At 46.4% G+C, this 121,896-nt stretch overlaps 15 protein-coding genes across 27 annotated transcripts in view; 8 read left to right on the forward strand and 7 right to left on the reverse strand.

The window, feature by feature from the left end:
- Window positions 1–6,797, reverse strand: part of hycc1 (hyccin PI4KA lipid kinase complex subunit 1) — a 12,823-nt gene extending 6,026 nt beyond the window's left edge. For 2 of the 3 annotated variants that reach the window (XM_029845285.1, XM_011608866.2), the window contains exons 1-6: window positions 5,610–6,797; window positions 1,513–1,594; window positions 1,324–1,425; window positions 976–1,155; window positions 310–390; window positions 119–234 (exon numbers count right to left, since the gene is read on the reverse strand). In XM_029845285.1, the coding sequence (XP_029701145.1) occupies window positions 119–234; window positions 310–390; window positions 976–1,155; window positions 1,324–1,425; window positions 1,513–1,563 (530 nt within the window). In that variant the 5' untranslated portion in view covers window positions 1,564–1,594; window positions 5,610–6,797. Of the gene's footprint in view, window positions 1–118; window positions 235–309; window positions 391–975; window positions 1,156–1,323; window positions 1,426–1,512; window positions 1,595–1,689; window positions 2,820–5,609 lie in introns of those variants that run through there. The other variant, XM_029845286.1, reaches the window with a different exon arrangement.
- Window positions 6,798–7,249: 452 nt separating this feature from the next.
- Window positions 7,250–9,478, reverse strand: LOC105417126 (uncharacterized). Its single transcript, XM_011608867.2, has 4 exons — window positions 9,100–9,478; window positions 8,559–8,628; window positions 8,273–8,488; window positions 7,250–8,178 (listed from the first exon to the last, which is right to left on the reverse strand). The coding sequence occupies exons 1-4, from the start codon at window positions 9,148–9,150 to the stop codon at window positions 7,781–7,783; spliced, it is 735 nt and encodes a 244-aa protein (XP_011607169.1). The 5' UTR covers window positions 9,151–9,478; the 3' UTR covers window positions 7,250–7,780.
- Window positions 9,479–9,493: 15 nt separating this feature from the next.
- Window positions 9,494–13,526, forward strand: klhl7 (kelch-like family member 7). 2 transcript variants are annotated; one of them, XM_003968865.3, is made up of 12 exons: window positions 9,494–9,915; window positions 10,025–10,127; window positions 10,252–10,345; window positions 10,491–10,615; window positions 10,752–10,927; window positions 11,012–11,186; window positions 11,489–11,631; window positions 11,847–12,087; window positions 12,197–12,398; window positions 12,479–12,576; window positions 12,651–12,834; window positions 12,927–13,526. In XM_003968865.3, exons 1-12 carry the CDS (start codon window positions 9,784–9,786, stop codon window positions 13,090–13,092), a joined length of 1,839 nt encoding a protein of 612 aa, XP_003968914.1. In that variant the 5' UTR covers window positions 9,494–9,783; the 3' UTR covers window positions 13,093–13,526. The 2 variants fall into 2 exon arrangements, with proteins under 2 accessions (XP_003968914.1, XP_029701064.1); XM_029845204.1 differs by lacking the exons at window positions 10,025–10,127; window positions 10,252–10,345; window positions 10,491–10,615.
- aste1b (asteroid homolog 1b) lies at window positions 13,527–16,905 on the reverse strand. Of its 2 annotated transcripts, none has more exons than XM_011608869.2 (7): window positions 16,786–16,905; window positions 16,357–16,606; window positions 15,930–16,196; window positions 14,923–15,836; window positions 14,610–14,841; window positions 14,329–14,521; window positions 13,527–14,193 (listed from the first exon to the last, which is right to left on the reverse strand). In XM_011608869.2, the coding sequence occupies exons 2-7, from the start codon at window positions 16,592–16,594 to the stop codon at window positions 13,857–13,859; spliced, it is 2,181 nt and encodes a 726-aa protein (XP_011607171.2). In that variant the 5' UTR covers window positions 16,595–16,606; window positions 16,786–16,905; the 3' UTR covers window positions 13,527–13,856. The 2 variants fall into 2 exon arrangements, with proteins under 2 accessions (XP_011607171.2, XP_011607170.2); XM_011608868.2 differs by having other exon boundaries at window positions 16,761–16,789.
- A 145-nt stretch (window positions 16,906–17,050) lies between these two features.
- smarcc1b (SWI/SNF related BAF chromatin remodeling complex subunit C1b) lies at window positions 17,051–24,890 on the forward strand. The gene is made up of 27 exons (XM_011608870.2): window positions 17,051–17,292; window positions 17,569–17,688; window positions 17,825–17,910; window positions 17,991–18,072; window positions 18,159–18,251; window positions 18,411–18,480; window positions 18,567–18,636; window positions 18,722–18,797; window positions 19,089–19,214; window positions 19,309–19,388; window positions 19,490–19,596; window positions 19,690–19,749; window positions 19,877–19,905; window positions 20,010–20,125; window positions 20,198–20,269; window positions 20,361–20,474; window positions 20,608–20,761; window positions 20,886–20,996; window positions 21,482–21,541; window positions 22,599–22,857; window positions 22,944–23,062; window positions 23,147–23,234; window positions 23,305–23,438; window positions 23,684–23,818; window positions 23,917–24,049; window positions 24,264–24,368; window positions 24,459–24,890. The coding sequence occupies exons 1-27, from the start codon at window positions 17,125–17,127 to the stop codon at window positions 24,506–24,508; spliced, it is 2,817 nt and encodes a 938-aa protein (XP_011607172.1). The 5' UTR covers window positions 17,051–17,124; the 3' UTR covers window positions 24,509–24,890.
- A 1,470-nt stretch (window positions 24,891–26,360) lies between these two features.
- On the forward strand, window positions 26,361–36,885 carry LOC101079752 (chondroitin sulfate proteoglycan 5-like). 2 transcript variants are annotated; one of them, XM_029845469.1, is made up of 6 exons: window positions 26,361–26,772; window positions 30,614–31,385; window positions 32,240–32,428; window positions 32,744–32,906; window positions 34,320–34,487; window positions 35,841–36,885. In XM_029845469.1, exons 1-6 carry the CDS (start codon window positions 26,691–26,693, stop codon window positions 36,417–36,419), a joined length of 1,953 nt encoding a protein of 650 aa, XP_029701329.1. In that variant the 5' UTR covers window positions 26,361–26,690; the 3' UTR covers window positions 36,420–36,885. The 2 variants fall into 2 exon arrangements, with proteins under 2 accessions (XP_029701329.1, XP_029701330.1); XM_029845470.1 differs by having other exon boundaries at window positions 32,744–32,822.
- Window positions 36,886–43,651: 6,766 nt separating this feature from the next.
- Window positions 43,652–48,562, reverse strand: mrpl3 (mitochondrial ribosomal protein L3). Its single transcript, XM_003968868.3, has 10 exons — window positions 48,352–48,562; window positions 47,578–47,756; window positions 47,417–47,508; window positions 46,390–46,488; window positions 45,569–45,668; window positions 45,416–45,476; window positions 45,203–45,314; window positions 45,040–45,117; window positions 44,877–44,954; window positions 43,652–43,873 (listed from the first exon to the last, which is right to left on the reverse strand). The coding sequence occupies exons 1-10, from the start codon at window positions 48,408–48,410 to the stop codon at window positions 43,724–43,726; spliced, it is 1,008 nt and encodes a 335-aa protein (XP_003968917.1). The 5' UTR covers window positions 48,411–48,562; the 3' UTR covers window positions 43,652–43,723.
- A 680-nt stretch (window positions 48,563–49,242) lies between these two features.
- cpne4b (copine IVb) lies at window positions 49,243–65,913 on the reverse strand. Of its 2 annotated transcripts, none has more exons than XM_029845542.1 (16): window positions 65,694–65,913; window positions 62,430–62,635; window positions 60,078–60,257; window positions 57,941–58,012; window positions 57,764–57,838; window positions 57,115–57,198; window positions 56,928–57,017; window positions 55,339–55,437; window positions 54,969–55,055; window positions 54,609–54,668; window positions 54,376–54,509; window positions 53,728–53,782; window positions 53,510–53,561; window positions 52,527–52,660; window positions 51,967–52,203; window positions 49,243–50,141 (listed from the first exon to the last, which is right to left on the reverse strand). In XM_029845542.1, exons 2-16 carry the CDS (start codon window positions 62,598–62,600, stop codon window positions 50,010–50,012), a joined length of 1,662 nt encoding a protein of 553 aa, XP_029701402.1. In that variant the 5' UTR covers window positions 62,601–62,635; window positions 65,694–65,913; the 3' UTR covers window positions 49,243–50,009. The 2 variants fall into 2 exon arrangements, with proteins under 2 accessions (XP_029701402.1, XP_029701401.1); XM_029845541.1 differs by having other exon boundaries at window positions 65,587–65,911.
- Window positions 65,914–66,765: 852 nt separating this feature from the next.
- On the forward strand, window positions 66,766–72,775 carry dync1li1 (dynein, cytoplasmic 1, light intermediate chain 1). 2 transcript variants are annotated; one of them, XM_011608873.2, is made up of 13 exons: window positions 66,771–66,995; window positions 67,248–67,321; window positions 67,958–68,074; window positions 68,151–68,381; window positions 68,518–68,672; window positions 68,763–68,856; window positions 69,086–69,221; window positions 69,297–69,408; window positions 69,487–69,546; window positions 69,663–69,707; window positions 69,789–69,876; window positions 69,955–70,077; window positions 70,871–72,775. In XM_011608873.2, exons 1-13 carry the CDS (start codon window positions 66,892–66,894, stop codon window positions 70,987–70,989), a joined length of 1,458 nt encoding a protein of 485 aa, XP_011607175.1. In that variant the 5' UTR covers window positions 66,771–66,891; the 3' UTR covers window positions 70,990–72,775. The 2 variants fall into 2 exon arrangements, with proteins under 2 accessions (XP_011607174.1, XP_011607175.1); XM_011608872.2 differs by having other exon boundaries at window positions 66,766–66,995; window positions 69,789–70,077.
- Window positions 72,776–72,895: 120 nt separating this feature from the next.
- LOC101069214 (catenin beta-1-like) lies at window positions 72,896–80,339 on the forward strand. 5 transcript variants are annotated; one of them, XM_011608875.2, is made up of 17 exons: window positions 72,896–73,053; window positions 73,984–74,026; window positions 74,271–74,480; window positions 74,584–74,834; window positions 74,925–75,163; window positions 75,994–76,195; window positions 76,268–76,412; window positions 76,951–77,054; window positions 77,214–77,348; window positions 77,477–77,680; window positions 77,804–77,962; window positions 78,048–78,167; window positions 78,248–78,398; window positions 78,477–78,598; window positions 78,931–78,991; window positions 79,101–79,296; window positions 79,396–80,339. In XM_011608875.2, the coding sequence occupies exons 2-16, from the start codon at window positions 74,014–74,016 to the stop codon at window positions 79,289–79,291; spliced, it is 2,307 nt and encodes a 768-aa protein (XP_011607177.1). In that variant the 5' UTR covers window positions 72,896–73,053; window positions 73,984–74,013; the 3' UTR covers window positions 79,292–79,296; window positions 79,396–80,339. The 5 variants fall into 5 exon arrangements, with proteins under 5 accessions (XP_011607177.1, XP_011607178.1, XP_011607176.1 ...); XM_011608876.2 differs by having other exon boundaries at window positions 72,898–73,066; XM_011608874.2 differs by lacking the exon at window positions 72,896–73,053 and adding an exon at window positions 73,176–73,308 and having other exon boundaries at window positions 79,372–80,339.
- Window positions 80,340–80,913: 574 nt separating this feature from the next.
- Window positions 80,914–82,429, reverse strand: LOC101061193 (forkhead box protein C1-B-like). Its single transcript, XM_029845482.1, has 4 exons — window positions 81,927–82,429; window positions 81,709–81,862; window positions 81,538–81,633; window positions 80,914–81,453 (listed from the first exon to the last, which is right to left on the reverse strand). The coding sequence occupies exons 2-4, from the start codon at window positions 81,841–81,843 to the stop codon at window positions 80,914–80,916; spliced, it is 771 nt and encodes a 256-aa protein (XP_029701342.1). The 5' UTR covers window positions 81,844–81,862; window positions 81,927–82,429.
- Window positions 82,430–83,522: 1,093 nt separating this feature from the next.
- LOC115251861 (forkhead box protein C1-B-like) lies at window positions 83,523–85,368 on the forward strand. The gene is made up of 5 exons (XM_029845602.1): window positions 83,523–83,604; window positions 83,980–84,026; window positions 84,097–84,250; window positions 84,326–84,421; window positions 84,506–85,368. Exons 3-5 carry the CDS (start codon window positions 84,116–84,118, stop codon window positions 85,121–85,123), a joined length of 849 nt encoding a protein of 282 aa, XP_029701462.1. The 5' UTR covers window positions 83,523–83,604; window positions 83,980–84,026; window positions 84,097–84,115; the 3' UTR covers window positions 85,124–85,368.
- Window positions 85,369–96,115: 10,747 nt separating this feature from the next.
- Window positions 96,116–106,435, forward strand: ndrg1a (N-myc downstream regulated 1a). 2 transcript variants are annotated; one of them, XM_003968823.3, is made up of 16 exons: window positions 96,116–96,267; window positions 100,140–100,205; window positions 100,713–100,748; window positions 102,153–102,258; window positions 102,344–102,464; window positions 102,837–102,899; window positions 103,000–103,060; window positions 103,233–103,319; window positions 103,406–103,462; window positions 103,541–103,644; window positions 103,725–103,781; window positions 103,866–103,917; window positions 104,140–104,187; window positions 104,541–104,576; window positions 104,898–104,949; window positions 105,178–106,435. In XM_003968823.3, the coding sequence occupies exons 2-16, from the start codon at window positions 100,158–100,160 to the stop codon at window positions 105,411–105,413; spliced, it is 1,164 nt and encodes a 387-aa protein (XP_003968872.1). In that variant the 5' UTR covers window positions 96,116–96,267; window positions 100,140–100,157; the 3' UTR covers window positions 105,414–106,435. The 2 variants fall into 2 exon arrangements, with proteins under 2 accessions (XP_003968872.1, XP_029700710.1); XM_029844850.1 differs by lacking the exons at window positions 96,116–96,267; window positions 100,140–100,205; window positions 100,713–100,748 and adding an exon at window positions 101,716–101,937.
- Window positions 106,431–110,355, reverse strand: ccn4a (cellular communication network factor 4a). Its single transcript, XM_011608877.2, has 5 exons — window positions 110,091–110,355; window positions 108,525–108,822; window positions 107,733–107,987; window positions 107,150–107,343; window positions 106,431–107,070 (listed from the first exon to the last, which is right to left on the reverse strand). Exons 1-5 carry the CDS (start codon window positions 110,136–110,138, stop codon window positions 106,771–106,773), a joined length of 1,095 nt encoding a protein of 364 aa, XP_011607179.1. The 5' UTR covers window positions 110,139–110,355; the 3' UTR covers window positions 106,431–106,770.
- Window positions 110,356–118,988: 8,633 nt separating this feature from the next.
- Window positions 118,989–121,602, forward strand: sla1a (Src like adaptor 1a). The gene is made up of 8 exons (XM_003968872.3): window positions 118,989–119,149; window positions 119,401–119,542; window positions 119,622–119,718; window positions 119,821–119,907; window positions 120,019–120,122; window positions 120,508–120,639; window positions 120,881–121,010; window positions 121,138–121,602. The coding sequence occupies exons 2-8, from the start codon at window positions 119,470–119,472 to the stop codon at window positions 121,316–121,318; spliced, it is 804 nt and encodes a 267-aa protein (XP_003968921.2). The 5' UTR covers window positions 118,989–119,149; window positions 119,401–119,469; the 3' UTR covers window positions 121,319–121,602.
- Window positions 121,603–121,896: the final 294 nt, after the last annotated feature.

Genomic DNA, 121,896 nt, shown 5'->3' on the forward strand with positions numbered 1-121,896 from the left:
TTTTAACATTAACAACTGAATAAATGTGCAACAGGTTCTGAACTGTGACTTAGACAAGTGTCATTACACACATTTTTCATTTTCAGACTAAGTGATTAATGTGTAATCTGTCTTTTACCTGTTCTGGGCTGTAAAATTCTCTCTTTGGAGATGTGGCCCACTGTAAACGACCCTGCTCAGCCCGTGGTTGGCTAGAGCCCCCTCCGTAAGGGCGATGGAGCCAATGGCAGAAGGCTGAAAGGCAGCAGAGTCAAGTTTTTAAGTTAAATCCTCTTGCGACAGGAGAAAAAAGTGGGGTGCACTTCTCACCTCATGGTAGACTGAAGGTTTGGAGAGGGAAGGGACAGTAAAAGATAATATTTTACTTTGTCCATCTTTATCAACTATTTCCTGTCAAAAGAGAAAGATGGGGAAACAATGAGGAAAATAAGATTGTAAAAAGTACTTCTGGTTATATGTGGGTGTATTTGTGTTACTTAGTGTCAACCCCCCCAGTCTGCTTTTGTGTGTGTAGACACACCCCAGGGTTTCGGCATCCCCCGTGTGCATGTTAATGTCAAACAGATTAATAGAGGCCAGTGAGAGTGCTTAGTGACAGATGCCCCACTCTGCTATTCAGAGCTGAAGGTTTTTATTTTGCTGATGATACGGCACAGATGACTTTCACACTTTCATGTGTTGTTATCATCATCGCTCAGACAGCCCGGGGACAGACGCGAACACAAGCGAAAACTGAAATCCTCAATTTGTGGAGCCATGTCATTTCACTTCCTCTATATTAAAGTCTCATTTTTCTCCCGCCCTCCATGGTGTCTTACTCGGCACAAAGGCCATAGAGTAATCTTTGGAAACACATGACTCATGCTCGAAATAGCTGAGCAGTTAAGTCCTGCTTTTGTTAGTGCATGATTATGCTATTAAGGATAAATGGCATTTTTTTACCAACACACACACCACCTCAGTCATATTCCCTACCAGGTTGTAAATGCCCAGCAGCAGGGCCTCTATGCATCCAGAAGTGTGGGGGTCTCTGGCTGCGCTGACGGACAGGAGGCTCCACAGGAGCTCAGGCAGGAACTGTAGCACGAAGCGCTGCAGCTGTGGTTGGCTGCTCCGGTAAAATTCAAAAAGCTGGTGGCAGACTGGTTCCAGCAACTGAGGGAAAACACACGCCCGAAAACATGAACAATGCAACCATCACTGCAACCATTATGCGAGGGTGGCGCCCTTTGCCATATGAAAAGGAAGAAGCTAATCAGGGGCCTTTAGAAATCTTTCTACATGAAGTATTTAATGAAGAAATATAGAAGCATGTGTTCATACATCACTGTAGTTCTCCCTGATGACCTTGTAGAGTGCGGGAACTAGAGCAGCTTTGTCTTTTAATGAGGCGGCATAGCTGGATATGGCACTGTCAGGAAGGGTCTGTAACACACACGTTAATGGCTGAAACACTGCAAACTCATTCACTTGCTCAGAAATCTTCTTAGATGGACACAAACCGACACATACCTTAAACTCTGACAACCATTCCTCCACCACTCCTTGGTCCATAGCCAACATGTTCCCTCATTTGTAGTGGTCTCGCCTCAACCTACAAGAGAGAAACATAAATCACACAGTTCTTAGCATTAATGCCCACAGACACGCAATTAGATCCCGGACGAGACTAATTCAGTGTTAACCAACCTTCTATGTTTTTGCTGCGCAGTTAAAAATATCCTATTATAATCAGTCAACAATGTCCTGGCAGCGGTGAACAATTATTGCGGCCTGCGTTCCACTTCAGTACTCCAAAGAGGCTTAGTCTCATAGTCCCTGCAGCAATCCTGTTTTCCATACATTCCTCTTCAGACAAACACCTCTACGTGGAGCACCCTAACAGGATATCAAATTGTAAAATCACTCCCACACAGACAGGTAAGCTCTACTGTGGAAGCCTGGAGGCAATACAATGGGTAATGAACGTGGAATGAAAGGTTCCTAGCCCAATTTAAGCCACATTTGCTCAGTGGAGTGAAAGCTCCGTATGCTCAGAACATCGCTCTTGGTTACTTTCAATTCTCCTTTCCAGCCATCATTGGCCCAGCACTGTCTGGAGCTGTCTTTTGTTCCTCTGAGCAATTTTCTATATGCATGAGGTTTACCATCTACTGAACACCATACCTTTCCCTTTGTTTTTTGCTTGTTATTATTTTCTGGTTCAGAAGCCTCTAAATTATACATTTTTTTTAAAAGAAAGATATCATCGTCATTGTATGCTGCACTAACCTAAAGTGCAAGTGAGTGGGCAGGATTAATGGCTCTTAATGTCAAGATTTTTTCACTGTCAATAAACTGTGTACATGCAAATGATCTCTCCTCTTGTATTTTTAGTGTCCGTCCTTCCATCCTCTAGGTGTCTATTTATGGACTGAGCCAATGACAGAAAAATAGGGGGGCAGCCAGTGACTCATGAAATGAAGCAGGATTATAAAGCATCCATTTAGAGAAATTAGTTCTTGTGGCAGCTTGTTTTTATGTCCATTCACGCCATCGAAGGCTGCATGTGCATTTAAAAAGCAAACGCACAAAGGCCAAAATAAAGAACCATAATTAGAGCACGGTGAGTCACTCTTGGAACGGGCTGTCTTTTTGCTCCAGTAGTTTCGGTTTATCAAAATATTCTCAGCTGCAATATTAATACAGAATTTTTATTCAACAAATACATTGAAGCACGGCTCTGACAAAAAGAGGAAACGATGTATAATGTAGACATCGAATCTGCCACAGAACCATCGATAATGATCTGCCAGAGCTTAACCTCAGAACAAAACCTCACATTTGATAAAATGTGAATGCGTGACATAATTTCCTGAACAAATACTCGTCACTTGGATGATGTTATCTAGAAAGCGATTATTAGATGATGCCAACAGCAACAGGGCTTTTGCACATTCCATGGTTGCAAAGACGTTCCGAAGAAAAGCTGCAGCCTGTGAAGCCGTGACTACACCAGCATTAGAGACGGGTTGCTAAGCACATTTGATGAGCAAAAGTAATAAACCAATAATATGGTGAACGATCGGTTGGATAATGAGCGCCGAGGGACAAGTAGGCAGTGGAGGAGTGACCCGATCGATGTTTAAATGAATAGGAAGCAAGATTATTGAATGTATTCAAAGAAAAGGGATTAGAGGGGATGAATGACCACCCAAGGGACTGATACCTAAAGAGCAGTGGGTTAAGTTCAATGATACATTTCAATCAGAGCTGCCCTGGCAACCCCTTGGTTTTATGGAAAATACAAAAGGAGAAATAGCTCATCGGTAAGACCTGTTCTTGAGTTGTTCCACCACTGTCACGCATTGCGCAAGTGTCTGCTTATTCACCCCGATGCCTGTCAAACAACTCGCTAAAAGTGACGGTTTACTTCAGTGGAATTCCAACCTACACCTCCATCTTAGACTCTTAGAGTCACACACGCGCACAGACACAGGTTTGACAGTCTAAATGAGCTTATTCCTAACTCCTCCTTCCTAGACTCCTTTCACCGCAGACGGCTCTCGCCTGAGTTTACATTCCGATTTCTTGATAGACTGCACCTCCTTGCACCTCCGCAGATCACCACACGGCATCTGAGACACGACCACAAGATAAGGCCCGTCTTTGGAATCAAATATAAAACATGCAAATGCAGCCCAGCAAAAGATACATCCTCCTGTGCTTGTTGCAAAGTGCTACCATGTCAAAGCTGGATGGCTGAATTAAAAACGCCCACGCATACGCAACCCCTCATGCCATTTAAGTAATGTCCTATTACACAAACGCTGAGGAGCATTTGCACAGGAAGTAGGTGGACCAGTAAGCCCGGAGGCTTGAACATGGGGATGAAAAGGAAATGGGCTGCAAGATGAAGTGGGTGGGTTTTGAGAGTGCCAGAGCTGCCCCAGCAGCTTTTTCCTGTGGTGCTAGGTGGCACCCGTTGAAAGTGCTCATTAGTCAGCCAATGACACATTTCCAAGACCTTGAGCAAAAAGATTCGTGAATCACACGACTGAGAAATAGATCAAAAGTGGTGTCTGAAAAACCAAAACCACCGTGTCACAGCAGTTTCTAGCTTCAAAGTAAACGTCCCACCTCTGTCACGCCATCTATTGCCTTGTGCTTTATTTGGACTGCAGTTAACCCCGTTGCATCATCACCTCCCCCTCACCCCCTCCCAGGGTCTCCTTGGATTCCTTGCTACCCGTAGCTTGTGGGAAGAGATGGCTCGAATTGTCTCTTGGCATTTTCTGTCTTTACTCAGGCATATATAGCTGATGGCTGAGAGAGAACAAGGTTTGTGATTTCTGTCCTTTAATGCTGCGGGAGAGACGGAGAGATCTTACAGGGAGGAATCAATCCTCTTACAGCAGCCTGAGCCCACACATGTTTCACCGTTTTACCGTCTCAGAGCCAGTAATGCATTTATATACCTCCTATTCTGCATCTTCCTTTAAGGAGTCAAGCTCACAAAAGTACCAATGCAGTTTTGTTTCAAAAATTGTAGTTTCTCTAAGATTTCCTCATCAAATATGGGCCATTCCCATAATGCACAAAAATGGAGGTAGGAGTCTGCTATACAATAGATTTTTTTAGATCACATATGCATGCGTTATACATACGTTTTCTGAATTAAGAGAAAGATGTTGCTTAAATTGGTGAATGTTGAAGCTACAGGCATAAATCTTTCCTGATTGTGATGCAGAATGACAAGAAAGCCTCCACCACCTTCTTGCTCAATGGCCTGCTGGACTTTTCTGTCAAAAAGCATTAAGAGGAGCAGCCACACACATGCATTTGTACATGCACACAGTTTAATGACACACCGCTTGGGTCACACACACAGAACAGTCACTGCTAAAATGCAAAATGGTTTCTGGGATTAAGGAGGAAACCAAATATTACATCTAAAAACATTGTAAAATAAAACATTTGACACTGTGCATCTATAAATAAGGCTTAAACCGGAACAGGAAAACTAGTGGGTGAACGGTGAGAAAACTCGACCACATTATTGGTTTTAGGACGCATCAAACACATCAGAACTCGATTCTAACTCCTGTCAAACTGGTACAAACCACACAAACACACGAGAACTAAAATTACTGGTAGAATTTCGACAGGTATCATTATTTTAAGGTCGTGACACAGCGCACAGCTGTCACTACAAAGGCTACAGCCGGCAAATACTCTCTTTTTTACAAGCCTGTACCAGCTAGTCAAAATGGGTGAATGGGAAATTGGCTGTGTCGACCACGTTCATTGATTTAATGTCGTTTGGTTAATTCGAATGTTAACTACTAGTCCCATATCAGTTGGATTTCCCTCAATCACAACTGGAAATTCTGCTGTGGTTGAAACGCTGAGTTTGAATCAAACCGCCGGTAGTCCGATGGCTACCATCCGATCTGGATGAGTTATAAGTCAGAGTATTTCAACCAGTATTAACTAGAAGCGTTAAGTATTTCTCTGAAGCCAAGTACCTTGTTGTCCGTGTGACATCAAGCTGTCACACACATTAGCCTGGTTAGCTAGCTAGGCTAACAGCGCGACATCAAGAAAACTTACAGTTGCAGTTTACTTACTGGCATGCTATACGTCACTCCGCTCCTATCGCTGTATTCAAGCGTCCCAATGAGACAAGTTAACGGCTAAAACTGTATTACTACATAAATCTCCTCAATAATTCATCTACATCGACTCCTTCCATCTTCATTACTTTCACCATTCAGAGACGATCTCAGGCAGGACTCCCGCTCCAATGATCGACAAGGACTGCGCCAATGAATGAAAAGTATAAATATAATGACCACGCCCCCAAAGCATCAACCAATTATTTTACGAGTGGGGCAGTACATTATTATATTCCACCATCATGGTAGGTTGTTGTTGTCAGTGTGCTCTTTGACAGCACCCACCAAAGGCATTTATTGTTTGTTAATTTGAAATATCCGCTCAGCTATATACCAAAATGAAATTGAAAAATTTCATAATAAGTCATAATACCGGAGTGTACAAAACTATTAATTATTTATTTTTTAATTAGTGCTGTGTTACAATATTTAAAACATTTGGCAATGCTGTCTGATCTAATGCCATTCACCTTATGTATGAATGCAATGCATGAATATACCCTGACTAATTTAAATATTTTTTGACCATGACAGCATGCTTATTTGATTTCAAATCATTTAATGACGAAAATATTTTACTCACGTTACTGATTTCAAATTAATCTGGAAAAAAATGCACACCGTCTTTGCATCTCAGGACGATACTCAATTATAGTGATGAAACGTTTCATGCTCTAGCGATATTTTATCAATGTTCGGCTAGTGCATTTTCTAGGAAAAGGATTTGTGGACCAATTTTAAAGGCTGCGGAAAGGTGAGTCTTCAGCGCCCCCCTTCGCTAGAAAGTAAAATTACAGATTTTGTCAAGTCAGGTATACAACCGGCAACTTTATTCAATTGCTTGTTAACGCAAATAAGCAATCACATGTCTGCAACTCAATCCATTATTAAAATTCATGTAGATCTGATGAAAATGAGGCTACAATCTAAAATTGGGCAATAGATGATTTGGAAAACAGTGCTTGCGCTATGACATTCAGATGATAGGGCCAGAATTTGTATATATAAACATGAACACCACCCCCCTCCTGGATCCACTGCAGTTCACCTACAGAGCTAACAGATCTGTGGACGACGCGGTCAACCTGGCCCTTCACTCCATCTTGCAGCATCTGGACTCCCCGGCAACCTACGCGAGGATCCTGTTTGTGGACTTCAGCTCTGCGTTCAACACCATCCGCCCCGCTCTGCTACAGGACAAGCTGTCCCAGCTTAGTGTGCCTGACTCCCTCTGCAGGTGGATCACTCACTTCCTGACGGATCGGAGGCGGTATGTGCGGCTGGGGAAGACTGTCTCGGACTCTATCACCATCAGCACTGGATCACCCCAGGGTTGTGTACTTTCCCCCCTCCTCTTCTCCCTGTATACAAACTGCTGCACCTCAAGCCACCAGTCTGTCAAGCTGATCAAGTTTGCGGATGACACCACCCTCATCGGTCTCATCTCCAATGGCGACGAGACTGCCTACAGGAGGGAGGTGGCTCGACTGGTGTCCTGGTGCGGGCACAACAACCTGCAGCTGAACGCTCAGAAAACACTGGAGACCTTCCCACCCTGGTCACGGTCTGTTTTCCCCTCTCCCCTCAGGCAGGAGACTACGGTCCATTCGGACCAAAACCTCCCGCTACACGAACAGCTTCTTCCCCTCTGCCATCAGGCTGCTGAACACCAAGTGACTTATCACTTAAGCATCATGTACAGCAGCCAGTCGGACTCATGAACAACACATTACTTTTGCACTGACCTGCACTATTTCTTACTATTTATATATATATACACACGTCTTATTTTATTTATCTTATTCGAGTGTTGTCTTCTTTATGTTGAATGTCGCAGCGTCACACCAAGACAAATTCCTAGCTTGTGTAATATTGTGTATTACATGAACAATGGCAATAAATCTGATTCTGATTCTGAAATTAAATCCATTGGGATTTATAGGCCTTAAATGTCTTTAGAAAATATTTCAATGTATCTTGTGAACTTCTGAAACATTTTACCAGGCTCATCCCCATTTCTTCCCAATACCAAAATATGAATGCCAGTTACCTATATTGGCACAACTGCAATATGTTTCAGTATCTTACTGGTAAAGAGTTTGTTGTTATAACACATCATAAACCTATTGAAAAGTTTTTGCTATCTCTGCAACCTCAGAGAGGACTTCTGTGGCTCTTTGCCTGTATCTCTGTGACAGATCCCTTGCCCTCTTCACTTCCTTTATATTCTTCTCCAGATTGTCAGTAAGTCTTCTTTGCTCCTGGTAATTTGCCGTGGCTCCTGTCACCTGTTTAGCCATCTGATCAGTGCTACGGAGCAACCAGCCAGTCAATTCCTGGATAGTTGTGCCCTTTGAGATGGTGGCCTTTGCACTGTCAGAGGCATCCTTAAATTCTCCCTGAGCTAATTTCAAATGTGGAGGCAGTGGTTCCTCTGTATTATCCCCAGCAGAGCCCAGGGGAACCACACTGAGGGAGAAATCATAGCCAATTAACTTCAGTGAGACTCTGTAGTGGGCTTCTAGAGGGTGACCATAGGAAAGAAACAAAGGAAACAAAGAAAACAAAGTGAAAATGGTGGCTCGCTGCCTCTACAGACCCAGAGTATATCTTACCATGCTCCTCTCTGATCTTCTTCACACATTCTGCCAAACCCAGACTGTTGTTATTGTTACAACCGTAGATCTGTCGCACGTTCTTGATGTGTCGTACCATGGTCTCGTAGTGCTCATGCTGTTTATTGAAGGTTTCAGCCATATCTGAGAATCTCTGGTCCAAATCTGGCACAGACACCCGCTTTATCACCAGTTCTCCACTCACAGAGTGAACATCTAAGACAGAAACACAGCAATTAAGAGACACATATGTGTATTTGGATGTGAGAGCGGAACATCAGCGTACCACAATGTCCTGAACGGGTACTCCTGGCTGATGCACATCCATCTTGGTCAGGATGCAGGAGACGCTCCCTCTAATACGCATTTTTAAATGTTGTTTAAAAATTATTAGAGAGAAATAAGGCAATGATATCCAGACAACAAAACCATAAAGCAAGACCACTGTGGACAATTTACAACATCAAGAGCGTTTAGGTAAACATTAAAGTTCAATTTTGTATGTAAAATATTTTCCAGTATTTGTAGGTGAAATCTAAAAAGAAATTACACTGGTGAGGTTTACAGTGGATTACATTGGTTTTAAAGAATAGGCATAACTATTCCACCTCCTTCCTGATGCCATTGTTGCAGAACAGGACAGACAAATTCCTAAATAAATCCACCGTTTCTATAACATTCATTGAGATATTCACTATTTGCCTTCATTCATACCGCGGCCTATGTGTTAATTGTTACTGAAAACTGATCCTGTTGTTTCACCACTTTGGGGCCAGTTTGTGGCCAATACTGTCATAACTTTACGAGCAGATTCATTTAACACATACCTCAGAGTTGTCGGGGTTTTCGCCTGAGAAGCAGCAGCCACAACACAGCATTTCGCTCGGCTTGGTTGTTCTCCACTTTGCTTCAGGTCAGTTGCTTTTGACAATGCCTTTGCCAGTTTGCATTCCATGTGACGTCAGCGTCATAAGACTTGGTTAAAAATTATTTTTCTCCCTGCTCAGAACAGGTGCGCAAATACTGCATCGAGCAAACGCTCCCGCTTTTCCTTACAGTTTTGACCAAAAAAAAGTTGATATTGCACTACTTACGAAATAAGACCGTGTCTAATTTTAAGTGTCAACCCATCTTCGCAAGATAAGTAAACTATGTTTTAATATAATGCGCTCCGTCCTCTCAAGAGTTTCTTATTGTCGCGACTCTCGCTAGATGGCGACCGAGCGTACCATCAGCTGAATCCGTAGAAGAAGAAGAAAACTGCACAGCTAGCGTATATGGAGGCTAAAAACATATAACTTGAGATCTTTCCATTTCAACACCCAACAGTAAATGTTTCTGGATTAACAAAGGGTGTTTTCCCCATTTGTATTTTTGTCAAACCTGTATATTTTATTTAATAAATCACAATAAATCAAGGTTAAAAGCGCCCGGTTTAATAACAAAGGGGCGCGACTGATTAAAGCGCTGCAGTCCAGTTTGAGTGAACAGTTTGGAATAATCCTGATAACATGACCGGGGTGGCCTCACCGGCAGAAAAGGCACCATGCTCCAAGAAGAAGAGCGAGAGGAAATGTGTCAGCAAAGAGGAGTACAAACAGCTTTCCAGCATCATGGGAGTTATGAACAACCTAAGGAAGCAGGTGTGTGTGTGTGTGTGTGTGAGAGAGAGAGAGAAAGAGAGAGAGAGAATACCAAACCGCAGGATGTGCGTGGCGACAGTGGTTGTGATTTTGAGCACTTTCTCCTCAGGGCACTCTCTGTGACGTGACCCTGGTGGTTCAGGGGAAACACTTTCCAGCACACAGAGTAGTGTTGGCTGCGGCCAGCCACTTTTTCAGCCTCATGTTCACCAGTAGGTTTGCACACAATCATTGGTTTGACTTGATCATAATATCAGTGATCAAAGCAGGGTGAAATGGTCAATCCTGCTGTTTTGATACAGTGTTTAGCATCTTTCTCTTCTTTGTCCACCACAGCCCGAATGATGGAGTCAATGTCCCCTGAAGTAGAGCTCAGGAATGCCGAGCCAGAGATTATTGCACTGTTGATTGAATTTATTTACACAGCCAGGTAGAAATCTAAATCATAATATGTAAGAATGTAGATATTAAATCATGCACTGCTGGGCATATTAAAGAGGATCATGTTTCTGTTTGCCCTGTGATAAATTTATGTTTAGAAATCTGTCTGATGATAAATTCTGTGTGCAAAATAGAATCTCTGTGAACAGCAGCAACGTTCAGTCACTGCTTGATGCAGCAAACCAGTACCAGATTGAGCCTGTAAAGAAGATGTGTGTGGAATTTCTCAAAGGACAGATTGACGCAACAAACTGTCTTGGTAACAACACAAGTCTAATCTCCTAAACAAGCCCTGGGATGCTAACCTCAAGGCATTTTATGATGTTTAATTTTATAATAAAATAGTCAGATATGGAAATGGTGTAACATCTGTATTTTTTTGTATCCCCTTCTAGGCATTTCTGCTCTGGCAGAGTGCATGGACTGTCCAGAGTTAAAGGCTGCCGTGGAAGATTTCATCCAGCTCCATTTCACAGAAGTGTACAAGCTAGATGAGTTCCTGCAGCTGGATGTCACACAACTCACATATATACTGCACCAGGACAAACTTACTGTCCGTGCTGAAGCCCAGGTCTGCATCGCAGTGTTTAGATAAAGCAAAATACAGGCAAGTTTAACTGGCGTTCTCTTCTCCCACTCTTGTATTTGTCTGTAGATTTACGATGCAGCAGTGCGCTGGCTGAAGTACGACGTGTGTAACCGACAGCAGTACATCGTGGAGGTTTTGGGATGTGTTCGCTTCCCATTGGTCTCTAAAACTTTCCTTTCAAAGACAGTGCAAGCCGAGCCTCTTATACAGGACAACCCGCAGTGCCTCAAGATGGTCATTAGTGAGTAAGAAGTAACAGAAACGCACAACGTCTAACTTATACTAAATTATACTGTAAAAGAAATACGGAATATCTAGTGTATTTTTGTTCAGGTAAACGGTCATGAAAAATCTGAATGTGTGGTAATTAAGCCAAACTCAGGCAAAGCTCTTGTGCTTTTAATTATTTGTCCATATTATCTCATGTAATTTTGATTACATGAGAAAGCCAAATGACCTTAACATGAGTGAAATGGTAAATTCTACAGGCCAATATGCCCTCATCACATTTGTGATATTAAGCGGCTTGTCCTTTTGCACCAGGTGGGATGCGCTACCACCTGCTGTCCCTGGAGGATCGGGAGGACCTGGGAGAGAGCAGCCGGCCACGACGCAAAAAGCACGACTATCGCATTGCGCTGTTTGGAGGCTCTCAGCCTCAGTCCTGCCGTTACTTCAACCCAAAGGTATTCTATGTGTAAAATCAGATTCCCATGGAGGCTGTTGCTATTGGCCAATAACTGTTATACGTAATAGTACCGGTAATACAAAAATGTTCCCTTCAGTTGAAAGGAGCCCTTGGGCTTTACAGAGTCTCTGTCCATTACATCTATGCTAATCAGATGAGGGCTTAGGTGCAGTTTACTATACAGAAACGTCTTTATGTTGTTTATCCCTGAAGGAATCCAGTTGGACAGATATTCGCTGCCCGTTTGAGAAGCGCCGAGATGCCACAGCCGTCTTCTGGGACAATGTCGTCTACATCCTCGGGGGTTCACAGCTCTTCCCTATCAAGCGCATGGATTGCTACAATGTCTTAAAGGACAGCTGGTACTCCAAACTGGGTCCACCCACACCTCGTGACAGCTTAGCAGCCTGCGCTGCCCAGGGCAAGATCTACACATCTGGGGGGTCAGAAGTAGGTGAGTACATGAGTGTAGAAGGTGGAATTTTTCACATCGCACTTGATTATGGGATTGAATTCTGTCTGAAAAGCATTTGATCATGATGTTTCTATATGTGTTTCTGCAGGCAGCTCTGCTCTGGACCTTTTCGAGTGCTACGATACAAGAACCGAGTCTTGGCAGGTCAAACCCAGCATGCTGATGGCTCGCTGCAGCCACGGCTCAGTGGAGGCCAACGGGCTCATCTATGTCTGTGGAGGAACAGTGGGCAACAACGTGTCAGGCAGAGTTCTCAACAACTGTGAAGTTTACGACCCCAGCACACAGCAGTGAGTCGGAGCCTTGTTAAAAAACCAAAATAAATCACCTCACAGCTAAGAAAGTGGGATAAATGTCTGTCTGTGCTCAGATGGAGGGAACTATGCGGGATGAGAGAGGCCAGAAAGAACCATGGTCTGGTTGTGGTCAACAACAGAATTTATGCTGTTGGAGGACAGGGAGCAATTGGTACAGTGCATTCCTCAACCATGTAATAACACTACCCAAGTTTGTACTATAATACAACGTCATCTTTTTTCCAGGTGGACTGGATTCTGTGGAATATTATGATATCGCCATCAACGAGTGGCGGACCACTGCAGCCATGCCTTGGCGAGGCGTGACGGTGAAGTGTGCAGCAGTTGGTGATGTCATTTATGTGCTGGCAGGGTTCCAAGGTGTAGGACGGCTAGGAAACGTCTTAGAGTACCACAGTGACACAGACAGGTAAAGAGAGCGCACACACGTCAAAAAGACTCTATTTAATCAGAATTCCTAAATCTTCCTGAACGTTTGGGGAATTCTCTCTCTGTGTTTAGGTGGGTCACCTGCAACAAGGTGCGCGCGTTTCCCGTGACCAGCTGCCTGATCTGTGTGGTTGACACGTGTGGAGTCAACGAAGATGAAGACATGGACCTCATAGACTCTCAGTCGCACTCAGGGTCTGCTGCAATGTCGCCCCCGGCAACCTCGTCCTCCTCATAGGGCGAGATGAAAATGCAGGAATGGTCGGTGCAACGTTTGTCGAGCCTACACAGGTGATTCACATCAGGCTGAACTTGTAATGAATCAGGTGTGCATTCAAGCAGCAAACATAGGTCCAGCATCATATTTTACAAGAATTTGACATTCATATGTAATTTAAGTGCCAATTGGAGTCTGCCCATGTTTTTTTTAGATGGAAGAGTCTTTTATTTAATGTTTAAAATGCATATTTTACTGTTTGGTTTGATCAAGTTTGGTTTTAGAAAGACTTGGGTGTCATCTCTTTTGCCATTACATGGTGTATTAATGATATATTTTAAAATGGTTCAATGTTGTATTGTGATCATATACTGGAAGAAGTTTTGTGTCTTTCTAGGAAATTAGTCAACTTTATGTTCATGTTTACATGTGTTAATAAAAATCCAAAAAATCAATTAAAATGGATTTGATTTAATTTGAATATACGAAAAAAATTAATTCAGCACTATGTATTAAGACATCATCATTGTACAAGTTTATAAGATAATGCATCTCTAATGACATTGAGTATATGTTTACATAGATATACATCTGTCATGGCAACAGTTGCATCAATTAAAAGAAACAGTGCAATACAATAATACATTTCTGCTTGCGGTAAACATTATCCTCTGAATAATTGCTGTTTGCAGCATTCCCTGAATGTGTTTTCTGAAACACTGGAATGACATCATTTGGTCCCAAGAAGGTGCTTTGTATCGAAATCAACTATTCCCACTTCCTCCTCACCAGCCATCATCAAACTCATCATCACTCATCAAAGCTGCAAACATGTTATCGAGTTCCCTAATAGCTCCACGGCCTCTGCATGCTCCTCTTGTTCCTCTTGCTCCTCTCCCACGTCCGCCTCTTCCTCTTCCCCGACTGCCACGCTGTCGGCCTCTCTTGCCCCTCTGTCCTGCTGATGAATGTTGTGGAATTTTCGAGCTGCACTTCTTAACCGCCGCCAGCAGGGAGGAGTATAGTTGGGCTGACAGAGTGCCTCCAGGAAGGAGAGACTCAGCAACTTGGCCGGCTTTCAGATATCTGACGAGGCCATGTACCAAAGTCCCGCTGAACAACCTGTAGCAAAGGGAGCGGATTTCACAGTAAAATGTGAATTGAATATATATACGTTGTGAAAGGTTTTCACATTTCATTTAATAGCCAAAAACACAAGTGTGCATTCCTACTCCTTGAATTATCCCAATAACTTGCCATGGTAGGCGGGGTTCAAGTGTCGGCAGCAGCAACACCTGATTGAGACACAGCGCACTCCAGAGGCAGGCTTGCCACTGGCTTAAGCTGTGGGCCACTCCAACATCCAAACCCTGTCTGTCCCATTGTCTTAAACGTAGTCGATTCAGCCCTATCAAAACGTTGCGTTCTGCAGGCAAGTTCATTGGCGGAGCTGCGACGACACATGGAAACATTGTATTTCAGATCTTAGATCACCCTTAAGTCCTTGAAACAGTGAAAACAGATACAATGCAACTAACTGGTATGTTGACGTGGGGCAGCCCCAGTCTGAGTCGTCCAGGACAGCTCTCCATACACCAGGCCAAGCACTAAAGCCTGCAGATGGACCTGTGACGGAGTTGGTCTGGCCTCCCGCAGCCAGAAGCCTGTCACAGCTACAGCCAGTCTCAGGTGCACAGGAACAGGAGCCAAATCAGACTCTTTAATCCCCAAGACTTCTAACAAGACACAAAGGCGAACTGCCACAGAAGCCTAGATGGAAAAAAAAGATGAGAAAATGACTCACTTTAAGTTTTCCAAACTGGTAATTGTTTTGTTGATATTGTTGTCTACCTGGTTGAGAGTATCCAAGTGCACAGGGCTTTTGGGCACTTGTGCTTCTACTTGGTTTTTCTTTAAGTTCAGATCCATTCGGTCATACTCTTCCACACACACGGGGACACTTGCACCTTGAGCTACCTGCATGGGAGCAGCACTTGCTCCTGCATTTACACCCGGCTGTGTTGACACACTAGTTCCCTGACCTCTGCCTCCACGACCACGACTGCTTCCCCTTCCCCCTCTTCCTGTTGAACCTCTAGTGCCCTGGCTGATACCTTGTGTTTCGTGCCTTCTAAGCAGTAAAATCCCATAAACAGCCTGACGCAAGACTCTGGCACAATTGTGGCTACTGGCTAGCTTGCTGTTCTCCACTTGTGGGATGAGTATCACCCTGTTCATCACCACAGCATCTACCACCATTGGGGATAATAGTCCCTGTGGTCCTTCCTGAGAAAAACAAGCAGGCAAATTATGAATCCAGTCACTCGGAACGACTCTACTTTCAGAGAACCACAGGGCCAAAGGGCTATGAGGAGGGATGCAGTATTCCTGCATAGCTGCCCACAGCTCTGATTTGAGATATTGACTGTTGACTTCATTCTTCATCAACCTGCTCACTTCTTCCAGTGCCTCTTTTGGATTTGGAAATGAGGACAACCACACGAGGACAGATTCAATGCGTGGGATGCCCTTACCCCTGTCTTTCCTTGCATTTTCATCCAATAGCTGCAGGAAATTTTCAACACCTTTAGGCGCACCATAGTCATTACCACTCAGTACAGCACATAAGGGTAACAACATCTTGTTCATTCCACCAAACCACCGACACAATCCAGCAGTGGTGTAGCACCGAGCTGAGATGTAGCGATGAGAGGCTTTACCATTGAGGTTGGTCCACTGGAAAAAATGGAGTGGCATGTATCCGCCTATAATAAAACAAGCATATTCCCATTATTCATTATAATATTTGGATCGATGTTTACATTTACAAAGAAAAAAAATCTTGTTGCTTCCCACACCTGGGAGGTCGAAGATATAAAAGTCACTGTCATTACTCAAAACTGGGCAATTCCACTGATGGGCCAGACAAGCAATTTCTTTGTCAGCCTCAAATGGGCACTGGAACAGGGGGATTCCTCTCTGACCGAGGACTTGGATGAACAAATCTCTTGTGAGGATGGGAAGAACGGACCCTCTGCGGCCATGAGAAAGGTTGTCGGCCTCCTTTATCTTGGACTGAAGACGCTGACGTATGGTGGAAAACTTCTTATCACTAGGGTCAATCCCTTCAAACCACAACAAAGTAAAACTCATTTTCTTATGATTGTAAGGGGGAAATGAAAAATCACATATTCAACATTGATTTTAATTTTTTTTTTAAACTTTACAATATACTAATTTATTAAGCTAAATCTAATTAAAATGTCATTAATTTCATGTCCTTACCTCCATCCAGTACTACATATGGCTGGATATTGCAAGCTTCAAGTGCAGAAAGAAACTGGGAGAGCAGGACGTAAAAGTCATAATAATCCCCTCCATACTGCTGGTCCAAACAGTGGCTAAAGTAGAGCCGGAAGTAGAGACTGCAGCCGTCAATAATAAGACGACTGTTCCGAAACTTCACATCCTGGAGGAAGTTTTTGTTCCCGTCCACATAGGTGGTCAGACCGTGGACCCCCATGTACAATAATGTCTAAAAAAAATACAGACTTGCAGTAATAAGTGACAAACGGCTGCAGTGCGTCAAGTTTGACGAATCAACCTAATTCATCTTAATGAGTACATTTTAAAATAGGTTGAGAACATATTTTTTCTGAATAAACTCAAAAAATACATGAGTTACGAACCGTTACAAAGAGAGATGTCACTTACTTTCTGTTTACTTTTTCCGGAAATATCATTTCCTTGTTTTGACCCTAAACTTCACAGTAAAAGCTAATTTCTAAAAAAGAAAATAATTCTGAATTGCACTGGATATTCGACAGACTTTCCAAAAATTAATAATGGTAATTAATATAATTATATTTAAAATAAAAGGGGTAAAAATGAAAGTAAATGTAGATAATTGAACATTTTTTCGAATGTACAACTTATGTTGAAGCAATACCAACATTCGTTGTATCGCGAGAGAAAGCGAGAATCTCGACGCTAGCAACTGCTAGCCAGTATCGTTCACCCGTTTGAAATTAATCTGTTATTATTATAGCCACAATGTCGGGGTGCTCAAATTTTGGGTTTCCTGGAACAGGCCAAGTCAACACCGGAACTCCCACACAGTATAGAAAAGACGGTAGTCCGTCAGCTTGGTACTGGGAGAGTCCAGATACTTTAACACAGCTGGAAGTGGTGCGACAGTGGATTGGAAAGCACTACAAAAAGGTAACTAATCAGAAGCTAACTAACTAGCACCCGCCCCTGCTAACAGGTCCAGTGGATCATACTGTAAACGGATCTTCGGTGATGGATCATTCTGCTTTTAAACTCTCCATCAAAATTTGTAAGGTTAAATATTCGGGTGCAGCATTAATTTAACCCAGTCCTCATTTAAAATAGTGAACGGCAATTGTTCAGATTCCTGGATTGAATCGGTTGCTCGTACGTTGCATCATTGTGCGATGAGTTAAGATCCTAACATATTTTTTCGTGTGTTGTCAGTATGTCCTGGTGGATCCCCCATCATGCCAGGCTCTCGCCACAGTGTCCCTGCAGCTCCTTCAATTCCAAGAGGATGCCTTTGGCAGACAAGCTGCCGATCCTGCGCTCACAAAACTGCCTGTGAGTTTCTCTGTCTTCGTAATATGTACATGTAGCTGGGATCTCCACCATCAGGAATTACTATGATTTTTGTAATTGGAACCTAGTATGATATTACAGTAGAGCAGTAGCCTAACCCCATGATGCTATGATCCAGGTACACTGTTTTCTGGACTTGCGGCCAGGAGGTGGACTCTGTCACATCCTCGGAACAGCCCACAAGTTCAAGGCCGAACAAGGATGGTAAGTTGCTGGATGTAAACACGGTTACCTTTCAGTGCAATATCCTTAATAACCCCCATTTTATTCATCTTACCTAACAGGCGAAGATTTGACCTGCAAAATCCATCCAGAACTGAAAGGAATGTTGAGATGTTTGGTGCAATTGAACGAGCGCTGATCCAGGTCTTGCATAAAGAAACCAATAGACACCAAGACAAGCCTAATTCAGTCCATTGATTTTCTCTTACTCACGCTTTGTGTGTCTACAGAACAACTGTATGTCACAACCTGTTGTATATCTGGATAATATGCTGGATCATGAGCTGGCTAACAAACTTACCACCATCATCGTTAAGCACCAGGTAATATGCTGTAAAGTAAAAAATGACCAGATAGGGCAAATAAGCAGTCCGGGTTGGATGAAAGGGTTTTAGAGTTTACTCTAAAGTATAAATACAAACACAATGTAGCTGATGCAGCTTGTTGTCAGTGCTGTTGGGTCACAGTTTCTGCTTCCACAGGGTACAGTCACAGAGGACAGGATGCAAGCCAGCCATCATGTTTACCCCTTAACTGCTTCTACAAGTGACGGTCAGTTAAATTTAAGTCTGAATGGTTAACTTGTAAATGCCTGGTAGTTAATGTGATAGAATGTGTTTGATACGTCTTATTTTCAGACAATTGGATGCGTCCAGTCATCCAGAAAGACAAACACGTTTTGGTACACTGGGGCATGCACCCTGACAGGTAATACCCAACAACCTAGATACTCAACACACACATACTCATGCATGGTCAGAATATTTACTCGCTGTCTGTTCCTTTGCAATAGTTATGACTGCTGGTTGCCTTCAACTGACGTTGAAGGAAAAGTTGAAGAGCTCCCACTTATAGAAAAGCCATGGCGGGTAAGTAATTTATTAATATTTCTAGATTAGAAAATGTTTGTTTAACTAAATATAGTCTATAAGGATTGTGTGTGTGTGTGTGCGTGTGTGTGTGTGTGTGTGTGTGTGTGTGTGTGTGTGTGTGTGTGTGTGTGTGTTCCAGAATAGCTTTATTCAAAGCTTGTATCTATCTGCTAAACTCTGCTAACACTTGATGACCTGATGCAGTTGATTATTATTTGGATGCTTAACTTCATGAGAATAACTGCCTCCAGACACAGACTCATTTTGATGGTGTGATTCATGCTTCAGGTCCATGCTGGCTGGGTTTTGGACACAGATGTCTTCAATGAGTGGATGAACGAGGAAGACTATTGTGTAAATGAGAGGAGTATTCCGGTCAACCTTCGCCAGCGCATTAACCTCCGAGATGAGCAGGTGTGTCTTAGGGCTGCATTCATGTCTTTGAGCTATGGGGCTTTCAATTTTAGTTTCAATTTAATCTATTTTCGTTCACTTTCTTCAATGACAGGACACCAAGTCGACCCCCATCAAAAAGAGAAGACGCTCTCCCTCTCCCTCCTCTGAAAGTAGGAAGAAAGGAAAGAAGGGGTATGCAACAACACTTTAGGACACAGAAGGTTGTAATTTTTGTTCAGCCTTTTGTCAGCTTGTGTTGTAATATTACTGTTTTTTTGTGTGTATTTGCACAGGAGAAAGCGTGGACAACCGGAGGAAGAGCAAGAAGAGGACCTGACTAAAGATATGGAGGATCCTACCCCTGTTCCAAACATGGAGGAGGTTATATTACCCAAAATTGGTACAATATATTTGAGAAAATATATATCTGTTTTCAGGATTTGTTAAAATAGCTGTGTGCTTTCAACCTTTTTTGTATCTCCATCTCCTGTAGTTAACTTAAAGAAAGACAGTGAAAATACTCCAGTCAGAGGAGGGATCATGGCTGACCTGGGTAAGTTCCCAGATCTACAGGTTATCTTAAACCTGCTATACCTTTCTGTTTAAAACATCAATACATGGGTGCCGTTTTGTGCGTGTTTGCACTTTGTTCATACTTTTCTCACACTTCATTTCTGCAGATGAACAGGAGGATGATTTCCCAGGAAGGGTAGGATCTTCTTTACGGCTATCCAAACTGGAAGGGGATGTTATTAGACTCTATCAGTTTTGTTTCAGTGATATTAAAATCAGTTTGGATGAACATTTGTCCAGGAAGATGAGGAGGGGAGAGGAGATTTGCCTCGCTTGTCAGAGGGAGAAGACAGCATCACAGAACAAACCCATCATGTCATAATACCAAGTTACACATCTTGGTTTAATAACAATAGGTACATTCATATGCAAATTCAAGTCAATTATGCTTTTGATATTTTTCACAAATGTAGTTTTCTCTATTCCAGCATTCACTCTATAGAGAAACGTGCATTGCCTGAATTCTTTAATAGCAAGAACAAGTCCAAATCTCCAGAAGTGTGAGTAAATCTGGCTTATACATTTTAAACTTCACATAATATGAAAAGAACTGGTGGGTGTTGAAAACATGGTGTTGCCTTCCCACTGCAGCTACCTGGCATATCGTAACTTTATGATCGACACGTACCGGCTGAACCCACAGGAATATCTCAGCTCAACATCGTGCAGACGTAACCTTACCGGGGACGTGTGCGCTATAATTAGGTAAAAGCTCTTGCTGTGTTTCTCCAACACAATGTCTTTGCAGTATTACCTTTAAATGCATTTCTATAATTTCCTCAGTGGAGACAGATTTCTGGAGATGACACTGGCACATATTTGTATTATTTGTTTTAAGGGTTCATGCGTTTCTGGAGCAGTGGGGTTTGATTAATTACCAAGTGGATGCAGAGAGCAGACCTCTCCCCATGGGACCACCACCCACCCCTCACTTCAACGTCCTAGTTGACACACCAAGTGGCCTGGCCCCCCTTCAACACAAACCCTTGCAGGTAAATCGCACCAATGCATGAAGGTAGATGCAGGGTGCTCCTTTTTTAAAAAAAAAAAAAAAAAAAAAAAAAAAATGGAATTACCTCTTCTGCAACTTTGCTGATTTCTATCTCTCACCTGTAGGTGTCTGCCTCACAGCACATGCTATTTTTCCCTGAAAAGAGCAGAGAAAAACCTTCTGATTGCCAGAACTTTGGCCTGCGCCCTGATATCTACACCAAAAAACACCCAAAGGTCTCACAATAACAATCTATATTGTTGTTTTGTGTGTGAATATGCACATAACCTTTTATTTATCTGTGTCTTATCACTGTTTCTCCCAGTTCTAATTCTACTTTACTATCTTGAAGTTCTAATATTTTATACAAGTCATTTAAGTGGTGGTGGTAGCTCAGTCTGTTAGGAACTGGGCTGAGAAGCAGAGGGTTCTCAGTTCAAGCCCCTGTACACACATGGAAGGTGTTCTGGTAGTAGGAGAAGGTGCAGGAACACCTTCAGAGCACTGCCAAAGTACCCTTTTGCAAGGTACCAACCCATAAGTGCTCATATAGGGCCCTGCAATGAATTGGCAACTCATCCAGGGGTGGACCCTGCCTTTGCCCATTGTGTACCTTCACCGTGACCCCAAAAGTGATAAAGCGGTTAAGAAGATGATATTTCAAATGCTTCTGATTTTTTTATTTTTTTAAAAAAAAAATTGCTTTATTGTCATCTTACAGACTAAAGGAGCGAATGCTGGACGAGAATGGACGGAGCAGGAAACACTATTACTACTAGAAGTAAGCCCAATAACCTGGGATGCTAGATCGGATCCTTTAGGAGGAGATGATATTTCAATTAGTTTTCAATCAATCAATCAATCTTTATTTATATAGCTTCTGTTACAATCAAAATAGTTTCTAGGCGCTTTCCAGAATCCCAGGGCCTGACCCCTAACAAGCAAGAGTGGAAAAACTCCCCTTTAACAGGAAGAAACCTTGAGCAGGACCAGGCTCATGTAGGGGGACCCTCCTGCTGATGGCCGGCTGGGTAGAGGGAGAGGAGAAGGGGAAGGAGAAGGGAGGAGGGCAGGTAGAAGACGGACTAGGCAGAGATCAATTAAATACATTAATTTTAATAAACTGCTGGTGTAAGAGTAGAGTGGGTCATCAGGGTCAGCTATAAAGGCGGCTAGACCTGTTGATGAATACAGAGAGGAGAGGAGGGGCAGCCATGACCCAGCGGGGTGCCAGCAGCCTGGTGATCAGGTGATAATGTTTCTGGACCCCAGCAGCCTTGGCCTATAGCAGCATAACTAAGATGTTAACCTAATGATTAGACGACCCCCTAAGTGATTATTTGTCTGTCTATGATAATAACTGGGACTACGGAATTAGTGACAATAAGCTTTTTCAAAGACGTAGGTTTTAAGTTTGATCTTAAAAGTAGAGATGGAGTCAGCCTCCCATACCTGGACAGGGAGCTGGTTCCATAGCAGGGGGGCTGGTAGCTAAATGCTCGGCCCCCCATTCTACTCCTAGAAACTCTGGGAACCACAAGTAGACCAGCATTCTGAGAGTGGAGCGGTCTATTGGGCTGATAAGGTATCACTAGCTCCTCCAGGTAGGATGGAGCTAGGCCTCTGAGGACCTTGTAGGTCAGAAGAAGAATCTTAAAAATTATTCTAAATTTAACGGGCAGCCAATGAAGAGACGCCAGTACAGGAGTTACGTGATCTCTTTTGTCAATACCTGTCAGAACTCTGGCTGCAGCATTTTGGATCAACTGGTTTTCTATGACCAATTATCCATGTTTGCCACAATTCTACTCACTGTCGCTTGTGCTATTGCTTTTTAGGCTTTAGAGGTTTACAGAGATGACTGGAACAAAGTGTCCGAGCACGTGGGCTCAAGAGCACAAGACGAATGCATCCTGCACTTTCTCCGCCTTCCAATAGAAGACCCTTACCTAGAAGACTCCTCGGCCTCCCTCGGACCACTGGCATACCAACCTGTGCCTTTTAGCCAATCAGAAAATCCTGTCATGAGCACTGTGGCTTTCCTCGCATCAGTTGTAGACCCTCGGGTGGCATCATCGGCAGCTAAGGCCGCATTAGGTGAGAAGACGATGAGGAATTCGCATGTAACGTATTTTATGCTGTGTTTCCAAAAGCATAAATCTATTTAATGTCTTTGCCTTCAGAGGAGTTTTCAAACACACAAGAAGAATCGGTGGGTAAGATTTCTGAAATGTCCAACAAGCCAGACCAGACAGAATCCATAGAGGCAGATACAACCGAGACCAACTCCTCCTCCCACCAGGTGATGCATCAGTCTGAATATAAGAAAGGTGTGACTTTTTGTGGTTTATGCGTCTTGTTCTGAGTGTGTGTGGATTCGATACAGGGACATTTGAGGGGAGATGGCGCTCAAGTCCAGGGGCAACATGTCAAAAGGGAAAATGCTGAAAATATGCTTGCAGAGGATAGGGAAGGTCAGTAAATCTATTTAGAATATGTATTTACACACATTTGTTAGACTAAAGCCTTTCCTCTTTGCCTCAGGAAGGGGAGATGGTTTTGACCACCTGGTGCAGGAGAGGGAGCAAGATGAGAGAGTCATGGAGCTAGAGCTGGTGGAAGGAACTGTTGCCACGGCAGCCGCAGCCGCTCTGGCCTCTGCAGCCACAAAGGCTAAGGTAAAGACCACCCTGTCACAATAAATGTGGTGTGACATTTGATATACCATCTGTGTTCTCTGCTGGACTACAGCAAAATTAGTGTAGCATTGATACCAAAGGCTCAAAAATAGTTTTGTTTTTCAACCCAGCCCCACATTTACAAATCAAACCCTATTAAAGGCTAAGATAAACCACCTACCACTGTTTTTAAACTGCGTTATGTGCTCATTTTAGCCACTTTTTCCTTTTTCTCTCTTCTGTAGCATTTGGCGGCAGTAGAAGAGAGGAAGATCAAATCTCTTGTGGCTTTGCTGGTGGAAACACAGATGAAGAAGCTGGAGATAAAGCTGCGCCACTTTGAGGAGCTGGAGACAATCATGGACCGTGAAAAAGAGGCGGTGAGTGAGCGTTGGACATCCGAGAGCTATTTTTCTTATTGCTGTTATTGATTTAATAGTAGATATAAGTTTAATAACTGTGTGTGTGCATCATGTAGCTCGAGCAGCAGCGGCAGCAGCTCCTGACAGAAAGACACACATTCCACACGGAGCAGCTGAAACAGGCAGAGATGAAGGTCCGCCAGCAAAGGGAGCAGCAGGGGCAGCCAGGATTTACACCACAACAGTCAGGTCTGACAATAACACACAGGACAAAATGTCAGAAATTAGTTGCTTTTTAAGTGATATTAGACGGAACGGAAACATCCTGAACTTAGATTAACACAGTGAACTGCATTGATGCCACGAGTGATGTCATCTAGTAGATTTACTCAATATGCATCACTGTCTGGCCATTTAATTTGGTGGTAAATTTTGAATTTGCAGAATTCTCTATTCATTTTAGCTCTTCCTGATCCTTCAGGCCAGGCCGTATCTAACCGGATGATGCCTGGAGGAGGAACTGCCCAGCCGATGGCCACAAGGCACCCAGGGGCTCCCAATGGCATGTGTGAGTATTCATTACCAAATAAAATAGAAATTTGTCTTCACAAGTCTCATCTGTTCTTCCAGTAATCCTTATTCCTCCTGTTACTGTCAGACCCTGACGGGGCAGCACCAGGACAGGCGCCGGCCTCCAGTCACAGCTGAAGGGTCCAAAAAAGCAGACGAACACAGACCAGACCACCACTGTAAACCCGTTCATCATCAGCATTTGCAGATTCAGACTCACACGGGCAGTTTTCGACCAGCAGCATCAGTTAAATGTTGGGATTTCATTAAAGCTGTTTCATATGAAACTCGATAGATGTTTCATTGCATCGCGTTGGTAACAGCCGAGTTGAGATTTTCAAGTTACACCCGTAGCGGCTTTTTTTCTGTTCACTTCTGATTCTCGTACTTAAAAAGAGTGCTGGCTTTATTAGCAGTAAACCTGTGTATTTAGGTCATACCAAGGTTCCTTTGTATTTATTTGTTTTTACTGGATCGATTATTTCAGGTAAATTCCTGCAAGTAAACAATGTTGTTTTAAGATGTGTATTGAGTTTTTTTTGCAGATGAATGGAATGAGTGGAAAATCCTCAGAACTCGAATATTGCAGTTCTGAATAATATTGGATTTAAGCTGGGATCTGCTTTAAAAAGTGATGATTAAAAAAATAAATTTGAAATATGACATCTGCAAAACTGCTATTTACAACTATGCTACTATCCCTATTAGGATTAGACACCCCAACCTCCACCTAAAGTGAGGGTGGATATGGTGGCTTCACATAATTTGTAATTAACGAGTGGCATTTTTTCTTTCCAATTCATAGAAACCCTTGTCTTCAAATTGTCTTGTGTCTTGGGTTGCACAGAAATATTCGGAAGGATGGATTAAACGTTACCCAGAAACAGTTGTAATTTACTTCTAGACCTAAACATTAGCAATGTTAGCTGCATTTGGCTGGATGGCAACAAAACACCGGACCCCTAATATCTAATATCTTAATATAAAGTGTGTGTGTGTGTGTGTGTGTGTGTGTGTGTGTTAATATGCTGGACACACCCTCATAGGCCTGCACAGAAAAAGCAGTGCTCAGGAGGGGATTTGCGCAACCTGTTCACCCCTCACTGTTCCACACAGGAGCAGGATGAACAAACAAACGCTTGTCCCGACGCACCACGTGCACGAAGGCGCGCATGCACGGACCTTGGCGTCCACTCAGGTGCGCTATTCTCCCATGCTGGATCGCGGTGAGACCCATCTGTTCAGCCCTGCGAAGCGAAATATTTCACTTGCATCCTCGCGGAGTCTTCAAAACAAACCTGTCCTCTTTGCACCGTTTGTCTTGTGCCAGATATTCAAATTTATTTAATCTCTATACCACTGACGGTTTAAAGATAGGGCTTGTGCGCGTGTGCACGCGCGAGAGAGCGCCGGGGGAGTGCGCATATGCAGAAACAATTTGGTTCCGCTCTGTTTGGCAGCGCATCGGGGAATATTTTTATTTCTCCCGCACTCTTCAGCTTCCTCCTCCCTCATCATTCCTCTTTCTGTCTCTAGCCAGGTTCCTCCCATCTCAACATTTGGAATTCATTTAGTATTCCGCTTTGGTAGCCCAAACAGAGTGATGGAAAAGTCACCCGAAAAGTTTCACTTTTTGGGGAACCAAAAGGTGACGATAGTCTGAAATATTATTTCCGGGATAAGAAATGACCTGTGATGAGATTGTATATACATATATAACATATTTTAAGGAAAGAGCTAGACTGGAGGCCTTGGAATTAAGAGGGACTCGGGTTGAGTAAAATGGAACATATTGACAGTGACAACAGACGCCGCGTTAAATCCCGTATCAGCCTCATTCTACATCAGCGAGCTGACCCTCGTCTGTCTGTGCGTGCGTGCGTGCGCGCAGCTTTGATTTCAAACCGCGCTAAGCGCACGCGCCGCCTATAGTCGCCGGGCGGAAATCGCGTGCAGGAGGCGACGAAATCTGGCTCATTAAAAGCTCGTCCGCAGACCCCCCCCTGACGGCCGCGCGCATCACTACTCCAGCTCCCCCCCCCCCCTCCTCTCACATTTGCCGGACCCCGAAGCGAACAAGCGTAAAGGTGCGAAGAGAAGGACATCCGTTTAGGCGAACCGAACAATGGAACCGAACCCACGCTGTTAAAGGTTCACGCAAATACGCACTGAGCGGGTGTCGGGGACGAGGCGACATGGAGAAGAAGGACAGCATCTGAACTTTGGTGGAAAAGCCGTGTACAGATCCACAGCCTGCTCTGATCTATCACGGGAACTGGATCGCAATTAGAAGCCGAGTGTCAGCGAGAAGGTCCAAGCCATGGCACCGGGTGACAGTCGTTTCTTGACCTGGCAGGTGCTGCTGACCATCTCAATTGTCCTGGCGCCCGTGTCTGCTCACGGTAAGTGCACCGGTCCCACCCTACGGATGTGCATGAACGCGTCCATGTGTCTCCTGCGTTGAGATTATAGCGGGGAAATGGCAGATAGATGTTAATGTTTGCAGGGCGCGATTGGCGTTTATTTATTTATTTGTCTCTCGTCTTCCGCCACTATTCTAAAGCCCACACTGACGCCTTCAAGCAAAATACGGCTTCCACTAAATAGACAATTAAATGGTGAAATTCCGTGGTGTAATCTGACATGTCTGTCATGAGGAGACCTGCTGCTGCTGCTACACACAGTGAGTGACACTTGCGTCACTGGTCAGTCTCAAGAGAGTGATGAGCAAAATGTCCCCATCTGTATTGAACACAGTGGTTTGAATGGATTTTAAACTGTCTTAGAGGAGCGTGTGTGTGTGTGTGTGTGGGGGGGGGGGGGGGGGGGTGCGCGCGTGTGTGATCAGAAAGAGACGGAGTCTCATCTCATCATCTGACAGCTCAGCTCCGCAGCCGCGGCGGTGCGTGCCCCAGACAAAAGCGGTATTAGGCGCACCGCGGCGCGGCTCCGGGAGGCCTATTCGTGCCGCTTTGAAAGCAGAATTCCTCCAGACATTTCAGGAGAAGCCCCGGACAACCGGGTCCACCTCGTCGGCGCTGTGGACCGGGGGTGCTAAAACCTGACAGAGCGAAACAGTCGCTCCGCGCGCCTGTCTGGCGCTCGCGCAAACGTGCGGAGCGGCGGAAACGCGTGAAATCGCTCCTGTTGTAGGAATGTGCGCCGCAGCCGCTGCCCAGCAACAGGGTGGCTCGTGCACGCAGAGGGTCGTCGGGGTTCACGAGGGGAACGCGCTCCCCCTGTAGCACACCCCACCCCCCCCCCCCCCCCCAGCTTTCCCAGACGCATCTCGCGCCCTCAATGTGTATCCGGGCGTTAACACTGTGACATATTGACCGCCAAAACAAGCGACACGCGCCCTCAAAACCCGCTCGTGCCGGCCATATATTATCTATATGTGTGATTAGAAGATCCTTCCTTTTAAAATGGTTTCCTTGGTCTTGTGACTAGGGTGTGATGGGTTTTCTCACTGGTGATTTATCAAAAGAAACAAACCGGCAGGAAGGAAACCATCACCATCACAACAGGCATACTTTGATTTTAGACCATTTCTGTTCAATCATTGTAGAACCACTCCATGGGGAGTGATTCAGTGCTTTTCTTTTAATTATCTGGTTAATTGACTGATTGATTTTAATATATATTTGAGCATCTAATGAGTTATCCAAGGTAGTTTTCTCTGTCAACTGGACTGTGTTTCTTCTCTGTGAAGACATTTCGCCTTCTATCCAAAAGGCTTCTTCAGTTAAATTTTGCCATATACACCGAAAAAGCATGTCCGCTGTATGATTCTCTTTAAATCTTTTTTTTTTTTTTAATTCAAAGCCCAATAGAAAATTTTATAGTTTTAATATTAAATATTTCACTGGTTATTTCAGAAAAAACATTCCAAAAAAATCTAAATCTATTTTTTATGTCTCAATATAGTCTCAATAATGACATATCTTAAATCTACTTTAAAACCAAATCAATCACCCTGCAGGTACACAACCACATAAATGAATTTATCCTTGACACCACGAGTGGCCATATAGATCAAGCCCAGGGTTCTGGGTGCTCCTGCGTGTGTGTGTTAGTGTGTCTGTTGGATAAAAGCACATCTGTGCCGTGGCCTCTGAAAACACACGTGTCACACAACATCAGATCATCAGCATATCGTATCTCGGATGCTCAAGACCACACAATAGTGCTATTTATAGCTTATGAAATTGGAAAAAGGTTCATGAGTGCACACGAGAACTGTGTGTAACCTCGCAAAGATGTGTGTTGTGAACCATCTCTGCTATTGCGAATCACATTGACCTGAGGTAAAAGGTGTTGCCATGGTGAAGTGCCTGGAGCGATACAAGAGGTGGGGAACTGCTGAGCGGCATTTCGAGGCAGAGCTCCCATCGATACTGAGAGTGACATAAACGGTAAGCAGGAGCTCAAGCTTTCAATTATCCCATCGTGTAATCTCTTCATGTTCTTCTACGCTAAGGCAATCGCTACACGATTTCCAGCCGCTCAGAGGACGCCGCATCACGACGGGGAAGAAATTAGCAGATTGAGTCGTTATCTGAAATTTCAATCAGTTGTAATTTGGCAGTAGGGTCGGAGCAAGTCTGCCTCTTTCACTAAGTGTGAAGCATTAAACTTCACCCCACCTCTGTTTTCCCAGGGATGGAGCTCGCATATCAACGCTCACCGACTGGGTTGGGTGATTGAACGGGAAACAAGAGGGAGCGGGGAGCAAACACTGTGTCCTCTGTTTCCACTGCTACTCCTTTACTCCGCTCCCCCTTTCAACATGGAAGCTCTTTACATCTCACCATGGCAACTACAGTCCGCGCGTGCGCGCGTGTGTGTTTCAACGGATGTGGGGTCCTCACTTGATGGTTTTACTCACGCTCTGGGGTCCAATCACCGTAACTTTATGATTCAAATCCAAGATTAAAGATCCAATATACTTTATTGTCCAGCTGAAGACTCATGTTTTATCATCAGGGTGAAGCTACGATTAGAAATCCCTGCACAGACATCTGTGAAACGCGCGTGCGTGTGTGTGTGTGTGTGTGTGTGTGTGTGTGTGTGTGTGTGTGTGTGTGGATGTGAGGTGACACCTGGTTACTCCAGCCTCGAGTCTTCGTGACATGAGGCACGTTCAGATGGTTTAAGCATTAGCTCTGAATGCAGTTCCAGATACTGAGGGCAGCGATCTCACTGGAGAATTTTAGGGTGGAGGTGGGAAAGAATCTATCCAGCTGAATGTTTCCTTGACAATTTGTGCGAGGGCTGTGGAAAACGTAGAAGCGGGATCTTCCTTCAGAGTTAATCCCGCTGCCAAGTTTATTTTTTTTGGGGGGGGATTAAAAACATTTAGCTCCCTGACAGCAGGAGTGTCCCGGGTCGTAATCCAACGGGTTTTCTGTTCTCCCAGCCAGAAAATGGGAGTGGGATCAAGTGAAAGCGTTGTCGACCTGGTAGGCCAGTAAACCCGCTTGGATTGCAGCCCTCGGGGCCTGGGTTCCACCATTCCTGCTTTAGAGTCACTGTGTTGTGTGTGCGTTCATGTATTTGTGTACCTCTGCAGATGGTTGAGAACAGAAGAAGCACACAACCCTGCCGCTAATTTGCAGCCCTAAATCCTCATCTAATCCTCGCCATGACTAATGGTCATCAGGGCACGTTAGTCAGTCGCACAATGTGCCTAATCCATCACAGTCTGGCCGTGGCCTTCAGCTTGTCTTCTGACTTCTTTGCTGAGATCCAGATTCTGTCCAGGACATTGTTATTACATTGTCTTTAGCTTGACAGGATTATATCATGACACGATCTCCAGAATAGATGACAACAGTCAGAGCTTCCCTGCAAAATCATGGATGCTAATTCAGTTATTCATTCCCTGGTCCTTGGACGACAGCTGTTGACAAAAGCAGACGTTGCCATGGAATTGCCTCCAAAACTGACTTATATATATATTATATATAAACCTTTAACTTGGCAGTGGTTTTAGCCTAATTGATTTAGGGTATTTTCCCTTATAAATTTAGGTATTGATTGTATGAAAACACTGTTAAACATTGATTGACAACTGAGTCATACTCATGATTGGCAGAGGGGACAATTCTGTCCTTCGCCAACACCAGAATAGGGACTTTTTATATATCACAATTCCAATTAATTCCAATTAGTCATCTAAAATCTGTCACTAAATTTCCGGAATGCCTTTTTTTTTTTACGGTTTTGGTGTCTGTGTGACAGGGAGACATTCACTGGCTCGGCGCTACCATCACCACAACCAATCATCCTTCAGCAAGGAGGCCTTGAACACCAGGATGGTTCTGAGTGATGACTCAGCAGAGAGGGACCACCTGATCGGTGCAGGTCTCAGTCACGGGGCCAAACTACCGCTAAGCTCCAAACGTCTCCACTCACATAAACGCTCTCATCTAGACATCGTAGAGGAGGATGCGCCCGCAGGCGAGGAGCTCACCGCTGGAGGAGCAGGTCCAGACCAGCCAGGAAACCCTCTGACGGATGATGTCATAACCGTGGCGTTTCACAGTCCCGCTCCTGACATTGTGCCCTCTGATGTTGCGCTCGACTGGACCAAGGTCGCGAAACCCCAGAAGCAAAAAAGCGGGAACCCTCCTGCGTGGGGCCTTTCTGACTTTTACGACTACCCCCCCGACGACGACCTCTCGGCAGTGGACGTGACCCCAGAACCCGAGCCGAGCCCGTCACCCCCAGCCGACATGGAGGACGAGAATCCACTCCTCGCCGGCTCTCCTGCTGCACCTACCAGCACAAAGTCTGATATGACTGGCATATCCACCCCACGAGCTACTCCGATGCCAGGGCGGGAGAAGAGCGACGGGCTGGACGTTGGCGGCGCCATGGGGGCCGACGGCTGCAGGCTGGGCTTTGTACTGTCTGGACCTGGAGTTTGTGTGTCTCAGTGTGAAATTGAACCCAATTTCTGCTTCAATGGGGGTGTCTGTACTGTGATTGCAGGAAGCGGCGCCTTCTGCAGGTGAGAGAATCCCAAATATTCATTTACAGGTTCGAGTTTCAGTAATTGTAGGAACCCAAGTAAAATTTGTCAGATCTCCGTGGGGAGGGGCAATTTTTTTGTTTCATTGGGCTGATTTTCATTGTGTCCCCTTTAAAAACAAAGGGAGAGATTCAGGACACTGCAGACACCGAAAACAGACACACAGATTGAAGGTTGGCTTAATGCGTCATGACGGGTCGTCAAGATCACAGCAGGGTCGCTGAGGGATTAGCTCCGTTTTTGAGGGAGGGGTCAGAAGTTTGGGGCAGCTGATGCCTGCACACAAATACGACCATGAGCCCCAGTGGAAACATTTAGAAAGTAGAGGTGACTGAGGAAGACAGGAGTAAGTCGTGCACGTTACTGCGCACGCACGGGCGTCAGCCTTTGTTGGCGCCATCTGTCCCGCCCAGCGGCATTGTGCGAACTGTTGCTCCTCTCAACACACCTGCTGAGTAACAGAACACTCCTGTGCACACGCTCAAATGCTCGCCATTCATTACAGGAAGAGGGACAAATGGAACAATACAAACAACCGTGCGCACACATGCGCTGATCCTTTGATCTCATTAAAGGCTAGGCAGCAGGAATCTGTTTGCTGCACAAACCTTGGGATTTCACAGCCTCACATCTGAGTACCGTTCTACAGTATTTACTCTGGCCCACAACCTATATGAAGAGTGAACAGTGTTGTTACACTTCTGCCTTGTTAAACATGGGCTTATGAAGGAAGCGCACTCAATGCTGAGGCCAATTTTCTACAAACATCAGACAAATGTGTGAATTTGATTCAAAAAGACTAACAAATTGTTGTCCTTTCGTGCTGTTTCAAGGTGTAATGTGCAGGACTATATCTGGAACAAAGGGACACGCTGTGATTGGGCCGTCACCGAATTCCAAGTGATGTGCGTGGTGGTGGGCGTGGCCTCGCTGGTTCTTATCCTCCTCTTTATGATCATCGTGTTCTTCGCCAAGAGGCTGCATCACCTCAAGAACGAGAACAGGCGCCTTCGCCGACACAGGTGGGTTTGTGCGTGTGTGTATGTGTGTACCTAAATCCTCCTTCTACTAGCAAAGTGGGGCTGTATTCGCGAAGTGATTCAATTTGGCTGGGCCCACTGCTTCAAAGAATTGGGTTTAGGGGTTTAGCTGGGATGATTACCATTGGGGTAAGGAGCTGGGTGATGTTGTCTGTGTGTCCCCGCAAAGATAGAAATGTAAGGATGTGTGTGTGTGTGTGTGCAGCAGATGCATTAACATGTGTGTCACACTCTACAGAGTCACATAAGAAAATCCCCCCCCACACACACATATCTCTCCATTTGCCCCCCCTGCAGTAAGTACCGCCCACAAAGCAGCGAGCCGCAGACGGATGGCCTCTCGGTTTCCACCACGGCCGACGGTTCCCAGCCAAACGTAAGGAAACTGTGCGACACCCCTCCGCCCGCTCCCCAAGCTCACACTCACAACCTGGCGTACTATGACAACATTATCTGTCAGGTACGCCCCAGCTCTCCTCTCGTTCTATTCTCCCATTTGTCACCTTTTTCTTGTCTTGTCCTCTCTTCGATTCATTGCCTTTTTTGTTCATCGTGTCGTCTCCTCCTCTCTGTCGGCTGGTAATTTGAGTCCCACGGACTCTGCGCACAGCAATTTATCAATTTCACCCGATCTTACGCTGTTAGACACACACTTTAGCCTGGTGTTACTATCAACTTTCTTGCTGATACTGCACATTTTTGATGTTATTAATGGCTTTCACATGCAACGCTCTCCCCAGAGGCCATCTGCAGCCAGTTACACATGGGAATATAAACCCAGAAACAGTTATAACCACTTCCAGGTAAGCAGAGCAGAAATGCCCCTCCTGCCTGCATCCGTTGTGCCCCCCTTCCTTTGCTTCTAAACGTACCTGCTGTGCACCCGCTTCCATAACCCCTCCACCATCCCGCTGCAGGTGAAATGATAAATTGCCTCCCCCCTGAAAGGCTGCCTGTGAGTAGTTGTTTCCAGAAATGCTGCGCATCCACTGCGTAGGGGGGGGGGGGGGGGGGGTTCCTGAGAAGCTCAATAAAACGGCGCCTCCATTTTGTTGTAACCTCATGCCTGACTCAGATTCCCATGATGCTAAGACCACCATTTTAGGTCCACTCTGCCAGAATATTACTTTCTCAGTAAGGGGTTCTTTTAAGCGAGCCTCCAAAAGGCCTGTGTTTATTTTCATTCCCTGTTTCTGGATTCAAAGAACATCCGTGGAGGTGTTTCATAAATCAGCCACCACTTCAAAATCTGTATCGGCGGCATCGGTTTCCTGTGTATTTATGAAGTAAGCGGGCTGCAAATATTTTGCCCTGCATTAACTAAAGCGGATCAATCCTGGCCTACTTCCTGATCAACTGCGTCAACGACCTTCACATGCTTGCGGCAGGCCGATCGATCGATGGATCGAACATTTACAAACCGAGAAGCGCCGCTGTACCGCGGCACGGCAGCCTCCCACTGAGGACCGCGTCCGTTTGCTTGCTTTGACGCTGCAAACAAAGTCAAACGTAACTGTATTTGACCTAAAAATGGCTCCCACTCCGCCGCTGCCACTTTTCTCCAGGAAAATAAACTGTGACTCAAGCTGTCGCAGCTCTGCGGAACGTCCAGATGCTGTAAATGTCAGGACTCAGGCTAAATCTCACCTGCAGGCACGTGGCCTCTGATACTGTTTTATAAATGTCAGGGGTCTGCTCGGGGCCGTGTAGGTCCATAAAATAAGCTTGGTTTTCCGAGCGATTCCCTCGAACATTAAATGAAGACCTTTCTGGGTTCTGTTTGGGGCACATTTAGATTTTACAATCACACTAAATGCCTCTCCAGTGTCGCTGTAGAATCCCCAGTACCGAACCCAACGCTTTCCTCCTGCAGGATGAGCCTCAGAAGCAGATCCAGGACCAGGCAAAGTCCCCACAGGCCAAGGAAGAGGGCTCCATGAACATCCTCAACTCTCACTCCCCCAAACACGAGAACAACCGTCCCACCTCGGTCATCCACGACCAGGGCCGCGCTCCCAACAATGCAGAGGAGTACACTGAGGTAAACATGCTCCAGAACAACCTGGTATAATATGGGCCGCCCCAAATGTACCCTGTAACCTTCAAATAGCACGCAAAATACCAACAAGTCGTTGTTGTTGTTTACTTGTGATTTTTTTTTTAAATGGTCGAGCCCAAGAATGATATCATTAAGTAAAAATAAGCACAACATGAATCAAAGGATGGTGTTGAGAAGCACAGCAGTCTTGTTTACACGGCCGCCATCACCCCGCTGACCACACGGTGGCGCTGCCGCCTCCTTTTCATCCTTTAATCGCATCTGACTGGACTAAAATCTCTGGCTAAGACCAACTTCTGACCTCTCCTCTGTGCTGATGCTCTGCCTTGGTCTCTGACCAATGAACTATTGCTCCTTCATGGTATCCTCTCTTGTTATCTTCTCTTGCTTCCCTCGCCCTCCCCGCCTTTCTCTCTCCCTCGCTCTTTTTCTCTCTCTCTGCTCGCATGCATCGATGTTAACGAAAAAAAAAGAAAAAAAGAATTGATGTCTGAAAAAAATATTGATATTTGCAAAAGTGAAAATTGTATTTGCAGAATATTCATGTTTGACATTGCTAATAAGTGGAATTATGTCTAGATGAGGTAAAAGTAACTGCTTGGAGTTGATATTTGGATCTATACTTATATTAAACACGCCGTGTCTTGGTTTTCAATGTGATTTATAATACTTTAATGTAATTGAAGTTCTTTTGTACCTTTTTTGTATACATTGAGGATTATAGTTCGCAGTTGTTGGAATAAATCTTTTTAATTTTATCCGGCTGGTCCCTGTGTGTTGCTGTGAGCTCACCTTTGCAGCTTCTCTCGCTCCCTCCCTCTCCCCCTCTCTCTGTTGCATGATGAAGCTAATTGCTAACCCACTGCTCCCATGCTAATAATAAATGAATGCACGGCTGACCCTGCTTTTGTACGCCAGTAGCCTGCTGTGAAATGATCCCGCACAAACAGCGGCGCTGATCAGCACCTCTGACGGCTCTCGGGTGCAAACAAACACATCCGAGACAAACACAAACGTTTACATTCCTGTGAGTCTCATCACGCTGTTGGTTGCAGTAAAAAGCGGCTTGAATCGCATAAAAAGAATGATTAAAAGCAGGATTTACGATCACTTGGTAGCTCTCGATTTAACGACACTCTCAGGCGCAGCTGGAGTCCTTTATTCATGGTTAAATGTCACAATAAAAGCTTGTTTGATGCACGTGTCGCTGAAGGATTCAGGCTGTGCAGCAGCTCAATGTAAAGTGGAAAACAGCCGTTTCGAGCTCCTACTGCAACGACCTGAACCCTGCTTGTGTTCTGCTTGTGTTTGCTTCTCACAATCTTTTCACGTCAGGATGGAGTCACAATCGGTCTGGAGGTTCTTCTGCCGAAAGAGGCTAAGCGCCACGCGGACACGAGCCCGCCCCTTCAGTACGACGTCTTCCTCTATAAAGTTGCCAACAGTGGAGAATCGGCTTCTCCCAGCAACCCCACCAACGCGTACTCTTCATCCCATCCAACCCCTAGATCGCCGAAAACCCCCAAGATGCCCAAGTCGCCTAAACACTCCAGGGAGCCACCACCCGGCGATCAGGAGCCCTTGTCTGGGAGGCACTCCTCACCTGGCCGCCACCCTTTGCCGGGTCGCCACCCATCCCCCACTCGCCACTCAGCACCCGGGTGTTATCCCTCCCATCACTCCTCCTCCCATTTCCAACGCATGCCCACCTCCTCCTCCAGCCCACCTCAGCATCGCAGGTCCAGGGGCGCGTCTCAGGCCTCCGTCTCAGAATGTCCCCCAACTGGCGGAGGGCACCAGAGTGGACACCTCCACCCGTCCCCCTCCTCACCTCACCTCACCCAGCCGCCTCCGTCACCATCCAGGGTGAAGTGCAGCCCGGTCAGCACCCGCTCCCTGCCGCCGCTCTCCTGAACAGGACGAGCCCATATTAACACACATCGCTCTTTCGCTTAATCTAATCTCGCCATCATGACTCTAATTCTTCCCTCGGCGCTTTACAGATAAATAATGGCTCCATCTCATCCACCTTTCCACTTGGTACCAGTTCACCAGAAAATTGGGGCTGGGATGACTCTGCACACAAAACCACCCAAAATACTACAGAGATGCTGCAGCCAAACACACCACTGTAAATAAAAACCTCTCGACACTCAGGTTAAGACTCATTTAAGCACAACATCAACAGCTACTGTACAAAACGGTGCAAAACTCCTTTAGTGTGGTGCCAAGGTTAGCCTGTGCTAACAATGTAGCTTTCATCATGGTTTTACTGCTATACGTTGACTTAAGCGGTCAGTGTTTTCTATAAATCTTTTGATATTCATGTTTTCACTGGGTTTGAGTATGTTTTTAATGTTTCTAACCCCCAATAAAGAGATCACACAACAAAGAGTTCTGTATTGTGTTATCAGGGAGATAAATTACACAAAAAAGTGGATTAAAAATGTAATAGAGTGCTGCCCCCATGAGGAAGGGAGCTCTAAAATCATTCATCCTTTATAACGGTCTTTCTGTCTGAAAGTGCACATTTTAACCCCCAAATAATGATTCATCTGTACGAAATTACACAACCATCATTGTAAGATGGCCTAAAAGTTCACAATTTGCATGTTTGCATTCTAAAAGCACTGAAATACACAAGCATCTCTGTTATTAATCTGTATTATAAGACAAACAAACCAGCAAAAACTATTTTTGCTTTAAAGTAAAAGCATGAACTCAGAATGATAAAACAACCAGCTGAACCAGAAGCCTCAGCGTTCCTCAGAGGGACGCAGCTGAGAATGAGAGGAACATGTTTCCTTTAATGAACGGCCTGTTTCTGCCTCTTTATATTATTATTTTAAAATCCTCTGTGAAGTTGGAAGATGCGGCTACGGTTGTTGGAGCTTCTGCGTCTTCCTTCTGTACGACTTCAGACATAACTTATTTCTCACAATGTGACCTCCTCCGTGGTGGCTCAGCTCTTTTTATTATCAAGGGTTTGTGTGTGTGTGTGTGTGTGTGTGTGTGTGTGTGTGTGTGTGTCCAGGCAAGTGAAGGTGAAGGCAACCTTGCTGCTGTTCTTGTTCTTGTGTTGAATTGAAAAGAGGAGCTGATCAGTTGTGAAGGGACCGGAGGGGGAACTTCTGAGCAGATCTTATTAGATCTTATAGAACCTTCTCCATTCCTCTACATGCCTTCGATTTTCAAAGATTTTTAAAAAAAAAAAAGGTCTCAAGAGGTTGACACTGGAGAGATCTATAGTCTCTAACATTTTACTGGGGAAATGATGCAGAAATGCTTTTTAATTTCAAAGGCAACAACTTTACATGAGTACTTACATTACAGTACCAATGTCATCACAAATACAAAATAGAACATTGAAACATGAATATTAGAAATTAAATGTATTCCAAACCACAAAAAGGGGAAGAAACACTATTTTCGAGCAATACAAAGGGGGGGAATGTTGCTGTCATTCATCAGTGTCCCACCACATTTATTCAGGAAATATTCAAGAAACACGTCTGGATGAATCTGCTTGGAGCATCGTTATTGACATTGTACACATTGTACGGTGTGAAATTATTGTATGTATTTTCGGTTTATGCTCCGATTTGTCGAAAAGCACAACCGATAAAATGTTCTTGCTGCCACTAAGATGGCCGCAGCGACACACTGTCTGAGTGTCCGGTCATCTCAGCAGGGTGTGTGTCTGTGTGTGACTTGATTGAGGTTTGGCCGGTTTTTAAGTGTAGGTGCGTCTCCTGTTTTTGCCACTAGGCGGCAGTGTTGCTCCACATTCCAGCATGTACGCGCGCTCACGCTTCTGATCAGATTTGGCTGTTTTGAAGCGGCTGATCTGCATCTTCATTAGCATTCCCTCCGAATCCACTGAGGGAATGTGTGCTGATTCAACAGGACGCTAGCTGACATTATAGTCATGTAGCCACTGTATCTGGATGATCTCTGAAGATGCACAGATTAGCGGGGCTCGAAGAGCGCACGCGCACGCGCGCAGCCTCTGAGTGAATAATGTGTAGTTCCATCAGTTGCATTTTAAAACTGAGGCTAAAAAGTCTAGGATTTGACCCAAAACGGATGTCTTTTTCTCATTTTCACTTGCTGCTCCTCCAGCCCTCCTGTCTACCTGCGCGCACACGCACACGCACGTCTCATGAGATGCCCTCATAGCAGACGAGGGGCTTTATAATTAGCTGAGAACCCACATGTTCTGCCTAGCACGTCTGGAACTGCAGCAAAGTTCAAATCCCGCACGCTCCGAGCAGCCATCAGCACGACCTGGACGTCCAATAAAGGAGCCTTTTACCCTCCACAATAGGGATCCCCCCCACCCGTGGCCATGGTGTCCTTCCCTCTTTGTGTTGTGGCCTTTGTGCCCACTCCTCTTTTTTTTCTGCCAGGTGTGACAAATGCCATCATCGCCGTGGGCGCCAGCGTGCTCGTGTGAAGGAAATGTGTAATCTGCCATCATTTGCACTCTCATTGCACCCAAAATCGCAAGCTTTCTTCTCACTACTCATACTGGTTTCCAGTATCCCAGACGACAGGCTTGAGCGGAGGGGGCAGTGTTTACTGGCAATATTGGTTTTTGTTGCGCTTTTTAAATGAATTTCCATTTATCACCTTGTGGCAGCAGAAACCTGGAGGTGAGGTTTTTTTTTAATCCACTTTGAACTGGAATATTTGGTTTGGAAAGAACTGGATACATGTTGGCCTCAGAAGTTAGCATCAAAAATGAGCGTTTCTCTTCAATAAACAGCTGTTTTTCTTTTCTCCTGTGGGTTATTTATCACTACAAAACTATTTTCAGGCACTTCAACCAAATAAATGGTGCGAATAAACCATCTAAGGTGAAAACAGTCCCAAACACGAGCGGAGTGCTTAACTCTTGTCCTCCTTCCTCTCCTCTTTCAGCTGAAGTCACTCTGTCACTAACCCCCGGTAACATCCCTCTGTCTTTTACCCCCCACCTTCTGCCTCCTCCCTCAGCTTCCATATTGATTCGGCTGATGTCCCGCGGTCACATTCTTGTGGTGAAGGTTTCCGGCTGAAAACTGCTGACATTTACCTCCCAGTCACAACACGGCTCATTTAAAGCCCTCGCAAAATAGTGCCAGCTCTAAAGGGGGGTGATGCGCCGCTGTGGAAGGCAAAAGGGGATGCAGACCTTTGGAACAGTTAATGGTGTAATGATCCTCTGCTCTTTAGCCTCAGAAATCTAAGCCGAATACCTGGGCCTCTAATCCATATCTGATCATTAGTTCCCTGCTCCTTTACACCTACACACATACATCTTTGTACAACTATCTTTGTGAGGACTTCCAAAGGCATAACACTTTACCCAGCTACCCCAACCCTACCCTCCCCCCCAACCCTACCCCCACAAGCTCATCCTTAAAACCATTTCCTAACCCTCACTGGTCCTCACGTCCCCAAAATGTCCTCACTTTGCTTGTAGAATGTAGCTTTTGGCACACAACCACGCACGCACGCACGCACTGAGGGCAGGGTAGGAACACCTGTCGTGAGAGAGGTGGAGTCTTAAAGGCTGCACCCTGCTCGCACCCAGGGGTGCTGGGAGGAAGGAACCCAAAATTACCAGTCCATGGGGGGGCATCACACCCACTGCACGCACCCACACACACGCACATGCACAGAGAAGCTCAGGGTGATAATAATAACAACACTGTGTAGAATTTAAAGGTTTAAACTATAATCAACAAAGATTTGCTGAATTCTATGTGTATTTATATTCGCAGTCATTTTAGGCACATTCATGACTGGTTGTTGAAAAGTTTAAATGTCTGCTGACTCCAGGTCAGAGAGGGATAGAGGGATGTTCCTGTTAGATGGGTTTTGAAAAAATAAAAGCCCTAAAAATTGCTGATGTTCATGAAATTAACCTAATGCTCAAACCCCAGCGAAGCACCAGGAGCAGGTGCTGCCTGTAATGGCTCCTGAGATAAAAGATAAAAGTTTGCATTTGCTGTGCAGCGGGTGAAAAGTGTCATGAATAATTCCTTTTTAAGGTTTCTCGCCCCGTGCTGTTCAGATATCTTTGTGACTTCCCCTTTGATCCCCTCCCCACACACACCCAGCTGCGTTCACTGTTTTGGATAGTTTGTGGCGAGGAGCCCTCAGAGCGTTCCGCTTAAACCCGAGAGGTTACCCGGACACGTGAAAATACCATCGCTGGACTAAAAATCACATTAACGTTCCCCGATTCCTCATTTCTGCCTAAGTTGCTCATTACCCCGGCTGCACACTTGTGATTGGCTGGCTAGTTAATGTGTTCTCGAGCCAGCTGTCTCTCAAATAACACACTCAATAATTCATATTGCAAGAGATTCTCTCACACACACACACACACACCCTTGTATTCGATCTTCGTGAGAACATAACCATCACAGCTGACCCCCTGACCCTAAACCCAGCTCTAACCTCCACCCTAAAGCCATGTCTTACCCCTCACACAGCTCGTTCCACCTGTGAGGACCAGCCAAAATGAGTGCGCACGTGTGTGTGAGGCACACTTTTATGGGAACTCTGCAAGGGTTGCCGCAACACAAGTGCTGACCAATGAGTGAGAGTTTTTGTTTAAGAAGGCAATAAAATTGTCTGTGTGTGTTTGTGTGTGTGTGTGTGTGTGTGTGTTTGTGTCCTCTCCACTAATGGAAATCAGATCTTCCCAAGTGTTGAGCCAGCAGAAGAAGAGCAGGACATCCATCATGTCGGATGGGGCAGGGACTCGTGGGCCGCCCTTCAGCCACACGTCCTCACAAGAAGTCATTTAAGAAAACGACTGAATTAATAAACAGAAATCAAGGTTTACTCTCCCGCTCTTTACTCACAGACCGGGTTCGGTAATGTGAGTCCAACCGACTTCAACAGGGGGAAACGGATGAGAGCTGATGAGCATTGTTTGCATATTTGGAAACAATCCAATCACGGATCACCAGATTCTCTTTCCATCGTCCTGTTATTTTGCATTTCCAACCAGAAAACCCAAATATCGAGTGGTGTGGCCCTTCCATCTGCGAGTTCTGGAGTGCTGCCGGATCAGTGGAGTTGAAAATTGAATTAGGTTAATTGACTTAAGGACTGAGTGTATGATTTTTTTTACCAAATCACTTATTAAAATCTAAAGCTACCCAAGAGCTTCAGCATACTAATGGATCACTTAGGTTTAATCCATCCATCTGTTCGGCGGTAATCGGTATCACGAGCGCTGGAATAGACCCGGCGGGGAGGGCTACGCCAAGAACAGGTCTCCAGGTCATCACAGGACACTCACTCTCACACCTGAGGGACAGTTTTTGGTCAACTCTCCTTCCACGTGTGTTCGAATGGCGTGTTTGTATGGTAGCCTAGGCCGGACAAACAGCCTTGAACGCAAACTTCTGTAATTTTACTCTGGCCACCATTGAGTCTCTCGTATTCTTGCATTCTATATTCCAGCCTCTAGATGGCGCCAGATTTCACACAGTACATGCGCAATTGAGTTTCAGCTGTCTGAACGCCGACCATTGGTTTTTACAGGCAGGCACATTGGCAGCTAACATGCTATGTGGCAGCCTACCCCGACAGATTGGTCCTTAATATCACACATCTCACACACCGGAACCACCTGCACTTATGGGAGGGTTAAAACTAGTTTCTTCAGCTTAAGCAGTTAACAAACCCTTTCCCCATGAAATAAAGCTGCCCTATAGTCCCTGGGGAAGAAGAATCCCCCCCCCCCCACCCACCCACCCATTCACCCACACACACACACACACTCCATATAGAAAGGACCCTTCTTCCCATGAGGCACTGCAGTCCCCCCTGTAGAGTCACAGCATAAACCAGGACATATTTGATAGAGTCGACTCAGGACATAGTAGCAGGTGGATGTTTCGCTCCCATAACACGCCACGTACAAGCATGCAACGCCACAGGACCCACGTGCGTGACCGGGTGAGGATGGGGCCCCCGTGGTAGTAGTGAATCTGACACCTTCTGCCAGTTTTTATTGGGGCGCAGATAAACACTGCCTCGATCGTCTATGCGCACACGTCTGGAGTTCATCGCTTTCCTTTTCTGCTCTGCTGCTTTAACAAGCAGAGACCCCCCCCCTATCCCGACTCATCCTCCTCTCGCTCACTAGAGCCGCGACGACAGGCAGGTTCCAGCAAGCAGGACTTTGAGACAAAATCATTATCATTTCAAAAGCATCAGCTGCTGTCTTAGGACCCATAAGCTGTGACACATCTCTCTCACACGCTCACATACACAGGAAACATTATTAATGCCCCGAGCCTAATCACCACTCTATCATTTCATTTTTAAAATGACCCCCAACAGCTGGCTGCACCTTGCACCTCTGCTTGTTGGAAACGAGCCTTGTTTTCGCTTGAGTCCAATAAATGGATATTGAGCAGAGGCCCGGCAGAGAGAGAGAGAGAGAGAGAGAGAGAGAGGAAGAGAGGGAGATACAGTATCCAAACCTCGAGGGATACACACAGACAAGAGCGGAACACTTTGATGGCCATGATTCTTATTATTTATTGCCTGATGAGGTGGGGAGAGGTCTGCATGGGGTTGGATGGAAGATGGCAGCCCACCAGCTGGAGATATGCTCATTTAAATGTAGCACACACACACACACACACACACCTTCAGCACTCAGCAGTTCCTGCTGCAACATTTATGTTCCCATTTATCCTCTTACACACAAATGTCAACGGTTTTCTTTTTCAGCGCTGGACCCCACCTCGCCTCTGGACGCCCTCTCCTCTAGAGAACCCTCCCAGCCTGCCTGTTCTGGACTCCTTTGTGTTGTCTTCCATATCTTCATTATTTGCTCCACCTGTTCTTTCCTCCCTCACTCCTTAGCCCGCTGTAGCCGTCTGCCCCTCCTCCAACATCCTCTCTTGTGCAGATACTGTGCACCCCCCCACCCCATCTTTGTACTGTAGTTATAGTTTCTTTTTTTTACTCCTTTTCCTCTCTCTGCTTGGGGATCCTCTAGTGACATCATCGTTGCTACAGTTTCCATGGTTTCAGGGGAAGGGGGCTGTAATAACTGGATCAAACAGCGTCTGGGAGCTGTTGGATCCCTTTTCCACGCCAAGATGAATAAAAACGAGAAGTACTCGTTGGAGGTCAAAGCAACTACTCTTTATTACAGGATCGGGACGTGAATCGTGTGTTTAAGCAAGCGAGTGGGGTTACGTCAGCGTTAACGACGGCTCTGTATGAACAAACAAGTTGTCTTCGTACAGATCTTCGTCCAAATCGCCCTCTTCTTCGGTGAAGTAGGTGGGGAAAGGAGGGTTGGCGATGGTGGAGCTCCTCGTCGGCAGAACCGTATCTCTTACCTGGAGCCACACAGACACGGAACAGGACGCACTTTAGATAGCTCGGAAAGAAATAAGCAGCTGAAATGTTTAAAATATCTCAGAATGCTTAATTAAAAGGGCCCAAAACCACGAAGGCTGATAAATAATTATAGCTCCTCAAGCTTCTTATATAAAGCTAGCTGGTAATTTTCTGTCCGTCACCCTTCAAAGCCTGAAAATTAATGAAAATGAACTAACAATTTGTGACTGATGCAGATTTTTTAAAGTTTCCCTAAAGTCATGTCTGGTTGAATTCAATCCATCATAATTAACCTCACTGGTCCACTCGCCACATCTTACTGCTGACACATAATCAGGAGGAAGCCATCAGTACCGCTGAGGTTGGCCTGGACCGCACCAACATAATCCTCAGGGGTTTTTCCCTTCACAACACTGGTTACGACCAGCACCGACAACTCAACCAGGGCCAAAACTGGAAAGAGTTACAGGACCTGATGAAGGTGGATTACCTCATTCCAGCCCCTTTACCGTTTGGAAATTGGGATTCTGTGAAAAAAGGAAACCTGAAGCTCCTCCCCACTGACTGAATCATAAAAAACCAACGAGCAGTCTGCACGTGCTGACTTTGAGGGCAAATGCTGCTGATTTGGGTAAAATGCGATGTCTATTTATGTTCTTTATTGTATTTCTGCAGACAAACAAGAGGATGCGCGCGTCCCTGAGAGGACGCAGAAAGTGCTGAGTAGGCGGAAGGATGCTGGAAATATTAACATCATCGAGGCACGCGCCTGCCGTCGTTCCGTCCCTGACACACATAAAACAGATGCTTAGCGCATACGGGCACACTGCTGAACCAGCGCGATGTCACTGAAGACCGATCACACCGTCTCCCAGGTGTGATGACGCTATACAGGTGCAAGGTCACCGCTTTCCGTCAGAACAATGACTGCACCGTGGATGACCCGGGCGTCATGCTTCACACCCAAGTGTGAGTAATCCATGTGCGCGTGTGGGATTTTACCTTCAGCACGCAGTTCCTGTGGCCGGGAATAGAGCCGTGCACATACAGCACATTATATTTGGTGTTGACCCTCCAAATCTAGAGCACAAAGAGCAGATGCCAGAACTCAAATTATTCACAAAACAGGGGTTTTCTTTTGGAGTTTTCAAGTGAGCTTCGGTACCTTCAGTCCAAAAGCTGTGATGTAAATATTTCCCAACATGCCGGGCATCTTTTTTCCTTTAAAAACCTTTGCCGGGTCCTGCATGAACACCAAACACGCTCCCATTACTGCACTACAGCAAAACAGAGACTCGTAAAAACTGACGTGTGTAAGTGGGTCTCACCCCTCCGGGGCCAGAAGCTCCTGGTCTGCGATGAGTTTTGGTTTGCCCGTGGCTCGCAGGCTGACCTTTGAACCCCCAGCGCTTCATCACACCTTGAAACCCCTTACCGATGCTACATGTGAGAGAAGAAAGTGATCAGTGGTGCATTAATATCATAGTATAATAGTGAACACAAGAGCAGCAGGAATGATCAGCGTCCAGGAAAGAACTCACGATTTGGCCGTCACGTCCACATACTGGCCAGGACGGAAATGTGCAGCGTACAGAGGAGTGCCTGAAAAGCCCACACACACACACACACACACACACGATGCTACATTGGTGTTTCTCCTGCGTGTGCTAGGTGCAGTCACAGATGTGGCGTACCTGGCTTGATGAGAGCATTGTCTGAGATTTTAAACGTAGTGAGTTTCTGTTTGGGGGGAACTCCTGCATTCCCGTACATCTCCATTTGATGTTGTGATTTCTGTCAGGAAAAAAAGAACAGAAGGAAAAAAGGAAATAATATTCAGTGCAGCTGCGCAGACAGTGACTCCGACATGTGTGTTCACTTGGCTCCATCCCCTCCTCTCACCCTCTCGCCTTCTGTTCTGAGAAATACGGCTTCCAAGGCTTTAAACTCCTGACAAACTCTGCCTCAGACTGGAGACTGGATGTGTGACGGGAATTCTAAACGACGTCACGCTCGACGAGTAAGACCCAGGCGCGGGTCCATTCAGCATCTATCGCCGCTCAATGAATAAATTCCACCCTGACGTATTAATCCTTTCTTTTTAATCTCAGTAAAATAGATGTAACATTCGAGAGATGCCGTTCCTTCATGCATACTAAATGTTGATTTTCTACCCAACCGGGAAACTTATAAAAAGGCCATTATGAAAACAAACCTCAGTGTTTATGAAACTGAATCTGATATATAGCTAAAGAAAAAAAATGAAATCTATTTTACTACTTTTTTAGAGATTTGAAATGACTGCTATCTTTAAATACTCCAAAAGCTATGGGCTTCACACTAAAGGGGGATGAGAATATTCACTAACTGTAGTATAATTATGGAACAAATATCATAAAATCTAAAAAAAAAAAAAAAAAAACTAAATTTTTATTACTTATTACTTACTTATTATTAGTTTTTAATATTAGCTGTTTCCTTTTATTCTTTATTTTTTATCATGAGGTATTCTTACGCAGAATGGTGATGCATTTTTTCCTCCAACCACAAGGGCGGCGGTGTGTCCATCGTATTCCTCTTTCGGCAGATATTTTATTACGTGGCAGTCTTGCACCTTAAAAAGAGGGTAAAAATGTAACCAACTATTAGACATACATGTTCTTGCAGATCCTTACATTTCATAAAATCAACATTTGGGTGGAATTGAAACACTTTGTTAATATTAACGAAAAAATCTGGTTCCTTTTGGCTCTTATTTAATCCACAGGGAATAATTAGTAGGTGTGAGTTGTCAAAGTAAAACTTCTGTTGTAACATTGTCAGTATCTTGTGACTGTCTAATTGGAGAAAGAGAAAGAGATACATCTCATAATGGAAGGCTGAGCTCATCTTATTCACAAGCGCACCATTCAGACTCACTAACAAGCTGAGATCAATGGCACAATAATCCTCACATTCAGCAGAAGAGATCAGAACACACCACCATCAGTGCATTAAGAGAAGGGCTGTAATACCAGACCGTCTCTTAGCCTTTAAAATGTAAGCAAGATGAGCATCTGAAAGTGAAAACGTAAGTGCCTTGGAAATTGAAAACTAGATAGACACTATGTGTAGGAAGTACTTGGAAAGTCCTTGAACTACTGGGAAAGTCAGTCCTTCCAAGGTGGATTCAACCTTCGGGGACAGTAATGATCTTAGTAATAACAACAGTGTTTGGTGGACCTAACTGAGTCCGGCACATTCCACCACACCTGCATATTTTAGTCAGGTTCTGAAGACTACCTTATGGTCATTAAAACATCCAAATATAAAGCAGTGGTGCAACATTAAGTGAATAAATGCACTCTGGCTCCAGGAAGCTCAGGTTTGCTCTCCAGTAGCACATCACAAAGGCCTACGCTGTAAATCAGAGTAAATGGCACACAGACCGATTGTGGCATCATTATGTCACTAATGCCTGATTCAAGATCTTAGTACCTTTTCTGAAGTATCTGTTTGATCATTACAGAGGACAGCTGGAAAAATCTTAGTGCTACCAGTACCTGTAACATTGTGACTACATGTCTCTCTCCGGTTTTAGTCCAGATGGGTGCCATGCCTAACTTCACAGCAACTAAGCCAACTCTTCGACTCCCTGGAAGAAGATTTTAAAAGTTGTCAAAACAAGGAGATCATTCATTCATTCTAAAAACACAACACACACCCTCTGTCCATTTATGTCGCTGCCAAGGCTCATCTTTGAGTGGGCAAAGCTTTTCAGCTATTTGTCTTCTGTATTCCTCCCCTAAACTTTTCCTCATGTACTCCTGGTTATCTTCAGTGAGGTGTTCCTCAAACCATGTGGTGGTCTTTACGGTCCTGACACATCCCAGCAAAAAAGGTCTGGAACCCAAAGACAAGAAATGTGCTGACAAAAGAAGACATCAAGAACATTCAGATATGTTCACACTAACACTGATCATGGCCAGATTAATGAAGACGACTGCACAATTAACTCTACACAAACGTAGTGATTACGGATGCTTTTTCTTCGATTACAACCCGAATGTAGAGAAGTTACAATCTCTCAGAACTTTCAATACTATCCTGAGCTCTTGAAAAATATTCAGATTCACACAGATATTTTTTACAAGGCAAAGATGAAAAGGAGATGATTTTTGTCTGTTAAGCATTAATGTGCAGCCTGGGGTTGTGTAGCCTTACGAATCATTAAGTTTATTAATATGTTTAGCCATGCAAGCCAGAAATACAATTTTTCAGCTGTGGCTTTAACTAGTGTAGAACACCGAAAACGTCAGAGCAACCAAAGTCAAAGTCGTAAAATACAAATTTTAAACTTAATGTCAAAACAACCTCCAGTATTTAGAAACCCCCAGGAGTGGAATTCTTTATTCAATCTGTTTTTTGGACTAACGCGTCGCACCTCATGAATCAGGCTGAGTTTACCTCTCAGCATTAGCTAGCATGCTTTGGCTACCTTTCAGCTGTTCGAAGAGGTCCTCGACGCAGAAGAAAACGGCAGGTCCACGCTGCCATTGTGTAACTCAATATGCTCACTTATGTACAAAAAAAGGCACACAAAAAAGAAGGTGGCGTAACCTCAGAAATCATTCACAACCATGCTCGTTTTCGTCTTGTTCTTAATGTCATTCTTTGCACTTCCGGTACCTTAGCAAAATAGTTCCGTATAACCGAGAACGACGCCAAAGGTTCCGCACAACTGTACGCTAAATCATCGACGTTATATTTTTGTGCCTTTATTTTAAAATGGCGAATATTTTTATTTCACGCTATTTAATTACTTACAAGAAAATGTATTTATTCACTTGATATGTGAAAATAACCGAAATCGTTGAAAATAATTCTATTTGGCTTTAAAAATTAATGAAAACCCCTCTTGGACCAGAAGTTAAAAAAAACAAAAAAACAAATCAAACAGTCGGTTTCAATACAGCAATAATGGAGTAAAATAAGCCAGTCACTAATAAAAATTATATCTTCTGAATTTTAGCATGGTGTGATGTAATAAAATATCCTGTGTAAGATACTGTTACCAACTATGTCTAGATAACAGCATATACATACAGGAATGTTTAATCTTCCTCGGCCTTGATGCAGAAATTCCATCTGACTGTGATATCCCAGATATCAGTAGTCGTGTTTTGAATACTGATCTTATCTCAGAGAGAGGCACATGCAGTTTGTGTTCCTACTCACCGGTTAGTCACAGTTATTTCTATAGAGGTACGTTTATTCAGTTTTTACAGTTTATGCATTTTTGTATTATTCCTGGAGACTTAAAAATATAAAGAACTGCATGGCACTCTATAAAAACACAAGATAAACACAAAGATAAGAAAGATATGTTTATAAATAAGTATCTTTATTTTAATAGTCATGCAGAATACAGAAAAACCATGATTCAGCTTTTAGATGAGTATCTACTGCACCACAGGTTTCTAATCTCCCCAAACCCTTTACAATGTAAAAAGGTTAAGAAATTATTACAATTGTTCTTTTGTTCATTTTGATATAGCAAAATCTCCAACAAAATCTGTACAAAAGAACCCAAGGCAACCCTGCATGTCACTCAAATGACAGTGATACTTTATTTCATAACTAGCAAGCGACTACAGGAGATTGAATATTAGCAGGAGAGAAATTATGCATGCATTTATGCAGCACAATGAAAGGGATGCTACTTTCCCCTAAATAACATTTGCAATGCTAATCCTAAGCATTCCCACCTATGAAATTCACATATTTTGGTCAACTACACACAGACCGTTTAGCCTAAATACTTGCTAGTTATCTGAATAAGGTAGAAATGTCATCTCTTTGGGTGGTCTGGTCTGGATCTGCATGCTTGTTCAGAAGACTGGTCCTTTTTTAAATCACATTTTTCCACATATACACTAGAGAGTGTTTATTCCCCAGGTCAAACATGCAACAGTCGTCAATATAGATCATTTTGTTTCACCAGAACAAGCTAATTCTCTGAGCTAGTCTACTGTATATAGTAGGTGTACATGTTTGCGTCTGTTTTGTGCTTTTAGATTTATATTTATACAGTACAGAACGTTTGTGTGCATGTGGGTGTGTGTGTTTAAATCTTATTTTGCATGTGATTCATGATCAGGGGCTGAAGGTTCTCGTAGACTCATAGTCCAACGTACATTTGGGCTTGATACCTTTCGCGTTGTAGTAATCCACTACTTGGTTCGGGACTTCGGCCAGAACACTTTTAGCCAGAGCGGCTGGGGAGGCCTAGAAACACCGAGACAGACATGGAGAGATAGAGACGGGTCACAAATACACACACATCACCAACCAAGTGTGACTGCAAGAAGCTAGAATTTACTTTCAGGTCTGCTGCTGTCTGAGCTGTAGACTGCCGAGGCTGATGTGATCAGACAAGCTCATTTGACAACGTCATAACATCCTGTTGCTTGCATTCAAAGCTGCGTGTGTGGGTCTGTTGTTTATTAATACAGAAAACACTGTTTTCGTTGCTGAAAGTTATGTAAGCGTGGAGGGAAGTCTTCAGCTATTCAGCTAATGTCTACATAATTTGAGCATGAATAAATAAAGAGGCTAACATTTTACATGCAAATACAGTAAGTGGATGCGCATATAGGCCCCCTTTTCTTCACACTGCGCAACCCTCAAAATCCTCAAATCCAGAGCGTCTGTCGTACTCTGTCTCACATAATTCCCAGAGACAATGCTTCATCAATGTGCCCCCCCCCCCCCCTTCATTTCCACCCTCCTCCCTGCTCTCTTGGCTCCTATCTACCTGTTATCCCCCCCCTCTGCCTGTCACACAGCGGCTCTGTCCTGCTAATCCCCTCTGAAAAGAGACGGCAGAGCAGAAAATCACCTCTCCACCTCTGTCACATACTCCCCCGCTCCCTTTTGTCTTTAGCTCCAGTCTCTTGATGACCTCCCTCCACTACCACCGGCAGAGCTTCCCAGGGCCGGCCATGGTCTCCCCCTTAATTTCCTCTAGAGTTTGTCTCTTCCTTGCCTCCTTCTGTTTAGCTGGGACGTAATTGGTTGATTTCTGAACCTGTCACGAACCTGACAAACCATAACAGATCCGAAGAACAGAGCCAGTCAAGTGTGTGTGTTTGTGTGTGTGTTTGCGTGCGCGCACGTGTCTGTGGCGAGGAGAGAAAGGCAGAGACTTCACCATTACACCTCACTTAAAACACCAAAATGTTTAACTTTTTAAGTTGTGGGGTCCAAAATCTTGACGTCACCATGACTCCATAATTGTGTTTGGACCCCACAGATGCAGAAAAACAAGTACGCACATAAAAATCATCCGTACATGGCTGGTGTGATCTGACAAGCACTGCAAAGAAAAGTGAAGCCCACACACTTATAATTGTTGCCCTGAACAACAATCTGCCACCCCCCCGACATGCAAACAAACAGGAGCAAGTTCATTTTAAAAGTAATTCCCGTTTGAAGTCCGATACTCCAACAGCCTCGTTGTTAACGAGCTCAGTGTTTTGTCTTATCTATTGAGAAAACAGGATTTAGAAAGCTTTATTAAATCCTAAAATGATTTCAAAAAACCATTTATTATTTGCGTGTTTAATTTGCAGCCATTTGTGCATAATTGAGCATATCGGTTCATTTCAGGATTTAATTTATAAAATCTGGCCAAGATTTGTGATGTAATGCTTAGTTCCCAGACTACATTATATGTATTTATTTATATTTTACTATACTTTTCATTGGTGAAATATCACCGTGCCCGTTTTATCCACTTTGAGTGGAGTTGCTGTGACCTTGCTTCTATTTAGGCTGCCTATTTTTGGAGAGGGAGCCAGATTTTAATGTCAAACTGCGTCATAGTGTTGAGTTAGGCAACAGAAAAAAAGCCAAAAAGGAATATTAGTCTTGACATTAGCTGCACTTGAACGCAGCTCGTCTGTAAAAATGGTATGTTGAGCGACTTCCCTGTAGAATTAATCAGGTTGTCTTTGTCAGACCCATTAATCAAAGAGTTCTAATCTCTAGAGTCTCCCATTTCTTGCCCCTTGACCCCCCCCCCTGTCCCCACTGAAAAATGGCCACCCACGTGTTTGAAGTCCTTGAAAGGGACAAACTGAACGATGTCGCGGAGGACGGGCTCCCCCTTTGGCGAACGTAGGATCCCGTCATCCCCGTCTAAGATTTGCATGTCTGTGAAGTCGGCGTTTCCCACGCCGACGATGATGACAGACATGGGCAGGTGGGAGGCGTGCACGATGGCCTCGCGCGTGTCCGCCATGTCTGTGATGACGCCGTCCGTCAGGATCAGCAGGATGAAATATTCCTGTGGGACAGTGGAAGTTTTTTAAAAACAAGGACAGAACATGTGTGATGAATCCGATGGTTTAAAAGTAGCTTCTTTTGGGAACTAATTTGAATAAAACTCTAATCCACTAAAGAGCCAGAGGAGAAATTAAGGTAGGGCAGAATTTGCACTCTGCCACGCATGACTAGACGGAATTTAATTAATATCAATAAGCACAGCAACCTTTTAACAGCTGGCCACCGTTTCTTTTTTATCTTTTACCTCCTCTGATATCTCAGTTGGATTAGACTTCACTAGCGTCCTTTGCCTCAAACGCGGGCAACATGCTCATTCTCTCTCACCATGGCCTCTTTGGTGTGCATCTCCTCGGACGCAGACGAAGCCACTTTCTGGATGATCGGGGCGATGTTGGTGGGCCCGTACAGCTGGATCTTGGGCAGGCAATTCTGGTAGGCTTCCACCACCCCCTGGATCCCTGCACACACACACACACACACACACACACACACACACACGCACGCGCGCACACACACACACACACACACACACACACACACACACACACACACACACACACACACACACACATTCTCGCATTGCTAACCTTCGCAGACGTAACTCATTACTCACCTCCCTACCCTAACCATCCCAACTACCCCCCCAACCCCACCAAAACTACCCTAACAATTCTAATTCAAACCATGAAACCATCTGTCCAACCTCAAATAGTCCTCCGAAGTATTCTGAGGACCCACTTTACAAGTAGAATTAGTATGTTGGTACGCAAACAAATACAATGACAAGTGATTGCTGCCTTTTCACCTCCTCATCTACTTTCTTGCACGCTGAGTTGACCGTGCTGTTTCAGAGTGCTTTGCTAGCTCAAGTACCTGCTAAAATAAAACGCCTCAAACTCTGCATGTGAATCCCCTCCAAGGTGACTGGACGGTTGTTGTTTTTCGGGGGTTTATTTTTGCATTCACATACTGTCCCTTCAAGCGCGGGCCGAGGCACGCGTGTGCACACCTTCACAGCGGGAGCATTGATATGTGAGGATAAGAGCATGGAAGCCTATTTCACAGATACAGATTAGTGTTGTTTGTCTTTTAGAAGCGGAAATACTTCCTGCAGTGCAGCCACTGTGTATGAGTGTGTGTGAGGAAGAAAAGAGATGTGTGTGTGTGTGTGGGGGGGGGGGGCAGCAAGGAAGAAATATGTTGAGAGGTCCATGCAGTGCTGATACTGGAGAACCATGTCAGGGCTGTGATGTATGGACATGACGCCGTCTGTAAATGGAAACGTGTGTGTTGGTCTGATAGCTCACCGGCACATTCGGGGTTGTCTTCGTCAAAGTTCACAGCGAAATCGTGAGACACCTTCACGCGGGACAAGACAACAGAAAATCCATTACCAGCGCGTTAAAGCAGCCGCTCATCAAGCACGTTCCAACCGATCCGCAGGTTGACAGATGCATTTGCCTTTCATGTTGATCAAAGGCAAGCGGCGCACCGGACGCGCATGCACACATTCCAAATGTTCTACCTTGAAGTCAGGTGGTATCAGCGCTCCAAAACCAAAGGCGGGGAACATTTTATCACTGGGGGAAGAGAAAGAGAGGCATGACATTCACTGAAAAGGGGAGATATCAAGGACAAAGCTTTGGAATTGTCACATTAGAAATATTTGAGGAAGGTTTTCCCCGACAACCCTCCTCAGAGGAAATCTAGTGTGTGTGTGTGTGTGTGTGTGCGTGTGTGTGTGTGCGCTCGCAAATCAAGTGAATGCTTAGCTTGATGAATGTTGTGAAGGCTGTGCCAGTTTTCCTGGCACTGGAGCAAAGACAAGGGACAAAATTGGGATGGGGAGTCTAAAGGAAAACAACAAGCCACACTCCTCCTGGTGTAATCTTGAGATAAGTTAAGGTAACCTAATTTAGGGGCGGGTGATCTTCTCTAAGTTCAGCATCCAGCCGTGCCGACAACCCCATCAAGTGTCCTGCAGGGTGTCCAGCTCCTCCAGATGGTGCATTTATGGATGCAGTCATAACCAAGTTAGCTCCAGCCGGAGCCGGACAGCAGCAGGAAGCAGGGAGAGCTCCGACCTCCAGCCTGCCTCTCGTCCTCATCATCAAACCTGGAGTCGCTCTGAGATTCACTCTTTCAGTGGTAAACGATGATTGATGGATTCTACCTGTCGTAGTCTTGGCAGATCTCTCCCACAGCCACCAGCGCTTTGAGGTACTCGTTGGGCTGGTAGGGGTGGATGTAATGCAGGGAGCAGCTATTTCTGGGATCCCCGTTGGAGGCGGTGAAGTCTATTGCCACCTGAGATGGAGACGCGCACACACACGCATGAATGAGTGGACCGCGCCGATGCGATGACACGCTGCAGAAAGGGTTGAAGAGATAAGATCCAGAACCTACTGTGAACTGTATCTGGCAGCCCCCCATGATGTAATCCAGGAAGGAATACATTTTGATGATCTGCAATTGGAAATGCAGAGAGATGAGATTGGAGCTGGGAAAAAGGCGCGAGCAGCCGCAAACAGACACACAAGTGACTCTTTCGAACTTTGCCGACGAATCCATCTCTCGCCTTGTTAACTTTTTTGCAGTGGATTTGGCGCTCGTGACACACACACACGGCATAAGTAGCAGAGGATTAAAATAAATTCACTAACACCAAATTGTGCAGGGTATTTACAATTGGATTTAATACACTAAATAGACTCAAGTCTTGTTAAATTCTTGGCGTACTCCCAGCGGGATATGGCGTTAGCTCACCTTACAGTGGTTGAGAATCACCATGCCAGAGTTCCTGTAATTCTTCTTCTTTATCTGGTATTTCGGGTTGATGCATTCCCACTGAATCTGAGCAAACAGCCTCAGTTACTTCAACGTGCAGGTTCAGGCAGGTATGAAATTTTTATTACAATTCTAAAAAAAAAAAGCCCCAACATCTGTCCTTATAAACCTGAAGTTTACCCTATAAAATATCAATACTAGCTTCATGCTAACAAATGATGCTAAATGTAGCATTGTAAAATGAACATGTACTGAAAAAAATGTACAACTACGACCAGATTACTGCTGATTTTACTTCGTGTTTGTTGCGTTGATCTACTTTTAAATCTGTACGGCTGTTCTTACGAACCTGTTTGCCATCCTGCTCTGTTCTCACTTCTTTAAAGGTGGTTTGAAACTCCCCAATAAAATCGTGCTTTCCATTCGAGTCCCAGTCCCAGACTGTGCACTGCAACACACACACACACACACACACACACACACACACACACACGCGCATCTTCATTCAGTTAGAGCGCAGCTGCAACACTGTCATCTCGATGCGCACGCACTCATGCAAGGAAATGCCATGCTGAATGATTGATAAGGTGGTGTTGGTGGGGGGGCCATGGGGCAGTGAAATATTAATCTGAGAATGCTGAGAATGACGTAGTCGTGTGTGTGTGTGTGTGTGTGTGCGCCACTGTATGTGTCCATTGATGCCTGGTAGTTTGTCTCTCTCGAAGGAGCTGTGAGACAACGAATTATGGCCTCAATCTGATGGTCACTGGGTCCTGGGGGGAGGGGGGGGGGGGGGATTCATCACAATCAAATGTTGTTAGGATTTCAATAATGTGGAAACTAGGTGTGCACACTTAATAACACTCGATAACGCTGGGCAACGGGGACGAACCGTCATGCACGTCGGGGAAAGATCTTCCCAACCTTGTTGAAGATTTAGTAGTTGTGAATGAATAATTTTCCTCTTGAGCTCGGTGACCTTCCTGCACCACAATAACAATTACTAATCGGAACCCATCCACCAACTCTTGATTAAAAACAATGACCGGCGGTAATCCCCTTATTTCCTGTCCCCCACTTCACCACCGAGTGCCTGCGCCCGCCGGCGCGCACCGCCAGCCGCACGCTGCATTCTGGTCGATGCTGTCTCCCTGATGTGCTCGTGCGCGCGGCAGCAAATGCTTGTCTTCGCAGCCTCGTTTCCACTTTGCGTCGCCGAGAGCTGCGTGAGGGTGTAATGAAAAAAAAAAACAGAAGAAAAAGAAGAATCTTCGATTCGTTGGATGAATACTAACCGGCGGACAGAAGCAGGGGGAGGAACCTCTGTAGGGGAGGGGAAGGAACAAAAAAAGTAGGGAGTTGGAGAATCAGATAAGGAGACAGACGGACGGCGTCTGCAAGGGATGTTATGCATTTATGCATTGGTCAGCTAAGAGCCTCGTGAAAGGAAGTACTGGTGTGAATAGAAATCTCTGCCCTGCCATTTCTTACTCCCTCTCTTAGGCTCCACACAGGTAGCCCTGGAAACCACAGCTGATGGCTGGGACACACATTTCTATGTGCATGTGTACGCGCTCGTGCATGTGTGTGTGTGTGAGCCCTTTCTCCTGCTGTCAGGAGCCATGCGGAGTTAAGATGCCTTTGAATATTTAATGAGCAAGCTCATGTTTATTCATTAAAAAGAATAACTGTTGATCTGATGTGCACCACCTCTTACACACACACACCCACACACACACACGCATGCTTGCAGATGTATTGTGGTAAAGTGAGAGTTTAGTGTGACCACTGAGCACTCTCCGCTGGCCTCAGTAGCTTCGAGAAAAGAGCTCAGCTCCACGGAGAAGACGTGTTGGTGACGTGTTTCCTGCCGTGTTTCCACCACTCCGGATCCACACTCGGGTAATTTGCCTTTTTAAACGTGACCCGCCGACTCACCTTTAGCTCTCTGTCATGGTTGCCGCTGCAGAGAGTGTTCAAGGAAACTTTGAAGGATTTCCAAACGGGGCTGAGGTTGTTCATCACCGTCTACAACACACATGGCACAGGCATCACAGCTCTGGTTAATTACAGCCGCGGCGGCCGACGCATCATATGCGACGCGTCTGTCTGCAGGTGTAATTACCTCGGTTCTGTGCACGAGTGACTCCGTCCCGTCGTCGTTTACCCGGAATATCTCCAGGAAAGGATCGGATTTACTGAAAAAATCCTTCAGAGGGTGAGAAAACCTCACATTAAGCATTGGCTCGGGACTACCTTAGATAGCCATAAATGATTCACATAATAACAAAAACACATTTTCCTCATCTTCCCGTCTTCTACAATTTATCCACCCCTCCTCTGCGTTCATCCATCTTTCCCCAAAGGTCCAACTTGTTTGGATTAGTCATCCATGGCTGTGCCTGCGCACACGCGTGCATGCCAGTGTGTGTGTGTGTGTAAGCCGAAATTAATATAGTTATCTGTGTGTGGTGAGATAGGAGCTGAGTTATTGGGGAGGGGGCTGCCTATCTATCTAAGCAGGGCTCCCCTGATGCCAGATTGGGCTTGTACTGTGTCCTCTGTGTGAGCAAAGACCCCTCCAAGACACACACGCACACGCATGCACACACACTCATGTGTGACACATGTGTCTGAACAGTAATTGCACCAAAGAGGGAACTTTTACAAGAGTAAACAGCACACGCATGCACACACACTCCCTGACACATGTGTCTGAACAGTAATTGCACCAAAGAGGGAACTTTTACAAGAGTAAACAGCGGCAGCAATACCTTATCGTCCAGCTTCCTGGCACTGAAGGAGAGCTCAACGTAATCGTCGTTGCCAGACAACTCCTCCGCTGTTACCTGAAACAAGCAGAGAAGGGGGAAAAGATGACGCTGAGCACCTTCCCACGTGCGCGTCGTTGCTGCAGAGGTCTACCGGCGGCGACGGGAGACGCGTCATACCGTTATTGAGGATTTTCCGGCCGTGTTTCCCTGTTTGAGTAGAGCTTTGGTCAGTTTCCTCTGAGAGACGATCTGAAAGGAAGAGGAACATGTTTAGGGGCAAAACCTGCTGTAAATAGTCACACTAGTGCTGCATGTTCAAGGTAAAGCTGTTAATATGGATCCATGTCCCCGTTTTGGAAGGAGTCTGGCTGGGATCAATACGCTGATCCTTGGTTCTGATTTCTCTTTTGGGTCTTTGTCCGGCCTTCCAACAAGAACTAATTGTGAGACCCTTTCACTCAAAATGGCACTTAAACTCCCAGCAAAATAAAGGCAGCTGCTCAGAGAAGTGAGCTTTTTTGTAATTTGCTTAATTATTTTATACATGTATTCATTTGAGTTGCTGTTGTGGGGGAAAAGACGTCCACTGACATGTTTCCAATCATCCAATATATGTAACTGAATCTGTAGATATCTAATGGACACGTAGGAGCACGCCAGACTCAGCCGTCCCACATCCTCCCTGTTATCGAATCACTGGCTTGATCTGCTCAGCGTTTTTCACCTACTTCTGTTTCAGGATGCGTTGAAGCCACTTTGCAAGCGGACGCTCCGCCATACACGGATAGATGGAAGTGAGATCTGCCCAGCAAGGCATTGCGATTAAAATGCTTCGCGCCAGAGGCGACGGTTTGCACGGATGAAACGGTTTTGAATTAAAAATCAACAAGGCACAGTAAGAAAGTTCAAAAAGATTCCTTTCGGTTCCTTTTCCCCAACTTCAGAAAGTTTTTGTTCCCCCACTTGATATCAGCAGAAGTACACATTTAAATCCAATACATTATTAATACCAAATGTTTGTTGATATGCAGTAAACAGCGCAAAGGACTTTTTTTTCTCCCTCCCCAGCATCATTTGCAATCATTTGTAATTACGGTATTTCCTCGCCGCTAACAAATATTCCCGACTCGCTCCTGTTTTTAGCAGTTTTGAATCGCCGCCAGGTCCTGAAATGAATCCCTGACATAATAAAGCTTTTGTTCTCGCTGCTGGAGAAAGATTTGCCGCAAATGCTCTCTGGCAGAAAACACGCGAGCATGCTAACATAATTGCACACATGCCGTCTGTGACAATATTGCAGCCACAGATTTGCTGTTATATTCTTCCCTCCGGCTGCCTTTCCCAGTGGGGACACTAGTAACTAGGGAGAGGGTGTGTGTGAGTGCATGTGTGTGTGTTACTTTGCACAAATGCCAGTGAAAAAAAGCCGGCCATTTAGTAGCACGTTCCCCTACGAGCCTCTGGCGCTGTTGTGTTGCGCTGATACAACGCTGCCTTTTTCTTAACAACACGACAGGCGGCGGTGATGTTGTTGTTTAGAGGCAGACAACTGTTGTTGGAGTGTTATCCCCCTTCAGTAAACCTCCTCCCCGGCTGCCTCTCATCTCTCCCAGCTGCTGTAAATCCACTAGCTTTGTGTCGCTGATAGCGTCTGACAATAAGAAGTGCTTTTGGAGCCTCGGCCCGCTCTGCGTTCCCCGCGTTCCCCGCTACCGAGTGTGATTAATCTGCTCATTTCATGAAATCTGCAACTAACGTGCTCTGATTTGCTTTTGAGAATATTCCCGAGCTGTAATTGCACAAATAAATAAATAAATAAATAATTAAAAATCTTTAATCGCTGTTTGGGAAACAGACCAGGGGCAGGAACACCATTAAGGAAGGTCACATCTATTAGCATAAGCATATGTAAATGCTGGGAAAACAAAAGTCCCCTTTGAGCCTTATATAACCAGAGACTTAAGGGCAGCATCTGTCTTAGTGTAAACAAAGTGACAGTAAATTCGATCCTGAATTAAAATTCCATCCACGGCCGCAGTTGCTATCTTTGTTATCTTAAACTCGCTTTATCATAATTAATGGGAATATTATGTGAGCTGAGAGCGCTTTAGCAAAACAATAAACAGCAGTTGTTAATAGGCTAAACTGAAAGGTGACTGCATGGGTGTCCATTAACCTGCACAAGTTTTCCTCAGGAGAGAAAACACTCCCAAATTTAACCTCCTTGTTATTAAATTGGATTTGAAAGCAGAAACGTGGGTCAGCGGAAGAGTTCTTCCCCTCAGTTTGCAGGTGTGACTACAGCCATGGTTACCTGTCCCAAGGTGCACTCCATGGCCCCCAGGAAGTCGGCATCGCGGAGGCCGTTGTTCCCAGAGCTGATGTCGTGCAGTTCAAAGCGGAGCCTCTGGACCTCCTCAAAATAGTAGTCCACCAGGAAGATCTTGGAGAAGATCGGACCGCTGCTGCTGCGGATCACCTCTGTGCGGTCCACCTGCAAACGCACACACACACAGACGGGAGCAAATGATTGAAATAAAACACACTGCGATTGATTTAAACAAAGTAAATAGAGCGGTTCAAGGGTTCAACGTGCTCAATTCAGTTTTGGATCTGAAATTCCTGCTGGCCACGCGAGCAGGTCTGTTTTTAGAGTGCGGGCTTTGAGAGACAAGTCATCATTGGCTCCATTCACAAAGCACTTATCACACCTCTGAAGAGTCTGACCTCACTCCAGGATGAGAACCGGCGCTGAATAAGATAAATAAAACATTACAACCAAAGTGTACCCTCTCCCAACAGATGATTATCACCCACAATTGCCCACATGCAATTTATACTATTTATTTTTCCGAGTGGGTGCCCGCACGCACTCCGTCGGCTTCGGTCTGCGGCGTTCATTATCACGCAGTTTGATTGTGATTTATAGCCGCCATTACTGGCATCCCAACTCCCGCAGGAGAAACTCAAACAGCGGAGGTGGCGTTGGACGGGTTGTGTGTCGCCGGAGCTTTGTGTGCCGCCACAGAATTAGATAGAGTGGGACCTCTACTTACGCAATTAATTCGTTCCAGAAGTTGTTTCGTAACCTGAAAATTACGTAAGTAGAGACGCGTTTTCCATGTAAATGCCCTAATCCGTTCCAAGCCCCCAAAAATTCGGACATATTTTTTTTATAAATCATAAAAATGCATCAAAACATGTAACAACCAGTTACAATAAAGAGGCCTTCTTTCCCATTTCGATACCATCACTTTGGAGAAGTCTCGGGCACGTGATGCTCACATTAAGGGCATAAATACTCACTTAAGAGCATTCAAAGTGCTTGTGACACCATGGGCTCTTATGGGTTCCAATAATCTGTCTATACGGATGCAGGAAAATAGTTTTTGATGTATCGTTCCACTGAGGGACAAAGTTTAAACATTTCATGCAGGCCCATTGTCACTTTGCATTGATTATGAAGCTCTGAAGACTCAGAGCTCAGCTCAGCAGCAATTACCTCAATTACCCAACCGCACTGCATTGTTGACGCTTCTCAACATGAAAATCAAGAGTATGGATTTTTCCTAATAGTACATTTTGCACAAGATGCGTAAACAAGTGTTTATAGTTGCAACATCGATCCTTTGCCTTTTCTTTCTCCTCTAACTGGTTGAAAGCAGGAAGAAAGCAAAAGTAAACACCAAATCCCCTGTCCTCCAGACAATGTTCAACAACAACTGACTTCTTTTTGTTCCTCTTTATTTGTCTCCTTTCACACACACACAAAGGCGTGTGCTTATTATCATGCCCAGACCCTTCAGCAGGATGAATACAAGCAATTGTTGCGCTACTCAGTTCCTCAATGGCGCAACTTGATAGGCAGCGATAACATTTGTCCATTCCTTCACTCAAAAAAAGGTGAAGCTCACAGCCTCACAATTAAAGACATGGGTGTGTGTGTGTGTGTGTGAGATGAGCTGAATTCTTACAAAGTTCAGTTAGTCCATCTGCCACCCATTTTTGATAGCAGCAGATTCTATCTGGAACCCCCGAGGGAACATTTGGAGTCCAGAAAATTGGAGGATGTGTTGAATGCGTTCCTGGTTTTTTCCTCCCTTCAATATTTATCTTTCATTTTTCCAGGTCTGAGCATCCATTCTGGGAAGATCCTCATCCAGACTTTAGAGTTTGGACAGCCAGCGGTTTCAATGCGCCCGTGGCATCAAGCAGCCAAACAACGGGCTTCCTCTCATCCTCCGTTTCAAGCAGCATCTGTAATTCAGATGCGCCGTTCACACCCGGTGATTAAGAGTGAGAGGCTTTCTGTCACAATCAGAGCTCAGCACCACGACGCAGCGCTTTGATTGAACACAATCATTTAGCCAAACATGAATCTAATGACACACTCGGATAATTTCAAAGAACTGTCGGCGGCGGCACCTGAAGAGCAAACACGGTCCTTCTGGTCTAATTGGCAATTCAGTTCAGCGCCGGAAATTCGAGACAATAATGTTGGAGAGCGTCACCGGCGACGGTTGTCATTTCAAAAATACCACGTTAGTAAATAGAAAACACTCCACGGCTGCAATATTGCGCCCTCGACTGTAACAGATGCTCTGTCAGTAAAGTAGTGTCTCGGCGAGTGGGTGTCTGTGATGCTGAATAAAGGAGGCCACCGTACCTCGAACCACTGCCCGTGCGACTGCATCTTCAGCACCACGCACGGGTCGGGCTTGGAGAGGGCGTCGCGGTCGGAGATTCCCCGGCAGGCCACTCTCAGCTCCACTTTGGTCAGGCACGGGGAGCTGATGAAGCCCAACGTGGCCTCCGCAGACTCGTAGATGTTGCTCATGCTGAACACACACTTGGAGGGGGTGGGGGTGGGAGCTGAAACGGGAGAAGGTTGGGTGCAACACGGGCAGTCAGATTAACAGAGCAAAGCACCGCAGCACGTTTAAAACGCCGCTCGCCTTCGCTCGGGCTGATGCAGTGGCCCTGAGTAAGCACACACACTGTAGCTGCTCAAGGTCAGGACTCCGGAGCCATCGAATATCAGAGCAGGTCTCAGGATACACACAGCTGCAGAGCTCCTGCAGGACATGCACACACACCATCCACTTGGGCCACGCACACACGCTGCAGGCACACGTTTTCCCACGCAAAGGTTGAAATGCACACAGTGCAGATTTATTTCGCAGGTTTGGCCTCAGGTTTCAGGAGGATATGGTGTCCAGATTCCTTAAATAGAACGCTATCAAGCAACTAATCAGTGTGACACGGACAATTTCCCCATCATAATGTGAGCTGAACCGTCAAAAAGTCAGTTTGACGCGTTGCCACAACAACGGCCGGAAGCACCTGCCGTGTCTTGTTTGTCCCACAGCAAAGACGTGTAATTCTTTCAAAAACCTCATCAGACTTTATTCCGTGTGTTGGCGGTGAACATCTCCCAGCACAGTATCAAGTATGCAAGGAAATTAGCGATAGCGCTCATTATCTAAAAGGTCTGACACGTTCACTAGACACGCACAAAGGGTTCTTTTTTTATTTATTTTTTCCCGAGGATGCCCCTTAATTAGACACGTCAGGATTGTCTTGTGTGCAGGCACCCAAGGGTGTGCTATCAGGCACTGACACTATTTTTCGATGGTAAATGGGCCAACTCCACCCATTTTTCAACTAAAAAGGTGTAAAGGAGCGTTAAAAAAAATGAGGAACAGCAGCATTAAACATCCTGATCTCCATCTGGCCTCAAGGAAGAAACCCTTTTTATTTTATGGAAGACCTGAGGCAAGATCGACACTTATGGCTCTACTCTGTTACAACTCTCCCAAAGATTGCATTTTGGTATGCAGTTTAATTTTAATTGGCTATTTGTTGCAATAAAATGAGGCGGATATGATGATTGACAGGCAAGCACTGCTGTTGGACGTGTGGTCACTCCCATGGGTGGGCAGAACGAGCCGCTTCATTGGCTTCATTTGGTTCACAGGGGGAAAGTGGCAAGGCGTCATCCTTTCTGATTTATACCAATGTAATAACAGTGACATGATGGTGTCTAATATTAACACACATGGAAGCTGAAAATACGCAAGTAAACATATAAATCCAGCTGGACTTTTTCAGTCATCTAGGCTAACGGCATATTTAGGCTGACACGCCATCGGTCAAAAATGGAATCATCACTGGGAAATGAAGGAATGGAGACGGTTTTTTTAACCGGGCGAACATGCAATGGAGACACAGTATTCTATAAAGGATGCATCTGAAATGGTATGGATCCAACCACGTAGCTAATTCTGAAACTGGAGAAGTCCAGTTGGGCCAAACTCAAAGACAATAGCCGCACCGATGGGCTGCATGGTACAAACTGAATATTAATTCAACGGTCTGGCAGAACCATCCTTAGGGAACGAAAGCTCTTGGAACTGGGTCTGACACTGACCTGAATGTCTCTCTCTCTCTCTGTCTGTCCTCCATAATTCATGTTCTATGTCGATGTGTGGGGATTATTTTTAGCTAAGCACTCTGAACTGTATAGTGAACTGGGCAGGGACACGGTGGCAGGAGTGTGTAGGTGGGTTCTCCGTAGCTCCCCCGTCCCCCCGCATGTGTGTAAAAGCAGCAGATGCATGTCTGTTCTGCTTGACAGCAGACGGTGACACTGACAGAAGACGTGGCCGATTTTTTTCCCAGCTCGCACATCAGAGTCGGCGCGGTGTCACATGCGATGCACATTTTCAAGGGTTGACAAAGAAATTTCATGTCACACTTCAACAGAGGCTCCCATGGGAGAAGGAAAAATGTTCTCCAGCACCCCCCACATTTTTCAGACAGACAACTGTACCCCCACGGGGGAGGAGGATGGTCGAATGGAGGTATGGAAGGTAAATAAATCAGAAAAGAACATTTTTTCCCAAGGTCCTGCTGGTGAAGTCTGTTTATAAAACAGCGACAAGGACAAAACATCGGCACACTGGAGCTCTCTGAAAGGTGCAGGTAAACTAAAGTAACCAACGCTAAAGCATCTCAGGAACCCAAGGCTCCTCGCCGCCAGCTCTCATTGTCCACGCCGCCACAATCAGTCGCTGCAGAGTTTGATTGCCGTGACCCTTGACTCTGTTGACACGTGCGTGATTGACAGCTGTGACGCTAATGGAGCCCGCAGAAGGTCTAAGACCCTCAAGTACGCTGCAATCGGCTGCTCCACTATTGATTAGAAGGGGAGCAGCGTCTTCGGAGTGGCTGCCAGATCTAAACTATGCAGCATGTTTGGATCCGGCTACATGCTTAGCCGGATCAGAGGGACGAAGGTGTCAGAAGTGAAGCAGCCTGGTGTTGCGAAAAACTCTGTTATTAGAGCTGACAGAAGGAGGGAGAGAGGTGAGGAAGAGGGGGAGGATTAGAGAGATGGAATGAGAGAGAGGGGTGGGGTGGGTGGGGGGCAGCGAAAGCCAGGCAAGTGAGGGATAATGAAGCAGAGGTGCAAGAGGGAAGGAAATAGATCTGCCCATGTCAGAGGGCTTATCTTGTCTTACAGCACTCCAACAGAATGCAATTAAAGCAGAAGCTTTCCAGGAATTTATCATTCCATTCCTCAAGTCCCCGGGAATTTCATTAAATGTGATAGTTATGCCCGTCACCATTCAGCAGGACATTAGAAACGAACCAATAAAGTGGCGCAAACATTAATTGCGGCGACGGAGACACAGCAGGACGTAAACATCGGATGACGCGATTTACATTAATAGCACAATAAAGAAAAGATCCGGAATGGCCAGTGCAGCTCTGCACGATCCGGGCTGCTCCATCCTTCCTGCCTGGGGGAGCAAACTCACCTCAAGGACCTGGAGAAAAGATTCGAGCGGAGCCGAGCAACTTCGCCGCCGTTCACTTGACAATTACGGACACCTCGGAGCCCCCGGACCCATCTCCCTCTCCTCACCCTCTTTGTCTTTATCTTTCCCACCAGTTGTCTACACCGCAGAGCTCCACTGGTTTCTCTTTTTTTCTTCTTTTCGCTGACTGCCACACGGCGAGGATGCGCTCCGTGCGCCTGGGTTGACTCCGGGTGAACGATGGGGAGGATGAGGCGGGAGGTGTGAGAGGAGGAGGAGGTGGTGGTGGAGGAGGAGGAGGAGGCGGTGGGTGCGCCACTTAACTAGAGTTTGTCATCCTGCTGAGTCCACCGGGGCCCGTGTAGACGGCGCAGGGACCCAGCGGGCCACTCACCGCGGCGCGTCAGCGCCACCTCGTGGCAGACGTGGCGAAAAGCCGCATAAATACCCTGATTTTCTGCTTCTCTGCATTGATAGGCTCCGATGCGCCCCGGTGGTTTTGTAATGCACGATGACCGCACACCTGAGACCGGCTGGCAGGTAATTTAAAGTTCACGTCGCTCCCCGGCTTCATTGGTTGAGAGCAGTTTAAAGTTTGTTTTTGAAGTTTGGGTTTATTCTGCCAATCACCGCCTACTGCCTCGATTACTTTTGTACTGTTCATATGTTTTTCTAAATCATTTTGGGACAGGTGAGCCACAATTACTTCCGCAGTGTTATTATGGGCTGTCCAAACCTTCCTTCTACTCCCTTCTGTAAATGATTAAGTCATTTTCAACACCCAAATCCTCCATGGGGTTACAGCTTCATCCTGATTAGGCCAGTTGCCATATAATTCACAAATCAAAGGATTGATTCAAGAGTCAACAGTTCCAAGAGGACACACACACACATATATATGGATATATATATATATCAAGATTAAATGCCCGAAATGGTTTAAGCTTTTTCGAAAGCCCCTTTAATCGGATCATTTATTTCTGATATATCAGACGGGGCCAGCACAGGCTCTCACCCTCTAATATGTTTAATGATGACTGACTTGATGTGGCATTCTTATATAAATAAATTGAACATCAACATTGCCGATAATTCCGTGGTCTTTTTTTGGAATCTATTGTGTTGGTGGAGCGACTCCAGATCCGTCACTTCGCGGAGGACATCGAGCCACGTCTGGGACGGGAATCCCAGCTTTGTGCGGGGTGACCACGCCCCGGCCGCGGCAGCGTGCGGCGCTTCAGGCTAGGCTAACGCCGATGCTACATCCGGGCGCTCTGCTCGGTTTACATTACAAACCCTGCGAAGATGGCGACTTCAGGGAGGAGTGCATTATTATCCTCCACCTATACCGGGTTGAAGAACACACTGGAGAACTCCAACCCAGAGGAGGAAGACGGGCAGGACTTATGGTGGGCGACCCGTTATTTGAGTTGTTCTGAACTGGGGGGTTTTTTTTGGGGGGGGAAGGACTGTTTGTGGGGTCTATTGTGCAGAGAGGATGGTTTGACAGCTAGTAGGCTAATGAGGCTAGGTAGCATCAGCACCATACTGGCTGGGTGCTCAGTGACACAGCAGCGCTTAGCCCTTCGCTGTCAGCGGGTGATAACCAACCCACCAGGCTCGGTTCGACCGTTTTTGTAATGCGGGTTTTCTGTCTACAGGTCCACCATCCTGAGCGAAGTGTCAACCCACTCCAGATCAAAGCTACCGTCCGGGAAAAATGTCCTGGTTATGGGTGGGTATCTGTCTGCAGCTTCCTTGCTAGCCAATGGGCATCGTTGTGTGGAATAGCCCGGCAGCTGTGATCATCCTAGCGGGCACTGTAACACTCGTTTAACGGCCTCTCATCAAATTGTTTTAATAAATCACAACGCAGGAACGGGCCCGTTTCAACCACTTGCAAGTCATTCTAGCGTCAGGGGATGCTAGTTGTAGCTAGGTGGAGATGATGCTGAGGGGACCAGACAGACCATCAGCCTGTGTCTTAGGAAGAGGCCACGGGGCTTTGTGCCTCCCTGACTGCGCTGCTGGCCCGCATTTAGGCTTCACGCATCCGCCCGTTATAATCGGCTGCCGGCTCGCCGTCCCAGCTAATCTGCGGGACTGTTCCTGATGTGAAGTGTGGCTGTCAGGCCATTTATCGGCTATCTTATCTGTGACAACATCAGCACGGCGCCGTGACTCCCCCTGTCGGCCACGTCGAGTATCACCTCAAATAACACCAGCTGAGATTGAACAAAAAGTGCACCTGCAGGGTTGTTGTTGGAGCATTGTGATCAAAATGTAGCCCACCACCCAGTCTTTTATTTATGGATCTATTGTTATTATTATTAACGCTGTTGCTGCTATTATTGCGTGTATGTGTGCTCAGGTGAGGTGGGGTCAGGAAAGACCACTTTGGTTGCTAAACTACAGGGTGTTGAGGAGTACATGAAAGGGCGCGGCCTGGAATACCTCTACTTCAGCGTCCATGACGACGACATTGATGGTAAAAAGAACTCCAGCTGTATCTTTGGTTAGGAGCGTGTGTTTGACAGTAAAACACGTGCGCGTCTGTGTGTTAGACCACACTAGGTGTAATGCCTGGGTGTTGGACGGAGACCTCTATCACAAAGGTCTTCAGGGTGTGGCCGTGCCAGTGGACTCCATCAGCAACACGTTGCTGCTGATAACGTTGGACATGTCCCGGCCGTGGAACGCGCTGGACTCGCTCCAGAAGTGGGCCGCAGTCGCTAGGGAACACATCGACAAACTCCGGGTTGCCCCGGAAACGCTGCGGGAGCTGGAGCACAATCGTGAGTCACGCCAACAGCAAAAAGAAATGAGCCTAATTTATTATTTTCCTTGATAATCATAGTTCCTAAGATGTTTAAACTTGTACTCCACGCCAGGGCTTGTGATTGATTAATACCTTTTTGTGTAAATGTGCAGTTGTTAAACAATTCCAGGAGTACGTAGAACCAGGCAGCGGTGAAGACGGCACCCCGCAGAGGCGGAGCGAGGATGAGGAGAGCATACTGCTGCCATTAGGCGACGGCACGCTCACACACAATCTGGGAATACCGGTGGTGGTGGTGTGCACCAAGGTAGACCCCAACACGCGTCCTCACTGCTTCTGCTGTTTACCAATCCCACGATCTAACGTAAACGGTTTCCGGCTCTTCCTCGACCCCCAGTGCGACGCCATCAGCACGTTGGAGAAGGAGCACGACTACAAGGACGAGCACCTCGACTTCATCCAGTCCCACGTCAGACATTTCTGCCTGCAGTGTATCCTTCAGCCGTGGCACCAGTGCGCGTTTAACAAGGTCAAAGCTAATGATCCGTGCACGGTGGGCTTTAGTGGCGCCTTCCATCGTTGCTCCTAATGCTCCTCTTGTTTTTATTGTTCCGTGCCAGTCAAAGTTCCTTTGAGAGCTGCTGGTCCGCTATGTTTTTTGCCGCTTTTTCCAGAGCTGCAGCCACTCAATAATGAAAGTATCCTTGACGGCCAGGTCAGACGGAGCGTCCCTCGTTTACACGTCGGTCAAGGAGATGAAAAACTTGGACATCCTGTACAAATACCTGGTTCACAGACTCTACGGCTTTCCGTTCCACTGCCCAGCGCAGGTGGTGGAGAGAGACGCCGTTTTCATGTAAGCTCCCGTTCACGCACGAGGGCTGGCGCGTCCGCCCGTGCCTGGTTCCCAACCCGTCCTCTTCTGTCTCAGTCCCTCAGGGTGGGACAACGAGAAGAAAATCGCCATCCTTCACGAGAACTTCCAGACGTTAAAATCAGACGACACCTTCGAGGACGTAATAGTCAAGCCGCCGGTCAGAAAGGTGCGTGTGCTGCCGGCGCCGTGAGCGGGAAGCTTAAATTGACGCAAAGTAAACGTGCCGTCTCCTGCTTGTCCGCAGATTGTGCACGAGAAGGAGATACAGGCCGAGGACGACCAAGTGTTTCTGGTAAAACTACAGGTCAGGGGGTCATCCTGTGGTTTCTGCCAGCTTTCTGCTCCCATTCAAATCTGTCTTGACGCTCTGGGTTTGTTAACTGACTGCTAATTGTGTGAGTGTCCTGGTTCCATTTGCAGTCGCTGCTCGCTAAACAGCCCGCCGTCACAGCAGGGAGGCCAGTGGTGAGTGCTTCCCCCCCCTTGCTTCATCTTAAAGGAGGAAAAGGAGCCGCCATTGAGCATCTACGCTTGTATTGTTCGCAGGACACCTCCAGCAGAGCCCCCACCGGTTCCCCCAGGACGAGTAATCGGTCGGCGGCGGCCAACGTAGCGAACGCCATGCCCCAGTCGGGTAAACGGTCGCATTTTTTTTTGCCACAGTCACGACTCTTGACCCCCTCTTTCAACCCAGCATCTCGGTTCTCTGCAGGTCAGACAAGCGAGGGCGTGCTGGCCAATTTCTTCAACAGTCTACTGACAAAGAAATCGGGGACGGGGGCGACGGGGACGCCCGGGGGCGGTAACAACACGCCGGGGACGGTGCGCAAGTCAGGTAAGAAATGTCAGCCGGATGAAGGGGGGCGTTTCCATTCCAACCATCGCCATTGTCACGCCTGTTTCTGTCTTCTCGTTCCTCGACGCTCAACGTCTGTGTTACCGTCTCGCCGCGTGTGTGTCTGTGCGCCGTAGTCAGAGGATGCTGGCCACGCTAAGGTGTGTGGGGGGCGGACCCCCCCCCCCCTGCTCATGCCTGCCAACGTCGTTGCCGAGCCTCTTTTATGTCCTTTGGCGTTAAAAGACATGAACGATGACCCTCCCCGAGGTTCATTTCCCCTCATTTTCGTTGCCCCGGACCTGTGGAAGCTCAGCAGCAGCGCAGCTGCACTCGTCCCGTGTCCTAGTTCCCAGTGGATTGGCGCTTTTCTGGCATGTTGCATCGCATTTTATAACTACGTCTGCCACAAAGTTGCACATGATTAGCAAAGGTTCAACAGTATGTGGAAACGGGTACAAAAGTGGCCGCTAGGTGCAGGAATCTTCCATAATAACGCCTCGTTTCTTGAGTGCCAGGCGGCCGCGGCGCCCTGTTGGAGCCGCCGCCGTGTCGTAGGTGCTGCAGTTGTGATTCCAGCTGTCAGAAACTGCCCAGACCCGTGTCCAGACCTGGAGGATGCCAGCTTTGCAGCTTCACAGTGTGAATTTTGCGCTTAATCATGTGCAATTTTTTTGATGTGCATTCTGCCTCGGCCGACTTTGTGGGGTTGAATCACGGCGTCTTTTGCTTTATTTCATCGTTCCTGGTCGGTTGCTGATGCTGATGTTGTGCTTTGGGTGAACCCACACAGCCTCCAAACTGGGCCTGGGGGACGTACAGGCAGAACTCGACCGCATATCCAGCCGAGAGACGGACTCTGACCTGCCCAACGCCAACGAGACGCCCGCCGCCGACGGCCAGGACACATGAAGGCACCGCCATCTGTCCTCCCCCCTCCCTCCTCCCCCGCCTCACTCATCCTCCATGTCCCCTGCCTCTCCGCTCTCCCGCTCCATCACCAAGATGCAGGGAGAAAGAGGGATGCGGGGGGGGGGGAGCAGGGGTCGACGCACGGCTTCGCTTCCCCGCCATCTCCGAACTCACACCCTGTTCCCCGACCCCTCTTTTCCACGCCCCCCCCCCCCCACTCCCTCGTCTCCATTTCTTCTCCACCCGGCTATTACGCCGAGGGGGGAACTACTTTTTTCACCGTTACATATAAGACTGTCTGTTATGTGAGAGTAGGTGGGGCACTACAGGGTGGGGGGGGTGAATGAAGTGAGTCTGAAATACTGAGGAAATACATTTTATCCATCCATTTTATGTGATGGTACCGTTAGCGTTTTCTTTTGTTTGTTTGTTTTTTACCGTAGGAGCTGCTGAAGGGCGCCTGAGGGAGAATCTGCACTTAGATTAGCAAAGATGTTTAGTGAGGGACGAGTCTCACTCGTCCAGGGGGAGGAGAACGAGATCAAAACCTTTGCAAACAGTTTTATTTTAACATAAAGGGACAGACGTACCAGTATTTGTGTGTGTGTGTGTGTGTGTGTGCGCGCGCGTGTGTGTGCGTGTGTGGGGGGGGGGATGAGACACGTCTTGGATGAAGGTTTTCCAGCTGTGTTTGCACCAGAAACCCTCCTAAAGATGCTTTTGCAACACTACAGACTGCAAATCGGATGTAACACAATATCTTCCAGACGCCGACGCTCCGGCCCTGCATGAAAGACACCGGCGGCCCAGTTCTGTCACCGGCCCAACTTCCTTTCTTACATTCTGCTCAGAACTGACAGTACACTGGAACGGGAGGGTGGTGTTAGCTAGTTAAGGGTGGGGGAGCTCGAACAGACCGTAGCACTAGAGATTTGGCTCTGTAGTGAGTGGGTGGGCAGGGGGGGTCAGAACCAGAAGGATCACACCAAGGATGTACAGTCATTGTCTCACGGATCGGTCCTGTTATTTCAGAACTCTGTGTTGGCGTTTGTATAATCAGATCCGTTAAGTAATCAAATAAAAAGGTGTATTTATTCGGATTCATCCACGTGGCTTCCCTTTGTTTCATTCACCCCCCCCTTCGAAAATGGTCAGATTTATGAAAATATGATTTAAAAAAAAAAGAAACACCTCTATTGGATGCCTTCTGCAGGTGGGTTTTTGGGAAATAAAGGAAATGTTAGCGGAGATCGTCAAATAGAATCAAAGCATGTGAGGAAAAGTTGTAAATAAGTTGGGCAAATCAAGCTGACCAAAAATTCGGCTCCGAAGACTGTTGTCACAGCGGCTCACATGTCCTCTCTAGAAAACAATGCAAATATTTTAAACCTGTTTTTGTCCCAGGGGATATTGTTCAAAATGCAGTTGTGGGATGTTTCCCTGCAAAAACCAACATGCACCCAGTTACCAGGATTTAAATGTATTTAAAATCTAGAAACTCGCGTAGATCAGACGTAAATGGAGCAGCTAATGTGTGAGTTCAGTTCATTTTCTTACAACCTTCATTTTAAAGATGAATGTGTGTCACTTTGAGGAGACAGTTGTCGGGGATTCCTGTTTAGTTGGGATGATTAAGGACCGCAGATCGGTGATGACATTTTAATCAATAACCAGCTCATCAGTAACATTCATGCTTCACATTCCATTCTAATGAATGGCGTCTGTGTCTCACTACTGCACAGTTATCACTGATGTTTCACCTGCGTGAATAAAACTCTTTAACGGATGTTGGGTGTATAAGTTATTCACTTAAATTGAGTACATTCTGGTTAAAATGGCGCCCTACTTTTTTCCGAGTGCGGCAGGATACACAGCTGTATTCTCTCCATCGCCATTTTGACGTTCGGTGGCACGGGCGGAAGAAACATCTCTGGCGGAAGAACAGCGGGTGTGGTTCGGACTTCTACGGGTGGTTCACCTAGCAGGCGGCCGTTTTCCTATTTTCAGACCAGTCAAAGGAGTAAATTCCCCCCACAGGAATCACGGAGGAGCCGCTGGACTGTGGTAACGATAATATGTTGCGTACATGTGTTGTGCTGTGTCCGCGCATCGCGTCAGCGTTTGCTTGGGAAAGGGGAAAATCATCTTCGGAGACGGCGGGGGCTCCGGTGGGGTTTTCAGATTTCGGCTGGCAGCACAGCAGGTTTTGTACGGCGGCGTTTGGATCTACTTTTCATATGTCCTGGTTGGCTAAGCTAATCAGCGAAGAATGTATCATTTGGAGGCTTGGCGAGGAAGGCGTGAATGAGGCGTATTAAGGTGAATTCATCCGTGCTGACCCGACTCAGTGAGGGATGATCCGGAGACGTCTTCATAAATAAGGCTGGGTTAGCGACATAACCAGCAATGTTTGTTTATGTTAGCTAGTTAGCTTTGTAGCGGAGGGGATGGCTATGCATGTTGGGCTAGCTTAGCGAGCTTCCAAGGTAAGCTAGTCAACCTGTTAGCTAGCAATGGTAGCTAGTTTACATGCGTTATGGGTTTGTATGGAGTATTCCATGTAACGTGTAATTTATGCTGCGATTGCTATGTCGTATGTGTTTTGCGGTTGCGATTCGGAGTTAAATCCATCATAAGAGGTCGTGGAAGTGATTGCGGGGTGGGGGGTAGTTTCTCGCTGGAAAACCTAGCTGTGAGGTCGGAACTTGGCCGTGGCGGGGGAAGGGGGGCAAATATGCCTTTGATGCTATTTGCTGCTGAATGGTGAATTGTGTTCACGCTGGCCTGGAAATACCCACGGCTCTGCCCCCTCGGTGGAGGTGGAGGTGGAGGCTTCGGTATTTCCCCCCCTTTCCACCTACCTGAGCCTAAACAAACGTGGGAGCTCACACATGAAGACCAGGGCAAAGAATCTCCCCATGTTGGCATTAGCTGGGGCTCTTTGTCGACCCCGATCACTGTTTTCTTGTGTGATTTTTGGATTCTTTTCCACAGAAACCAACTGCTGTACGGGCTGAGGGAACTATGGCCACCCAGTGTGAGTATTAGAAACACATGTTCCCGGGCCCGCGCATCAACGACATCTATGGAAATACCAACACAGTCACTTCTTTTAGAGTTTTTTAAATGCTCTGCATAAATACACACATTGATGTACATCTGGAAAAAACCTTGTTAGCTGAGCATTTGACAAAATAAACAGATTCTAATGAAACCCCCGAGCACCAGTGATACAAACCATGCTCACGCACTGCATCTTCTTGTAAACGACCATTTATCAGCTGATTTGATGGAGCTGGACATGGCAATGGGAGACAGCAAGGTCGCTGTGAGCCAGTGGCAGCAGCAGTCGTACCTGGATTCAGGCATCCAGTCTGGAGTCACCACCACGGCACCATCTCTGAGCGGCAAAGGCAACCCCGACGCCGAGGAGGACGACCCAGCTCTCTACGACTGGGAGTTCAACCAGCCGTTCACTCCTGAAACTACAGGTTTGTAAATACCACGACGTCCCGTTGCCCTCGAGCTGCTCCGGCACCATAGAACGGGGTTTGAGCATCGAGTGAAACATTTAAATCTTTACATTGGTTTCAGATATAGAGGGTTATGCCATGACTCGGGCCCAGCGGGTTCGCGCTGCCATGTTTCCCGAGACCTTGGAGGAGGGGATCCACATCCAACCCACCCAGATAGATGCTGCCCACCCGACAGCGGTGCAGCGCCTGGCTGAGCCCTCTCAGATGCTGAAGCATGCCGTGGTCAACCTCATTAACTATCAAGATGATGCTGAGTTGGCTACTCGTGCAATCCCCGAGCTCACCAAACTGCTCAACGATGAGGACCAAGTACGTGTGCAACCGAGTCTCTTGTCTTATTGTTGACTATTTACAAGATTCTGTGTATTTTTAACAATAGAAATCCTTTTTTCCTCCTAGGTTGTTGTGAATAAGGCAGCTGTGATGGTGCATCAATTATCAAAGAAGGAGGCATCGCGCCACGCCCTCATGCGCTCCCCACAAATGGTTTCAGCAGTTGTTCGTGCCATGCAGAACTCTGGCGACGTGGAGACGGCCCGCTGCTCTGCCGGGACCTTGCATAACCTTTCCCACCATCGTGAGGGGCTCCTGGCAATCTTCAAGTCTGGAGGCATCCCAGCCTTGGTCAAGATGCTGGGGTAAGAGCCCCCCCCCCCAATACCAGGCTGATTCCACTTGTGTTCAATGCTGAAATCCAAATATCACTTATTTTGCGTCACCTCGGAGCAACACGTGTTTTCTCTGTAGTACTGCGGGCTATACTGCCTATAGCACGCCATTGGCTGTTGGGGAACAGGCCACTGGCGTCGCTCCTCCCCCGTCTGCCCGCTCGGCTGGAGCGATAAACACCACGGTCATAAAGTGGTACGTTTAGCTAAATGGCATTGGTGAGAATAAATACATCGGCTCATTTCAAAGAGGTCTTCAAAATAACCAGAGAGCACGAACCCGCTCCACTTTGACACGGGCTGACATAACCACAGATAATCTTCCACTAGTTAATGATTAAAGGTGACAATTGTTCACTGGGACTGGAAAACAAAATGGGCCCATAGGAACCAGTGAGGAAGGAATATGTGTTCCAGTCGCTCTAAACGATCCCCATGTGTCTATTGCTAGCCAAGTTTATTCCAAATGTTTGTAGCTTCAGGAAGATTTCTCTAATATAAATATTCCCGACTTAATTCTTCCTGCCTTGGTTGCCATTCCTGACAGAACCTTGTTGTTTAACCAGTGGAATGAGCTGGAACAGATCCATAAGTGAGTTCTTGTGATCCGCTCAGCTGTGTTATGTTTCTCTAGTCACTATGCTCATCGCTGCTCTGAAAATGTGGATGCCCCCCCCCCTTCCCACGGATTATTCATGATTGTGATGTCCCATGCAGAGCCTCATGGTGGAAGCAGTCGCCCTTATTGGGATGCGTCTGTTGGAACCGTGGAACTCATCCTTCCCGTTTTGTTGTTTCAGCTCACCTGTGGACAGCGTGTTGTTCTACGCCATCACTACACTTCACAACCTGTTGCTGCATCAGGAGGGTGCAAAGATGGCTGTGCGTCTGGCCGGGGGGCTGCAGAAGATGGTGGCGCTGTTGTCCAACACCAACGTCAAGTTCCTGGCCATTACTACCGACTGTCTGCAGATCCTGGCCTACGGCAACCAGGAGAGCAAGGTAGCTAAACGGCACGTTGTCGTGGGTTCTGTTCTTGGATCACGACCTGGGTTGAAACGGTCTCTGTTGTAGCTGATCATTCTGGCCAGCGGAGGTCCTCAGGCTCTGGTCAACATCATGAGAACCTTCACATATGAGAAACTGCTGTGGACCACAAGCAGGGTGCTCAAGGTGCTCTCTGTTTGCTCAAGCAACAAGCCCGCCATCGTTGAGGCCGGTAAGTCCAAACATATGGTGCGGTGGTCAGAACAAACACTATAAATATTCCAGCTCTGGTTCTAGTCACTGCTGTCATTGGAGATCCTGGATCACGTGTGTCAAACCCGGTCCTCGGGGGCCACGATCCTGCCGGGTTTTCTGTCCTACCAGGCTGAAAATGCATTCATTGGGATAGAAAACCCGGCAGGATCGCGGCCTTTGAGGACTGAGTTTGACCTGCCTGTTGGATGGATTTGAAGATGGTTTCAAGATGAAAAGACGTGTTTGCTCTTTGAGATCTGTAATATTGAACTGCTGTATCGCTGCTGCGTCACTGCTTCAGTCCCACGATGGACACAGGCTTAGTTGCTGTTAGTCAGAAACATAAAACATTAGGTTAATGGGCTAGATATTTATTTATTTTGGATAAATATTGCAAGCATGTCTCTGTTCATCTTGAAAATCAAATGATCCATAACTACAGCTGTGATACTGGACTAGTTTGTATCTAGCGGAGGAATAAAAGAGCTTTTGTTGGGTGCTGTATGTCTGTGTAGGAGGCATGCAGGCTTTGGGTCTCCATCTGACCGACCCGAGCCAGCGTCTAGTCCAGAACTGCCTCTGGACTCTGAGGAATCTTTCAGATGCTGCCACAAAACAGGTAACGCAGCGATGAAGTCCCACAAAGGACGGAGTTGTTTAGATGCTCCGTCTCCATGGCGGCACCTTTTTATAGAGTCCCATGTGACATAATGACTTCAATGGATCTGGAATGCTTTCATCCATCTGCCTTTTCCAACCCAACCTGGGATCTCTCCAGGAGGGAATGGAGGGTCTTCTGGGGACTCTGGTCCAGCTGCTGGGCAGTGATGACATTAATGTTGTGACATGTGCTGCCGGCATCCTCTCCAACCTGACGTGTAACAACTACAGTAATAAACTCATGGTGTGTCAGGTACGTACCGTTGGGGAAACGCTTCTCTTCCTATTTGACCGTGAATGCCGAGGGTTTTCACTCGGTTGCATCTCCTCTGAAAACCAACGTCTTTGCCCTCTTTTTCACACCGATGCCCTCCCGGGTAGGTTGGAGGCATCGAAGCCCTGGTGCGAACGGTGCTCCGCGCCGGCGACAGGGAGGACATCACCGAGCCCGCCGTCTGCGCTCTGCGCCATCTGACGTCGCGCCACCAGGATGCCGAGATGGCCCAGAATGCTGTGCGTCTTCACTACGGCCTCCCTGTGGTGGTCAAACTGCTGCACCCTCCATCCCACTGGCCACTAATCAAGGTTACTGGAAATATCTTTATCCAAGTTTTAACTATTTACTCACCAATCATAGCAGATTACAGATGTTCCTCCTGTTCTGCTACCTTATCGGTATTGACTCTAAGCCCTTCCTTCTCTGTCTAGGCCACGGTGGGTCTCATCCGCAACCTGGCTCTTTGTCCGGCCAACCACAGCGCTCTGCGGGAGCAGGGCGCCATCCCCCGGCTGGTCCAACTGCTCGTCAGAGCTCACCAGGATACCCAAAGGCGCACCAGCATGGGAGGCAACCAGCAACAGTTTGTGGTGCGTAACCATGCCAACAACCCGTAAGAATGTAACGTTCAGATGTTTGGTGTGTTTGATTCCCCTCCCCCCCTTCCTTTTTCAGGAGGGTGTGCGTATGGAGGAGATAGTGGAGGGCTGCACAGGAGCTTTGCACATCCTGGCCCGGGATGTCCACAACAGAATTGTCATCAGAGGGCTTAATACCATTCCACTTTTTGTCCAGGTGAGACTCGGCTAAGGCGGTAAGACACGCCAGGGCTTTGCGTTCAAGTGTCACCGTTCCCTCCGCTCTCCCCTCTCCAGTTGCTGTATTCTCCAGTCGAAAATATCCAGCGCGTGGCCGCTGGCGTTCTGTGCGAGCTGGCTCAGGACAAGGAAGCCGCAGAGGCCATCGAAGCGGAAGGAGCCACCGCACCACTCACCGAACTACTGCATTCCCGTAACGAAGGCGTGGGTGAGTCCGAGGAGCGGAACCGTCCGGCTTCGCTGTAACCTTCTGCTTCACATCGCGCCGCTTCATTGTGTCCTCTAGCCACCTACGCCGCCGCCGTCCTCTTCCGCATGTCTGAGGACAAACCTCAGGACTACAAGAAACGCCTGTCAGTGGAGCTGACCAGCTCTTTGTTCAGGACGGAGCCTATGGCCTGGAATGAGGTACACACACATACACACACACACACACGGGCCAATAATTTGACATTCAGGATAACTTTTTCAGCTAGAAATCTTCTGCTAAGGTGGTTACATGGCAGCGGTACCGCCAACAGCCACACCTCCGCCATGGGACCGAGGCCACGCCTTTGACAAATATTGAATTTCTAAAATGATGTTGCTTGTTTTGATACGGTAACCATCGTGCAGCCTGACGGCCTTGCCTACGTGGGTCTTCGTCCGTCAAAGACGTCGAGTAGACGAGTGTTATGTTATTTATGGTCCATAGACTCAGATGTGTATTACGAGACTTATTTCTACTTCTTCTTTTCCAGACTGGAGAAATGGGCTTGGACATGGGGGCTCAGGGAGACCCCCTGGCCTACAGGCAGGATGGTGAGTGGCGTTGTATCACCTAGAATCAAACACGTTATCCTTATTGGATATTCTGCTGCTCTGGTCGTAAAAGCCTGAAACATTTGGCTGTCACCCCTCCCCCGATCAGACGGAGGCTACAGGGCCTACCCAGCAGCCTACGGGCAGGATTCCCTCCTAGACCCCATGATGGAAGGTGCGGACTACCATGCTGATGCTCTGCCAGACCTGGGCCACCACACTGATCCATTGCCAGACCTGGGCCACACCCAGGACCTGATGGACAGTAACCAGCTGGCCTGGTTTGACACCGACCTGTAGGATTGGTAAGAACCCCCCCCTCCCCATTTAAAACTTACAAGCTTCCAATAAAATGAACGTTTCGGTGTTGACGAGAGCAGACGTTGTGTGCGCTTTTTTTGCAGTTGTACTTTGATAGAACCTGCGTAGAAATTGGCCCGGATTGTTTGAATCAGCTTTATGATTGGCCTGTAGAGTTGTCAAAGGTGGGGAGGAGGAGGAGGCGTCTTGGAAAGTGCCTGACACCAGAAAACAAAGAAGAAGGTTGCCACAGGAAGGTTTAAGCAAGTGGAAGCAGGAGCAGAGCTTAAAGTACTACACATGGATCACACAATGGAGGTCTTGAGCAGGTTACCTGAACGGATGAGTGCACATGGGTTGATCTTAAGTTTGAAACACATGTTTTGGTTTTGCCTGTAATATCAGTTTTTATTTCTTATATTTTTTTTATTGATTTGTTTTTGTCTTACTCATTCTTTGTTATGGTACTGACCCACCTTGCCTTCGCACTAGTCGTCTTCATTTCCTCTTCATTGCTAATCATTTGTAATTTCCTTTCTTTTTTCTTTTTTTTTTTTTTTTTTACATATATTACACGTAGTGTTAAGTTATAGTGATATTATACAATGTTCCTTTTGGTTTATGGTCGAATGTGTAGAACACTAATAATCAGTTAAATTGTACTCTGACTTTAAGTGTAACATTGTGTAGTTTTTTTTATAATCTCAGAAATGGAGAATTATGCATTCTTAATATGTGCTTGTTGAAGCATAAAATATGTTGGTGTCACAAATGTTCTAAAGAGGGGTATGGGTGAAATTGAGGGAGGGTCGGGGGGGAAATCTAGAGACAAGTGTTTTATATACAGTATCACTGGTAGGTTAACAACTATTTTGTATGGCATCATTGGATGTGTGATAGAAAGGCTTCTATCATTGGTGGTCTGATAAAACCCAGTTTTATGTGCTATCAAGGGTAGCTAGGTTGACAAACCAGTTGTAGTCCTGCTGTGCTTATTTTGGAGACAAAGTTATGACACGGCTGAACAATAAAATGCCATTTTATTTCATTTTGACTCCAAACTGCGTCTTTTGTTTACCGTTTATCAGAGGAAAATTCGGCTCTAAATGTTTTCAGCCGACTTGGATTAGGACCAGGATTTTTAGTGTGTGAGGAAGAATCTGGAGATGGGATTAACTGAGTGCATCAACCCTGCTACCAAGATCTTAGCCCCCCCGCCCCTACCCTCATCACATCTTCGTGCCCTCCTGATGATGATGATGATGGAGCATCTGAAAGCAAGAAAAACAACAAATTTTACCTGTATTCTCAGTTGATGGGAGCCTGTTCACAGGAGAACGACCTCCCCGCTCTCTTAAATGGCTTATTTAAAGATGCAAATCCTGCTCAACTGATCTACAATTCCATTTGAATTTCTTTAGATCTACTTAAAATCCTAATAAAGAGTCTTTTTAAAGGTGCTGCATTTCCACCCTTCCAAAGTACCAGAGGGTCCTGGGCACCATCCTGTTGTTGGGATGGACGAGTGGATGTTTTTAAGTCCTTTATTGACATTAACATACAGTATAGTGCTTCTTTGAAGTGAGTCACATAACACATATTGGGGGCAAAAGCAGAGAGCATTATGGGTAAATGTACGAAGGGTGTATCTCATGTAGCTGCTGAGGAATCTGGCGAAATAAGGAGGGATCACCAGCGAGTCCTTGGTGTGTGCTGCCCCCTGCTGAGCAGACGGGGGCATGAGCAGATGGCCTGTGAAGGAGGAGAGGCTCTCCAGAGTCCCAGCTGAAGCTCCTGTGTGGACCAAAGCCAGGCTGCTGCTCCGCTCTGACCTGCGCTCCTGACAGAGGAGAAGATCTGGAGGTGCGAGCGGACGGGCCGTCTCTCTTCAGGAGGGATTCGATGGAGAACGGCCCACTGAACTTCACCTCACGTCGGTTCTGAACTCTGCGCGCTGCTGCTGCTGCTGCTTCGGGGGCTTTAAGGCTCCCCTGGCCCCCCAACGTCCTGCTCCTGTTCTCCGCTTCCACCTTGGAGGCCAGCTCAGGGAAGAGCTGCAGGATTCCTTTAAAGTGGCGCCGCGCCATCTTCGCTGTGATCTGGCTGGAGTCCAGTTTCCAGTATTTTCTTTTGCTGTCCAGTGAATCTGGAACCACTGGAATCTGAGAAAGACGGCAGATGTGAAGTTCCTCCATCAAGACACTCAAAGCACGTGAAATATGAAAGAGCCAGAGATCGAACGTCACCTTGACAAAACACTTGTTGGTGGACAAACAGACTCTGATGTTGTTCTCAAAAGATCTTCTGTTTTCAGACATGATTGGCATCAGATGGTCCATCAACTGGAAGGCAGCAGCTTTAAATTAGAGCCGGGCTCCTCACAGGGAAACTCACATGAAGAGAACTTGCCACCGTACCTGAGGAAAGGTCAGCATCTTCTCTGGAGCACACTGCAGCACCACGGCGATCTTAGCCAGGTAGGTGCTGCTCTTCCTGAAGAGACGCTGCTGGGAGCTGCCGACTGGAGCACACAGAGTCCCAAACGTCTCCATCCTGCTCTGGACCTTCAAGCTCGACACAGAACCCCAAGAGTCAACTCTCCCTCACACACACTCACACGGAGGAGTGTGTTCACCGGCAGGCCGAGTGCTGAGGTGAATGTGTTGTCCGTGGATAGAACTCCTGATGGGACAATAGGACATCAGAGGGTGGAGCTGCAGGTTGATGAGGAGCGATTGATGCCTCGATGAGCCGTTATTGATGGAGGCGGAGCTACAGATCACAGCAACAGTCCCTCTTCAAAAGTTCATCAACATGGCTTCAAAAGTCTCTCTAACGCCACCGTTTGGTCTAAGATGAAGGGGAAGCAAAGATCATTTGATCTATAAATCCCAACCTCGATCCATCACATTTAACAGGAATCAATTAAAGAATAACCCATTTAGTTTCAGCCTCAATTGTTTGTTGTAAGTCAATCAGAAGTCTAGAGCATTAGCAAAGACGCAGCATCAGACAGCAGACTGACAAACAACTAAGAGCAAACAGATCAACAGAAACCTGCACAGCTTTAGCCAGAGTTCTTTTGTTGAGTGTGAAGCTCTGAGGACACCCCCACCCTAGAATCCTCACACCACTCTCACCAGAAACAAACAGCACCATCTTATTGAGGAGCGAGCAGATCCAGAGTATGAATGAATGAATTACACTTGTTCATAAACAGTATAAATGTGCATAAAATGGAGATTTGAACTCAGCTCAGCTTTATCTTGCATTTAGCTTTAGGCTCTTTTGGGAGTTTTTGGGGTGAAATTCTTTTTCGTTCAGTTGTTGATTTTGTCAGTGAAGGACTTTTGGAGAAGAAGAAGAAATGATTTTTTAAAAAGAACCAAATCACATCTATCCCTTACCCACATTCCTCCTCTGCTGCTGTGGTCCATTTAAGCGCAGTTTAAAAGAGAGATTTCATCGTTAGTTCAAACTAAAGCTTTTTAGACCCACAATGATGGGGGACAATACTGAAAAATTCCTTTTCCTGGAAGTTTATGTGGCTTTAAACCAGAATATGCTCAAGATGTCATTGCTGTCATGTTCCTCTCTGTTACCTCATTTAAAAAAAACCTTTACTTTAAATATGATGTCATTAAAGATTTAGCAAATATAGATGGGTAATAGTTTGGGTTAAACAAAGCGCAACGCTTCAATGGGTTAAACGCTATTAGGAACAATCGCCTTGTTCCTTCAAATGGAAACCTGTCAAGTCAACTCCTGCCTGAGTTTGCATGAACTGTTCAGTCCAGCTGAGGTGTCGTTGCATCTGAAAGGGCATCAAAGATGCAAATGGCCTTTCTTCATTACTGCAGAGAAAAGGCAGCATGTTTGATTTGAGAGGAACGACGTGCAAATGGCTGGAATGTGACACGAGTGCTCATTGGAATTCCTGTGTTGTGTATTGAATAACAGCAGCAGCATTTATAACATAAGGGTAAACCTAAAACATCTGATGTAAATGAGAAGCTTTGGGCCGAAACACTCGTGCAGACGGTGGTGAGGAGCGCACAGCTGCAGGAGGTTGGTAATCAGGCCCACTTCTGCCTGCTCCTCCTGGGGTTTACACCTTTGGCTCTTGGAGAGCCCAGGGTTCCTCTAAAAATAACCTGACTGTGAGTTCATCGGGAAGATTGTCCAAATATCAGCCACTGAAATGTTGTCTAAAGCAGAGAAGAGCCTCTGGTGAGAGTGGTGTGAGGATTCTAGGGTGGGGGTGTCCTCAGAGCTTCACACTCAACAAAAGAACTCTGGCTAAAGCTGTGCAGGTTTCTGTTGATCTGTTTGCTCTTAGTTGTTTGTCAGTCTGCTGTCTGATGCTGCATCTTTGCTAATGCTCTAGACTTCTGATTGACTTACAACAAACAATTGAGGCTCAAACTAAATGGGTTATTCTTTAATTGATTCCTGTTAAATGTGATGGATCGAGGTTGGGATTTATAGATCAAATGATCTTTGCTTCCCCTTCATCTTAGACCAAACGGTGGCGTTAGAGAGACTTTTGAAGCCATGTTGATGAACTTTTGAAGAGGGACTGTTGCTGTGATCTGTAGCTCCGCCTCCATCAATAACGGCTCATCGAGGCATCAATCGCTCCTCATCAACCTGCAGCTCCACCCTCTGATGTCCTATTGTCCCATCAGGAGTTCTATCCACGGACAACACATTCACCTCAGCACTCGGCCTGCCGGTGAACACACTCCTCCGTGTGAGTGTGAGTGTGTGTGAGGGAGAGTTGACTCTTGGGGTTCTGTGTCGAGCTTGAAGGTCCAGAGCAGGATGGAGACGTTTGGGACTCTGTGTGCTCCAGTCGGCAGCTCCCAGCAGCGTCTCTTCAGGAAGAGCAGCACCTACCTGGCTAAGATCGCCGTGGTGCTGCAGTGTGCTCCAGAGAAGATGCTGACCTTTCCTCAGGTACGGTGGCAAGTTTTCTTCATGCGAGTTTCCCTGTGAGGAGCCGGGCTCTAATTTAAAGCTGCTGCCTTCCAGTTGATGGACCATCTGATGCCAATCATGTCTGAAAACAGAAGATCTTTTGAGAACAACATCAGAGTCTGTTTGTCCACCAACAAGTGTTTTGTCAAGGTGACATTCGATCTCTGGCTCTTTCATATTTCACGTGCTTTGAGTGTCTTGATGGAGGAACTTCACATCTGCCGTCTTTCTCAGATTCCAGTGGTTCCAGATTCACTGGACAGCAAAAGAAAATACTGGAAACTGGACTCCAGCCAGATCACAGCGAAGATGGCGCGGCGCCACTTTAAAGGAATCCTGCAGCTCTTCCCTGAGCTGGCCTCCAAGGTGGAAGCGGAGAACAGGAGCAGGACGTTGGGGGGCCAGGGGAGCCTTAAAGCCCCTGAAGCAGCAGCAGCAGCAGCACGCAGAGTTCAGAACCGACGTGAGGTGAAGTTCAGTGGGCCGTTCTCCATCGAATCCCTCCTGAAGAGAGACGGCCCGTCCGCTCGCACCTCCAGATCTTCTCCTCTGTCAGGAGCGCAGGTCAGAGCGGAGCAGCAGCCTCGCTTTGGTCCACACAGGAGCTTCAGATGGGACTCTGGAGAGCCTCTCCTCCTTCACAGGCCATCTGGTCATACCCCCGTCTGCTCAGCAGGGGGCAGCACACACCAAGGACTTACTGGTGATCAAGCCAAGAAGATACTCACAGGGGCCTCGTGGCCTGTTCCCAGCAGAACCAGTGCTGCTCCTCATTTCACCAGTGCCCACAGCAGCTACATTAGATACACCCTTCCAGCATTTACCCACGATGCTTTGCATTTTTGTTTGTGAGAGTTCATTTTCCTGCTACAGTCGCACTTCTCCGTGTTTGTTTTTGAATAGATGCACCTGAACCACACTCTTAGTGGGTTTCAGACGTTTTAATTGACATGCTTTAGAACACGATTTTTATTTAATTTTTTTAAAAAAAGGGGTGTTTCTTTTGTGTTCGGCATGAGCGCCGCCTGTCATTTTACACCACTGTGATGTAATATTGTGAAAACTTTGAACAATAAACGGCGGACTACATCTTTCAACCCTGCTCTTGTTTGCCCTCATGGTTCCTCCTAATCTCACCTATAAATGTGCTGGAGCAGAACGTGGACTTCAAACTCGGGTGGCGAAACGTGCAGGTTGACTGACCAGACAGACAAGGTTAAACTGAACAAATAGGTGAAATCTGTGCAACAAAATGGACTGGACCTGAGTAAGGAAAACCTGGGGAGGGGGGGGGGGACAGATGTGCAACAGATGCCAGGTATAGAGAGAACACCAACATTGCCATCTGTAACACACGTATGTTCAGGAGTTAACGTATAATCTGTCCATGGGCATCTTCAGATGTCCTCATATGAAGCTCTGGGCTGCTCTACCTTCACGTCTTGATGGAGCACTGGTAGTAATATGCAAGTTCATGTGAAATAAATGTGGAGATAATGGTTTAGAGCAGGGAGGCTTAATGCATTGACGGCATAAAGTGTTGTCAGAATTTAGCATTGTCAGGGTAATTTCCTATTGACATCAGGAATTCATGCAGATAACATCAGATCGTGTGAGACAAACTGGGTGGGTGGGGCAGAGGGGGGGGTTGACACGGAGGCAGAGGTGCTGGGTGAGCTCAGCATTTGGCGATCCAGGCCCACGACATACTTCCACCATGCGGGATTACGGAGGGACGACCTAGATTGAAAGGCGGCCCTCTTGACCTCCGTGGTTTCTCTCTCTCCCCCTCTGCTGACTTCCCAACAGAGATTACAGTCAGCAGGTTTGGCAGCCAGCATGGCCGAGCATGTGACCAGGGGGTGGGGGTGCATTTTTCTGCTTTTCTTATTATGCTCCGCCGTGTTTTGCACAGTGTGGTTATTCTCCGGAGCTGCTTCTTCAGGCCACAATGGAACTGAAACTCCCTTCGGGCATTTCTCAGTGCAGGCGCAGATGCAGTTCCAAGATCTTTAAATCCGAAGCTCGTCTGCCTGCCTGTGTTTGTTTTTAAGGATTAACTTCAGTTGCTGGTTTACTGGCTGAGTAAACTGGTTTAAACTTTAATCCCCCACACATAGACACACTTTGCCTTGTGCACAAGATCCCCATCACATTTGCTTTCTGTTGTTGCTCTGTGAGCTTTATTTCCATATGTGTGCCGTTTCTCACCTTTTACTAATCTCTGCCCCGGTTCAGTAACTTGAGGTCACTCGCAGAGTCATGTTTAAATGCTGTTTCTGCCACTGTTCCAAGCAATTGAGCTCCTGAAGTCCCTCCTGACTGACTCTGACCTCTCCCACTGTATCCGTATTTTGTCTGTGTGTGTGTGTGTGTGCACGTCTACACGTTTCAACTTAATCCCAGACAGTTGTTAGCAGCTTGTTTACAGTGGAATAGCGCGGGAGTTTGTTGTTGCACAAAGGACAAAAGTACTAATATTAGCTCATCCATTTCCTCCCCGTTGAGAGTTACATCTTTGGAGTGGCTGAAAATAAGTTAATGGAAAAGCCCCAAGCTTTGCCAAGTACTATTACAAATGACTGACCCATGTGACTTAAACTAACACAAAATTCCACGAATATGTGTGAAGTAATGGTTATCAGTGCTGAGCATCTATGAAAGCAATATTTTAATCCGGGCTATTAAATATTCATCAATTTTACGTTGCAGAAAAACAACCGAGAGATGATAAATACACACAGTGCTTACTGAGGTGAATATGGAACGTGTTTTCTTTTCCCTAAAAATGCAGAGGAATAGTACTTCCTGACATCCAGGTCTTCGGTTTAAGGAACATTCAGTATCGTTAAGTCCTTAACAAGTGTCACTGACCTAACCCTTTCTAAGGAGATCAACCCCGAGCTGACGACCATCCACCATCAGAGATGTTCTCTGCTCAGTCACGTCTCACTCGTCCTCCTCGTCGTCGTCGCTCCCGCCACCGCGCAGCTCCACCCACAACGTGTCACTTAAATCCCCCACGTCACACAAGCATTGACAGTGTACAAGTATGTTCAGTTTTTTTCGACCCTGTTTATCTTCTTTTAAGCTTTGTTGTCTTTAGGTTGGTTTACGCATTGCCACACAACCGGAGCATCTTCTTTTCGGCACTTATCTGCACCTAGCAATTATATCGCAAACGTTGCGTCCGTCGGGACTGGAAACGTGTGTTTAACGGCGACTGCAACATGTTTCCCGTCTCACCCACGCTGCACCGTCGTTGTAGCTGGCTTCAACTCGTAGCACAGTAGTAGTAAAGTATGAAGAAAAACAGACATATATGCAGTAAACATTTTAAAATGCTATTTAAAACCAATGACCAGTGACGCTTTGACCTATGAGTCCTATTTCAGGAGTGCCTTTGATTTACAACAGCAATATTATGGGATTATCACCTGCCTTTAAGGTGAGATAGGATTGTTTTTCATTACCTTGGGCTCAATAATGGATGATTAACAATGGTGCCATTTAGGTCAGGAATCATTGTGCTGTCCACCTTTTGCCCAAACATGCAGTCAATTATTAAAAGCAGGGTAACGAGCATGACTCCAAGAGCCATGTTAATCACCGTGTGTGTTTTGACAACATGGATTTTCCATCCACAGTTGTTCATGGTCCAGAGGTTTATTGCTGATATATTTGGATCCATTTAAAGGTAAAAAAAAAAAAACCAGAGCAAAAGTGGGCGGTTATAAGTGATTTTATCTTCAGTTTGCATCTAATTTGTCCATTCCAGGCTGCTATATGGCATCAAGTAGCATTATTATATTTTATTGGGGCTGATAAATTAAAGGAAAAATCCAGATTGATCCAATTGCATTGTTAATTAGATTTTTTTTAAATTAAAAGTTCCACTTAATGGCAAGCATTTGATTAAGAACGACCACTCTATGCAATGGGATGTTTGAAAGGCTGAGTACAAACAAAATGTTTTGATATCTGGGTATAATATCTCTTTTATAGTGCATGAGTTAAGTGTACATATTACCTTCTGTCATGAGTCTTTTGGTCCAGAAAAAGGAAACACAATTAATAATGAATGGGAATCAACAATGGAATGTATCCACAATAAACCTGTGTTTCACTATCTTAATCATTTCACAGCCTTTATTTATATGAATATCCTCCTGATTTAGTGATGAAGGGATTCCTGGTGTTGGTTGGATAGAAGTTTTCTTCACTTATATAATATACCAAAAATGAAACAAACTCACCCCTCCTGGATAGAAGAAATAAGCCCACTCAAATATGAACACACACACCCACACACACACACACACACACACACACACACACACATCCTTGCATTTCAAATTCTGTGGGTATTTTCCTAGACATATTGCTTAGTTCCCTGCCTGAACTATCCCTTCTAACCCCCACCCCCAGCCCAATTTTAACCTAAATTCTAAATTCAGCTTTAAATGTCTTATTCCTCAAACTGTCCTTTTTTTAAGGTGGAAGTAGTGGCTGCCTGTTGAAGCATACACAGAGTCAATGCCCTCCCCCACTGGGCAAGTCAGACCACAACCTGGAGCAAATACATTCCCAGTACAACCCCCCTGTTCCCCAGAGAGTGAACTACCTGAGCAACTTCTTCACCCCTCCACTCCACCCCTTCAGTCAGCTCCCCTCCCCCATCCCAGTGCCTCTCCACCCAGGCAGCGCAACAGGAATCCACCAGCTCCAGCCACCCCCCACCCTGTCGCCTCTCCCTCAACATTGTCTCGCACCAACCCCTGCCCAGCCCCCCCTTCTCTTCTCACAGTTGACCAGGTGAGGGGACAACTTTGGTCCGGATGGTCAAAAATGGCAGGATTTCTTTATGTTTCTGCCTTTTGCCGCCACGAAAACGGTGCCCCAAACGCCTGAATACACAACCTTTGGAAACTGTGCTCAACACTGCAAAAAATTGAAGACGTTATTGATTTTATCTCCGTGTAAACACTGTTTCAGTGGAAACAGAACTCACACAACTTTCAGATAAAGGTAACAACAACAGAAGCTATGGTGGACTACTGGGTGTTATCGCTCCTCGCACAAAATGTGGATTTGCTGCATCAATACTCTGACCAGCATAGAGGCATTTGGTATATTCACTAAACGTCAGGTTGAACATGGCACATCAGTGGCCTGGCCTCCTTGCTACAGCATTTTCCGTTGTCATCGCAATCCGTGTGAATGTGCATTGGTTTCAAACCATCTCTGTGTGAACACAGAGCGGTTTTAGAAATGCAAAGGGAATCCCTTTCCATTTACGGTGAGAGCACTGTTGTGTAAATGTGACCTGAAGAAGCTCCAGCACTGGAAGGCAGCAGGACCAGACAGGGTGTGTCACCAGCTACACAAAACCTGAGCTGCTGCACTAGGGGAGCAGCTTCAACGGGTTTTCAACCTGAGCCAGTTCAAAAGAAGAACCTGTCCAGAGAACTGAATGGCATCCAGCCTGTGGCACTCACACCTGGTGAAAATCTTTGAGCAGCTCTTCGTCAGCCTCCTCAGGCCTCAGGTAGAGCACGATGAGAACACTTTACAGTTTGCTGATGATACCATCCTCTACCTCCCACAACAAGCCCATTTGTGTCTGGATAACACATCAGAATGCAAGTAGACTCCTGCCTGATGGCTTGGAGTTCCAGTGACCTCATGGACAATCCGTCAGAGCGAAGGACATCACCTCAAAGACTAAGGTACTTAGTTTCAGGAGACAATCCCAGTCCCGGAACTCTTCTGTTGGTAGCAGACAAGGTGGATTTCCTGTGGACCTCTAAATATCTTGGCCTGTGGCTGGACAACAGCTGAACTGGTCAAGCAACATCAAGTAGGTCTACAATGCTCAGAGCAAGATGTTCTTCCTGAGAAGGCTGTGGTCCTTCAACATCTGCAGGAAGCTCCTGTCGACGCTTCATCAGTCTATGGTCACCAGTGTTCTTTCCGGTGCTGTGGTGTGCTAGGGTGGAAGCACATCTAAGGCAGACCTCCAGTTTTTAAAAGCTGATCAGGTGGGCTGGCTTGCTGGTCGGGCGAACTCTTTTGTCCCTAGTTCCATCAAAACATGCATGTCTACTGCAGAAGTTCCTGGTAAATGCTGGGGCAGGAACTTTACAGGAACCAATCCTCTCACTTGGCCCTCTTGATGGTTATGTCTCCAATGTGGGGTAGTTTCACTGGCAGCACAATCGTGCAGCAATTTAGACCCTAACATATAATTTCCTACAGGTTCTTGAAGGGTGCAGTTACGGAGCCACACTACCTTTGTTGTTAAGCTGTATCTGTGTACATATCAATGTGTTCATAAATATCAAGTAAAAAGCACAGGTTGTGCTGTGATACTTATTATATATATATACTTTGTATAAATACAAAGCAAGAAGGCCAAAGCAAGGTGCTTTTCTTGCTTTTGTGTTCGTGTACATGGTGGAACGAGAGGAGAAGCAGGGTTCCTCTTCTTCTGGGTTCATCAACACAACAATCTCTATGTTTAACCGGCATCGAGGGAGCCTCAAGACCGACTCGGCAGGATCTGAAACCCTACCCTGGAACAGGGTCTCAGGTAGGCTCTGTAAAAGTTCTTTTAAATAATCTTTTGGGGGAGATTCTTGTAGGGGAAACATGCACCAATGGCCCCGGCCCCGTAAAATCACTCCACCGTTACCCAAATGGAAGCAAGCTAAAACTGTTAAACTCCTCTTTTGGGGAGGAGGAGGGTGAACAGAGCATCAGAAGAACGATGGGACTGAAGGACCGTCTGACCTACAGACCAGCTGGACTCTTCATGACTACAGTAAACAATAACCATGTGCAAAAACACATCCATCTATCTATCTATCTATCTATCTATCTATCTATCTATCTATCTATCTATCTATCTATCTATCTATCTATCTATCTATCTATCTATCTATCTATCTATCTATCTATCTATCTATCTATCTATCTATCATTGTGAGGACAAGCTAAATGGTCCCACTTTGCTAGTAGAATGAATATTTTGGTACTTAGTATGCAGCAACAAAAGCACACACACATGCACACACACACACGAACACACACACACGCGCACACACACATGCATGCACACACACATGCATGCACATACTAGCAGGGAACAAAGGGAATACAACTGTCCTTTGACAAAGCTAATTAACAACAGAAATCCTGCTTTTCTCTCTTTTAAAAACATTCCAGCAGGCAGATTCCTTCTGACACCCCGGCGATCCGAACACTCCAATTACTTGATACAAACCGTCTTGTTCATGGAGATCTTGGGGGATCATGGAGAAGCAGCAGTGCAACAGCTGGGGCTGCTTTCAAGCTTTCTCCACTCTTGCACGTTCTCCAGCAGGTTGTTTGTTTTCAACACCTGAGCTCCCATTCCAGCAGTTTTTTTGCTCTATTTTCCTGCCGGGTTCGGTCCTGACCCTTTAGTCTCCCCCCACCAGCTGACATCCTGTCATCATGATCTCACACATTTTCCTCAGGAATCAAAACAGTTCCACCTTTATCTGCGCAAGCCGTCCTTCCGCTGCTGGAATGTGTGTCACCCCTCCCACAAGCGCATGCAGAAAAATAATACTGGAATTTGCACATAAATAACACTAAAGATAAGCAAGCATGCATTCTCCTGACAACCATGGGACGACCATGCGTATAAAACAGTGAAAGTACAGGCTGTCTGCAGCTCTAGGAGGGAAAGTTAGCTTACAACTCAATTTATCTAACTACCTGACTCACAAAGTTCCCTCTCGGATCCTACGTGGGGCCTCGGGTGGCATAAAGAAGCAACAATGCGTATCCTATTATCTCTCAACTGTCTGTAAAGATTTGCGTTTGTTAACTTAGATGCTGTGAATACATAAATGGACACACAAGTCTTGTGACTTTGTGAAACAGAGGTTTGTGTACGCCTTGTCAGCCTTTAATAATTACACACACTCGGGTTGCCATGAGAGCGTGTCAGCTGTCAGCCAGCGTTGTGTGACTCTGAAATTGTGCCACTAATAACGATAACTTTTAACATAACACGAACTGAGAACCATTCTGATTAGCACGACTGAAAATGATTCCTAGATTACTCGATCCGCTTCGATGGCGGCGGGGGACTCAAAGTTGGTTTAACCTTTGTCTCCAAGAGCGTTAGACAAACAGAGCAAGTTGTTAAGTTTTTTACTGTTTAATGGGGACTGTAATATATAAGCCTGCATGGTCACTCAGTAACTACCTTATCACCCTTAAGAGAAAAGAGGACATTCTTATCGGAGTTAGTGACTTTACTGAATATAGGTCAGGCTGGCGAGGTCTTCACAGCGACACCAAAGAGGAGCTTGAGCTATCAGTGGTGCTAAAAGCACTTTACAACAAAATAAAAATCGTGAATTGCAAGTCTCACATTGTTAAATGTCTGGAGTTTTTTTTACCCATTCAGATCAGATCTCTATCAGCCAAGTTGTACATTTATTGCCAACATAACATTGCTATCTATCATTGACAAGGTCAAAATGAAATTTCATTTTAAGTTTGGGAATAACTCAGAGATCATTTGGGAAAAAAAACAGCCAATTTATTTGGGGACAAAATGTTCTAATCTCAAACAGTTTACAATAATTTCAGGATCATTTGTCATGTTGAGATTATTATGGACTGCAAATAAAACTGTTGTTTCTCATTTCTACAATCAAACAATACAATACATGAAATGTAACCTAGGTAGCTGTTTTGGATTCAAGCTAATTAGCTGATTTTTCTACTGTTTAAAGTGTAACTAAAGGTTATAGGTATTATCTCCAACACACACACACCTCACTTTAATATTCCTGGCCGAATTGGGCCACACAAACGCAGCGATTAACAATCTTTGACGAGGGTACAAGTCCTGTTGTTTGTTTTTCCGACATCTTGTTAAGTTTTATGACTGAAGTTGAAATATCGTCGTTTGTGGCGGCTCTCTCATTGCACTGCAAAGCCTTTTGAGGCATGCCTCTGAGCGTTAGTCAAGAATTTACGTCACATTCCTGACTTTTCAGGACGTGACTCTACACACGTTGACTCATGAGCCACTTTTGTTACACATGCATTGCATCACTGTGAAATCCGCCTACATAGGAGGAGGCGTAAGGTGTGTTCTCAGAGGAGAACAGACATTCATAATTAAACTGGAAATGTATTTCCCCTCACATGAGTGCTGTCGATGGGACAAGACTTGAACGTTGGAGTCACAGTCTGTCATCTATCATCTGTCCCGAGTGTGGTGAATTTAGGTATCAAACACACTTTACCTCGATGACCTCTGTTAACATGCAGCTGGAGATGTTTTCATCTAATTCCACTACTGTTGGGATAAGACTAGCAGGGCCAGAACATCTTACGCTGTCAAACCTGCTTTATTGAACGCAGTGATAACAACAAAGACATTGCTATCTTAAATGCACAAACAAGAACCACCGCAAGCTTATTCAACCTCGATTGCTTACAGTTGAGCTTCAGTTGTTTGTGACTGCCTCTGGCCAAACACCTCTAAATGTTCGGTCCTCTTGTATCTTTCGTATCCCCTCCTGCTCTGATTGACTTAAACGACTCGTATCAAATGTGTGTTTGTTCAAAATTAAGGGGCATGGCGTGAAAAAAATTCCCTGTCAGGTGATTTCAGACAGTCAACCATTGTCTTGTTGTGTTCTGGGCTTTAGACTTTCTGACACAGCATAGAATATGAATACGGTACTTCCAGTATTCACACACATTACTGGTCACTAAATTAGCACCTCCAAAGATGCTCTAACTGATTACTATAATCTCTCCCATCTCTGTGTAAACTATCTTTAAGTAGTGATGGAGAACAGAGGTCAGAATACGCAGCAGTACAGGGTTGGTCCCTGAACATCTGTCCTTGTTTCACCTTTACTTTCGGAATTCTGCCGGCTGTTCCTACACACAATGCCATCAAACTGGGGAAAGTCCATTTCTTTTATCAAGCAGAGATACTCTGCAACCTACATATACCAACACACTCACACACTTGTACTTCTATCTTTGTGAGAATTCTCATGGACATATTACCCAGCTCCCTACCCTAAAACTCAATTCTAACCTCAACCTTAAAATCCGGTCTTTACCCTCAAACAGTTGTGAGGACCAGCCAAAATGTCCTCATTTCCTAAAAATGTCCTGACTTTGCTGGTACACAATATGCAGCAAGTACAGAACACATGCACACACACTGACTGAAGGGATGTTATCTGAACATTTCCAAGATTTTCAGGCCTGACATGAAATAAGCCTGCTGATTATATTTTTCCACCCAAAGCGCCTATTGTCCAGGGTGTTTCTATTGAGGGCCTCACATTACAGGCCCACAGAGCGGCTATTGTATCTTGACAAGGACCTTTCACACGCTTACTGCCGCTACTCGCCCTTATTGGCAGATTCACAGTGAAGCAGTCAGATCCTTACAGGTGTGGAAATTTCCATGAGGAATTCCTGGAGACGATGGACGCAAGAAGACCGAGGTGAATCCCATCCAGTTCAGTCACAGCCAGAAGATACCAATGCATGCTCACGCGCTTAGATCCGCACTCAACTGCGATTTCAAACAGTTGCCAAAGCAACAAAGGGGCCATTCAGGACCAAGCATGACTGCAGATGGGCCAATTTATGCAGCAGATTGTTGCAAGTTTCTTGTTTTCGCTCATGTTGAGGAAAATCCCCCCTATGAACATTGCATCAAGGAGAAGCTGGTGTTTGGTTTGACTCCTGGGGCCCCGTTTACACTACAACAAAAACGACCCAGGTTTTGTTGCATTTGCGCCTTTCGTTTACACGAAAACAGTGCCCGGAGTGCCTGAATCCGCACATTTGGGGCTCCGGAGTGAAAGGTTTTGAAAATGTTGTCATATTTGTGTAAACAGGGCGTGACATTTTCAGTGACAACGGTGACACGCGGCACATTACTCTTACAAATAAAGGTAACATGATGAAACCCTACAAACAGATGTTTTCCTACAAACATCGCCAACTACTGGCCTGGCATGCTCGCTACGGTGTTTTCAGCCGTTATTGCTGAGACGCGTGACGGTGCATCGTTTTGACACAGTCCTTGTGTGAACACAGAGCGTTTTTGAAAGGGCACTTTTCCATTTTTGCTAGCAATGTTTTTGCGTAAACGTTGCCTTGAGGAAGAGTTGTAGGATCCATGATGAAGAGTGGCTGCCATTTGTGCACGTCTCCTCATGGTGTCAAAACAAGCACACAAGCTGAGCTTTAAACAAACCCCCCATCCCTAAATTCTTCCCAAGACCCAGAACAAACATTTACCACATTGCCAAAACACCACCACCAAAGAATGCTGACTTTACACTGTTGACTTTTGCTGAAGTTTTAAAGTCCTGACCCATATAGTATATACATCATGTAGTATATACTGTGCTACATATACTTAACATACATATAATTTGTTTTAACAGATCTGTTGCATGAACAACTTTTTTACTTAAACTTGTATCTCTGTGACAATGAGTACTTTTCTCCAGTACATCTTTAGATTCTGAGCTCCTTTTGACAGAACTATAGAGCTGATAAACAACAAAAATTAGACTTGTAGATTAAAAAACCAAAAGTCCAGAAACACTATCTGTGGTTGGGTCGATGTTACATCACAGGGGCGGGAAGGACGTCCAGGAAGACGTCGCAGCCATAAATCACCGTCCTCCTCGCGCAACTTCTGGAAACCTGCCTTGTCGACCCCGCAGCTGCTGTTGACCAATGCGAAGAGAGGATCGGTGGAAGTGGGCGTGCCCAGAAAGACTCCAGCCTTTATAAAAATTGCTTCATACATCCGCCTCACGCGTCTCCATATAAACAAAGCTGACAGCTGCTGCAGTTTGTTCTTCTGAAGAGGGAGAAAGAAATAGTGGACTTTTTTGCGTTCAAGTGTTGAGGACAATCACAAGTTTTCCGAGCAACAGGTAGGATTGAGATAAATGGGAAGATGGAAGTATTTTTGCGGGTGCGGACCCGCGTTGTTTTAAAGTTTTGATGCGTGCCATAACACGATTTGGCACTTTCCGATAAACTGAGATATTCCAGCTGGATCTGGTGTATTTTTGTAGGTGTTTTTAAAGTCGGCATAGAAAAGCAAGGATGTAAATCCTTAATCATCAAACATGAAACAACTTTTTTTTCCTTAAATAAGCATTACTATTCCTCCGAGAGCGCATAAGATCCGCATGAATCTGTGTATACCAAATGTAAAAGAGCAATCCCTTGTATTACACGTCTTTGTTTACAACCCTAAATCGCATGTGGAAGAGTTGCGGTCCTGACCACCCTCAGCCCCCCCCCCCACCCGTTTCTCTCTTTACCATAGCGATCACGCACCCATTTTAGGCAGTTTACGTTCTCCAAATGTAGGTCTTTGTCAGCTTAGTCCAGCGGTGCTGCTACTGATATTTCAGAACCAGGGATTTGACAGATTAAGCGAGTTCCCAAAGATTACGGAAGCAATCATTGTTTCTGCAGATGGACAGCGGTGGATTTAACACTACACAGAGGAGGGATTGCATGGCCTTGATTCTGGCTGCCAAATCTCATCAGCGCATATGCTGCCCCCCCCCCAGTGAACAGAGAGAGAGTTTAGATTGTTTTGTAACTTTGAGTTCCTGTCTTAATTCGTGTCATGTCTGGATTTGCTTTGGAAAGCAAACATGTCTTTTGCAGGTCCTATTATTATTGTTCTTCTTATGGCTGCTGCAGGTGAGCTTTTAGAAATGGACACTAATGATGATGAAGATGCTTGGAGGACAGTCCAGGATCTGCTGTGATCATTATTCCTGAAAGTTTGGAGTCGAGGGGGTGTATGTTTTTGTTTTCTCAGAAACCATACGACTGCACATGTTTGAGATCATCCCAAGTCTGTCCTCCTGCTTCCTGTTCATGGTTGCGTAACAGTTTCACTTCTGCCAAGAGGTTCTATTGAACAGTCCACTCACTTCACGCTCTCTTTAATATTTAGCAAGCGCGGACGCAGTTGACCGGTATCATGAGTAAAAGAACTGGTTAGACCTGGTTAAAGACCGTATCAGATGTTGGCGACTGAACACGTTTTAATTTAAAGTCTGCTTAAGTCATTTATTGTATTTCACAAATTGCGGGGACAAAGATCGTCAGGCGGTGAACTGTTGACCATTGGTCCACATTTCCTAATATACATGCAATTAATTATTACATAGTAAATAAGACGATAGTTCAGAACGGAGACACCTCCTTCCTCCTTGACGAACACACCCTCGTGATCATCTCCTAGGTGTACATTTCAACCTGATCTCATCTGCCCCCTCATTGGTACCTGATGCTGCCAGTCTGCATGTTGGTACGCACTTGTGAGTGAGGTTACCCTCTGTGACTGTTCCAACTGAGCAAATCAGGGCACATAAAGAAATACCTGAGGAAAATCTATTGGGTGTGTTACCAGTTGTATCTGATAGCAACACAGACGAGACAATTCCTATGGACAGGAATACATCTCAGTCAGGCTGGAACAACCATCCCTAAAACCGGAGCGGGCGGCCTAAGGCTAACCTTTCACCCAACAGTGCTAATTAATCCCCCCTAAACAGGAAACCAGCTATTCACACCTAGGTGTGAAACCCTACCCTCTCTCCTGGGACAAATGGACTCACCCGACAGGCACCCCCACCATCAAGTGGTTAGGATGGGCGTTTGTCTAGCTGACAAGGGTTTAACGATGGCTATTCACACCCCTGTGATGGGCATCATGACCTGGATGACTGAGAGCCTGCGTGGACTCCTGGAGCATGTGTTCTTCCCAATTTGTCAGGCTAGCGCCCCTCCCCGTCTGTCGGTTTGCTCGCGTTAAGTGTGAAAGTCTGTTGTTGTTGTTGTTGTTGTAGCTGTAGAGCTGATCGCAGCTGATCAGTGCGCAGATTTGCACAGCTGCTGGGTGGATTGTTTTAATACTGTGATCTAGGTGAACGGCAGCGCCCCCTGTGGTGTGGAGAGCAATCTTTAGAGGCTCTTAAGGGAGCTCTCTGGGGTGGGTTGAATAGAATAGGGGCTCAGTGGAGCCCTTGTGTTGACGTAGGAACTGATTCTGGCTCTTTTGCCTGACCTCGAAACCTCGGGTCAGGCCTTCTCTCCCTCTGCGGAGAACATGCCGTCTCTCACACATGGCTGTGAAATCTCGACGGGGGATGATCTCTGCATGTTTTCCAAGGCCCCAGAAGGAAAATGAACCTGCTGTGTGATAGCGCTCTTCCTCTGCGCTCTTGTCGGATCCAACTGGCTCCAGACGCTGTTCTCAAACAGAGCTTTGTTGTGAACTTGATTATCCAGGGTGGATTCTACCCCGGCAACAATCGCCCCCGCGCACACAGAGACCAACTTGCCCCGGTGGTCGCATTGTGGCCCTGCGGCGCCATTTGCCTTCTAGTCGTGCGTTGAGAAAGAAAACGGAGAGAACAAAACAGTCAGAGGAGGGCCAAACCAGAAACAGACGGTGGAAAAGTGACGGAACGCAGTAGATCGGGAGCGAGGGGAAGGGCTGGGAACAGCCGATGAAGGTGGGGATCTTCATACTTTGTCAAAATAGGGGGAGACGAGCATGTCCTGGTTGTCGGGAGCCCTCAGTGTTTCGGACAAAGAGGCCTCTTGACCTGCTAATTTGATTTGCATGCAGAGCTGCTGCCTTCCTCATTTCCTTCACTCACAGAATCGCAGTCCATGAGCTGAAGTCCGACTTCCTCTTTCTCTTTATTTCTCTCTGATCGCTCGGTCACCTGAGTCTTCCAGGTCAGGAGAGCTAGTATTCTTATGTGCTATGGTGACTCAAAAAGCAGCTCCTGTTTTTGAGATTTCAGACAGTTGGTGGCTGTTGGTGCAGCATGTTGGTGCAGAGTTCAGCAAGTCTCTGCAGGCCTCCATACAAGTGTACCCGGTGTGTGATCAAGCCTCTGCAAACAAGAACCACCCAGCCTTCAATAAAATCTGACTTTGACCCAACAAACGGTCGCCGCACCTTTTTCAAGAGTCTCAAGATCGTGCGTGTTGGGTGACGGCTTCTGAAAAGCAGAGAAATGACGTAAATGAATGTCTGTCAGGCGGGTAAAGGACAAATATTTGACTGCTGATAATAAACGTCATTTGTTTAGCAGTTTTCTTGCTGGGGTTCCGGCAGACGAGGCTGGTTGAGGTGCACTGTACTGGATCAAATGAAGCCATGCCTTAAACAGATGCCTTCAAGTCCTGTGGTTGAGCCCCACTGGAGAAATCCAGCTGAAAGGAAGCACTTGCATAATATAAAACGTTCTTCTTTATCTGAATGGTGGTGAATTTCCTGTTGTCTGTGATAGCTGCATTGTTGATATTTCATCTGGCTCCTTAAATTGGGCCGCAGAATCCAGTCTGAGGGCTCAGTGCAGCCTTTGAGAGTCGTTCCTTACTGACTGAAGCGCGGACGCATCTGTATTCATTTTTGCAGCCTGTGAATCTCTCCCATCTGCACGCCTTGGCCTTCCCCCTCCATCTAAAATTCTTTTTCACTTTGATGCAGCACCCAAAAGCACAACAGATTTGGAAAGATTTGATCAGAGTCGGCCCTGTGACATTTTAGAAACTGGAATTTGTTGTCTTTCGGCAGATAAAGCACAGCAAAAGTGATTTACTGTGGTGGATTCTGGGCTTGAACAGGTGACACTCACCTGAGCTGCAGGAAAGAGGAAGCCCTGCACTTTGTTTAGCATGAATCGGCATGCTGAAAGCTCTAAAATGAAACCGGTCGAGCGGCTCGCTCTCTAACGCTTCTCATCTGTCTCACTGTCAGGCTGCACGAGTCTTTGAAATGGACGATATCCAGGTTGTTGAGTCCAAACCCCTGCTGGAAATACCGGTATGTATTCTGAAGAAACACTGATGACACAGCTCTTGGGGCTCAGCTCTGCATGACCGCTGCCAGTTATTTCTGTTTATTAGCGATGCTAAAATTCAAATTCTTCTTCAAACGTTTACTGATATTTGCTTTTAACTCTGTTTGCTTAAAAGCTGCCATAATAACCTAATGATGAAGATTTAATGTATTTAATCAAGCCTATATCTGTTTTTAATATCAGATGCACATTAGTTTCAAAGGTACAGTCCAGGCTTAACCATTAGTCTTTATTAATAAGCCTCTTTTTTCTGTTTTTAGTTTAAAAGATATGAAAATATTCATTAATGCTCATGAAGATGTATCATGTTAGAACTCATGTTAGATTAATGGGAATATTAGCAGTATGACTCAGGTCATGTATTTTTACAAAGAAATTAATTTGTAGACAGGATGCCACTCTCAGGATATTAAATTAAGTTACTCTGTAATTGCATTTGTGTTATTTTCATCACTCTTCTTCCTTTGCAGGGCCTCAGAGAGGCTGTGCAGCAGCTCGTTACTAAGGTATGTTTTGGACGCCAGAGCCAGCATTTATCGCATAAACTGTGTATAAACTTGGTGAATTCAACTTGAGTTTGCGTTTGGCAAAAGCTGGACCTCATGGTTGTTCAGGTCCGGGGTTTTTGTTCCGCGGCCTTTCCTATTTAGGTTTACCTTCCGCCCCCTGGTGATGATCTCCAGAACTGCAGTCTCAGATCAACAGTGGCTCATTTATCTTGTTGATTGGCTCTCATCCGTTGTGACTTTATTAGGCCGGGGACTGAATTGTGCATCCGTTAATTTATCCAGCTATTGAAACTGACAAATCTCACTTTTAACTGGATTTGGCATCTTTTACAGTTCCCTCGCCCTTTTTTTTGTGTTACTCAGGCCACCAATCTTAAACAGAGAGCGTGAGGGAAAACGCTACAACATCATTAGTTTGTTGTAACTTGTGGGTCAGGAAGTAGACATTTCAGATTATATTGGTCCACTTCCATTTATTGCCTAAAATACCTTTGAGTGTGTAGGTTTCTGCCACCCATGCAGATAAGGTGCTTACGTTTAAAGAGGAGGTGAATCCTTGCTTGTTTACATGAACGTTAAATAGGTTACACACCCTTTTGAATGTCCCTTTTAATGGGAACATCTTGAGAACCATCTAGGTCAAATTGAAGGAATATTTCTCTTCCATAGTTTGGATATATTGTTTAGACAAACTGTGACGAGCACGAGTGCAAATGTGATGTTTATAGTATCATGATTTGCACCTGCTTGCAAATCCTGATGCAATTTCCTGCCTCTTGAGATCGTGATTTCCTGCAATTCTTGCTAAATAACGAGCACACCCCCCCTCCCACATTCACTCAGCGTTCTTTCCCATTCATCACATCCCTGCACAACTATTCCTGTCTGTCCCATCAGCTGATGCCCCTCTGTCTGACATTGACTGATCCAATTTAGGGATATTGCCATCTAGAGTTAGCTTGTTTTGACCAGGCTCCAGGTGGGAAGCCAGAGGCTTAGGCAGTGGGGGTATAAAACGCAGCCCTCAGCGCAGAGCCGGACTTCTTTAGTGGCTTACCGACATTCGGAACTTAACTCAGGGAGCCACTGTGAGTGCACTTTATAGACCGCTTCAAACTCCTCGCTAGTAAACATGGTTCTGGAGGATTCTGATGTGGAAATGATCGTCGCGGAGATTGAAGTCAGCGTGAGTAGATGGCTATTGTGTGCACACGGTCGACTTTATTGGATTTGTCGGATTATGGCAGCCGCTTTGTCTCTTTTGTGTTTGGAAGTAGCTTGAAATGAGGGGGGGGGGTTAGAATTTTGATGCTGAGACGAGGCAGTGAACATGATGTGGGAGGCATTCTTTCACATTACGTCTCAACTTGGGCTGTATATTCCTCTTCTCTGCACATATAGGAGCACGATGTGGAGACTCCATATGGAAGAATCCACTGCACGATGAAGGGGGTCCCCAAGAACGACAGGCCCATCATCCTGACCATGCATGACATTGGCCTGAACCGTAAGTTTTTCCTCCTTTCAGCATTCTGGGTTTTGTTTGCCTGCAGAGTCACAGACAATAACGAGTCCCGCTCTTCTTCTCCCAGACAAAACCTGTTGGGACACGCTCTTCAACCACGAGGACATGTCGGAAATCATGCACCACTTTGCCGTTTGTCACGTCGACGCCCCGGGCCAACACGAGGGGGCTAACACCTTCTCCACTGGGTGAGGCAGACACACGCCTACCTACCAGATGTATGTCAGTCTGTGACCTTTGACTTTGCCAGTACTTCACGGCGGATGTACTTAAGGTGGCCTAATTTGACAAACGTATCGTTGAGACAGGCCGGCCTTTATCTCATTCAAGCTAATCTCGGCTCTGATGACTGGACTTTGTTTACCACCATCTGAGCATCATGTAGAAGCACAGCTGATCAGAGATTAGACTTTTATTCCTCGCATTTTCAATGCTGGAAAACTGGAACAAAAGCTTTCATTTCCTTACTTTCCCATAGTTCATACCGCATATTAACAGCCGTACGGTGCGTTCAGGTACCTAAAATCCATGAATGAACTAGTGTCTGCTTTGATTCCCAGCTATGAGTATCCGTCCATGGACCAGCTCTCTGAGACCCTCCCATTGGTGCTGAAGCATTTTGGGTAAGCGGAGCTGCCTTTTCACACTGATACCCGGCGCTCTATTCCCAAATGACTGTTCCAACCCGTTGTTCTAACAGTATCCCCACTTGTTTGGCTGCAGGTTGAAGAGCTTCATCGGAATGGCCATGGGGGCGGGGGCCTATATTCTGACCAGATTCGCCGTAAGTTTTCCCCTCCTTTGACAGCAATGAGTTTTAATTATTCAAAGATTAGCCAAGATGGATCGGATTTTTGGCCGTACGGCGGCGCCAAAGGCTCGCCGCGTCGACACAAAGCTCACCGCTGTTTCTTACTAATAACTAATAACTCTGTTTCCCAATTCTGCCGTTGTAGCTGGATTATCCTAACATGGTCGAGGGCCTGTTGCTCATCAACATCAACCCGTGTGCTGAGGGATGGATGGACTGGGCTGCACACAAGGTAACGCTCGCACCGCACATTTAATAAAGCCCCAAATTGGAGAAATGGTGACGAGACAGAGCCTGTTTTGTGGTTTCCTCCCTCAGCTCAGCGGCTTGACCCACTCCCTGCCTGACACCATCATCAGCCACCTCTTCGGCAAGGTACGGCTTCGGTCCGCGTTTCCTTTTGTCCCGCCCCTTTCGTCATGTTTTGTTGACTGTCTCATTTGAACGCCACAGTCGGAGATCCACAACAACCATGACCTGATTGGAACCTACCGGCACCACATCCAACAGGGCATGAACCACTTTAACCTGGACCTCTTTGTCAAGGCGTACGAGAGGTAAAGTCTCCCAGAATGAGGCTCACACACACAAAACAAAGTCGGTGAAGGTGAGAGTAAACCTGCGTCTCTGTCCTCAGCCGGAGGGACCTGGAAATCGAGAGGCCGGTCCCTGGAAGCCATGTCAGAACCCTGAAGTGAGTCATGACACACCAGTCCAGCATTCTGGATACCTTCTATTAAATACAATCCTCTCACATATACTCTCACTCCTTGTCCAGGTGTCCTTCTCTGCTGGTGGTTGGAGACAACTCTCCTGCTGTGGACGCTGTGGTGAGTTCATGTACTCACCGAATGTTTATTCTTCCCTCTGCGGGGGCATTAGTCACTCCACAATAAGAGGGAAAATTACAAAATTGGCCCCAGATCTTGATTAAGACAATTACTCAAGAACGCAAATTGCTAGCATCTGTTAGCAATGGCCACTGGCTATAAATGGATCTTCAGGATGCAGAAGAGTCGTAGGAATAAACAGACTTTTACCCTCATCCACAGGTGGAGTGCAACACTAAGCTGGACCCCACCAAGGCTACCCTGCTCAAGGTAGAGTCCTGATAAGATTCCACTAGCTCAGCATCTACATGGTGACATATTAACCAAGGGTTAGGACATGCGAAGGCGTCCTTGGAGTATTTGTTCATTTGCACGACGCAATCCACTGTGGCTGACCTACTTTGGCCGATAGCAACCGTTTTACGCTCCACAGCTGAAACCCAGAGGCCCTTGGAGCTGAAATGGTCGTTAATCGTGGGCGACACGATGCCGTACGCGTTTAAACGGGACGTGTGGTGTATAATGGGGAGGGGGTAATGACGTGTGTCCACCCTCGTGTAAATGTGCAAGCGAAAACATGCCGAATGCTAACAGCTTCTTCTGTTTTCCGTCCTCTCCTCCAGATGGCCGACTGTGGCGGCATGCCCCAAGTCGATCAGGTGTGTATGGCAAGTGGAGCAGGAGTTATTTTCGGGGCGTTGTTTATGTTGTCGAGCAGGCTGGATAATCAGCGATGAGGGTCAAGTGGGAGGCTGGATGGCATAAGAAGTTTAGGGTTAAGAGCATTAGCGAGTGACGGACATGAGCCACAGTCCTCTGGTTATAATGGCCCCCACCCCCCGTGCTCCCACCCTACACAGCACCTGCTCATCGCAGCTGTCAGATTTCAGACCGTGAGCAACAGGCTCCTGGACCAGAGTCTGTCACTGTCTGGTGTTCTGTAACTGTGATGATTAACAGCAGCTCTCTCCTCTCTGCAGCCCGGCAAACTCACAGAAGCTTTCAAGTACTTCATTCAGGGGATGGGCTACAGTGAGTACACGCACGTCCTTCCTTTAGACTGGCGCACTTTTCAGGATGTGTGTCGCCATCTAGTGGCTGTGTTAATAATCGCAAACGGAGCCTTTTATCTTTAACGCTGTTAAATCTGAGAAATGTACTTTAGAGCTATAGCTTAGTTTAGGAATTATGTAGGTATAGATTGGATGGATTATGTGCAGATTTTAACCTGTGCATTTACTAAATTCTTCCTTCCCTCAGTGCCCGCTGCTAGCATGACCCGTCTGGCCCGCTCCCGCACCGCCTCGGGCTCCAGCGTCACTTCCTTCGAGGGCAATCGCTCCCGCTCCCATACCACTGAGGGCAACCGCTCCCGCTCGCACACCAACGAGGGTCGCAGCCGCAGCCACACGGCCGACAACCAGCACGGCCACCCCCACGTGGATGGCACGGCCAACGACCAGGCCGCGCCCAAGTCCACCGAAGTGTCCTGCTAAGCGAGCCTCCATTCTCCTGAAAACCGCTTCAGGACCCTTTCTGTTTGTGCTGCGCTGCCTCCGACTGACGCACGAATATCCTCCGCACGCACGCTGATGTGGAACCTGAAGCTGTCGTGCAAGAAAAATAAAAACGCACAATGGACGGTCATCTGCAAATCATCCACCCAGACGAGTGGCCCCATTTTGATTGAGTCCAGGGTCGCGGCAGCCATGCCGCGGCGCTGTCGGCTGATTGGCCAGTGTGTCGTCGGGGGCAATGCAGCACAAGACACCAAAGCAGAGAATCGGAGCGAGCTGCGCACCAGCTTGTACATGTATCACTAATAATCTCATTTGTTTATAAGAATCTTTTCATTTCTGTGATCGCGTCCCTTTCCCGTTTCTGTTGTTTGACCACACTGACATGGCTTTCCCGTCCCTCCAGCCCCACCGCCGCCGATCTCGCCGTACTCATCCAATCATCTCATTTGTTCATGTCTGAAGTGTTTGTACGTAGGTGTGTCGCCAACGAGCTCGGGATTTTTAAATAAACAGCCGTCGATCCCACAAATCGCACAGGGTGGCGCGACCGCATCCTCTTTCTTGACTTTGTTTCAAAATTGTGTCGTCCACCAATCGGGTGTCTCTTTTCAAGGGGGTTGGTCCATTTCAAGAAGACTGTTGTGGTTTGAGATCAATCGAAACACCTTTTATGGAGGTTTAATTCAAAAGCTGTGGTGTCGTAGGCTTCGTTCCATAGATTCACTTTAATATTCATTTCTATGCAATCAAGCACGAAGGAACAAAGATGTGCCATGGACTAGTTCACCTCCTGTGTAGCTGTGCATGTTTGGGGGGGGAGTTGAGGTGTAACCATAGAAACGTTCTCGACATCCTCTGCTCCTTTTTCCGTGCTCTGTAGAACACACATGCAGCTTTGTAAAGATGGGATTCACAGGCTTCTAATGCTTTTAGAGGCATTAAGGTGACATAACAGTTTGTATTTATTAAAAAAAGACAATAAAAACTTGTAACTGACTTTAAATGCATGTTGGTCCTTTTTTTTTAATTTTTGTTTTACGTTCATTCCATATAGAGGAAAACCTGTGTCCAGCTATACATTAGCGTAGGAGCATTGCGTGCACTTTTCGTCTGCATAAATAAATTAAGCCCTCAGTATTTTACACTTGTTTTCCCAAATATTGTCCTCAAAGACTCATCATATATATTGAGGAAGTGCTCTGGAGACGTACATCTCATATTTACATATTTTTTCCAATAGGAAAAAGGCCATTAGAAATATCCCTCCTACATGTTCATGCGCCAAAATCATTGCGTAACATCAGGAAACGGGCCCTCGTCTCCTCGGCGCCCGTTAGTTCACGATCTCTGAGTAACCGTAGTAATTCTCCAGCTCGGTAAAGATGTCGTTGGGGTTCCTGCAGCTGAGGTTGCAGAAGCAGGCCTGGATCCACAACATCTTCCACGTGAAACTCGTCCCGTTGGGACACTCGAACTCGATGTCGATGGTTTTGGACTTGTAGGGGATGCAGCAGCGCTCGTCCGTGCAGACGCCGCAGTATTTGGGCCTGTATAGCTTCTTGCTGGTGCAGCCTGAGAGGGTGAAGTTTGACGGCAGATCTTCTCTGTAGATGTTCAGGCATTTCTTCCCGGGCTGGTGGAGGGAGGGAGCAAAAGGGGATTTAAAGCATCTCGTCAAAACGGATAAAAACCGTGGGTTGGGGTCTCGCTACCTTGATGTAATGGGTGATGTCGACCTCGCAGGGCCGCAGGTTGCAAAGGCGCGACTCTTTGACCAGCTCACACCGCTCGTTGGCGTTGGACACCCTGAGAGACAGGCCGCGGCCGCAGCTCTTTGAGCAGGGGCTCCATGAGGTAGTCTGGCTGATGCAGTTCTTGTGCACGCTCCTGGTCTCAGCCGGAGCAGCTGGACCAACAGAGAACTTTGGTATTACGAATCATGAGACAATTAGAGCGAAATGAAGAGCCAAACTAAGAAACCCTGCGTGTAACCATCCGGTCCTGCCGGAAGCATATGCAAACGGTACGTCTTGGTTTCCCTGTGTGAATGCATCAACTAGAGTTCCTCCTCCACATCTGTTTGTGATCTAAGTTGCTGTTATCTGGAGGGGATTACAGCTGTAGCAGAACAAAAAGAACCTTATTCCCTTCACAGCGTGGCTCTAATGAGTGATGGGAACGTGGCGGAGGTCTTCCAGAGCCTCCCGACAAACCTCACATTCAGCTACACAACACATGCGCCTTCTGTCCTGTGTCAGCTGGATTTTGGACGGGTTCCCTGGTGAAGCATCTTACCCTCTATGGCGTGCCGCGGCGCCGTCTTGCGTCCCCTCCTGGGCTCGTCACAGATCCACTTCTCGCAGCACTGCCCCGGGACTTTGACCCGGCGTGGCGTCTGGCACCACACGCGCGGGGGCTGCGACTCTGTGCACAGCCCCACGCAGCCAATGGCGCCGTTCACGCACACGCACTGGTACTTGCAGCTCGGTGTGAAGCTCTGCCCATTGCGGTAGATGACGCCGTCGTGTTCGCAGCCCGATCCCGCCATATCTGAGCGAGGGGAAGCCGGACAGACGGAGAAAATGAGAAGCAGAACTCTTCTGTCAGGCTGCAGGTTAAAATCTCAAACCTGCTGTAAATGACAACACAAGCAAATCAACTTTAAATGTTCCGTCCAATCATGGCAAATATGCATAAATCCCCCATTTTAGTCCGAAACATGGAAAATGTGGAGGCAAACAGGTAAAAAGGTGTTTAAAATCTGCAGAAATTAGATGTTTTTTTTTAACCATATTTGCACCAGACTTTGTGTCATTTCATCACTGTATGGTTTTAAATGTCAAACAATGCAGCCGGTCAATATCGTGAGATGTTTTAAAGCATCATTTTTAAAACAAAGTTGCATATTACTGTTATATATACATCACTTATAAATCCTCGCCCTGTGCAGTTATTAAATTAACGCACTTGGTCGACTGTTCTGGTCACATGACCCCCGTTGTCACCGCGAACGCAGCAAACGCTGGGTGTGTGTGCTGTAGGTGGTGGGTGTAAAATACCACGTCAGTTCCAGTGAGTGACACTTACATGCACACACTCCTTTTTCGTACCTAGGCATGTCCGAGCTGTAGTCGCAGTACAGTCCCTTGTGGTAATCGCACGTGTCAGCCTCGTTGCACACCTCGCCCACCTGGCGGGCGCAGGTCTTGCAGCAGTCGCAGCCGTCCATGAGGAGGCTCACCCCCAGCGGGCACGTCGGGGTGACGCTGGCACACTCGCAGGGCCACTTGCAGTACTGCGTGCGGTTGTACGTCTCTGGCGCCGCGGTCGTGATGGACGGGGTGGTGGTGGCGGGGGACATGGCAGTGGAATTCTGGGAGAAGGCCTGGAGAGAGGAAAGAAAAGGGAGGCTTTAGTCCGGGAGGATCTTTTCCCTGAAGAATGCAGGTCGTTAATCACAACAGCCCTGCGCAATAATAACTCAAAGTCGTTGCCTGGGCGATATTCTCAATGCTTTTTACGCTTAATCATTCCCGTTCTTTGCTTCTGCGACTCTCCGCAGCAACAAGGCAACGATAAATAATGAAGCTAATCTCAAATCCACGGAAAGTCTCATTCTGTTACGATGCTTGAAGCCAGCAACAGTCACAAGAAGGTTGCCAAGAGACCAATCATCCACTTTGCCGCACTTAAAGTCACTTCTGATCACTTTTAAGGCACAATGCGCATAAAAAACAGCCGTTTTGGACAGAAAGGTGGATAGTTCTGCCAATGACTGCACAGAATAAAACCCACTCAGGACTGTGAAGCCACAATCTAAAGATCCACTCATAACACAACATCCCAAATGATCTGAGCTGAAATGAACCTCGCTGTCTATCATCCATTAAAAAAGGTTTAAGCTATGAAATTCAACTGACTGAGTGAGATTTGCATGCGTTTGGACAAAATGATGGTCACATATGGGTGGCAAATACTTTCAAATATGAAACTAGAACCTGCGCTGACAGGCAGTTATCAGGAAGGTGAAGTATTTTATATTAGTTACTACTACACAACATAATAGTGAGAGAATGTATTCATTTATAACTGTATTTTTACAGTTTAATGCCAAACTCATTTGAATTTCCAAAAAAATATATTTATCTCAGTATCTAGTTTTAGAAACTGATCCAGAATGAGATAAAATCAGTAATCGGTTTCCACCACTAGGTGTCACTAAAACCATAAATATAAAAGAACGCCACTTCAACCTAAACTTCTTCAGCTTTTAATACTTAAAAATAGGGGGAAATTTTGTTTTAGCTACATTTTTTAGCAGTTTGTTCTTGTTAAAACAGAGACTTAGTCAACATTTAGCCAGAATAATGAGATTAATCTCAATGTGCCCATGTCCCAGCTTCGGATATCTTACTTATTATCCAAACCAAACCAATCGCCCTTAAACCTAAATTCATTCTCAAGCACATAAGTTGATCCAACAGGGTGCTGGAGCTTTCCATATTTAATCAAATGACCATATAAGTAAAGCCCATCCATTTCTAACGCCAGCACCAGTCAACCCTGGCATTGTAAATGTTGCCATAAACGTCTTCTGGGTCTGGAGCGCATTGACCAAACATCGGTGCAGTCCAATTCTTTCCTCCGCCCCACCTGTTGAATCCCAGCTGCTGTTACAATCCACCACAGAAGCCAACTCATCACTGGAGAGGGAGTGGGAATTATGCATTGAATCCAGAATGGGTCCCGTTTCAGAGGCTCCCGACGCCGCCGTGCGCAGGTGTCCTACATCCCCGAGCGTCCGCTGTCACCTCCGCGTCGTCTGACGGGCTGATAAACAGTTCGGGCTGACGTCAGGGCTGCCAAGGACGAGCCCCGCACACTGGTGTTGGGATGTGATGGCTTTTCTCCTCCTTTTCCTCAGCTCCGTCCCCTCCTCGGAGCTCTGAGGTGGTCGGGGCGGGTCTGGGAAGCCTCAGAGGACCTGGACCAGGACCAGGACAAAGGAGAAAGTGTGTTCTTTACATGTATATATTTGAACTACTACATCTGTTATTAAATATATAAAACGTGTTTTGAAGTCGTTATGGTAGTTTTCCTTGTTTTAAAAAGTCTTTAAAAGTGTGACACATGATTGACAGCCGCATGGGCGGGGCCATAATCAACTGCTAACTCTGATTGGACCAATTTTAGGAAGCTTCTCTGACCGCAGCATATGTGAGTGGGCAGCCTTACACAAAAATGGAGGATTTATCCTCTGGGGCGGTCTTCCAGGGGTCACGCCCTACGAATGCCGCGGTGCTAGACATCACTCACACCCTCTCAAATCTCAAGGCGATTTAGAGGAAACTGGAGGCTCCACAGACGCCTCAGAATCCTACATGGCGTCGGATAAACGGCGGATTATTCGTCTCACCTTTAGGGTCATTTGGAGCCACATCTGGCTTTTGCTCCACATGTGTAATTGTTTTGGGGCTTTGGGGAACCGGTTTTTACCCGAGTGCTCCCAACTACAGCTAGTACAACATTTGACCCGAGTTCCCTGCGTCAGTTTCATTAAAGTCCACTTTGAGGCCCCGCTGACACCACCGCAGGTGAGTCAGCGCTCAGCTGCTCCAGGAATAACCCCCATACCAACCTTTGCTTTTACAGGAACTGAATAAATACACCGCACAGGTCCTGTCGGAGGCTGGGGCCACGCCTGGCCCACAGATGTTCCCTTCCAATCAGTGATGTCATCTGCCTCTCAGGCGTTGCCGTCCCTCCATTTTCCAGGAAATGTGAGCATTTGTCTTTGAGAGGAACCCGCTGGCTGATATATGTGGAGAGCGTCTTTACTGACAGCTCACGCTGCTCGTTTGGCCGATGAGAAATGTGACAGGCGATAATCCAGCGGGGATTATCCGCTGTAGGCGACAGAGGGAGGGAGAAGGAGACGGGGGAAGAGCGGCGAGGTGCCCCGGGCCTGAACCCCATATCGTTTTCCCTGTCAGAGAGCTGTCGTCCTCCGAGCTGATCTGAGACCATCTCTGCTCAGGTCTCGCCACCTCACAATGGCCTCTCTCTGTCTCTGCTGCCATTTTTCTCTCATATTTAGAGTCTTTTCTGGACCGGCAATAATTCAATGGTGTCTTTTATCATCTTTGGTTTCCTAATTGATTGATGACTTATTATTACCACTAAATAGGACCAGTGTTAACAGGAAAGCACCTGATTTTGCCTGAAAAGAGCCAGAGAAAACTTTGCTCCATTTATTCTTAAATGGCCCTCGTCTCTGTTGTGACCAGTCTCTCCTTTCTCATGGTTCGGCTCCAGCCCTGCATGTCACAAAAGGCCAAGATTAAACATCTGGAATCTTCAATCACACCTTTTTGGTAGCAGTCATTCTCAGGGAACCGCATTAATCTTCACACCTCTGTGTGTTCAGGGTGTGATCGGCTACGCATCAGTTCCATCATCTTAGCTGTTTGCGCTAATGGGGACGTGATGTAGCGCACAAACGCAGGCGTGTCGCGAAGGCTATTTTCAATGGAGAGGGACTTTCTGGGTCATCAAGAATAGAAACAGGAAATAAAAAGCATCACAGCACACGTTCGCGCATTCGCCGAGCATCTGCCCCGCATTTTCTGGTCTGATGTGTCAGCGGTGGTTGCGTTGCTTTACATCCCTGCACACGCTCACCATCGGGTGACATCAGTTCGGTGCTTCTGTTGTTCCCATAATGAAAGGCAGGTTAGTCACCGGAACTAAACTTTAGCTCAGGCTAGCGTGACCCACTCACTTCGATTACAGCGTGTTTAACCTAAAGGTTTCAGGTTCGAGCCGAGATGTCTGAAACAATAGGACTGCGGCTGTTGTTGCTGACAAATAGTATTGCTAACAACTGATTAGTGGCCTCCTCAAAGATGGAGACAGCGCTGTCTGAGGGGAACAAAATCCACCTACTAGCACTTTTAGAGCTATAATTACTGTAAATAACTGTTGTGTTCCTGCACTCCCACCATTCTATCTTTAGTCACATTGTGTATAGTTATTAAAATGGTAATAAAAATACTTTCCTGGGTTCACAAATGGGGATGTCAACACGTTACATCACTCACAAATATAAATTAATCTGGAGGACTGATGTGATTTAAATGGAACAGGTCTGTAAACATGTAATTTGTGCAAATACAGGTGCCCTAATGACCAGCGCGTCACCTGAGGGTGTGAGCCGTTGCATTAATGTGACGTTTATCTGCGTCCCAGGGACAAAAGCACTGCAGTTAAAACAATAAAAGTGCGACAGGGTTCCTGATTGGGGGGGGCAACCATCTCTGGCTCCAGTCTTGCTTAGCTGGTCAAACTGAAAATCCCCTCATTAAAATCAAGAAGAAGCCTTGAAGTCGGGCCGTGTTTTGGAAATGTTCGAGCTTCAAAGTCAAGTAGAGTCGGTAATCCTGCTCAGAACGGGAAAATGAATTTACGACACCTCGAGGCGACCGAAAACTGCTGAGGTGACACACACACACACACACACACACACACACACACACACACACACACACAAAGCAAGTGTGAGCAAACCAGTGCGGGAAAATGTTCCGTACATTCCGGCAGGCAGGTGACTTCATAAACTGTTTACTCTGGAGTTTTAAATAGCACGCTTGCATCAATACGTGCTGCACAGTGGCAGTTGGAGTCCAACATAAATGACGCAAATGGGCTGAGATCTCTATCTTTTATTTTTGGCAGTGCAGTTCCAGCTAAACGAGCTGCTCGTGCTAGCATGAACTGGGCCTTTTATTAGCCTAAACGTTCTGCGGTCTTTGCTTCTGTGCGAAGACTCCAACAAACTCCAGCAGTTGAGCCACTCTCAGCTCAGCATCTGACCTTTAGAGGCGTCATGGGTGCCCTGGTGGCCACCTTCACCCCTCTCTTAGGCAACTGCTGGAGTGCTTAAAGAGTCACTTCTTGTTTACTCAAGACTGCTCTTGAATATATTTTTATAGCCTGTCTGCCTGCTCTCAGGCAGTGTTGGCTCAAACATCACCCATTTTCACTATGGATGACTGCTAGATGCTAACAACCAGTCGCTTGTGCTTCAAATGCTAGACATAGCATTAGCATAAAAGCATCTTCAGAAAGTGTGCATGTGGGTTCATTTACTGTCCTTTAACCTGACTGAACTCTGGGAGCTGCATATACAGGGCATGGCAGAGCAGTCTGCTAATTATACCGTTTTTATATAGCTGTGGTCTGCAGAGGCTCACGGACAGAGGAAAACATCTGCGGGGATCCGCAAGATGAAGAAAGACGCGAGAGCCCTGAGCGGCCGGCCAGCGAGCGATTCCTCGTGTCACCAAGGCATCTGTGACCACTCGAACCTGTGCGGTGTAACTCCGGTGGGCCGGCCAAACGCAGGTGTTCAAACGAAACCAAACGCCACAGCTCAAACGTTGATTTATGGCGTCCAAATGTCCTGCAATAAAAATGACTGTAAACATGCCTGAAAATGATTGATGTGCACAATGGAGCAGCGAGGGATCTGCCGGAGGTCTGGAGCTCCGCTCCTATAAGTGGATTTACATGAAAATGTCCCGATCAAATGCTGTTGAGCCCCCTCCCCCCCCCCCGTATGACGTTATTTTCCATCATGGCTTGTTTTGTCTGCAGCTACATTTACTCTGAACCATATAGCCTTTTAAACAGCGCGACGCTCCGGTCTGTGTTTTCTGCCTCGACCTGGGCCTCTTTTGGACCCAACGCAAGTGCCAGGGCGACGCAGTGCGGAGCGAAGCTGAGATTCCGCTCAACACGTCCTCACTCAGCCACCACGCGCGCTAAGGGCTCGGCCAGCACGCCGCGCCATCTCGCCGCCTTTGAGGCCAAATGCAACCAAGCACACGCGTGTCTAGAGCCCGTGGTCTTAAGCACCTAAGGATGGTGCTTTTGCGTTGCTTTTCTTGGCTGGCGAGAGATGATATGTCAACAAATGGTGGGATTTGGGATGATCCTGATTGCTCTCCAGTTTAACTTTGACTGTAATTCAGACTGGCTTCACTCCATTTGTTTAAAAGCGTAACCATATGGCCATTTTTCCTCCCCCCGTATACAGTAAAAAGCCCTTTTCTGTGCTGAGATCCAGACATTTCTCCACCGTATGCGCCGCGCCCACACAGCGCCTCGTCCCACGATGTTTATCCTGGCTGACCCGCGATCTTTAAAGACCTAGCCCGAGGATGAGTCTGAATAGCTCCCATTAGCAGCCAAGAAACGGCACGTGATGTTATCTGACTTGTGTATCGGCCTTTCTGCTCGGCTGCGACTCTTCTTTCATATTTTCATCTGGCTCATCAAAGAGGGGAACGACTTTATTAGAGCCAATAACCCGAGTTATGCAAATCCTGCGCGAGCGTCTGGGAATTAGCCCAAGCACTCTGATCTGCTGCTGCTGCTGCTGGGAGATGTTTATGTGGGCTTATCTCTTAGTTGTTGGGGTATCAGGGAGAATCTTGGACCCAGGGGCTGGGAGGATTGGAGGCTGTTAACAGGATCCAGAGCTGAGCAGAATCACAACAGAACCCCATCACACGTGTCTGCTTTATTAGATCAGAACTCAAAGCTTTGTTAAAACCCTGCAACCGCTGGACATCTGCTCAGAAACGTCTGCCTCTGACCCGGGAGCACGACCTTACGCAGCAGTTTAATGCCCTCGATAGAGCTTCAGAGCATGGAGCCGTCGACGGGGGAGGCGTTCCTGAGCCAACACTTCCTGTTTTAACGACCTTTCTGCGTTTTAGAAATGAACCAACTGCGTCTGATTCTAGGAACCTGCCCCAACGAGCGTAAAACCACCGGCAGACGTGCAATTGCCACCTCCCGATGGAGGGAAACGAGCAAAACGCCGGCTGGCTCCAACCACGAGGTGAATCCCAGGGTTTAAAACTCCAGGTAGGAATTTCAGGAATGTGAGGAAATGAGTCGCATTACAGTGACGGAAGCATCAGAGGAACCGAGAACGGGAAGAATCTTTGGCTCCTCCACAAGAACGGGTGAAACCTACCGGTTAAATTAAAGAGGACAGAGCGCCACATTAGGAGAAGGAAACATTTGAAAGGCTGGCAGCAGATTTTACAGTTCCAGAGTGGAGCGTTTTGCAGGAAATGAATACATTAGATGATCCCAAAGTCTGGGGGAAAAAAAGCTGCTTGTGGAAAAATGAGTTCAGGCTGTTTCGTTTATTATGCAACTCTTACTCAAACCTCCTCCCCCTCCCCCTCGCCACCATCATCAGCTGGTAGGAGCAGTAAACACTGAACACGTTCGCCACGTTTCAGGCTCTTCGTGACCACAAGTATTCATTCCAATCACATTGAATAGCTGACTCTTCGCTAGTGTGCACAAGCTAGTAATTAGCATCACACGATAGCTGCAGTGATTAAACAGCCTTCGACTTCTCCTCCTCCTCCCACGCCAGCTCGGCTCGTTGCAGATGCAACTTTCATGCACAGAAACCTGATCTGATGTGATGAAAAGGAAACCCGAGAAAAAGGGAGGATATCTGCTGACGTTATGAGCCACATTATAATGATGCTTCGTTTCCTGCTGTTGACCATTAAACAACTGAGCATTTAAGAATCAGACGCACTGCTGCTAAAGAATTTCAGAATAAAAGCCCCACATGCTGAGTGAGTCTAGACCTCTTCTACTATGGTCGCGTGATATTTGCCCCAGTCCCAGTTAAAGAGGCGGAATCGTTCCATTTATGTCACTGGTCATTTCTCTGGCACGCACTGAAGGTAGCGCCGAGGTTAGACCCTGGGTTTTAGTGTGGACCTCATCAGACGAAGCCAAAAACGACCACGAGAACTGTCAGCAGGGCCGCCGCCGGCGCTTGTTGGGGTCGAACAGCAGTATGGTTGGATGGATCACGAGAACGGTGGTGGATTATTATGGGCTTGGCAGCACCACCTGGTAACAGATAGTTACCCCGACCTGCATGTGAGGGCTGGCATTATGTTTGAAGCGTGCACGTGTAAATGGTGGGGGCGGCCAGATCCAGGTGTGCCTCGTTCAGGGGCTGATAACAGAGCTGTAATGACACCCTGACATTAAGGAGCACTTTCCCTCTCTGCTCAGCGCTCCTGTTTTATTATGAGGATTAGGCTGCAGGCGCGAGCCTCATCATCCGCTGGTGGAAGCCCGTCTGTCCCGGAATAACCTCCACCGCTGCTGACCGACTTAAGAGTTGTTACACGCCGTGGAGACCGCTGCCCAGCCAGGGAAAACAAGGTGCAGAGCGTCTTTTGGTGAGAAAGAAGCTGGGTAAATAACGCCAGCAATGTACATCAGGGAAATCTTGGTTTTGGGAAGCAGAACAGAGGCGTGGCTGCGGCGTCTCCTCAGTTGCCGTGGCGATAGGGACGTCCCTGCCTCAGAGATACGTGCAATCCAGCACTGCTGAGGACAACAACCAACCAATTCGGAATACACTGACTGTTGGCTGTGCAGAGGATACTCCTGACGTCTTCGTGGGCCACCGCTTCTTAATGATTACAGGCCCACCCGGGGAGGATTTGGAGGTCGTTTTGTACTGGTGGATACCTCAGACTCCAAAGGTTCTGTGGATAAAGCGGCAGTGAAGGAAGCTGCAGATCCATATGCACATATAGCGGAACACACGCCCCATTCCTGTCAGCCCTGTGGTTCCGTCTCCAGTGGGGTCGGCCCTACTGCCGCATTTAGCTACTGCTCATTATAGCTGGAGCACAAACACCACATGAGAAGCCACTCCGGTGCCAGAGGAACATGTGGAAATACACAGTAGATATTATTACACATCACAGAGTGAGGAGAGCGACAATCTCCCGATTCCGACTCTTTGAAGCAAGAAATTATGAAGGAAACTCTCAACGGTCGGCAATTTTGTCATTGGGAAAAGGGAAAAGGCAGAAATGTGCACATAAGTCAGTGTTTGTGACGCAGCAGCAACAGTCATGTAGACAGTTCTATGATTTTGGGCCTCTTCTTCAATTTTATTGAATTTTATAAGAACATACATACATATACATCATCAGATATTTGGTCACATTTCTACATTATTGATATTATTTGGCCTCCTCTGGTCATATTATGGGCAGGATTATTGCTGTGAACCACGATAATCGTTGTTTTTATTTGCCATCCTTAAATTTCCGCATGCGTTTAGAAATGAGGGCGGATTCGTCAGTCGGAGGCTAATCTGAGCCGCCTTCTTGTTTTTCCTAACCTGCCTGATCCAATCGGCCCAAGGTTATTAAAAGTGGCGGCTCAGATGGGACAGAGTCACAATTAATTATGTTTAACTGCTCAGGGAATCCATTTTTTTATCCTGATGTAACAAAGGGTCCATTGAGACGGAGGTCAAAGTGGTTAAATTTCACCTGTTATTTCTGCTGGGGAGCACAAAAAAGCCAGAACACGGGTAAAACCACACAGGAGTGCCGACTTTTCCCCGAATTCTTGCCTGAATTTGTCCCAGAACTGTTCCCGTTGCTGCATCTATGAGGATTTCAGGACAAAATGCTGTGCATGAGACAGAAAAATGTGTTTGTTTTCAGATTAGAGTTCGTCCTTAAAAAAAAACAACAGGAAGTGCTGCACTTTCACATTCCAAAGATAAACTCTGAGTTTGAACCGTCCCCGCAGAGGTTGTGCGCTGAACTCTTGTGTCTTTCCATCTAAAACCCTTTACGGCTGACTTGCTCCTCCGCTGTGACAACGCCTGAGCTCCGTTTAGAAACGACGCTTATCCGCCCTCGTCCACAGCAGGAAGCCCGAAAAAGGAAAAAGGCTCAACTCAGCTGCTTTTCTTCACTTCAGACCTGCAGAGGGCTCGGAAGTATGATGAAAAAGATCTTTTCTGTGTGTCGGCAGATGTTCTTCTTCACATTAATTCAGATTTTTAAAAATGGTTGCAAGCTTCCCAGAATGATCCAGTTAGCCCGCGGCGAGCTAACTTCCACTGCTGGGCACCTGCACGGGCCTAAATAAATGAGGCGCGAAGCGAGTGGAGTGGGGGCCTGTGGCCGAGAGAGGACGCACACACATTACTGGGGTGTTGCGAAAAGAAACCATTAATGACGGTGTTCAGGCGTTCAAGCAGAAATGAGGAAGTTGCAGAGCCTCTCCGAGACCTGAAACCAAACGGGGTTCTGGTTCCCAGATGCAGCTCCAACACTTCCTGTTTCAGCCCTGCACATGAAAACGCACCAGCTGATCAAACCTACAGCATTGCGGTGCTTTTAAGGCCCCCTTCCACTGTGGGACGACGTGGCTCCCTGCAACTGCCTGACACGGCTGTGGTTGGGGCTGGAACCAAACCTCTTAGTTCATGGGATGTTTTAAAACTTTTTTCATAAGAAAAACATAACCAAACGGTGTCCAGTCAAAAGCATTAGCCTTTTATATATATATTAGCCCAATATTCTAACTAAGCTTTCAGAGAGCTGATCGCAGCTTTCATAACCCTCTTTCTTGTTCTCGCTACCACTCTTTTTTTTGGTTTGATTTCTTCTTCCTTGTTTGGCTGCAGGAAGTGAGTTTGCAGAATGATGCTGTTGCACCTTGCTTTGCGTCATCGCGGCAAACTCTCGAGAAAACAGTTCTGCTTTAGTGGCAGACGCCGGAGCCGCTGCCATGCCCTGCCCGGGCCGTCCGCTCTTTCGCCGCGGTGGATGAAAAGCCAGCAGGTGAGTCGCAGATGCCGCAGGGACACAAGCTCCTCCTTCCTCTTTATTGGTGTTAAAGGACGTTCTTTGCTGTTCCGAGACCTCAGGATAGAAGTAGGTGTGGAAAATGTGTGCACTGCAATTCACATGCAACTTCTGGGATAAGTGAAATTGCTGTCAAAGCTGGACGTTAGCTGCCAACCCACATAGCTGATGATGTTAGCGTCTAGCCTCAGCTTCCCTAAAGTGTCACAGCGCTCATTGGTTTGTAGAAACTCCGAGGAAAGCTGCCATTAGCTTGATGGACGCCGTCTGAGGAGGCGCTGACTTCAGGCTGGAGGATGGGGAACCTGATGAGAAGCGCGATCGGCCGCCCCGACGTCTCCACGGATACCTGCGACGGCTCTTTGAAAGGTGGGAAAAGAGCTTTCACGCCGAATGCTAAAAACGCTACGACGCTCATGGGGTGGGCTTTTCCGCTGGCTCTCCACAGCTCCCGAAGGCGACATCGTGGTGCTGCAGGACTACCCGTCCGCCGAGATCAGCGAGCCCATCTACAGGATAGGAGAGAAGCTCAAGCTTGTGGCCCAGTAAGACGGTGGTTTCTGCATTCAACACCATTTACTTGGTTCTTGCGTCACATACAGAAGCTTCCTCAAAATGATTCCTCTTTGTCTGTCAATGGTGGACAGAGGGGCTTACTGGTGGCAAGTCCGCTCCGTCCAAACGGGACAGGAGAACATCATACCCAACAGCCACGCTGCCAAGGTCTACCACGGGTAGGTGCAGCTGGACCTGCTGTCTAAGCACTGTTGCACAGCTTTTAGGAGAGTAATCGGGCTGGAAACAGGTCAAAGCTGAGTCTCGGTCATGTTTCTGGGCTTCTGCAGCTGGCTGTTCGAGGGGGTAGGGAGGCAGAAGGCCGAGGAGCTGCTCAGCCTACCTGGGAACAAAGTCGGCTCCTTTATGGTGCGAGAGAGCTCCAGGGAGAGAGGTGAGTACCAGGAAGCCGCTTCTGCGTCCCCGTACGGGCCCGACTCCACAAAATACAGCCAAGAGGAGCCAACCTAAATGCTCAGAACTTCAAAGGCTCCTTAAGTCACATGACTAAAACCCTGACGGATTCCTTCTTCCAGTCTAGTCCTAGAATATCAATAAATAACCGGAAAATTTGGGTTCACGCCTTTGAAATCTGGACTCGGCAGACAGATAAGGTACGAGGGAGTTGATGATGCATGACTAATCAATTCTGGACACGTTTTCTGTGCGTAGGGTACAAAATCAGGCTGGAAATGTGTTTTCTGAAGTCTGGTTAACACAACTGGGCCACACGGAGATAAAAAAGCTGTCTGTGGATAAAGTCTGCCTCGTGTGTGCAGGCACGTACTCGCTGTCGGTGAAGCACAGGAGCGTGAAGCACTACCGAATCTACAGACTGGACAACAGCTGGTACTACATCTCCCCCAGCCTCACCTTCCAGTGCCTGGAGGACATGATCAACCACTACTCTGGTGGGTGGACGGAGACGTTGCACAGCTCTTAATGTCCCGTTAATAGTGTGTTTCCACAGCTATGGGAAGTGGAGTAATGAAACATTAGAGGTTCTGAAATGGCAGCGGGATCTAAATATAGATGTTTTTGTTTCTGGGTGCATATTTTTGACACAGAAGGGGAAATGAGAAGCGCATGGTGATGGTAACCGGGCAGTGTCTTTCCCACAGCGCCTGTCTTAACTTACCCTCGCTGTCTCAGAACTTGCAGATGGCCTGTGTTCTGTGTTGACCTCCCCCTGCCTGTCCGCCGCCATCGCACCGCTGGACAGGAGTCCCGGAGCGCCGCCGGTCGTCATGAGGCGCAATTTTGACTGGAATAAAGTGGACAGGTGGGTGAGAGGCGTGGACACCGCCTCTGGTCACATCGATGATCTGTTTTGGCGTCGAAGCCGTTGGGGAGTGATGGGAAAATGCAACCGTCTAACCTCCGGCTCTCTTTTTCGCCGCCTTTGGCAGAGGACAGCTGGTCAGCGCTGACAGCTGCGACGACAGCGTGCTGAGCTACGGCGTCAGGAACAGCATCGCCGCCTACCTGTCCTTCTCTGAGAGCCCGGAGGCCACACACAGGAGGGCCGAGAGCAGGAAAAAGAAGAGCAGGTCCGTGTACGTGCTCCCTGACACTGACTATGACGCATAAGGACCACAGCTGGGCATTATTTTGGATTTTTAGGGCCTTTGGGAGGAAGGTTTCACCTCTGAGCACTTTTGCATCTTTTTTTTCTTTAAAAAAAAGCCCATAAACTGCATGAATGTCTGCGTTCTGCACTGCTGACTCAGCAGGTTTGACAGGAGGCTCCTGAGCTGAAGCGTTGTGGATGATCTCTGCAGAGACACGCATCGTCATTGATTTCTGTGGCTTTAAGACTTTTCTTTGCTAAATAAATGTTATATAGTAAATTATACTTAACAACTTTCAACTGCACTTCTAGTCCTTTTATTTATTTGAGGGTACCTGTGAGTCTGGAAGGCAAGTTGTAGCTGTATAGGGAGAAGAGAAGTTTGGAGACTCCAATTTTCAGCTGGAGGAAGGAAGATAAATTAAGCTCAGTGACATAAATGCTGAATGGCATCTGCTCCTTGGATTTACCATTGGAGATTGACTTCAGTTAAAATGAAAGATTTGGTCCAGTATCACCTTCTACGGTGGTTGTAGAGTATTTCCACCCTTAAAGTCGAGTATTTTCTTTGTATTTAGAGATTTAAACTACAACTTAG

The sequence above is a fragment of the Takifugu rubripes genome, chromosome 12 (assembly GCF_901000725.2).
Source record: "Takifugu rubripes chromosome 12, fTakRub1.2, whole genome shotgun sequence".
Taxonomy (NCBI): domain Eukaryota; kingdom Metazoa; phylum Chordata; class Actinopteri; order Tetraodontiformes; family Tetraodontidae; genus Takifugu; species Takifugu rubripes.

Bases quoted from the DNA above. Each gene is read 5' to 3' on its own strand.
- LOC105417126 (XM_011608867.2), bottom strand. From the start codon at position 9,150: ATGCTGTGTTGTGGCTGCTGCTTCTCAGGCGAAAACCCCGACAACTCT. The intron at 8,489-8,558 runs GTACGCTGATGT...TTTCTGTCTTAG, and splicing joins TACCCGTTCAGGACATTGTG to ATGTTCACTCTGTGAGTGGA. The intron at 8,179-8,272 runs GTAAGATATACT...GTCACCCTCTAG, and splicing joins GAAGATCAGAGAGGAGCATG to AAGCCCACTACAGAGTCTCA.
- klhl7 (XM_003968865.3), top strand. From the start codon at position 9,784: ATGACCGGGGTGGCCTCACCGGCAGAAAAGGCACCATGCTCCAAGAAG. The intron at 10,128-10,251 runs GTAGGTTTGCAC...TGTCCACCACAG, and splicing joins TTTCAGCCTCATGTTCACCA to CCCGAATGATGGAGTCAATG. The intron at 11,632-11,846 runs GTATTCTATGTG...TTATCCCTGAAG, and splicing joins GCCGTTACTTCAACCCAAAG to GAATCCAGTTGGACAGATAT.
- aste1b (XM_011608869.2), bottom strand. From the start codon at position 16,594: ATGGGGGTCCACGGTCTGACCACCTATGTGGACGGGAACAAAAACTTC. The intron at 14,842-14,922 runs GTAGACAACAAT...TTTTCCATCTAG, and splicing joins ACTTGGATACTCTCAACCAG to GCTTCTGTGGCAGTTCGCCT. The intron at 14,194-14,328 runs GCAAGTTATTGG...CCTTTGCTACAG, and splicing joins CTTGAACCCCGCCTACCATG to GTTGTTCAGCGGGACTTTGG.
- smarcc1b (XM_011608870.2), top strand. From the start codon at position 17,125: ATGTCGGGGTGCTCAAATTTTGGGTTTCCTGGAACAGGCCAAGTCAAC. The intron at 20,762-20,885 runs GTAAATCGCACC...TCTCACCTGTAG, and splicing joins TTCAACACAAACCCTTGCAG to GTGTCTGCCTCACAGCACAT. The intron at 23,063-23,146 runs GTGATGCATCAG...GATTCGATACAG, and splicing joins CCAACTCCTCCTCCCACCAG to GGACATTTGAGGGGAGATGG.
- LOC101079752 (XM_029845469.1), top strand. From the start codon at position 26,691: ATGGCACCGGGTGACAGTCGTTTCTTGACCTGGCAGGTGCTGCTGACC. The intron at 26,773-30,613 runs GTAAGTGCACCG...TCTGTGTGACAG, and splicing joins GGCGCCCGTGTCTGCTCACG to GGAGACATTCACTGGCTCGG. The intron at 32,429-32,743 runs GTGGGTTTGTGC...CCCCCCCTGCAG, and splicing joins AGGCGCCTTCGCCGACACAG to TAAGTACCGCCCACAAAGCA.
- mrpl3 (XM_003968868.3), bottom strand. From the start codon at position 48,410: ATGGCAGCGTGGACCTGCCGTTTTCTTCTGCGTCGAGGACCTCTTCGA. The intron at 45,669-46,389 runs GTAAGAATACCT...TTTTCCTGACAG, and splicing joins AAAATGCATCACCATTCTGC to AAATCACAACATCAAATGGA. The intron at 43,874-44,876 runs GTAAAATCCCAC...GTGTGGCTCCAG, and splicing joins ACAGGAACTGCGTGCTGAAG to GTAAGAGATACGGTTCTGCC.
- cpne4b (XM_029845542.1), bottom strand. From the start codon at position 62,600: ATGAGCAACATCTACGAGTCTGCGGAGGCCACGTTGGGCTTCATCAGC. The intron at 57,199-57,763 runs GTATTGCTGCCG...CACCCTCTGAAG, and splicing joins CCAGGAAGCTGGACGATAAG to GATTTTTTCAGTAAATCCGA. The intron at 55,056-55,338 runs GTTCGTAAGAAC...CTGTTTGCTCAG, and splicing joins CAGAGCAGGATGGCAAACAG to ATTCAGTGGGAATGCATCAA.
- dync1li1 (XM_011608872.2), top strand. From the start codon at position 66,892: ATGGCGACTTCAGGGAGGAGTGCATTATTATCCTCCACCTATACCGGG. The intron at 66,996-67,247 runs GTGGGCGACCCG...TTCTGTCTACAG, and splicing joins GAAGACGGGCAGGACTTATG to GTCCACCATCCTGAGCGAAG. The intron at 68,857-69,085 runs GTATCCTTCAGC...CGGCCAGGTCAG, and splicing joins CAGACATTTCTGCCTGCAGT to ACGGAGCGTCCCTCGTTTAC.
- LOC101069214 (XM_011608874.2), top strand. The intron at 75,164-75,993 runs GTAAGAGCCCCC...TTGTTGTTTCAG, and splicing joins GCCTTGGTCAAGATGCTGGG to CTCACCTGTGGACAGCGTGT. The intron at 78,992-79,100 runs GTGAGTGGCGTT...TCCCCCGATCAG, and splicing joins CCTGGCCTACAGGCAGGATG to ACGGAGGCTACAGGGCCTAC.
- LOC101061193 (XM_029845482.1), bottom strand. From the start codon at position 81,843: ATGGAGACGTTTGGGACTCTGTGTGCTCCAGTCGGCAGCTCCCAGCAG. The intron at 81,634-81,708 runs GTACGGTGGCAA...GCTGCCTTCCAG, and splicing joins AGATGCTGACCTTTCCTCAG to TTGATGGACCATCTGATGCC. The intron at 81,454-81,537 runs GTGACGTTCGAT...CGTCTTTCTCAG, and splicing joins CCAACAAGTGTTTTGTCAAG to ATTCCAGTGGTTCCAGATTC.
- LOC115251861 (XM_029845602.1), top strand. From the start codon at position 84,116: ATGGAGACGTTTGGGACTCTGTGTGCTCCAGTCGGCAGCTCCCAGCAG. The intron at 84,251-84,325 runs GTACGGTGGCAA...GCTGCCTTCCAG, and splicing joins AGATGCTGACCTTTCCTCAG to TTGATGGACCATCTGATGCC. The intron at 84,422-84,505 runs GTGACATTCGAT...CGTCTTTCTCAG, and splicing joins CCAACAAGTGTTTTGTCAAG to ATTCCAGTGGTTCCAGATTC.
- ndrg1a (XM_003968823.3), top strand. From the start codon at position 100,158: ATGGACGATATCCAGGTTGTTGAGTCCAAACCCCTGCTGGAAATACCG. The intron at 102,465-102,836 runs GTGAGGCAGACA...TTTGATTCCCAG, and splicing joins GCTAACACCTTCTCCACTGG to CTATGAGTATCCGTCCATGG. The intron at 103,463-103,540 runs GTACGGCTTCGG...TGAACGCCACAG, and splicing joins TCAGCCACCTCTTCGGCAAG to TCGGAGATCCACAACAACCA.
- ccn4a (XM_011608877.2), bottom strand. From the start codon at position 110,138: ATGAGTTGGCTTCTGTGGTGGATTGTAACAGCAGCTGGGATTCAACAG. The intron at 107,988-108,524 runs GTAAGTGTCACT...CCCCTCGCTCAG, and splicing joins CGAAAAAGGAGTGTGTGCAT to ATATGGCGGGATCGGGCTGC. The intron at 107,071-107,149 runs GTAGCGAGACCC...TCCCTCCACCAG, and splicing joins ACATCACCCATTACATCAAG to CCCGGGAAGAAATGCCTGAA.
- sla1a (XM_003968872.3), top strand. From the start codon at position 119,470: ATGGGGAACCTGATGAGAAGCGCGATCGGCCGCCCCGACGTCTCCACG. The intron at 119,908-120,018 runs GTAGGTGCAGCT...GGGCTTCTGCAG, and splicing joins GCTGCCAAGGTCTACCACGG to CTGGCTGTTCGAGGGGGTAG. The intron at 120,640-120,880 runs GTGGGTGGACGG...TCGCTGTCTCAG, and splicing joins CATGATCAACCACTACTCTG to AACTTGCAGATGGCCTGTGT.